At 50.2% G+C, this 143,624-nt stretch overlaps 2 protein-coding genes and 1 long non-coding RNA gene across 8 annotated transcripts; 2 read left to right on the top strand and 1 right to left on the bottom strand.

Annotated features, from left to right (window-relative positions):
• The first annotated feature begins 9,699 nt into the window (after nucleotides 1-9,699).
• Nucleotides 9,700-33,504, top strand: LOC111852362 (G patch domain-containing protein 2-like). Of its 2 annotated transcripts, none has more exons than XM_023828224.2 (10): nucleotides 9,700-9,773; nucleotides 10,712-11,409; nucleotides 18,948-19,009; nucleotides 20,441-20,617; nucleotides 22,072-22,151; nucleotides 22,730-22,797; nucleotides 22,955-22,994; nucleotides 23,110-23,195; nucleotides 28,905-28,990; nucleotides 33,317-33,504. In XM_023828224.2, exons 2-10 carry the CDS (start codon nucleotides 10,727-10,729, stop codon nucleotides 33,484-33,486), a joined length of 1,452 nt encoding a protein of 483 aa, XP_023683992.2. In that variant the 5' UTR covers nucleotides 9,700-9,773; nucleotides 10,712-10,726; the 3' UTR covers nucleotides 33,487-33,504. The 2 variants fall into 2 exon arrangements, with proteins under 2 accessions (XP_023683992.2, XP_023683993.2); XM_023828225.2 differs by lacking the exon at nucleotides 9,700-9,773 and adding an exon at nucleotides 9,784-10,409.
• A 34,677-nt stretch (nucleotides 33,505-68,181) lies between these two features.
• Nucleotides 68,182-74,624, bottom strand: LOC140578410 (uncharacterized). The gene is made up of 3 exons (XR_011982574.1): nucleotides 74,519-74,624; nucleotides 69,017-69,092; nucleotides 68,182-68,641 (listed from the first exon to the last, which is right to left on the bottom strand). It is a non-coding gene; the product is annotated as an uncharacterized lncRNA (long non-coding RNA).
• esrrb (estrogen-related receptor beta) lies at nucleotides 69,461-123,834 on the top strand. 5 transcript variants are annotated; one of them, XM_072699257.1, is made up of 9 exons: nucleotides 86,853-87,571; nucleotides 87,768-88,211; nucleotides 88,545-88,658; nucleotides 89,846-90,255; nucleotides 96,490-96,606; nucleotides 106,119-106,229; nucleotides 106,719-106,880; nucleotides 117,318-117,587; nucleotides 120,414-123,834. In XM_072699257.1, exons 4-9 carry the CDS (start codon nucleotides 89,859-89,861, stop codon nucleotides 120,656-120,658), a joined length of 1,302 nt encoding a protein of 433 aa, XP_072555358.1. In that variant the 5' UTR covers nucleotides 86,853-87,571; nucleotides 87,768-88,211; nucleotides 88,545-88,658; nucleotides 89,846-89,858; the 3' UTR covers nucleotides 120,659-123,834. The 5 variants fall into 5 exon arrangements, with proteins under 5 accessions (XP_072555359.1, XP_072555356.1, XP_072555355.1 ...); XM_072699258.1 differs by lacking the exons at nucleotides 86,853-87,571; nucleotides 87,768-88,211; nucleotides 88,545-88,658 and adding exons at nucleotides 69,461-69,659; nucleotides 69,817-69,991; XM_072699256.1 differs by having other exon boundaries at nucleotides 86,853-88,211.
• Nucleotides 123,835-143,624: the final 19,790 nt, after the last annotated feature.

Raw genomic sequence — 143,624 nt, 5'->3', positions numbered from 1 at the left:
TACCCCCCCACCCTATGGAGGCTGATGAAGAATCATGTGACACAGTGTGAGGGGGACAGGGGCTGAGCCAAAGATGGGAATTGAATTAAGCTTGACCTAGGCTTCCACTCTGGGTGGTACTAGTCAGTCTGTTGGATGGCAGGGTTGTATTTGTGTTTTTGTTACACTGAGTCTGAAATGAATGGGGTTGAACACCCCCCCCCCTATAAATAGGCATATGGCTGCTTCCGTGGTGTCAGACTCTGATTCACCAGCAGAGGTGGCACCAGGCTGGTCGGTTGACAGCCACAGCATTTTTAAAGCGCATTCCTGTGGGTGGTGATGGAGCTGCAGGGATGTAGGTGATGAAGCTGGAGGGGTGTAGGTGATGGAGCTGCAGGGGTGTAGGTGAAGGAGCTGCAGGGGTGTAGGTGATGGAGCTGCAGGGGTGTAGGTGATGGAGCTGCAGAAGTGTAAGTGATGGAGCTCTGTGGGTGTAGGTGAAGGAGCTGCAGGGGTGTAGGTGATGGAGCTGCAGGGGTGTAGGTGAAGGAGCTCCAGGGGTGTAGGTGATGGAGCTCTGTGGGTGTAGGTGAAGGAGCTGCAGGGGTGTAGGTGAAGGAGCTGCAGGGGTGTAGGTGAAGGAGCTCCAGGGGTGTAGGTGAAGGAGCTCCAGGGGTGTAGGTGATGGAGCTGCAGGGGTGTAGGTGAAGGAGCTGCAGGGGTGTAGGTGATGGAGCTGCAGGGGTGTAGGTGAAGGGGGTCCAGGGGTATGGGTAAAGGGGCTCTGTGGGTGTAGGTGATACACCTGCAGGGGTGTAGGTGATGGAGCTGCAGAGGTGTAGGTGACGGAGCTGCAGGGCTGTAGCTCATACGTCTTCTTGGGTGAGATGGGTCTCTCGGTTTCATTTTGGGCAGCAGGAATGCCGGTGCCCTGGTCTTCCCCTTCGCATGTGTGCAGCCAGGGGGGGACTCCATTTGTCGCCGGCTGCGTGGTAATGGAGGCTGCGGGTTGCGGGACCGTCTGCCTGTCGCTAGGCTCCCGCAGCCCCCTCTGCGCGTGCCTGCGGCTGCTGGCGGGGGGGCAGCTGGGGGTGCCCCCGAGCGTGACTGTGTCTTATTCACGCTGACGAGTTCCGCTGTTAACTGTCACCTCTCATTTTCAAAGCAAATAAGCCTCGGGAAGGAGTGGGGGGTGGGGGGGGGCGTTGGTGCGGCAAGGGAGATGACGACGGGAGCGCAGAGCCCGAGACCGGGCATCAATCAAAGCCCCCAGGGACCGGGGGTGGCAGCACAGGGCAGAATGGAGTCGTCCCAGTGGCCACGCAGATACAACAGCCCCATATCATCGACTGGATAACCGAATAACCGATTTTCTTTTTACCTATAAATATAATACACTGTCTTAAAACCATATAGATGTTTCTCCGATTGCAAAGCATTGTGGGTATTCGAGTAGTACCCGTGTATGGAATTTAATTTAATTAGTGTTTTCGGCTCGCTGAGGCGGTTTGGAGCACCGCTTGGTGCTGATTCAGTGTGAAGGCTCGGAGCGGTGGGGGGCACGGTCTTTGTGCCTGGCTGGGCTCGCAAGGTGGCCCCCATTTCCAGCGGGGGGGCGTGGATAGCTGGCTGGCCCGAGGACACCGCGGAGGGTGAGACTTCCTCTCCTGCCTCTGTCTGGGGCATCTTGCCAGCATGGCCGACACGCGACGGCTTGGGTTCCCGCTCCCCAGCACCGGCTAGTGTTACCCTCGGACAGCCCTACCCATCCCGGGTCCTCGGGCTGAAGAATTCTGACTTTGAGCAGACACACTCAGCTTCCAGGAAGCTCAGCTTCCGCCAGATCCTACCGAGAGCCGTCTGGGCCGGCTGCCAGCCACTACGATATGACAGGGTTTGTACCCAGCTGTGTACCCAGCGCTGTCCGCTCAGGCAGGAATGAGTCAACTATGGGTCCTAAACAGACATTTTGAAGATCATAATGTATAAGGAGAGGCGATTGACACACTGCATTCAGCCCTGTTTGTGCCTGAGGCAGTCGAGCCTGGCCGGCCTCATATGTTTCAGACCTAAAATATTTCAGGACCCCTGAGTGGACAGCGCCACCCAGAGGAGCCTGTCAGTCACACTGGTCTAACTTTCTTTGTTATACCACTATTGATAAGCAGGCAATTAGTGACACAGTGTAAAATAACGATGCCCTGTGCGGTCAGATGGTCTTTGGCTCGCTGCCTGATCACTCGCACGGCCGTCCTAACCACGTGGAGCCCGCTTACGGCACAGCAGCCCGTCCCCCCCCCAAATAAAACACCTGTTGCCTCCCCAATGCAGGATGATAATAATAACAGCTCCCCCCCCGCCCTCCCTTCCTGGAGTGCCGCTGCCTGTGTGATTAAGGCTGGGGGGTGCCAGCTGAAGCGGGGGCCTTGTCAGCTCCAGCCCTCTGACGGCTTTGAAGTCAATTACCGCCTGATTGCTTGTCTGTTCGGCTCAGCCGCACCGGAGTTGCTGCGATCACAAGCAGAGATCCCCCCCCCCCCCAGCCACAGCGTCCACGCAACGCCTCCATCCCGATCATCCTCTCCATCCTTTTTTCCAGCCGCCCCCCACCCCCCCCTTCCACACTTTCACCCTCTTGTGGCTCTCCCCCTCCTCCTGCTCCCCCCCCCCCCCCCACCCTGCCCTGGCCCTCTGCCTGCTCCTCCGCTTGCCCCCCCCCCCCCGTTTGCAAATCACTTCTCCCCGTGTCAGCAGGTAAATTGTTTTGTCCCCCCATTCGCCGCTTTCATTACCTTGTGTAAATTAAGCGATATGTCGCGCGCCGGTGCGAGCCCTGGGCCGGCCACCGCGGCGATGCCGAAATCATGAGATTTGGCATAATAAATGAAGACAAACTGGCGGCAGCAGTGCTCCTTCCCCGCGCCGACTCGCCTTCATTATCCGCTTAACTTGCCGGAGAAAATGACTTAACCCTGACCTGTGTATTACGTTCCATATTCACTCCAGATAAAAGCCTTTTTACAGCACAGAACAATTTATATTCCGGCAAAGAGGCTCCTTTTCCCTGTCAGTTTTCCAATCTCGGCTCCTGAACACACGTCATTAAACTTGTCTTGCCTTTCTGTATTTGTCCATCAGTCCTTCTTTTTACATAAAACCTGGCAGCATTACTCTGGGATTTGATGGCTTCCACTCATTTTTTTTTTTTTACCCCCCTGGAACATTTGATTGGAAGAAATATAGCCAGTGTGGGCCTATCTCCTCTGGTGGGATCGCGCGCTTGATGAAATAGTGTTCCCCCAGCAAGAATAATAAAAACAGACTTGTGCATTACGGGTGGCTCTCAATCTGCCAGCTGGGCTGCAAGGGGAGGGAGAAAAAAAAAACCCTTTTCTGTTCTCTGACAGATTTTTATAGTTATCTGGCTGTATAGATGGAGCCCCCAGCCTAGTGACCATGATGGCCCTCGCTGAGAGCCAGGGGACAGCCGTGTCACACCCCCTGCCCCTCCCCCCCCATCCTACTGCCCCAAAATGGCAGGATAGATGACACGGGAAGCGAGGATGCTTTCAGAAAGGTATCACATTGCTGTGTTTACGTGTCACACTGGAAGTCATACACCTGCCTTCCGTCATGCTGTGGCGTTTTACCTGGAGACTGGTGCATTGTGGGAAACGGAGGCTTGTTCGTGCCTTCCTGGTTCAGACTGCCCCTCCAAAGCAAGTGACATCGTCCCGACTGCTGCTGTCTAGGAGGCTTCCGAATGATCAATCTGTAAGTAATTATCGATAAGTAAACAAGCCGGGTGAAACACCAGTGAGCATATCTTAACAGGGAATGGGGCTGTAGTTACTAAGTGACTTCTAAAGGGATGTGGGACATGGAATGTTTGGGGGAGACTTTGGTAGGGAAATTACGGTATTAGCAAGGGAGACGAGAGCTGCCCGTGAAACCTTTTAGAATGTTCTGTTTGGCTTCCTGTGCCGTGTCAGGCTGTTCTCACCCAGCATCCCCCGTCCATCTGCCCCCAGGGCAGGGAACACCCACCCATGTCCTGAAAGATAACCTGTCGGCATGAATATCAAAAATGGCAGCCCGGGCCCCCCCCCTGCCCCCCACGCTGGTGGGTAAACATGTTAAGCTGCCGCCTCCGGGCGAGGATGCCGTGTGACAATGCCGCGGAAAGCCGCCCCCAGACAGTCCCCAGGTGCTGTCCCGCCACCGGTCCAGCCTCCGCCACTTTCTAGAAATGGCAAGACACGTCGGGAAATAATTGTTTTGTCATTAGCCGCTGTCGTCTGGGAGCCAGTAAACAGGCCCCTTTGAATTGTAATGAGAGCCTGGATGCTGTCTGTGTCCCCAACCCCCCCCTTCCCGAGTTTGTCAGCTATTTCATTCCTCAGGCTGTAGCTGCTGTACTTGTGTGCCAACTTCGTTTGAGCCGAGAAACAAGTAAACCTCGTTCCTCACAGACCTTCTGAGACAGTCTGAGTGGCTTGTCCAAATCCGGCCCTTCAAGTCCTGCCTGAAAAATACAGCTTGACAGATGATCTTTACCTACAATCAAACACCATATATCAGTGTGTCGCAATCCGGTCTTCAGGGACCCACAGTCGGTCCATGTTTTTGCTCCCTCCCAGCTCCCTGCTAGACAGTCCACATTTTTGCTCCCTCCCAGCTCCCTACCTGAGGACTGGATTGGGAAACACTGATTTAGGGTTATTAGGGTAACACTCCATGTCACTTTAAGGGTTATTAAGCTGAGAGGGAGCAAAAATGTGGACTGTCTGTGGGTCCTTGTGGACCAGATTGGGAAACACTGTCGTATATAAAGGTTATCAGTCTGTCACTGGGAGCCCCCCATAGAAGTTCTGGTCATGTGGGCAGCATTGATCATGTGATCACACCGAACGCTGCCATCCCTGTTCCGGCCTCCTGCCGACGGGACAGGCAAGCAAAATGGGAAAAACATAGCATGTGGCATCGTCAGGAGTCCCACAAGGTCACCGGAGGGGTGTGACAGCGTCACCGGGGCTACAGATTCACCTCTGCCGCCACGGATGATGGCGGATCTTTCTTTTTTTTTTAAAAAGGAAGGATCATTATTACCATACAAATAGACAGATCTATTTAACAAGCGCTCCTTTATCGCGGGGCCGTGGATTCTTTAGACGCGGCTCCTCCTCTGGCGAGGGGGTGCGTCTGCGGCTTGATAAAAACCGAGGGCGATAGACGGAGCAAGGCTGACATCTTCTTAAGAGATGATAGGACGGCGGGGCCGAATGGGATGGAGAAGTCACTCCGCGCTGATAGGTAGTTCATTTGCGGAACCAGTGCATCCGCATCCCCTGTGACTCCCTGCCTGGCAAAGATAGCTCACCCGGACTCCATCCATTATTGCTTTCCGCTTCTCCCTTAATGTTTTAACGGCTCCCCTTTTGTTTTAACGGCGCCGGCTGCCTCCCCCCCTCCCCCCCCCCCCGCCCCCTTTCTGGGCTTTCGATGAGAATCTCCGAGTTTGAGTTCGGCGTCGGCTAATGACATCGCCTTTTCATTAGAGCACGGGAAGGGGAAAAATCAATTATTTTCTTTGTGAGACGTGTCGAAAAAAAAAGGGAGTAGATTGTGAATGAAAGGAAGGTGTGCGTTTTCAAACAGGGACGCCTCTCGCTGTTGATAAGCACCCCCCCCCCCACACCCACCTTCCAGATAAGACTTTTTTTGTGGGTCAAGTGACAATGTACTTCTGAACTAAAAACTGAAAACATGGATCTTTCTAACTTTACATATCATTGCTGCGCAGGGACGCAAGCTTGTTGTGTGGAGTTTGGAATGGCACGGCTGTACATAGAGCAAATGTAAGCAGACCCTAACCCTAACCCTAACCCTAACCCTAACCCTAACCCGAACTGTACCTTTTCAGGTGCTCAAAGCACAGCTTTACTTAAGTTGGCCCTCCTACTGAGAAAACTGCTGATCACTTCACTTCCTCTGCAACACAGGTCATTCGGGGGCCCTAAGCAACTGCCTGTTCTGTCTATAACTAGACACTAAGTGTAACTGCCAAAAACACACTACAAGCCATCTGTAGTGTACAGGAACCCTGGTGCACGTGGGCTGAAACTGTCATGGCCGACCCGCTTTACCGCATGTATTGGACGTCTGGACTGGAAATTGCTTTGTGGTCAGTCTTTAAGCCCATCCCAGCAAAATCTAGATCCAGTTCTAACCTTGCATGATTGGTATTTAAACAGTATACTAACTGTATTATAAAATGAACTAAAATAATCTTGACATGGTACACCACTGTGAATTTGCAGTTTGGGACTAGATTTTAGAAAATTAGATACACATATATTACAATATATACATCTGTGTTAATGTATTAATCCGCAAGTAAACATGCCTCGTGAAGGACACGCCAGGGCCCAGAAGCATGGCTACCTGTTGATGCATTAAGTCCCTGTTCCTTTTCAGGCTGATGCCCCTGGTTTGAGCAGTCGTAAGGGGCTTGTAATTGTCGTGAGGAACAGCATTGTTCTCTTAAGTGCAAGTTATTCTTTTATTGTGACCATTAACATTCAAACAAAGCAGTCAATTAGCTAATTGGCTTCCATCTTTAATGTCAGAGAGACGTGACACCCATGACCAGAGTGCAGCCATGTTTTCAGACTATTGTGAAAAAAGCGCAAGACTCAGTGACCAGGGAATTAGAATGTGACGCTCTTAAAACGATGAGTGCGTCATCGTGCTATTAAAATTGTTTGTGTTAAATGAGAAACAGCCCCAATAACGACAATGACGACTCATTCCCAATAAAGCCTGTTATTATATGTTATAATCAGATTGATCTGAAGCATGCAGGAAATATTATGGGCAGCCTTTGCTTGGCACTGTTCTCTGACCGGAGTCCAGAAGACTAAAGAAAAAAAGAAAAGAAACAGGAAACCATCTTCTTCTGTGTGAGTGTCTCCTGCGTTTAGGCGCTTTTGCATGAATGGACTATCCCTAAGCAACTGACAAGCAGACCTACGTTTAAGAGTTTAGCTGCAATTGTTGATAATTGCGAAAGTGATTACGGCTCTCGCCAAAACGCTAGGCGATTATCCCTGGATTACCCATAAGCCCATTACAGCAGGACGCGCCGTCCGTCAGGCTGGGCCTTTATATAATTTGATCAATTACAGAGGCCTGCTTCTATTCAGTACTTAGTTCACCACAAGCTAAACGACTTACCTAGCATGGGATTGCAACACCACTCGGGGCGGACTCTGACTGAGTCCCACTGGCTCCACCTTGGCTCGTTTAGAATATCAGTGTTCTGTTTCACCTGTTCTGGATTCCCAGAACATCCTTCAGCCCCCCCCCCCCAAAACAAAAAAACACCAACTCTTTTACCAAAGCATTGCAGAACTTCCTAAAGAGAGATAGATTTAGCCTTCAAGGAGAACTGGTTGACTCGGCTGATCGTTTGGGTGGGTAGGCGAGGGGAGCTGTACAGTACTGTACAGTACTATCCCAGATTAGTAAGACACTCTGACTTTAAAAAGTCTGAGGCTGCTTGTGTTTATATGAAGGCCCGGTGCCCAGTGATGTGGGAGGGTTTATCCAGTGTTCATGCCGATGATTTTTGATGAGATTGTTTACAGTTCTTAATTAAAAGGCCCACACATTGCTGGTGGGCGGGAGGGGGGGGGGGTGGTGGTGAGGGGCAGAGGGGCTGGGGAGGAGGCTTGCGGGAACGTAGCCTCTGCCGACGTGTCGGAAACGCGGACACCGCTGTTTTGATTCCTGGGGATTTTCTAATTAATCTCGGGCCATAATTAGGCCTGCTGGCTGATAGCCTGGCGCCATCCTGGAACGCCAGGCCCGGGCAGTTAAGACCTGCAGTGGGCAGTGAAATTAAAGCCCTCCCCCTAGTCCCTCACTCACTTTTATGTGCTATTAATGTGACACGGTTCTGGCACCAGCGTGTGGTCATTTATATTTGACTCCTTTGCTTTAATTATCCTAATTCATTGCCTGCGACTTTACGCTTAAGGTTCGGCGTCTGGGACGAGGTGGTGAACAAGCCCCCTTATTTGTTTGGGGGTTCAATGATTAGAGAAGCATTCTTTTTTGAACCAAAGTCATATTTTGTTGGTGATCAGGCTGTTTCCATGACAACCATGGAATTCATCCATTCATGCATCTTCCAGAAACGTTTATCCAGTACAGGGTCCAGTGAGCCCAGAGCCTATGCCAGGAAGCACAGGGCACAAGGCAATGGGATGGCATGGGATTCAGCTCCAGTGATACGGGGTTTTCCAGTGAACTCCAGGTCACTGTCCCAGTTTGCACTGACGTCGGGTGGGGTCACGTGGCCTTGACACCCCCCAAGCCCCAAGATCTCCAACTTGGAGGCACTTGAAGAGCACTTTGCTGTCATGCCCAGAGCATTCTTAACAAGTCCCTTTGAAAATTATTTATAAAAATTAACTTCTCTTGAGGAGGGCCTCAATGAAAGGAAGAATTACATGAAAGATAAAACACTTTATCGTCAATGAAAAGCCGGACAATGCAGAGTGGAGAACTGAGGGAGACGAGAGAAACAATGAATATTAAGTGCTTTGGAATCCAAAGCCGTCCTGCTGGCTAAATTGAAACTGTATATCCTGAGGGGAAATGGTTTCCAAATTGCTAATTATTGCCTCTGAAAGGGGGCCGTTTCTGATATGTTTTCTTCTGAAAGGCTAGTGCTTAATGAAGCAGTGGCTGCATCCCCCCCCCCCAGCCAGCGCCCAGATCTCTCGGTGGACTCCTTCCGCAGGCCTCAAACAATGAGGGCCCTGGAGTCATCCTCTCCCACAGGTCCCGGCAAGAGGGGGCCGGCGTCGGGGTACTGAGGGAGCCCGGCCTCCTGCCGAAATGTGGAGGGGACAGATAAGGTGGTGGAGGCACAGAGAGCCCCCCTCCCAAGGGCCGAAGGGGAAATTTGCAGTTATTAAGAGGAAGATGAGAGAGATTAAACAGCTTTTGTGCTCATTTCACTGAGCCGTTTTTTATTTTTTATTTGGTCCAGCTTCATCTCTGAGATGAAAGAAGTTATAAATGACTTTTCTCTCAATTCTGCCCCGCCGGCTTAACGGCTTCAAACTCCTATTATTTGTATGTACTGTTAAATACAGAGTGTTAAGCACCGGCGATGTTCAGTGTATTGCATTAAGCTGTAAACATACGTCCATGGATATATAAGTTTGTGCAAGTACACACAAATGACAGGGAGCTGATTAGGCTATTACTTTCCATGGCCATTATCTATAGGTTGTGCATTTTCACAAAACTGAAAAAAACAACACTTTGTACACTCGATTTGTCAAAAGAAAAATTGTGCCAGAGAGGCAAATATTATTACATTCCAAATATACGTAAAACTTTAATTTAAAAAGCTGCATATGACAAATAACCAAAATAATTATCTTAATCGTCTGCAATTTACAAATATACAAAATAACAGACGTAATGGGCTTCACTATGCTGACGCGGTAATAAGAGAGTATTATTCTGTTAATTAAGGTTTCATTACAGAAAAAAGTACTTTCGTATAAATGAAAGCAACCGCGTCCGTTTCTCCGCGAGCTAAAAGCCCATCAGAAAGAGAGACGGAAATCAGCATGCCCGTTTCACTGCAGGGCGGAAGTTGACGTGCCCGCTTCACTGCAGGGCGGAAGTTGACGTGCCGGCTTCATTGAGGGGCGGAAGTGCGTAGCGCGTTTCAGCTGCAAAAACAAAACAAGCAGGAACTGCGGCTGGTGAGTTTTGAAATAACAGTACCACGCCACCGTATATCAACATATTGGCCATAACGGACGTAGGAAGCATAATCGAAGTAAAATTACATATCTGAAATGCACGACGTGTTTCGCTATCGATAACAGTCTCGGTTGTTCTTATTAAAGTTAGCTGGAGAGCTGGCATGATACATCATGTCATCTGGGTTCTCAGAAAACCTGGAATTGAACATTAGATTTTTTGTAAAAGTAGGATAGATTTGCAAAGTGACAGCGACGCTGGTCTGCAGTGACAGTTGCGTTCCGTGGAGCTTAAACGACGAGCCTTGCCTGAAACCGGTTATACTGCAAGAGAGAATTTTCCTGTCGTTGTTTCCCCGTCATTTGCCAGACTACCCAATCTAATCGCTAGAACGTTAACTTTCAGTGTGGGCGAAACACCTCGCTCCGGCAGGCATCTCCCCTCATAGAAATTTGATTGTAGGTGCAAACGTTTCGGGACTACAGACAAATCCATGTCACATCAACTATGCGGCTGACAAGCTCCATTACCGTCATTTTTTCGCACGTGAACAATTTTTACATCAGGGGCTTTATTCCACAACAAGCAAAAAGCTCAAATCCTTTCAGATTTTAACGTGAAAGCCAAGATGTGAGGTGTGAATCATAGACCCATGTTTGTCTGGGCAGCAGATTTTTTTTATTGTTTTACGCTCCTTTTGCATTTACGCCACATTCTGACGCTCGGAGCGAAATCTGCAGACTTCTTTGGAATATTTAAAACATTATATAAATTATGCATATTTTTGTATGAGTTACAGCATTATTGCTTAGTTATTTCTTACCAACTCTAAGAAATACATAACTGTGAAGCACTTCTCAAACAGACTGGTTTCCACACACTAGTGTGGGCTGGGGACCCCGACCCTAACGGCCCTGCCATCTATCGCCCCCTGCAGGTGGTCTGTGGTACAATGGATGAGCTGGTGCATGACCTGGCCTCTGCGCTGGAACAGACGTCGGAGCAGGCCAAGCTGGAGGAGCTATGGGAGGAGATGGTGCTGAGCCCTCTGCAGCAGCGGAGGCAGGTCCGGCGGCGTCGGGGCCGCAAGCGGCGCTGCGACACCTCCCTTCACCCGACAGAGCATGGCCGCTGCCTGAGTGAGGCATCCGAGTCCAGCCTCGATGAGGCGGCCAAGGACTGTCGTGAGAACACCGTCGCCATCGGCAACCCCAGTGACTCGGACGACATAGCGGCGGCGGCGGCCAAGCGCCGGCCATCCTCCTCCTCCTCCGCTGCAGCTGCTGCCTCCCTCCGGGCCCGGCAGCACTCCTGGGCTGAGTCCGACTCCTTCACAGAGAACACGCCCGGCCGGCCCCTACGGCGCCGCCGTAAGGTCAAGCGCATGACATCAGATGTGACAGTCAGCCTGCAGCAGAAACTCAAGGTGTCAGAGCTGGACGGTGAGCGGCTGGGTGGCCACAAGTCAGCCAAGAAGCAGAGGCTGTCCAAGCTGAGGAAGGGCCCCTGGAGGGCTGGGGGCCGCGAGCCAGTTGGGGGCGGGGCCAGACTCATCGCCGAGGAATGCTGGAAGGACAAGATCATGTTCGAGGCCAAGGAGCAGAGGGAGGCCTCGGATGAAAACATGTCTGAGTGGTAATGTTGTGATTTTACTCCCTTAAATATGATGCTGACGTTAAATCATCCACCAGGGTATCGCTGCTGGATCACATGCTTCCTGTTTGCTTTAGTGACGTGGGAAACTTAATTAAGGAATCAGCTGAAATCTTTTACGATAAACAGATTTGGCCTGCAGGTGGTGTAGTGGTAAAGGACCGATACTTGTGAAAGATCAGACAATGAACCTTTAATTAATTTGCTCAGTAGTTTCCCTAACAGTATCTAGGTCCTGTGTAAAATTGTAACTTGCGCAAATCCCTTTGCTTAGCAGCTAAATGAACAAACATTCGTTTGGCTTCACATCATAGTTCCTAGCTTGTTTAATGGGATGTCAGAAAGGCCAATTACATGTTCTGCAGGATTCGGACATTTGCATCCATGCTTAATATTTCGGTGTAAGTTTAAAATAAATCAAGCTTAGAATGTGACACCCAGCCCCCCCGATCACAGTTTTAAGCAGGATCACACACCTTTAGTGTGTTGCGAAGTCGCCATGCGTCTCATTAGATGTGACAGTGGCGGGTTTGTCACTGCCACCCTGAGGCACTGTCCGGCTCATTACTTTATACCCGGCGACACTGTGGTGCGTAATCAGATTTTTGGGTTTATCGATCGGTCTGGAATGAAGTGGGATGCCGAGGAGGGTGGTGGGCCTTTCGGGCTTTCTGTGCACGAGCCTCCCCCGCTCCCCCATCAGCTGTGAGGCCACGGCCTCAGCCCCCGCCTCCAGCTCTCACTGCTTTTGGGAGATCCTGCAGTAGCCATACCCGCGGTTACAGCTATTGGTCAGCCTTAGCGCATGTGCATTTACTGCATGTGATTCAGACAGTGAGCAGCAGCATGCAGCTGCAGGCCAGCCGGACGACACTTATCGGGTATCACTAGCTTTATTGAAGGTCATTAAAGCTGCATGTCACTCTCTCTGTTTAGGACAGTGTTTCCCAATCCAGTCTTCAGGGACCCACAGTGGGTCCATGTTTTTGCTCCCTCTCAGCTCCTCGCCAGACAGTCCACATTTTTGCTCCCTCGCAGCTCCCTACCCAAGGACCGGATTGGGAAACACTGATTTAGAGTTATTAGGGTAAGACTCCATGTCACTTTAAGGGTTGTTAAGCCTGTGTATCACTTCCTCGGTTTTGGGTAATAAAGGCTACTTGTCATTTAGTAACCCTGCTAAAAGGCTAAGTATAATTCTTAACGAATTGTTTTCCTTATTAAGGAGGAGGAGTCAGTAAGAGTCGCGTTGCTCCTAATGTCAGGGCTTGGCTGTTCGGTGCGTGTGAGCGTGAGCGTGATCGTCATACATGCCAGATAGCGCTGTGCGGACCGGTGGCGTGGTTGGGGTTTCCCAACGTTTGGGGCGTTTCCTTTGAATTGTGGGGATTGATGCACTGCAGTCCTTCCAGGAAGCGTCAGCAGGAGCTCAAGTCTGCCCCCCCCCCCCCCCACCCATCGCTCACCCATAGATTGTTTTCCTTGATGATCTTATTATCTGTCAGCTCATTTAGGGGCGTTTGGCAATGGAGGGGGGGCGGGGGGGCACGTGAGGTAACCAGTGATAAAGAGATGGAGCTGTACATCTTCTCGTTTAATTTGTGTTGACCTCTCTGCCACGTGTTTTCTTTTTTTATGGAGAAATCAATACCCTCCCTGACAGGTAGCAGCTCCCCAGCAGCAGTAAATGGGGGCGGCGTCCCCAGCTGCCAATCATTTCACACTTACCCCGCGAGATGCTCTGAAGTGGCGCGGGGCGCGTGCCGCAGGGAGAGAGCGGCCCAGCTCCCAGCCTTAGCCCCTGCCCATTTTGTGGTTGACGCTCTGAAATGCCGTCAAGGTCCTCCAAGGTCACGGATGGTGCTTGAGCCCCTCCCCCCCCCCCACCCCGTGCCGAGCCCGGGGCACTGCGGGCAGATGTCGGCATCTCCAGCTGGAACGTCGGCTCATGGGGGAAGTGGCCCTCTGACCCGCTATCTGGGCTCACCTGTGGCAAGCCCCCCCCCCCCCCCCCCCAATCCCTGAAACAGCCATCTCTCTTTTTTTTCTCGCCGTCCACCCCACTCTTTCACTCCCCCTTGATCCCCCCCCTCCCCCCCCCCCCCCCCACTCACTTTGTAATTTGGAAACTGTGCAAAGAGTTTGGGGAAATTCAAAGCAGAGAAGTTCATTTACTAAATCTCTGGGACTAATCCAATTATCCAAGCTGGGGAAGGCTGGAATAACCTTTTAATCGGGCACCCGTCGAAAAGGGCCCTGGCCCGCTTGTCTGAAGAGCCCCGCACTGCCATTGTTATGAAGCGCTGCCCCCCCCCATTTCATTACAGCGCCCCGACGAGCGGGAGACTCGACAGATCGGGCCCGCTAATCCGCGGCGGCACTGTGATATCGACGCTGGGTAGACAGCCTCTCCCGGGGGTCAGGGATTATCTCCTAATGATCATCCCTCATCTGGGTACGGTGCTGGATTCGCCTCCCTGGCTCGCTCACAGGCAGCGGGACCCCCGTTCCTGGGGGGTGGGGGGTCCTGGGGCTTGTTTCTGCTCCAGGTTACTGTCATTGTGATACAGGCATTGATGCTGATCTTTAATTAGCCTATAGGAGCTCACCTCTCCTATATGTGTGTATGTGTGCGCGTGTGTATGTGTGCGCGTGTTGCTGTTGCTCCCATGTTAACTTGCCCTTGTTACTGCTTGTTCACTGGAAGCTCAGCCTTGCTGCACTTATACAGCACTCACAGACTCACAGACTCGTGTTGGGACGCTTGCTCAATTCCCTGAAAATCCCCTTTATTAGGGCTTCATAATAAAAGTCCACTGATAAGCGATGTTTAACATATCTGCACATGTCTTCTGCATAGACATTTTCTTTTTGTATTTTGCTTGACACATTAAGATCTTTTCTTGCCATTTTGCTATTAATTGCAATTGTAGTCACTGGACACTAAACACAAATGTTTGGTGTTTTACGTTATTGCAGAGATGTTACTAATATAAAAGCACCCAAAGAGACTGCTTTTTAACTCCGAATGGCTCTTTTAGAACTATAATGTAGGTTTTACTTAAAACGGCTGGTTGTTTCTAAAGTGATATATATTTTTATAAACAAATAAAGATTTTTGTTATAAAGCCAATAAATTTGCAATATTTTTACTGAATTAAGAAAGCGCCCTATGACAGCTTTGGGCGCTGTCACTCTGAGCCCTGGACAGCTAAGGTACAGTCATGGTGTGTCGTAATTAAAAATGTTTCGATCTCAGCAAAAGTTCTGCATATTTCTCGCTTGAAGGCTGTGGCGGTCGGAGATCCTTGCGTCTTAAGTCGCCACTTGCTTGAGTCTCTTCCTGACGGCCTTTGAAGATGCTGGTCAAGGCACAACAAAAAGGAAGTTTTTGCATATGGGGAAAGGCAAGAAAAATCCCGGGTTCAATTATTCACCGCATTAATCAGGGGGCGTCCTAATGGAATCGGTTTCGCCACCATCACATTACACCTTTAAGGCCGGTGAATAATTCACCGCCGTCTGATTAATTGTTTATGTCCGTTATTCGTTTTCATACATTCCCTGCGGTCTTGGGGAGAGTCACGCATATCCCTCAATATAGACCCCAAAGGTTATTTTGTTTTGCCATGCGGATCTGGCAGAATGATTCCAGAGGTAGGATATGGGGGCGGGGGGTCAGTTTGTTTGGCTGCGGGTGGGGCCAAAGAGGACAGCCGGTGCCACGTGACCCCGCCCCCTTCACCACCCAGCCACATCTGTTTCTGGGGGGTGTAGAGGGGCTACGGGCTGGACCATCTGTCTGGAGGAGGGGGGGGCAGTCTAGCCCAGGGGTCGGAGCCATGCCCCAGTGACCTCGGCGAGGATTCCCGTCTGTGACGGAGCGTGTGGCGTAACCCAAGAAGAGAGCTGGCCAGCAAATAAAGCTTAACCGCCCGTTGGATAGGTCCCCCGATGACATACCGATTTCCTTTAAGAATGTCCTTCTAAACAGTCAGGTGCTGCTATGTCCAGGGCACAAACGTGCCAGCCTTCCTATGAGTTAATGATTGACATCTTAGGTAATTATTCTACCGAATTGTACGTGACAGTGTTAAAATGTTAGCTTGCTCACTGGATAGACACTTCAAATACAGCTTGTGCGTTCGCAAGATGTCGATTCGTCTGGTTAACACCGGCTTCTCTCGCAGGCTACCTGCTTTCCTCTGACAAAAGATGAAACTGACAAAGTTAGTCACTGAAGTTAGTCACGGTTTGCTCAGGCTGCTGTCTCCGCGCATTAACTCCATCCTGGCAGTGAAGGATGCACTAGAGAGTAGAATGCTAATGTCATCGCGACAGACGGGCCTTCCCTTGGGGGCGGCTGCGTCGTGGATCTTTCTGGGAGCGGTCAGGCCCGAAGCTTGGTGAGTTTCAACTGTGCGCTTGTTAGTAGGCCCTCGTCAGGCCCTAATGGGCTGTAAGTGGCTCTCCGTGTAGAGCTGTCCTACGGTAAACTCGGTCCTGCTGCTAAGAACAGGGCGAATGCTCTTCATCTCCACCTTGGCTTGTAGTACAACCTGTCAGAATGTCGCGCCGCCCGCAAAAGACGCGTCGCCACATCTCACTTCACATGGCGCCTAGTTTGGGACCCGCTCTCCTGCAGAAGAGGAGCGTTTACTTGCACGTTTGAATTTAACGTCCTCCCCGAAGTGTCAGAGTCTGGCTGCTACGTTTCACGCCAGGCTGTCCCAGGGCACTTATACATCGGTGGTTATTTGTGCACTCGGCAGGGTTCACCTATCCATGATCTCGCGCTCTTGTGGGACGCCAGTCTACCTTTCCATTATTCTTTTTTCCGTGCACGCGTTCAAACAAACCAGCCCCGCCACGGTGGAGGAGCCGCTCTCCTCTATTCCCCGGCTCTGAGAGGCAAGTTGACTTTCTCAAAAGCCCTCCAGGAAGAGAAACACTTCAGTGGGCTCTGTCCCAAAAGCCCCCTTTACTTTTCTCTTTGTGAGGGAGAGACAGAGGGGGGGGAAAAAAGACTTCTCGCTCGTTCTGCGCAAAATAGTCGCCGTATACTCCCGCGACTCTGAAAACCCGCGGCGTGTTTGAGGTTTTGGTGCTTTTTCCTGACAAGACGGTTCCAGACAACGGGAACGAGCTCTGTGACCAACCCTTCGCTAGCGTTTAGCTTTCGATAACCTTTGTAAGTGTTTAGCCGTTCACTATTTGTTCCTGGCATTGAGTCGTTCAACTGTCCTCCGCTTGTGTTTAACTCCTGGTTGTCCTTGGCTAACATTTAGTCATTTGCTAGCTTTCACTTGTGTATAACTGTTTGCTATCCTTGGGTAGCATTTTGTCACTTGCTAGCCTTCGCTAGTGTATAACTGTTTACTATCCTTGGGTAGCATTTTGTCACTTGCTAGCCTTCGCTAGTGTATAACTGTTTGCTATCCTTGGGTAGCATTTTGTCACTTGCTAGCCTTCGCTATTGTATAACTGTTTGCTATCCTTGGGTAGCATTTTGTCACTTGCTAGCCATCTCTAGTGTATAACTGTTTGCTATCCTTGGGTAGCATTTTGTCACTTGCTAGCCTTCGCTAGTGTATAACTGTTTGCTATCCTTGGGTAGCATTTTGTCATTTGCTAGCTTTCACTTGTGTATAACTGTTTGCTATCCTGGAGTAGCATTTTGTCACTTGCTAGCCTTCGCTAGTGTATAACTGTTTACTATCCTTGGATAGCATTTTGTCACTTGCTAGCCTTTGCTAGTGTATAACTGTTTGCTATCCTTGGGTAGCATTTTGTCACTTGCTAGCCTTCGCTAGTATATAACTGTTTGCTATCTTTGGGTAGCATTTTGTCATTTGCTAGCCTTCGCTAGAGAATAACTTTGCTATCCTTGGCTAGCATTTAATCATTTGCCACCCATTGCTATTGTTGAATTGTTTTCCAGCAGGACGTTTTCTCGATTGGGTATCATGATGCTACCCGTTAACAACAGATACTGCTGTGGGGTGTCAGTCATTTATAGCCTCTTATACGATATTTTTAACTGAGTTGTGGTGAAATGCAGCAAGCTCATGTTGTTTTTTTTCTTAGTGATTCTTCCATTAGGTAGACTCATCTTTACTATTTATTGAGAAGAATTCATGAGAAAATTAGAGTTAGAATCCCCCAAAAATGTTGAAATTCTCTATGCTGAAATACTCGATTGACTGAAGAAAATTAGGAGTGCGTGTATCAGTTGTTGATGTGCATGGCTGATATAAAGTATAATAAATGATAAAAATGAATGTGCAGTGAGAGATAGAAATGTGTCCCAGGAATAAACTATTCTGTAAAATTTGCCTGTCTTAGTGTTACCCACCCAGGGATTATGGGACAGTCACTGACTGTTTATTGTCCATGTGAAATATAACAAATAAATAAAATAAAGAACATCAAAGGACAGCAGTTTTCTAGTTATGATTCTAATTATGTAGGACATTGTTTGCCTGTATCCTAAGCAGGCTTGTCAGTTTGGTGTGAGATTGCCCTTAAAGTCGGGCTTTGATCCCGCTCTGCCACGCCCACTGCCATGCGGCAGACAGCTGGACAGAAGGCTTTCAGTAACCCCCCCCTCCCCAAAAAGGGGGCAGTGAGTGGAGGGTTGTAGGTCCGGGGGGCAGCACCTGGGAACCTCCTCCGAAACAGATGCTGGCCAGTTGTGGTGTGTTGGGAGCGTGGGGGGTGGGGGTACAGGGGCTCAGGGCAAGGCTGGGGGGGGGTTGCCCCTTCTAGTGGCCAGCGTGCATCGACAGCAGGAGCGAGCAGGGATGGGACGCAGATTGGAGCTGACAGCGGTGGAGATTCGATTATGTAGTGAATGTCACTCACAAGCTTTGATCACGGGCCACCACACCGTGTGTCTGTGTCTGTGTGTGTGTGTGTAGATGAAGATATATATACATACATATTTTTCTACAAGGAGATAGGAGTGCAGGTTTTGGAACTCAATCTCTTGAATTCACATTTATCTCAAAAGAAAAAAAAAATCCTCAGACTTCCCGCATGCTGCACACACACACACAAACACAAACATTTTGCATTCATATCTTTGTGGGGACTCTCCATTCATTCCCATGGGCAAAACCCTAATCCCAACAATGGTCAATGACAGCCTTAACCCCTACCCAGTCCCAAACTTAACCATAAGTAACCAAACAAAATATAAGTCTTTCGGCATTTTTAGTTTTTTGATTGCGGTTACAGATTTTTATAAAATTGAATTTCCCCTTGTGGGGACTGAAGAGGTCCCCACAGCATCAAAATAACAGGTCAAATGTTCCCATAATGTAATATATATACACACACACACATATACACACACACACCATCTATCCATCATATATATAAACCAGGGAAACACTGTATATATGGTAGTATAATTTATGTGATAATAACATTAATTGCACTGATATATCTCCTCAAGCAAAGTGATTGTATGACAGCATAAACAGCATTAATAAATGTGCACTTCTGTGTCTTTTCAGTGAGACCTCCAGTATTTGTAGCAGTGATCCCGGCCTTTTCACGAACGACGAGGGAAGGCAAGGTAATGTCTGTTCGCTTGTAATTGATGTTTAGGTTTCATGTTTTTTTGGCGCAATAAACACGGAATGCCTGTAATTGCAGAGTAGTTATGCACGTTTAACAGTTTGTGTCAGAAACATAAAACACACATTACCATCTTTAAAAATGAGAAATATTAAATACACATGAATAAAGATCTCCGGCATCGAACATAAAATCGGTTCATTAATACACAGGGATTTCGATATTTGCATTTACATCTTTTCCATGCTCTTTTATGAAATGTTTAAAAAACAGGAGCGTGCAAAAATGAGAGAGAAAAAAACAACGCAGTTGTTTTAAAAGGGGAGAAAAATAAACAGAGCAAATAATGCGTAATATGCTCTCTAATTCGAGAACAGCGTTCAATTAGCCAAGCCGTGAAACCATTTAAATGCAAAAATGCAAATGAGCACAATTCAATTATGGTGTTAAGCAGTGTGATCCCTGCGTGTGTGTCTGTCTGTGTGTGTTTTTGAAGGCGTTTCCATACGGATACAGGCTTCCGACACGGTAACCCTCTGTAAATGTTACTGCCTGGCCCCACCCGGCCCGGCCCAAATGTGTTAGCTAGGGCAGAGGAGCCTCCTGTCCCTGCGCCGTATGTGTTGTTGAGAGGCACACGGCTGCTTGCTTAAGGGTGTGGAGGCTTGTGGGGGGTACAGGGGCTTGTGGGGGGGGGGGGGGTTGTACCAGACGGGCCTTACGAGAGGCTGTCAGGTTGGCGCTAATGAGTGCTGAAGGCCCGGGTAATGTCATTAGCCGTGGTCGGCACACGGCACACGCCCGCTTAACCGTCGTCAGTGCACCTTGACTGCTAGAGGCGGGGGCCACATGTTTGGGTGACTGACAGGTCTGCCGAGAGGACGTCTGCTGGGAGTGGGAGTTCGGGGTTTCGGGGGGTGGGGGAAGGAGCCGGTTGTTAACATCCCTATTCCTGTGGGCCAAGGGGCTGTCTTCCCTGATGGCGAGTCAGTTGACATGGCTTCCAGGGAAGGGGGGGGGGGGGGGGCGGCGTCCTTGTTTTGACCCGTTTACGAGGGACGCGTGGTGTGGCGGTTTACGTGGCGTGTGCGTGGTCTGCACTCCTGTGCCAGTGTCGCTTAGTCTGATATGGGGAGATGGTGTGACTGAAGACGACTGAGGGGGGGGTGTTTGACTATCTCAGACCAGACGGTACATCACTCTGATGGGCTGCTGAGGCCTGTTATGGCTGCAAGTTGTAAATCTCTGAATGTTCTCATTCTGACAGCGTGTGATGTACTTTCTGGATGCTGTTTTCCCTGCTTGCTGTTTTCCTTGATAGAATTCTCGTACCCTAGACCCTCTCATGAACTGCCTGTTGTCCTAAATCCTGTCACATGGTAAGGACGGGGCCAGGGGCAGTGTGACTGATGGTTTGTATTACAAACAGGTGATGACGAGCAGAGCGACTGGTTCTTCGAGGGGGAGTGCGGTCAGGGAATGGGGGTCTCGGCGCTGCTTCCTGGCTGGGACGCAGACGCCGCACCCGAGCTGGAATCGCTGGAGTCGGGCCTGGACAAGCTCTCGTCACCCACCTTCCTCCATCCGGCCCGGCCCGCTCAGAGAGGTGACTGACTCAGCCAGACTGCTGCCCATCCCTGTCACGCACACGCCCTGCTCGTCTGATTAACAATCAACATACTGCACCCCTAACCCTCCCCAACAAGGAGCGCAATTTAAATGAATGCTGGCTTCTTTGAATCTTTCTAGCCCTGATTGGCACTAATGCTGGAGGGCTTGTTAATAAAAGGAGGCAAATCGGCCGATAATCAGTGACCGCCGAGCCAGAACTTGCATTTTAAAGTCAAAGTGCGGAATCGGCGCCATCCTTCGTCCCTTGGAGCCTTATAACTCCACAAACGCTGATACACATTTGCCGTGACTGAGGTGCTGTACCTCACCAGCCATTGGAAAGACCCGAAGTTTGGAGGGAATAATTCTGGGATGTTTTCTTTTAGACGAAAATTACGTAAAAGTTGCAGCTCAAAATAGTTTTTACCTCGAAACATTTTATTGTCTTTGCATAACAATGTTTGTTCGACTTTTGTTTTTCTGAGCTTTAAATGGAGTTTGGGAAGGCATATATAGTTTATGAACATTAAAAACAACAATCAAAGAAAGCCATTTTATCAATTTGTGAACACTAAGATGGAAAATTTGAAGTATTATTCAGACCAGTACAGAATAGTTTTTGCTTTTCTCTTTTTGGGGTTTTAAAAGTGAGAGCACTGTTTGGAAACGTTTTGAGTACAACAGCATTGTGTTTGGTTACAACAGGAAGTGAGATCTGCTGTGTGGCGATATAAAAAGACTCGTTCGTTATACAGCGTACTGTATTAGCTACCATAATGGTAATGGATAAAATTAAATAATACTAAAACAATAAGTTAATGAAAACAACATGGGTCTGAATAAAATTGCAGTGACTATGACAAGAGCCTTTGAAAGGGTGGAAAGGGTGAAGTTAACATGGAGAAATTAAAACTGAAACAAAAATTGGAAACGAACCTAACCTTGTTTTGGACACTCACAGTGCGTTTAATCAAAACACTTCAGGTGAATGGACAAACACGAACCCCCCCCCCCCCACACACACACACACACACACACACACACACAGTATCCCAACACAGACGTGGGGTGTGTACGCATTTACCAAACGAAGAAACAAACAAGTAACAACACAGTATGACTGTTATGTCTGGGTGGCTGTACTGCAGTTTTGAAAACGCAGTGTTACCTTCCACTGAAAATGGAAGACAAACAACACTGAACAACACATTTAAAAACAAAATAAACTGAAAGCAACATGGTAGAGAACATACTTTAAAGGGTGAATTTTCAAAGAGACACTGGTACTGAATGTGACTTGATGTCTGCTCCAGCCTTAATGATGCCGTTTGGGGGGAGGGGGTGGGGTTCATAATGTTTGTCTTCTCCTGTCACGGTGTGAAGGAGTTTTGAAATTAAACTGGCACGGTGTGACATGAGAGTAACGTGGTGCCATTCTCCACACCGCAGGATACCACGCCCGTCTCAGTCGCCTGCCCGGTGTGGCTGCCCGGTGCATCAGGAAGGGCAGACGGAGGCTGCCTGGCAAGGTGAGCAGGCCTGGTTCAGCTTGGCTCGGCCTGGTCGGGCCTGGTTCAGCTTGGCTCAGCTTGGCTTGGCCTGGTTGGGCCTGGCTCAGCTTGGCTCGGCCTGGATATCTCAGACTCAGCCTGGCTTGGCCAGGTTCAGCCGGCATAGTCTCGCTCGACCTGGTTCAGCCTGGGTCAGCATGGCTCAGCCTGGTTTGGCCTGATGCGGCTTGTTGACACCTGGTTCAACCATGTCAGCTTCTAACAACAGAATTTGTCTTAAGCTGAAATAGAGATGTGTAATTTAACTGCAAATTTTTTCACTAATATTCACCTTATACATTTAATTCCATTTTACCTTAAACATGTAAAGGTCATTAAAGTTATAATTAAAGTTATTGAAATCTGTGTAGAGACCCGACTTGATCCTTCATTATTACATAATAGCTACATCATTTCTGTTAAACGTAGCAGTAAACCTAATCGTGTGTAGTTTCTTGGCGAGCTTCACTGCAGCCCAGCGTCAAGAACGCTGGGGGATTTTCGTTAAGTGTGGCGTGCGAAGCCAGTCTCACTGGCGCCCTCTGTGGCCTTCACAGGAGACCAGCATGATGGCCATGTCGGTGGAGAGGATGAAGCATCTCTCCCAGGACCTCTACCAGAAAGAGTGAGCGCCGGCTCCCCGGAGCAGTGCCGTCTCTCAGAATGCCTCACAGCGGGGTCACATGTGCGGATCGGGCTACAGGGATGTTAGAAGGTTGAAAAATGGTACCCCGCTACTAATACTAACAATAATTACAATCGCCTTGTTGCTCGTCCTGCAGGTTTTGGCTGCCATCCATTGGGAAGAGAGACTGGCACCAGGTAAAGTGTCACCCATTTCCTTTAGAAGTGTAAGGCTTTGAAAATCAGATTTGTTACTTTATTTGTGTATGGTCATGTGACGCTGTGAAGCTCAAGCCCTCTGACTGCTTTACAGTTCAGTCCGCTGTCTCCGCTGTACCCGGTTGACGTGTCGTCGGATGGCTCTCACCAAAGGTGCTCCTCGTCAATATGTAAGAACAGGTATGTGCTGTCGCCATGGCTACGGCGGGACAGGGTGTGACCTTGGGCCTTGCCTGAGGAAGGGGCTAATACAGTTCATTGGGGTTGGTACATTGCTGCTCTCACACACAACCACGCAAGCAACACGGGGGCTTCTCTGGATCTTCTCTGGTGTCACTGGGCACAGTGATGAGATCTCACACAGAGAGAGGATCTTCTCCGGTGTCACTGGGCACAGTGATGAGATCTCAAACAGAGAGAGGATCTTCTCCGGTGTCACTGGGCACAGTGATGAGATCTCACACAGAGAGAGGATCTTCTCTGGTGTCACTGGGCACAGTGATGAGATCTCACACAGAGAGAGGATCTTCTCCGGTGTCAGTGGCCTCAGTGATGAGATCTCACACAGAGAGAGGATCTTCTCTGGTGTCACTGGGCACAGTGATGAGATCTCACACAGAGAGAGGATCTTCTCCGGTGTCACTGGGCACAGTGATGAGATCTCACACAGAGAGAGGATCTTCTCTGGTGTCAGTGGGCACAGTGATGAGATCTCACACAGAGAGAGGATCTTCTCTGGTGTCAGTGGGCACAGTGATGAGATCTCACACACAGAGAGGATCTTCTCCGGTGTCACTGGGCACAGTGATGAGATCTCACACAGAGAGAGGATCTTCTCCGATGTCACTGGGCACAGTGATGAGATCTCACACAGAGAGAGGATCTTCTCCGGTGTCACTGGGCACAGTGATGAGATCTCACACAGAGAGAGGATCTTCTCCGGTGTCACTGGGCACAGTGATGAGATCTCACACAGAGAGAGGATCTTCTCCGGTGTCACTGGGCACAGTGATGAGATCTCACACAGAGAGAGGATCTTCTCCGGTGTCACTGGGCACAGTGATGAGATCTCACACAGAGAGAGGATCTTCTCTGGTGTCAGTGGCCTCAGTGATGAGATCTCACACAGAGAGAGGATCTTCTCTGGTGTCAGTGGCCTCAGTGATGAGATCTCACACAGAGAGAGGATCTTCTCTGGTGTCAGTGGCCTCAGTGATGAGATCTCACACAGAGAGAGGATCTTCTCTGGTGTCAGTGGGCACAGTGATGAGATCTCACACAGAGAGAGGATCTTCTCTGGTGTCACTGGGCACAGTGATGAGATCTCACACAGAGAGAGGATCTTCTCCGGTGTCAGTGGGCACAGTGATGAGATCTCACACAGAGAGAGGATCTTCTCTGGTGTCACTGGGCACAGTGATGAGATCTCACACAGAGAGAGGATCTTCTCTGGTGTCACTGGGCACAGTGATGAGATCTCACACAGAGAGAGGATCTTCTCTGGTGTCACTGGGCACAGTGATGAGATCTCACACAGAGAGAGGATCTTCTCTGGTGTCAGTGGCCTCAGTGATGAGATCTCACACAGAGAGAGGATCTTCTCTGGTGTCAGTGGGCACAGTGATGAGATCTCACACAGAGAGAGGATCTTCTCTGGTGTCACTGGGCACAGTGATGAGATCTCACACAGAGAGAGGATCTTCTCTGGTGTCACTGGGCACAGTGATGAGATCTCACACAGAGAGAGGATCTTCTCCGGTGTCACTGGGCACAGTGATGAGATCTCACACAGACACACAGCAGTAAACATACACTAAGTACCAGGTCTGTGTTAGTCTTGCTCTGCCATTGTTTATCAATTTTTTTATCTGCTTTTTTTTTGCTAACTTGATTAAAAGTAATAGATTTAAATTTCCGTTGTAAAGAATATGGCATATTAATTTCTGATCATTTCTGTACTTTCCTTTGGCACACTTACTGCTGTACAGTAATGAAATTAGCAGTTATAATATTTCTGTAAATCAATGTCACCCTTGGAGGGTGCTGATACTCACCAGTTGAGTTTGCCCGCGTTGTGATGCACCACTAGGTGGCGCTTCTCCCATTTCTCCCACAAGTCCCTACAGGGTGTCTGCCATGCAATTCTGCATATTGGTGGTCATTGTTAAATTGATAGACCACCGACAGCATGGGGGGGAGTCTTTCTGTTACCTGATACCCTCCCCTCCAGGTAAGGGCCCACACCTGAAGGGGGGGTCACTGGCTCCCCGACATTAACCTGATTTGGAGCTGCTTCCATCGTTTTTGTATCCCGACCCCTTCATCAGAGCTCAGTTTCCTCTTTCTTTGGCTGTAGTTTTGTTTACTGGGCCTGGTCCTCATGTGGGATGGGTGATATCGTGGCTAGGGCCATCTTTGCTGGTGTCCCAGGCCCCCCCCCCCCCCCCCAATCACACTGTCACCTTGCGCATTGAGTAATTTTACCCTGAGGTCGCTCCACTACTTACCAGTTTCTCCGTTTCCGCTCCACGTGTTACATTTCTGCTCCTTCTTAAACTTTCTTCCAGACTCCTTTGTCAAAGGCACTTCGAACCCAGGCCTGCGCCAGACCGCCCTGAGTGGTGCCTGCGTCGGTATGGTGGGGGCCCGTATTTACAGCCCCCCCCCCCAGCTCATCACGGGCCCCGTCCGCCTCACCCCCTTCTCCTGGGCTGCTTCTGAAGCTGCTCCTCCTTACTCCTTGATGAGCGGGCAGTAAACACAGCAGAAACGAGACAGACGGAACCTCTTAGAGCTGTCGTGCTTAAACGGCTCTTTCTTCTCCACCTGAAAGGCCGCTTCCCCTCTTTTTTCCGGATTTGCGGCTGCGGCTCTCTGAATGCTAATTTATATCTATTAAGAGGAGTTGCTATCCTTCCCGTGCTCTCATTTAAATGCGGGGCTCGGGGGAGGCCTCTTAATTCCTTTATGGGGGGAATTCAAGACCCCCATACTTCAAAAAAGTATAAATCATACTCCCAAATGAAGCGAGGAGAATTTTTGACGGAGAGCCGCCCCTCTGATGTGTCCCGTCGGAAGCCGGAGCGAGAGGCTTGTCCCCCACCAGCCGCTCGGAGAGACGTGGGCACAGGTCCTGTCTGTCTGCCTCCTGGCCAACCTGATCCCCCCCCCCCCACCCCACCCTCCCAACTCCGCCATTGCCGAAAACACTCATAGACCCTCAGACGCATCCCTCCAAATTCTCCCGACGTCTTCAGCTAAGCAATCTATGGCTTGTTTGGCAAACGAGGTATTAAATGACATTTAGGAGAAATAAACAAATAAACTAGTAGGAAATGTAACAAAGGACTTTACACAATTTACACAATCTCTCTGGAGATGGGCGTCCCGCTATGGGCCTCTCTGTGCCGGAACCCCGCTCGGACCTCTCTGACGGTTCTGGTGCCGGAATCGGCCCTGGAACAGCGGCGTCGGCGTGGGCCTGGCGGGTTTTCGTTTGCACTTTTCATCTGCGTCTCAAGCGTAAATAAAAGCTGTCAGCTGCCGTAAAGAGGCCCAGCTGAGGCTGGGGGTGGGGGTTATGTGTTATTTATCCGTGCGACGCCGTGTGAATGAGGAGAGCGGCTGGAGAGCGACGCCCCCCGAGGGGGGGGGGGCACCGCACCACGACTTTAAAATGCATAACCGGTTCCCGTGTGAGTGTGGCGTTCTCAGGTATCGCTATCGACTCCTGTATCTGTAAATGGCGTGTGGCGTGAGATAAATCAGGCGGCGGCTCTGCCCTCGCTGCTCTCCACTTTAATTGTGAGATCTCAGTGTCAGCAGTTAGTATATTGGTGTGAGTGGCCTATTGATTATTGATTTGGTGGCATTGAACGCTCTTCCCCCGGCGACTCTAATTCTTTCTGATTCATTTGAATACCCCCCGTCCGTCTCCAAATCCCTCTCGCACCTCAGGCGCCTGGCGGCCTAATGAAAATGGATGGAGGTTTTCGGTGGAGCCGAGGGGGGTGGTGGGGGCGGCAGAACGTGCTCCGACCCCCCCTCCTCGAGATTTATTATTTTTAATTGATGTATCTGCTCGCGGGTGCGAGCGGCCTGAATTAAACAGTGACCTCGTGTCAGCGCCGTTTCACTCCTTGCTTGCGGGGGGTCGTTGCGGGGGGGGGGGGGGGCATCGGGGGCTCAGAGGCTGAGGTGCTTTTCTGCGGAGACTCGACGTTCATCTTGCCTGTCTTTGCCGCGTGTTCTCCGGTATTTCAGTAACATCATATAATTTTAATAAGATGATTTAAAATTAAATAGCTGCAGTTGGAATCCTTTTCTCAGCGACTTGTAACCTGTAAGAGCATCTCTATTAATCGGATAAATCGATGCTCTTCACAGTGTCGGCGGTGGGCTGGCCGGCTCTGCAGGGTGTCCTTTGCCTCCTGCACTGTCTTTCCTGGTACTGCTCCCAGTATCGGATGGTGGACGTCTGGTGTTTATAAACATACCCTGTGTGTGTATCTTATGGTAGCGCCTCCCAGCTGGCCCATAGTTCCCAGTGCTCACAAACACCTGCCCTGATGTTACTGGTGCTGTTCAGGCCTGACTTGTTCTTATGGTTACCCTCCTGCCCCGGTGGGTCTTACTATATGGAGCCGGAGGTAGAAGGAGAAGCCTGTGCCGCATAGGTGTGGGGGGGGGGGAGGGGTGGCTGTATCTCTCAACTCAGACAGAAGGGCTGAGTTCAGCTTAGCCTGGGCAAGACGATAAGGTGCATGGAGGCTGTGGAGCTCCTTACTGGGTACCGCTAGGGCCGCCCGAACTCCCAACCGCATTGGGGTGAGTGACTCGGGCCCCCGGGCCCCCAAGGTGGGAGGGGGGTGGCCCCAGGGCGAGGGTGAAGACGGGCCCCAGATCTCCCGGCCGGAAACGGAAAGTTGCTGCTAATCCCAGCGGCCACACGAAGCGAGACGACGAGCCGCTTAATCTCCGCACAGCTGCAGGATTAAAAACTTCGTTTGTGAAGATTTACCGTGGCCCGTCGGTGTCGGGGGGGGCGTGTTGGAGGGGGTCCGGAATCTGGCCGCTTCATCAGAGGCGCAAATGGCTGGTTATACGCTGTCGGACAGAGGAGCGGAGCGGCGATCGATAGGCCTGTGATTTACTAACTGGCCTGCAGGTAATCGATAGGTATAAAAATAAATGAAATATGCATTAGGGGCATTTTATTAGTGGAGAGTAGCTAGCAGGGAGTCACAGTCAAGCCGTTTATTTTTATACCTATTGATTAAACAACATGCAGGCCCTGCCGCTATCTCCGGCTCTATCCCCCCCCCCCCGCCCCGCTGATTTACGCGTTTCGGGATCTGGGCGACGCGCGGCCGTTTAAAGGCCTGCTGTGACAGCGGCCTGTCTCCGCGTACTCGGATCGGCATGCTGCCTGGCCGCTGCCTTTTGGTGTGGCACGGCACCCTCCGTTATAAATTCAGTTCTTATCACATTTTCATGCTTTCTGTGTCCGAGCAGATTGTAAGGCAAGGTCTTGCTAGGGGCCTCATCTAGGGCCTCACGTATACGACTTTTAATTTGTTAATCTGTGCCTGCACTGATAGGGCTCAGTCCCCCCGTACCCCCCATACCCCCCTTGTCACCTCCCCTCTGCTGCCCCTTACCATCAATCCGCAGACTCCAGGGACCAGCAGATCCTGCTTTCTTGATTATACATTACTTTGGATAAAAGCATCTAATAAATAAGTGTAAAAGTATGCGTAAATAAGTAAATGAAGGTTAACCTTGCTGGGATCTCCGTGGAAAGGCACAGCTGACCTCGACTGCCGTTAGTCATGTGACCCAGCTCAGGGCCATCTCATTGGTGTTTCATGCCCTCCCCCCCCCCCATAGGCAGACCAGCGTTCACCTGGGGCTGCTGTGCACGAGTGACATCAAGAGGAGGCGCAAGACCACGGCAGTGCCCGGCTCCGCAGCAGGTACCCAACAGTGGCGTACATGTCACACACCTCTCAACCTATCAGCATTAAGGAAGTCAGCCGTAACCTATCAGCGTCAAGGAAGTCAACCTGTAGGCCACTTCTCAAAAACATTCACCAGCTTTTCTTTCATCAGGCGTCTCATTGTCATGTTTAGCAAATCAGAGGCTCTGATGTCACTCCTATATGCAGGCACTGGCTGATGAGTTTCCCCAGCACCTGAAAGTCCCTGAAAAATGCACGTCTGCTTCAGTTCTGTGTCCTGTATCCCTTCCCCTTCCCCGTTTCCCCTACAGCCAACCTTTAACCAGGCGTCCATCATTCTGAAAGTTCGGCCATTCATTTGCGGGACAGGGGGAGGGCATGCTGGGAAACCGGCGGTAGTCATGGTCTCGCTTGATGGCCCTCTTGCTTCGGTTGGGCTGCTCTTTTTCATTAGGCTGATGGACCCCCACAACCCCCCCCCCCCCCAGCCCGTCATCGCGCGATTGGAGTCCGAAGTGGCCGGTCCACCTTGCCGTTGCTGCCACGCCCCCTGCACAGCCGCTGTTTGTCATTTAAATAACAGATGCCTCCGGCCTGCTGATTTAGTGGGGGCCGCTGGCCCCTGATGTGTATTAATACGGCCGCGCGGCACACTGTACTGGGCCCCATCACTCATTTGGATAAAAGAGGTGGAATTTAAAAACTGCCCGTGTTTTACTGGGATACGGATCACATTCATTTATTGTGCTGAGTGATGGAGCGCCTCGCTGCCGCGTCCTTCACCTCCCTGCGCCACGCCACTTCCAATAAAGCTAAAAAAAGACGTGCCGCTGGCCCCCGGCGACCCCCGTTCTCAAAGGAGCCAGCCGACCCCCCCCCTCCCCAAAAGCTGCCTGATCTCCTTCCCTCCACTGGCCTGAGCTGCAAATTTGTGCAAAAAAACATATACCGTTTCCCCCACACAGACCCCAAACAAGCAACCCCCCCCGCCTTAGTTTGTAATGGTGAATTAGCTGTGGTCTCTCCTTCTGTCTTCCCCGTTTTTCCCATCTTCCCGGCCCGGAGTGGGCTGAACCTTGTCCGGTGTGATTTATCATGCGCTGGGATGCACCCCCTATAAACGACGACTCAGCTACCCCCCCCCCAACCCCCCCCCGTCTCCACGGAGATTCACAGGGACGCGGTTACATTTTAAACGTTTTACTGATTATTTGTGTCAGCGAGGGTTCCCCATTATCCTCTTCACGTCCACACCGCTCTTTTTAATGCTTGGCCTTTCCGTATTCGACATGTCGAGTCTAAAGACACCTGTGTATGTGTTTTTCCCGGTGTGTTGTGTGTGGCCATGAGCGCGTTTTGTGGCGTGTGTTTGCGTATGTATGCGTGTTTTGCAGCGTACGTTTGTGTGACTGTCGCGTGCGTGTTTTGTGGTGTGTCTTTGTGTGTATGGTGCGTGTTTGCATATATGCCTTGTGCATGTTTTGTGGTGTACATTTGCATGACTACCATGTGCCTGTTTTGTGGCGTGTATTTGCATGAATGCCGTGTGCATGTTTAGGGATGTGCGATTGCGTGAATTCCGTGTGTAATGTGTCTGTAGGAATGCGATGTGTGTGTGTTTGGGCGCATGCCGTGTGCATGTCTGTCTGTGCGTGGCAGCTTGTGTTCTTCTTCCCCAGTGCTTTGACTGCGTGTCTTTGAGCTCAGGTGTGAGGTGGGGGGGGGGGGAGGGTTGTGTGTGTGACCAACCGTAACTTTCTAACAGGAAGCCCGATTCCACCGTTCGGATCGACCCTGTATCTGTACAGACAAAATCAACGGCCAAAGACCCGCCGCATTCCTGTGATGCGGTGATGTAGTACAGTCACACGTTTGATGGAGGCGGGTTGGACAAAAAACAAAGGGGTGGGGCTAAATACAGTAAGGGTGTCCGAGCAGCTGGACGCCATCGGGCGGGGGTTGGATCCAGGGTACGGTTAGTGACTCTGTAACATTAATGTTTTTCAGTAGTGTCACTAGGACCCTGTGGCCCTGTCACATGACTCTGGGCCTCCCTGGGGTGACTCAGGCGGCTCGGCGTCCCAAACAGGCCGTGCTTGGGCTCCTCAGTGCCGGCGAGGTGGGTGACGGATCACCAACCAGTTCCTCCTCTGCTTGGCTCCCCCCCTTCTCATTAGTGCTGGGGCCGTGTGGCAGCGCAAGACAGATAGTGGCGTGGGGCGGCAATCGCTTCTACTGACAAGAGCACTGGTGCCCCCCCCCCCCCCCACCCCGTGTCCTTCAGGGCGCGCTGTCTACCCACAATGCCCCACTGCCACCTCTCCTATTTTGGGGGCCGACCAAATCACGAGAAGCCCTACCTGCTTTCTGAACCCCTGACTGTGGTCTTATTGGATTAGGAATTAGTACCCAGCAAACTGTTCAACCAATAGAGAGAAGCCAACTCCCCTCCCACCCCATCACTGTGTGTCTCAAGTGCTCTGATTTAAACACACCGCCTGTTTCAGTCAAGTACCTGCGGTGCGGCAGCGACGCTAATCATTACCCGCTCATCCGGCTGCCTCGCATTACGGCCCCTGAATCAGACGGCCCATTACCGGCCCGCTGTGATTAGCTGATTAATAAGCAGGGGGCGGGCGTGCCGGGGACAGCACTCCAGGTGATTGGCTGGGGAGCGCGCATGAGCATTTTGCAGGTGTGCTTTTCGTTTAGGGATCCGCAGATTGTGAGCATGGGATGCCTTGCTGCTGAGTTCCTGCCTTTAGGTACCTGTAGGTAGAAACTGACAGTCGGCCCAGCTTAGATTTAATAAGTCTGAATGTTTTATTCTATTATCAAATAGAGATACAAACAATTTCGAGTCATTATCTGTAGCGGTTTTTGACACATGACTATTGTAAAACCCCGTTTTTCAAGCTTCATCTTGGTCGCTATTTTAGTGGGTTGTTTTGCTGGATTCCATGGGAAAATTGAGGGTGAAATTAACCGATATTTCTGGTCAACTTGCTGAAAAATTGTTGCATTTCAGTGTGGTTTTCGATAAATAGCGACAAGTTTGCCGAAAGAGTAAGAAATATCCTTTATTTTCATGGAAAAAAATTACTGGAGAGAGAAATGATAAGTTGAATCTGAAATGTTTTGGGCCAGTTTTTACCCATTATTCACCGTCAGTACCTACTGCAGGGTGTTAGTAGATTCACAGAATATTTCATAACAGAGTTGAGGAGTAGAGGCTGGTACTTTACTAGAGTAATGAGAATGTGAAAGGTTATGGTCCTCGGTCAGCCGCGTCCTGCTGGAACGTGCGAGTTCCTTATGACTGGGTCATCCTCTCCTTTTATTTTTTCTTTTTTCTAATCCAGGGGCAGACGGGCGTGAATTCATAACTTAGGCCGCGCTTAACCTCCGAGTAATTGGGTGTAGGTTTAACCGTGACCACGGTCAGTCGTCATCCTCCCAAGAAGCATCAATCAGTTATACTCCCACTTGGGATTGGCAGCGGGGGGTGGGTGGGAGAGGGGGTGACTTGGGGAGGAGTACTGGGAAGTGGAATGGACACACCAACCTACCCCCCCCACCCCAAGCAGTGCTGATCTGCACAGCTCAAATCAGTTCCAGTTAAGTCTTTTACTTTGTGTCCCCCCCCACCACCCACCAATAATCCAACCCATGCCAGCCAGCCTCTGGTGTCCAGTAGGAAACCAGCTATTAAAAGAATGACTCTTTGTTCACAGACAGTAGATGCCCCATTATTTCGATAGCCGCGGAGGGTCACTGATGTGGCTGTGTGTGTGTGGGGGGGGGGGGGGTGTACCCCCCTGATTCCTGGGACAGACTCCAGGCTTGCTGTGACCCGGCACTGCCTGTCTGTTCTGCAGAATGGGTGGGCGATCTCGCTGTTCTCCTTGAGACTTCTTGGCGGTAGATGTTGTCTGCATGCTGAAACCCGGGGGCTGATGTGCGGAACCTGAAGTCCAGCTGTTTCGGTCCCTGTTGGGGGCGAAGCAGGAATGACACTTTCAGACTGCAGTAAAACACAAACACGGCTCTATAGAACCCGTCCCGGAACTTGGACATTTTGCCGGACAGGTTCTAACGAGTCCGTCTTGGATATCCTCAAATCGGGGCTGGGAAACTGGGTTGAGATGTGACCGCTCGGGCCAAATCGCAGACGTTCTTGTGTAGCGTTCCATAGCATGATGTCATGGGTAAGATGAGGGGAGAGAGAGAGAGAGAGAGAGATAGAGAGAGAGACTGGTCAGAGGAGAAAGGAGAGAGAGAGGCAGGCAGAGAGACCACATGTACGTTAGGGACTTCAGCGTCTTTCCTCTTCCTCCGCAGCATGCATCCCGTTCCGCGAGGACAGCCTGGGCGAAGCGGCGGAAGGGGGGGGCGGCGAGACTACTCCCATCGCCATGGAGTCCATGGGGGCCAGCCCGCCCGCCTTGGGGACGCAAGATTTCGCCAAACCCGGCTTGTATTTTGGCATCCGGGGAGACCTGGAGGACTAAGGGGTAACCCCCCCCCCCCCCCCCCCCCCCAAGTAAAAAGGGACCTAACAGAAGAAATGCAGGGCCTGGAGGAGGAGGAGGAGGAGGGGGGGGGGAGCAACAAGAGATTAAAATCGCCCTAGATAAAGGAACAGCTGGGAGTCACAGCGATTTAAAAAATAAGGAAATCTGTGGCCACTAAAGTGGCGGCTTTTTATGGCTAAACAGGGGAGCGAAGCACTCAGAGGCAAAGCAGGCAATGTTAATGCAATCAAGCTTCTTAATCCCCTATTGGCCAGTTTCCTGGAACGACCCCACTATCCAAACACCCCCATTGAGATGTTGTGCATTTGTCAGCAGGGACAGAAAAATAGAGTTGGGGCGGGTTGGGTTACTTACATCCAACCCCCCCACATAAAAACCAACACGTGCTTTGCACCCCTGCTTGGCTCATAGACACCGCCCCCCCCCCCCCCCCCCCCCTTGCCCTCAAAGACCAGGGGACTCCCTATTAGCATGGGTTTGAGCGCCCGCATTCCCCATAAAGGCCCTCATTTCCACAACAGAGGCGGCCTGTGTTTTTGGCCCTCGGGGGGGGGAGCACCAGGCTCACCTTCGCCTTTCAGATTCCTGCGCATTGAAGCCGGCAGATTCTCAAAAAACCGCTTTGTGACAAACAAACAAATGTTTGCTTTTTGTTTCTGATCCGCCGAGTGGTATGGAGTGGGGGGGTGGGGGGGCAGCAGCTTCTGCGTCACACAAACAACAGGCTCCTTCCAGCCCCGCTTCTGCCCAGCTGTGCGCTGAGCGGTCAGCCGCTGCACAGACGCCTGTAAATACTCTAAGAAATGAGACCGCTCTATTGCATAGGACGGCTGCGCTCGGGTTCGAATTAGTGCAGAAGTACTTCATAGATAATAGATAGTAATATTAATCAGTAGTAAAGGTGGTTACCCTCCGATAATCCCCCGTCACTCTCCTCTAAGCACATGGCAAGTGGGAGGGCGGGGCCTCGGGAGGGCGGGGCCTGTGGCTGCATATTATGCGATCCAGCGTGGTCAGCATGGTTGATGTGGTCGCCTGTTGCGGGAGGCGGGTTTCCGGCGTCCCATAGTAATTAGAGCCCCCCCGCCCCCACCCAGGGTTTTCTCCGCAATGGATTTCCAATGCCCGGGGGGGGGGGGGGGGGGCTCACGTGATCTCCGTCACTGGGGTTGTTACAGTTAAGAAATCCAGCGGGCGGCTGCTCCTCTTCCATCCCCGGTAAGGATTACCTGTCAGGTGCCACGGAGATGCATTGATCTGTTTTCCTCTTTCTGGCATTGCTCACCTGACACGAGCTCCTATGAGCGTCCCGAGTGACTGATACCCTGAGCGCTGACGGTGCCCCCCCCCCCCCCACACTCCAGCCCCACGCTGGCCGCTGCCCCTGCCCTGCCCCACCCCCAGGTCAAAGGGCAGCCAGGAAGAATTTAATATTTTAACAGAGGCTCTTAAAATGTATGATTATAATGAGCAAATGTGTGAATGGTTTTCCTAAATCAGTGTTACATGAAGGCCAGCTTTCCAATCTGTGGTATTTAGTTATACTCAGATAATATTGACACATAATAATTTATATACTGTAACAGGAAGGCAGTAAAGTCAACCAGACTCTATGTATGCTTTACACATTTTATTATAATAATAAATATTAATAACAAGGTGTGATGCACCCCCCAAGTTTCAGTGTCAGGGCTAAGTCAAGAGCACTGGCCTTCGCCTCCGCCCACTTGCCATGTGAAGGCTGTCGCAGATGTCGCCGTGGTGACGGGCGGCTGCCGGGCAGAGATCTAACGGCACTTATTGTGGAGGATAATTATATGGCGGGCGACCTGGGCCCTTCTGACAAACACGGGGAAAATACAAACCGTCGAGGACATTAAGCTAATCAGAAAATCTGTGTCTGTCAGAGTGTTTATGCATATATAGACACACAGCTCTGGAGAAAATTGAGGCCGCAAAATTTTTTTGTCTAAAATTTGTACTTTTAAATCCTGGTTGTGCTGGCGGAAGGTTACACTGTGTGGTGTGAAACGCTGCTTCCACCCACAGCGTCTAAGGCAGCAGTACACAAGAGCAAGGTGAAGCAGGAGACACCGGCAATGACCAAAAGCCAACCAGGTGGAGGACAGAAGCAACTTTCTAATGCCAGAGATGACCGTCAACTTATCCGGCAGTGCCTCATAAATCGGAGGATGACCTCAAGTGACCTTCAAAAATAATGGGAAACACTAAGTGGTGTGAAGTGCACTGCTGGGGCAATTCATAACGGGCCCCTGGATGCAGGAGTGAAGACCCATAAAGCAAGGAAGAAGCCCTTCATCAGTGAGAAGCAGGGAAGAGCCAGGCTGCAGTTTGCAAAAAAAATTATATTTTACACAGATGCACACCTATAAATTGAGAAATGAGTGAAACTGAAAGCTGTGGTCTCAATTTTTTCCAGAGCTGTATTTATAAATATATATAATGCTCTAATTTAGAGACCTGGAAGCCTTGTTAATGTTAATTCCTTTGATTTTAATGACCATATTAGTGCAATTTGCTCTATGACAATGCAGAAACGGTAATCCGGTGTATAGATGGAGGTGAGCGGGGCGAATGTCCGAATTCTCCACCCTTATCGAAAATCCACCAGCAGGTTCAGAGTAATTTTTTTGTTTGTTTGTTTTGATTTTTTGCGCCTTTCCACAGCTGGAGTGATGGAGTGACAGAGAGTAAAAAGGTCTGGGGATGAATACGGCAAACGGGCTGAGTGCTGTCCCGAAACAGCTTCATCCATCCAGAAAGTGTCACTCATTTCCCGCGTCATTCCATTGACTCTCGGGTGGAGGTTTGCTTAGTAATTTCTTGCTATTTTCCATCTTCCTAGGCAGCTATTCTATGTGTTGTGAACATGAGCACAATCATCCTGTTAGTTATTGTATCAATAATTGTAGCTATGAAAGCATGCGGTCAGTCGCTATGGCGGCACTAATTAGCCAATCAGGAATCGAGAGCCCATCCGGCGTGTCGTGTTCTGTGTTAAATGTGTAGTATGGTGTTTATGTAGATTTAAGACTTTAATTCGGTTTGCATTGGATTTCCCGCTGTTGGAAAAGGAAGCGGCTCTCGGACCCAGGCAGGGCAGAGGATGGAACTCACAGGTTTGGGCTCTGGGTAAAAATGGCCGATGGTTTCTCACCAATAGAGGTCAACCAAACAGGAATCCAAATGCTTTAATATACGCTTGACGTGTCTCAGCCCCGACTTTTATAGCAGCGCGGCTCTGACTTAGACGGTATCTCGGAGTCCCTGTTATCACAGAGAATCACAGAGGTATAAACGCTACGGAAGGACTCCGTGTGGCTGTGTGTTAGCGACGTAGGTCTATGGCGATACGAAGAGGCTGCTTACCTCTGCCGTTTGTCAACACGTGTGACCTCACGAATAAGAGGTCATTCGGCCTGGAGGTGATGTCAGGAAATGCGTATTAGTGTTTCACGTATATTAATGAGGTAAACAACTAAAAATAAGTATGTATATGTACATACAGGGCTGGAAACTGAACGGCTAATAAAAAAAATAAAAACTTGCATGTCGGACTACATATTGGATAGTAGCAAAAATTCTACCGTTCCACCCTCTTTATTTATCTTTAAATAAAGAGCCCTAAGAGATGCAGGATGCCTTGCTGCTTTTTGCATGCAGTCCAGTTAAGCTGAATAAATTCGCCCCCGACTGAGACTTCGTTTTCCACCGTTCAGCTCGGGTTTTAAGTACGAGGTGTCCTGTCGCGGCTGCGCCCGCGATCGGTCTGTCCTGGGATCCGAGCCAAGCTCGGGGGGGGCCATGTGAGGAATTATCCCGGGGTGTGGGACGAACTTGCAGTCACGTGTACAGCAAACTCACTGCACTACAGAGGGAAAAAAAAATGACAGCGCTGAAGCAAGAGACTTTATTTACGTGAAAAGATTTTTTAAAGCATGTTTGAAAAATATGAGATTATGCGTGTCGTCACTGGAATCTCTTCCTGGTGTTAAATCTCATTTGTAAGTGTTCGGTAACTATCTTGTATTTGGAGATTTCTTATATACTGTATATATGGGCCAAAAGAACAGGACAAGTCCAGCTTTCTGTACACAAATGTCACCCTGTTAAGTTGCATCTTAATTTCTTTTATTTCTCTCCTGTGGTTTGCTTTTCATCATACGTACTTTTAAGATACAGTATGTTTCATTGTACTTTAACTGTAAGCGGGAGGACAATTGACAATAAATGTTTTGAAAACACACAGAAGTCAGTCGTGTGGTCTCTGTGAGCTGGTGGGCATCACAGCAGCTTGGGGGGCTGAGGATTGTGCTGTTGGGTGGGGGATGAGCACGGCACCTTGATTGCAGCAAACAGATCTGAGAGATGGGTTCAGGTTTGTCTCTCTGCCACGTGCCCAGATCCCAAGGCCCTGTCGTATTTTTTTCCCAGACCAACGTCCATTTATGTTTGCTGACACTAAGATGACTTGTTTTCCCGTGTCTTTCATCCCTGCTCCTCCCTCGCACCCACTGCTGCACATGGATCAGTCCTGCCCAGGGTCTTACAATTGCCAGGTAGGTGCAGGTAAAGTGTCAAACTAAAAGTCCCTCTAGGATGGGAAAGTGTGCTGTGCTGTATAGCTGAAGATGACAGACAGGTGATGTAGCTTTGCTGTGATTGGCTGGGCACCCTCTGCATCACACGGAAGCAGGGGCTGGTGTCTACAACCCTCCGGTCAGCATGCTATCACCACGCTGATCTCCCAGAGTTGCACTGTTCGACTCTGGTCCTCGATTCCAAATCCAAGCCACGTTTTCAGTTCTCACAGGCAGTTAGTTTAATAATTACTGATTCTGATTGGCCAGAGGCTTCACGCTTGGCTCACGGGTGAAGGGAAGCTGGAAAATCAGCACGGCTCAGACCTTGAGGATCCTGAGTTGCACAGCCCTGTGCTAGAAGGTTAGACCCCCTGTCTGATTCAGCTTCCAGGTTTCAAGCTGCAGTTTGGATCTTCCATTACATCAGAAATCATCATTTAGCCCTGGATGCATTTCCTGTATGCATTTCATTTCGAATGAGTTGCGTGTGAAGTCACCCTCATTCGTGACAACAACGTTTCTGATGGTTGAATAGTAACGGTCCAGGTTGAGCGCTCAGGTCAATAAGCGTGGAGTAAATCAAATTCATAAAAAAATCCACATTTCACATTCGGTCTTCCGGAGCCGAAGACTGCGAGGAAATCCAGATGATCAGGAAGACGGCAGCGAGACTCTTTGCTGAATTCTCCCGCTGTTCCCGAATTGCCACGGCTGGGAAGAGACTAATGAGCCTTTGGGAGGTGAATCGATAGCCCTACCACCTCCCCATGTGCTCTTAATCTTCAGGTGGGATGGGGGAGGGTCCACAGCCAGTCAAGACCCAGTACAGGGTCCCAGCTTTGGCAGTCAAGAGCCACTAATCGCATCCAGCTCCCCAAACTCCTCTTTCCTCTTCAATGGATTGATGGCAGAACAGGTGAAAAATCAATGCTTTCCTCCAGTCCAGAAATGGAGGCTTGCAGACAGAGGGTCACTCACAAGGCTGAGAGCTGCCAGTGACCCCACAACCTGTTTCACTGCTCATCCTCAGGGAGTTTTTGGGATATAACTATTTAACCTTTATCTGACCACTTTGTCTATGAACTGGTTGGATTTTACTGGTACCTTGGGCTGGCACCTGCCATTGGTCAGTGTTTGAATAGCTCAGAAGGTGAGTGGACGCCTCAGGTGCCAGTCATGAAGCCCCAGCTGAGGATGACCAATCAGCACCCTCTGCTGACTCTCCCAGGGGTGGGCCCTCAACCTCTGAGAGCGGATCTCCCCAGAAAGCTTGGGCCGTGGCCACGACCGCGTGCCGGCGTCCTCCCCCCACCCCCACCCCGCCTCTGCCATTCCTCCTCATTCTTCTGTGGCATTTTAATCAGAGCGTTATGAGGTTCAGCGGGTGAGGTACGCTGAAAGTTGTGTTTCCTGACAGCCAATAAAAACCTTATAATATCGGCGATTGGAGCGGCTCCGCTTTAAAAATACTAAGCAGCGCCATCGCTCAGTCCCCCCCCCCCCTTTAATACCCCTCCTTATTTAATATATAGGCCGTGAAAAATGAGAGACTCCGGGACCGGCGTGTAGATATTTTGTTGCTGATGATGCGAGACGAATTTCCATCACAGCTTTGTTTCCAGTGAGCGAGCGGATAATCTTTTACACCGCTGGGGGAGGCAGACGGATCCATCAATCTCCGGGGCTTATGGCTGCCGCTCGTGGGCATTACCCGGCCGGAGCGCACACTCGCGTGGCGACGGCGCTGTACCCGGCATGCCCGGTCGGACACCCCCTGTGGTGGGGGCCCGCTGCCCTTCTGGACCCCATCTGCTAACAGAGCCCAGTTTCCGGGCTGGAGGCGTCTTCACCTCTGTTTTTATGGAATGTGTGTGTGGGGGAATGGTGGCAGGACGACTGTCCCATGGTGAGGATCCACTGGTGTCCCCTGGAATTTTCTGGAAGGGACCGAAAGCCCCCTTCGCCCTCAGGTAGAGACGTAGGCCTTGCATCTCCCTGGGACACACTGCCTCCCCTACGCCCACCTGCAGCAACCCCCCCCCCCCCGTCTCCCGGTCGACCGGCGGTGGCCTGCGACTGACGGTAACGAGAACAGGCAGCATGGATAGGAGACATGCACCTCCCGCAGCTCCCAGTCACAGCCTGGGGCCTCTGCTCTGAGCACATGGCTCACCTGTCACCCTGCCCCCCCCCCCTACAGACGGGAGCCAGACCGGGGGGGCCGTGTAGGTGTCAGTGCCGCTGACAGGTGGGAAATGGAGGCTCTCTCCTGCAGGCCGCGGCAAATCGCTTTAACCGAAACAAACAGCGCGGCGGCCTGTGTGGGGAGGCGGCTGTGTTAGCGCAGCGCTACACGACTCCGCCTGTCAGCTGACAGGCACCTTCACGCCACGCTAGCTGGTTAGCGGCCCGGAGCCCGGGGGAGATAATGTCAGCACACTTAACCCCTAATCTGGCCCTGCTCCCTGCCCGGCCCGGTCCCTCTCACCGCCAGCGCGTGTTTCCGTGAAACCGACTTGCGCTCCACACGCTAAATGGGAAGGGGGAGCGGTAAGGCCCCCCCCCCCAAGGCGGCAGCTATATCAGTGGAATGAAGTGAGCCTCCCTGTTGTTGGGGAGAGTTGTATCGGGGGGGTGGATGGGAGTGTGTGTGTGTTGGGGGGCACCAGGAGGCCAGAGAGAACATGAGGGCTGGGGGGGGGGGTGACTGGGGGGGCACCCCGTTTCTCTAATTGATGGCCAAAAGATGCACATGAAGAAGATGTTAAAGCAGAATGAAGTCATAACGGCGAATTGAGACATTTATTAGGTCAGAAGAAAAGCCTCTCAGAGACGCTGAGATTGTTTATTGATTTTTGCGTTTTGGCTGGCTGCACCAGAGTAATCGCTTGTGCGGCTGCCAGGAGGGGACCAGCCCGGGGGCCGGGGCAGGGGGGCCGGGGCAGGGGGGTGGCGTGTGGAGGGCACGCTCAGGCTTCCCATCCCAAACCGGGACGCAGTAATCGCCCGGATCTTGCCGGCACCACCCCAGACTGTCTTTGAATATGTTCTCGTCTCAGTTCCCCAAACCCGCCGCCCACTGCGCAGGCCTGTTTCTGTGGGAGCGTAAGCTGGGGTTTGATGACCCCATGGGGATGAGCTTCCACAGCCGACGGCCACCGTGCCCCAGGTGAGTGCAGGGATTCCTGCCTGTCACCAGCTTTCAGGGACACGCTGTGGACGTCTTACTCATCTGGATCCAGGTCTCCAGGGCAGGAAGACTATGACGGCGACACATGATCACAGCCTCTTGACCATGTGATCATTTTGTTAAACCTGTTTAACTGTTTGCATTCGATCTGCTCAGGTGCTTTAGTTCTCCAGGTGTCTATGTATGTGGGGGAGGGGGGGGTGTTTGGGGTGCTGTACTGTATATTTATCTCCTGGAGGGTTATTAAATGGGGTGATGAGCCGTAACTGGCTCCACTGTGTTCAGCACTGGACTGGGGACTCGTCATCAAGAGGGACAAGACTTTCCAGCACTGTCACTTTGATTCCCAGCACCAGGGGGGGCCTCTTTCTCTGAAGTCAAGGGGAATTTGGGGCTGGGGGGGGGGGTGACAGTTAGAGGGACCAGGTCTTGCTGTATTAAAAAAACACAGTAACTAGATCTTCCCTAGCAACAGTTTCCGGGGGCCCCCGCCACAGGCGTGTAAATGATAATGCTGCACGCTCTCCCTCCCCATAAAGAGCTGTAAAACAGGGTAGTAAATCCTTCCAATTAGCGGCGTCCATCAGCCACTGTAATTGCATTGTGGGCCAGCCTGTCGGAGGGATGACCTTGGCAGTGCGAGTGAGCAAGCGAGCGAGCGGGAGCGAGGGAGCCAAGGAGGGTGGAGCCCACAGTGGAAACAGGAAGTAGGCCGTCAGTGTGCCCTGTCACTGTATCTGGGGCCCCCACTCTCACGGTCTGCACTTCAGACGGATCTCCTTCAAAGAAGGACGATTTGTGTCATCATTCGCCTGCCCCCCACTCCGCTATCAAAAAAAGCATCACGTTTGATAGAGTTCGTATCCCGTTTCTGTGGCCCATCCGACACAGGTGTCCCTTTCGGTGCTCATTTAAGCTCCCCCCTGCGCCTCATGGGGTCCTGTCCCCCACACACTGCTCCATCACGGGGTCACGTCACCAAAGGCCAGCATGCGTCACTGATAGGAAGCCCTTCAACAGGTGGCTGGGGGGGCATCCTCTTCCTCTGTCCTTGATGGGATTAGCCAGGAGTCACGTTTAAACAGCCAATTGTGAGGCGGGACTGGCTGTTTCCTCGCCATGCTGAGAGCCGCTGCCTCCTGCCTCCTGGGCCTTCCGGCCCCTCCGCAGATAATTCTGTCATCGGCCCCCCAGGCAGAGATAAGGGGCTAGGGGGGCTTGCTTTTCACAGCCTGGGGGGGTCTCAGCACCTGGAGGAAGGAGAGCACCTGAGACTGTGTGTGTGTGTGTGGAGGGAATGGGTGTCACCCCCCCGGGTGCCTTAAGGGCTGTACATCCATGCGCCATGCTGTGTAAGTGCTATGGAAATCAGTATCGTTCAAAGTTCCCTCCTGGCGAAATCGCATGGCATGTTCGCAGGGGCCAGCGGCCCAAACACATGATTTGTGGTCTGTGATTGGCTGTGTGGTTGTCTTCACGGTCCCCTTCTGTCAATCTGAGAAAAAGTAAAGCCGGATAGAAGGGTTAGCCCTGGTGCATTATGGGATATTAACCTGAGTTGCTTATGTAACCGCGCTTCCCTTGGGACCTCTCGGACATCCTGTGCTTCCTGGATGGATGCCTCTTGGCGTGATTCATGAGGGTGCTCCATATTGATAACCTCTCGTTGCTTTATCCATTTTATGAATGCAGAACATCAGCTGGGGAGGCAGGGGGGTGCGGGGGAGGAAATTAATTTGCAATAAATGGATAACAGAGTGGCTTTTGTCTGGGCACAGCACGCGGCGCTCTGTACCTGCCAGGTGCTTTGGTGCGTGACCCCCCCGCCTCATTGTGCCCGCCCCCGGGGGCAGGGTACGTGTTGACAGTCTCTGAGCCGCCCTGTCAAAGGGGCCATTGAGGGCTGGCTGTGGGCAACACAGAGACACACAGTGTCGGGGCCAGAAACGCGACACCCCCCAACACTGGGTCCACTCAGCCCCCCCGCCCAGCCCTCGCTGACAGAGCCCCGAAAGCAGATCTGTCGGAGGGCTCGGTCGCTTGCTGACCCTCGCCCCCCACAGCCCTGAATCGCTGATGTGGTGGACCGGGGGGGCTTGGACCTGTAGGTGCTCGGTAAGGAGTGAGGAGCATTAAAGGACTTCAAAGATGGGCTCAGGTGTCCCTCCGCAGGTGTACCGGAAGCAGAGGTGCAGCTTTTGGGGGTGGTGGGGGGGGGGGGCTGTGGCACGATTGCAACCCCCCCCCCCCCGCCCCATCCCACGTTTCCTTTTAGGGTGTTTGAAAGGACGGTGCCTTCCCCACCTCCGGACAAGGGTCTCCGAATTTAGCAGTGGTGGGGTCATGGCTGGTGAGGGGGGGGGGGGGGGTGCACAGCAGACATCGGTGCCCTCAAATAAGCCTCACCTGTCCGGCTGTAAAGAGCAGGCGGCCGTCAGTCATGGCGTGGCGACGGCGGACAGGTTGTCGCCCGAGTTGCCAGAAGAGCCCAGCCGGGGGGGGGGGGGGGGTATTTATAGAGCAGGATGGGCAGAAGACATCTGTACGGCGTGGGGGGGGGGGGGGGCAAATTCAGAGCAGGGACTTAATCCCATCATACCCCCCTAGTCATGTGAAAATGCTCGCCAGACCACAGTGGGCCTCTGATCAGCTGACAGTCACGCGGCCCCTGTTCGGCCCTGTGGCCCCCAGCCCCCGGCCGCTGTGCGCCGGTGGGCGGCTTGTAAGCGATACCGTGGTGTTATGCTGCGTTGGCAGCTGTAACCACAACACTGAAGCAACCCCCCGCCGCCCCCCACCCCCACATGGACCAACCCCACTGACCCGAACTAGTCAGGAGGTGCTTCTGGAAGCTTCTGAAAAAACATCTGGTTTCAGGGAGAATCACAGTATGTATCATCAGGGTGAAAGAGAATATCAGCGGCCCATAGTTAGGGTTTGTCTATAATAAAGCGTCTCATATTCTTATGCATGCTTCAGTTCAAATCATTTTAATGAATTAATCTCGAATTAATGATAAATAACTCTTAATTGGTAAAGCTTCAAGATGAAAATTTCCCTGGCATTGTGCAAAGCACTGGTTTATTTTGGCCTCATTGGTGAAATTCTCACGAAACGCCAGGTTAGGGCTCGGTGCCGTCAGTGCTCTTTCTGGACCTGTCCGCTCAACCTTGCCACCTTAACCCGGGAGAACGGAATCTTAAATAATCTCGCTGTTCTTTGCAGCGACAACTTAAGTTGCGTCGCCAGGCTGGGCATACCTTCTGTTTGGCGGGGCGAACCAATCGTTATGATCACGGGGGTGGAAAGGGGGAGGGAGGGTGAATCCGAGCACTATCCGAAATTTATCCCGGAACATTCTGTGGGCTTCCACACGTGACCGTTGGCGGGGTCCTCCCTGCTACCGCCTTGTAACCAGACAGGTGCTACTGGGAAACTGCCTTTGAACTAAAGAGTCATGTGCTTCCAACCCCCAGTCCATTTCACTGGTATGTTCCCCGCTAAGTGCATATTCAAATCACCATGGCTTTACGAGTTCCGGATTGTCCTGCACATGCGCGTGTGTGTGTGTGTGTGGGGAGGGGGGGCAGGATGGGAAGTGAGACATGGGACACTGCACCTCACCCACTGCTGTAATACATCAGAGATGGGTGGGGGGACTATGACACCGTCATGGATAAACTCGACAATGGCTGCCTGTCGGAAACCGCGTGCTGTCTTCTGGAATTTGCTTCTGAAAAAGCAAGGGCCACGTTTATTCCTGAAAACGGATGTGGGTGTGACCGCCTTCATTGCCATGGTGTGGCATTCCGGTTGATCACCCAGTCCGTCGGCCCGAGTCCCTCCTCGATGGGGAAAAGGCGGGCGGTGCCCTCGGCCCCGCTCCTTGAGAAATGTCATCTGTCACCCGTCACCCGTCACCGATGGGCCTTAATGACGGTGTCATGTGACTGCCGCTGATTTAGAAGCCCCGCCCTTTGTTTGCCTTTACAAATACCTGATGGTTTAATTAATTGATAGGCTGCAATTAGTGTCGCTCAGGAAGCCAGGTGGGCCCCTTAAAGAGAATTATGGGATGTTAAAATTGGAGGAGGAACTCCATTAGAGCTGACCTTTTCTTTTAAATTACTGATATTTGAGATTTAATTCAGAATTCAATGAAAACTTCATTTTTATTCTTATGACTGGGCCTTTTGTCTTTGACTCGGAAATGGGGTCTCTTACAGCCTTCAGGTCATTAATTATGATCTTTATAAATTAAATTAAGAAGATGTCAGCAGTTGGTTCTCCTTGCTCCCCCCACAGATTACCAAGCTACCAAGCACCACAGGACCAGTTTGGGGCGGGGGGGTGTGGCCCCCTGTATTGGCTGACTGAAAATGAGAGATGCTCTTTGAGGGGAACATGTGACACACTCCGGAATTTATTTTCAACTTTGCCGTCAAATGTAAAATATTTTTGGGACGATGTTTTAATCATAGACATGTTAAAAGTGCTGGACAGTGCAGCCAGGATAAAAGACTTTCTCGTGCTTCTGCTTCAGGATAGCTTGAGATGACCATTATCATTACTCTCAGGGGCCGGCAATACCTGATGGTACGGGAACAATACTTCTCCGTTGCTTTGAAGAGCGATTGAACCTCTTCTCTAAAACATGTCTCTTCTTCAGAGGGTTGGAAACATGAAAGTCCATCAACACGGCAACTACAGTGTGACCAATTTTGTTTTCTTTGCTTTGCTCAATGCCGATTAATGTCTGTACGTGCTGTCAGCTGTTTGGATATAACCCCCCCCCCCCCCGCATCCCCTCCACCCCGGGCTCCCCAAACCCCCTCGTCCCCAACGCATCTTCTGTACATTTATTTATTTTTTATATTCCCTAATTCCGCTTGATGAATGACTGACAGGTTGACACCTCATTCGGCGAGATTAATAGGACGACACAATATTTACGTCGCAGAGACTGCCAATTATCCTACCATCTATCATCAAGATTATCTTTCTGATTGAAAACTACTCGTCCATGTAATCGGAATTATTTGGAATTAGAAGGGGAATTTATGGTTTCTTGTGTCGCTTTTCCTGGACGATGGTAAATTAGAAATATTAGATACATAAAGAGAGCGCGGAGGAGTTGGAATCGCAGAGACAGAACGACCCGATTCCGTTCTCTGTTTTCATTTTGGGAAGGCACCTCATTCTCCTCTGTGCTCTTCTGGAACCGGAGTGTAACGGGGATGGCTAATTATCAGGGATCGTAACTGATGGTGGCAGCTTTGGCGTGGGAGGCCCGGCTTGTCCGGAGAGCCTGGTCCTTTTGACCGGTCACCATTGCTGTGGTCACGCTCTTTACACCGACCCTTCCGTATGCACGCTGGCTTTCCCCACCCCCCACCCGATTTCCACCATACTCTGCTTCCTCCCACTTGGCCACATTCCTCTAACTTCCCTGCTTTTCCTATTCCTTTGTCTTCTCTCCTCCTGCCTTTCTCTTCCTGCAGGAGGTGGAACTCGCTGCTATTATCTTTGCCATGCAGGCCTCAGACGGCTGGGAGAAGCACACAGCTGGACTCCACACCCCAAGATTATTGATAACTTACTCTAGCCCCCACATCTGTGAATGGAAACACTACACAGTGACGCCTCCCCAGTTGTTGGTAGTTCAGCTGTGCACTGTTCCGTAATGCCCAGCCCCCTGGCTGTGTGGTCATATGTCAGCAGATGCCCTCAGGTTGCAGTCCTGAGATCACGACACCTTGATCGCAATTAGTCCGCCGGTGCTGATCCGTCTGCCACTGCTCTGACGGGATGGGCCACCCAGCAGAAATGCTGAGAAGCGGCTGTTGGCCCCACAGCATCATAATTCGTTTCATGTGAGGGACTACAGGATTGTTTTCCTCTTCTTCTTGGGGGGGAAAATGGTGTGGAACGAGACTATCAGAGCCAGAGAAAGATTTTGAGAGATTTATGTAAGTTTGCCAATGTGCTCAACAACACTATTAAAACGGCTTTGGATCCTGACACTGCTGTACACACACACACACACACACAGGGAAGCTGACATCTTGCATTTGCACAAAAACTGCAGAATGCAATGACTTTATTGTGTAAACAGGCCTTGTTTGCAGTGGCCTTGCTTGAAGTCCTTCTGGTAATATGATTGAAAACCTACTGTCTTTCATCCTCTTAGCCGCTTCAGCTTCGGAATAATCTGGACTCAACACTTTTCTGTATTCCCCCCGTTTTAAAAATAGTGCAAATTGATCTGCTTGGCGTGGTATGCTTACGCTGTGCATGGATCTGAACGTTCAGACTTGTAAACAGGATTATACCATCGCAGTATAGTGCTTGGTTTATTTTTATCCTCTTATTAAGGGAATGTATCCTTAAAGGGTACCAAAATTATCCCAGGAAATGCTGACAATGACAAATGAAGGGTCGATTATTATGGGCGAGCTGCCCGGTGCACAGCGTCTGCTGGGCGCGCTACGACACTGGCGGGGACCCACCCCCGGCCAGGACGACGGGGTGGAGGGGGTGGGGGGAACACTGAATGTCATGGACAGGCACAGGAGAACGGTCACCAGGAAGTAGAAAGGAATCTGCAGCAGTGACCCAGTACAGTTCTCCTCTTCGGATTCAGTGCGATGCCTTTTGGACTGGCAGACTTACCAGGTCCTGGAAAACTTTCTGCTAACTTCACAGTACGAATCTCCACCATGGCAAAACTCAAACCAAAGGCTTCTGTTTTTGTTTTTTGTGCTTTTGTTTTTTGTCACAGAACTCTGCATAAATCATGTGCTGTTTTCTTGACCTTCGATATCCTTTACAGTTTGCCGCATTAACTCCTCTAATGATTTATTGGGTTTTATCGTACAGTAACATAAAAAAATACATAAAACACTTATTAGTTTGCATAGGAATGCGAGACAGCAAGCCAGTTTGATTGGGAGCTGGATAAAGTACATGAAGCGCTGTACCCTCACAGCGTGTGATGTCCCTGAGCCGTCTGCAGCCTGCATGTCGACCTTTGCACATTTGTCCGTGCCTTGCAATGCAGCCAGATCAGCTCCTGGAATAACATGGATCCTGCCTCTTTTTTTTTGCGTCTAAGGAAACCGGCGATGTTTGAATACCAATTCAGCCGCTCGCTTTGCTCTCAGGCCCAGAGGATGTGGAGCTTGGCTGCCCTGTGACACTCACCCTTCCCTACATGATGTACAGCAGGATATACATTTAGGCCTGGAACCTCACTCCCCGGAAATGGACTGCATACAGAGTTGGGTAATTCAGGTCCAGAGAGTAAAAATCCAGACCAAGATTTTGTTTCAACCAACCAGTTGAGTACTCTGTGACTGTGACTGTTTATGCTCAACTGATTGGTTGAAATAAAATCTTGGTCTGGACTTTTACTCTCTGGACCTGAATTACCCAACTGCATATAAAACAGAGACGGAGGTGTGTGATTGGGGTTGACTTTCTGGGATGTGGCCTGAGGAGGGGGTTATGCTGTGGAATGGAATGGAATGGAAGCTAGATCGTTGCGGGGGGGGGGGGGGTCCTGGGACATTAACCCAAGCTCCCTGCTGGCTCTGTCGACACCTCTCCAGGTTTCATTTCCACGCCTTAGGCAGCGGTTTTACCTAAAGCTGATTTGTAGTTTCACCCATTTGTACCAATTATGGTAGCTTGTTCAAGGATATGACCGCAAGGAACCCTGTGGGCAGTCATGTGTCTGTCCACTGTGCTCACTGCTGTTGACAAACGGCTGTTGTCCACGCTGATGAGTGCTGTGCCATTCCTTAAGCTACTGTGGCAGCACTCTTTAAAGATAAAACCCTTATAATGATCTTGTGTGAAACGAGGGTGGCACAAGGACAGGTCACCATCCCCCCCCCTGCCTTCCCCTGTTGGGAGTTATGACAGGGCAAGCCAATGCAGTGGACAGACCTGGACCAGACCACTGGTGTGTGTGTGGGGGGGGGGAGGATGGGGAGCAAAGGGAAGAATACCTCTCTGAAGAGGTATTGGCACACAAGGTCACGGTCACCAAGCGGGAGGTGGTGGCCGTGGTGGGGGGGCAGGAGTCTCACAGAAGATTAATGACTATAGGACTGGGGCAGGAAGAGCGTGGCCCCCCCAAAGACCACGGAGCCCTTGGCACCTGTCCGTGGTCCCTGTGTATGTGGGTATCTGCCTCTGAGTCCTTTCATGTCACACGTCACACACAGGGCCTTACGTATCACGCACCTCCTGTGCTTAAGATGCACACGTTACATGCGAGCTCATGCAAACAAAACACGTTACATATTACACATCACAGCGTATCTAAATGGCTGAATTTATTAACCACAACCTGGATTCCACATGTTTTCAAGCACAAGTAAGAAATGTGAATTAAATGGTGGCTACATAGTTGATTTTTGTCATCTGGATAAATTTGCCATTTAATATATTTAATACTTCAGGACAGAATAGCCCTCAGGACCCTGAATAGGACAGACGGTTACAGAAGATGGTTCTGTATAATGATCTGTTGTGATAAACTTTTTATTCAAAGTCTAAAATTACCAGCTTATAGATAATTTATTAGGAAACGGATGCATTTAATGTCCAGCTTTAAGTAACAGGGGTGATCCTGTGACCCACACCACCAGTACGGGAGAGGAGGGGCAGAGACGTCTCCCGCATCCCACTCAGGGAGACAATAACACAGCCAGCCTCCATGTGGCTGAAATTCCGCCTCTGGAGTTAAGTTGTAGAAGCTTTCTCTCTCTCTCTCTCTCTCTCTCTCTCTCTCTCTCTCTCTTTTTCTTTAGGGCTTGACGCCTGGGGAATCACAGTGGGTAAAAGACTCATTTTCTCATCAAACACAGAGTGAGTGCTTTGGAATATTTATGAAGAATCCAAATTTAAGTTAAACATTTAACAAAAAGCATCCGATTAATATTAGACGGCGGGAGGAGTTAAATTCCCTGTGGGTGACCCAGGTTAGAAATTAAACCCGCAAAGCCTGGTCTGACTCCGAACCGCTAATTTAACGAGACAGGCTCCAATTTCGTTACCGCGGAGTAACATTTATTGCCGTACATCAAAAATGTATTAAGTGCTCTGGCTTTGATTCATGTCATAATTTACTTCAAACGGTCTTTAGACAAAAGACATGTCTGACATTCGTTTAGAATATGGCGGTGTCACGTTAAGACCCCCGTGTGGGTTTCTTGGCGTAAACCGGCTGGCTCTGTGGAGGGACCGTACTGTGGTGACGTTTTGACGGTACCTGCAAACACAAAGTCAGCCAGAGGGGTTGGTGGGTGAATGAAATGACTTTATTAGATGCATTTTTAAAGATGCCTCTGTAATGTAGACGCTGCTTGAATTTGTGGGCCATTTATTAATGAACGTTGTGGTAAGTCATGTGTTATTGTTATGAAAAATAATCCAGTCCTGCAGGGGCAGGAACGTCGACCTCGGGATTTGGCCTGATTCAGCCCATTTGATAATGCAGCTGTCCCTGCGTGTGCCAGGGTGGAACCCTGCCGCCCCCCCCCCTCATCCTTGATCCATGCTCCATGTCCCGTTTAATCACCGGCCCCCTGGGGAAGGGGGGAGGGGGAATAGGTGGGGGCTCCTCAGCTTCATGAATCAGGCATGGAAAAAAATCAGCAGCTTTATATCACGGCAAGACAAAGAAGTTCTGCTGGGGGGGGGGCGCCCTGATTTACACGCACGGCCCCCGGCTGTGTTATGACAGCGCTGCCTCCTGGTGCAGGCCCTCATACTGCCAGCCTCGGGTTGCCGTTATGCACAGTGCAGCTGACCAAGCGGATTGTGTGCCAACCTGGCAACCCAGAGCAGACCTGCTGTACACAGCTGGAAGTTATGCAGCCGCGCAGTGATTGGATGCTGCTTCAGGGCCCCACCTTCGTCCCTTGGTCCGTCCCAATTCAGGATGGACTTTTTGGGTTTTCCATTTGGTGCCCCCACTTTAATCCCCCCCCCCCCCCAGTCTGGGTCAACCTTTGTGGGTCTCCCATTTTGCTAGCCCCCTCACTCTGAGTCTCACAGCAGGCTCTGAGGCGACATCACACAGGCAACCCAGAGGCTGATACTCCACCCCCTAGAAGGAGCGGCAGTGAAGGTATCAGCTGTCAGCCTGGGACTCCGGGTGGCACCTGTGTCTATTGGCTGCACATTTACGTCTGTCTGGGCTGCTTCCGGGCGATTCCGCTCTGTCGTTAGTGATGCCGTGGCTTCGGGAAAACACCTCCAAGGGGTCAAGGAGGGGATGCCGCTTTAGATCCTCCAAAAAGGAACCCCTTTCCCCCCTCCCTCCCCCGCTGCTGCCTCTGAGTTCACTTTTTACATCAGGTTTCTGGCCCAAGGCATAGATTGTGGACCCCGTTGGGGTTTGAGAGCGATCTCTGACAGACTGGAGAGGGAGGATGAGAGAAACAGAGAGAGAGAGAGAGAGAGAGAGAGGTGGCACTCAGGCTTGTCTAGCAGTGTCTGTTCTGGCAATGCCAGGCTGGAGATTGCCAAAGCCAAAGTTCTCTTGTTTGTATTTCCCCTGAGATTTGTACCACATCTTGAGATTTGACAAATGCCACTCCGGTGATCTGGAAGCTCAAAACTGACTTACAAACCATTTTCTTTTTTATTGCATTATGAATCATTTTAACTTGTGTGTGATGCGGACAGACAGCTGAGATACGCTGGGGTGTACGTGATAATGACATTCCACGGAAACTACATATAGTGTAAAAAAATTAAAGACAGACTTCCTGTGGAGAACACCTTTGGCGTGCAGCTGTGATTTGCTCGCGCGATGATTGACTTGCTGAATGTATAAAGTCAGTCAGGTGGGAGATAAGTGCAGCAGAGTCAGTCTCACTCAGCTCTGACGTGCCTCAGAAACACGGAGAATTATCCAATTAGGACCAGAGACGTTACGGAGGTTTGCCACACGGGCTGAATGACAGTAATCGAGAGCCGGTCGTTAGCGCCTGTTACTGGTGCACGTTAGAGTAATTTATTACTGGGTTTGATTTATTGTAATGTTCCTGCTGGTCGATGTCGGCGATCCTCACTAATACGATGAGGCCTACAGTGAAGTTTTCTTCGCTCCTTGCTGTTCTGTCACCACCATCGTTGCCGTGGTGACCTGCCGCTCGTGCTGCTGGTCCTGGCGGTCCACACCGATTTGGATAGATGATGACAGACAGGGCTTTTTCTGCAAGCTGTCCCTTTCGTGGGGGTGGGGGCTGCCATCACAGAGGTGAACGGGGCAGATATCGATCCATCCACTTCTTTTTTTTTTTTTTGTGCTGTTTTTGTACGCCGGTCATCCCATCACTGACGCCTGCATTACCCGTGTGACGTGGGTGTTCTTTGTGAAATGGGTGGCTTACATAATGCGCCCCCCCCCCCCCCCCGGGCCGGTGGCTCGGTGACTTGCTGATGAAGATGAATTTGAGAGCAGGGGATGCATGGGGCACTGACGTCCCTCTTGGCCTCGTATTGGTGAGGGAGCGTTCCCGGCCGTAAGGTCACTGCTTCCGCATTGTCCTCTCAGAGGGTAGGAACACGCCGCGGTCATTCCCAGCAGCCCGTGACCGAATACAAACGCTATACAAATATTGGGCCATTGTATTTGTAATGGCTGACTAAGTAGTGAAGCACCTGGAGGCAAGTCTGTGGAATTCGCAGAGGTCAAATGTCAGGTTCCAGGCAAGGGGTCATGTGACAGGTGCCTGTGGGCCTGGAAAATCCAGTCTAGGGCCCGGGGACAAAATTGTGCGAGGGGGGGGGGGCATATCTCAGGCATGAGCCACCGGGGGTCAGGAAATGGATTTGCTATGCGGACTGTTACCTTGGTGTCTTTTTGTCCTTCTTGGATTCTCCAGGGAGGGGCAAGAGATTTTCCTAGTCAAACAGTCAGGTATGTGTTCCGATCCCTCCCCCCTTCTGTCGGCAAGGCCCACATGGACCGGGAGTGGGTGGGGGCAGGGGGTTGACAGTGATGAATATTTTGCCAAAAAGTTTGTATTGCACGTTAATGATTTTCCCTAATGAGAACTGATGAATGCAGCCCGGCTCTGCAATGCACAATGAATTCAGTGGCTCGTCATTAAGACCCCCTCCTCATCTGGGAGTGCAGGCCATGGTGGCCCCTCATTGCTATGGGGGTGTACATTTGGACATTAAAGGCAAGGTTGAAGAAACTGCAGCCTGACAACACTGATCTCTCACTCACAAATATATATATATATATCAACAAAGGTCTGCACAGGGTGAGAGTATGAGCGCGTCTGCAGAGGCCCAAACGATGGAAGAGGGCCATGCGATGCGATCAGCCTCCCGCGACAGACCCGGGGCCCGAGTTAGCCACTGCCTGCAGGCAGTGCAGCGGGAGGGACTGCTGCCCACTCAACAGTTAATATTATACCAGGGTATTAGTGTCACATGCGCCATCGATGGACTGGAAACGCGGCCCCCAGCCCCCAGGCTGTGCCTAAAGCCTGACTGGCTGATTTACCCACACACTCATGCCAAAGCCAGCAACTCAGACTTCATTGACCAATATGGAAAAAAAGACTTAGCAAACATTGTGTGGTGTTTCCTGGGAAGTATCAGCGTTGATATACCCATTTACAATGTGCATCACCCTGACAACCACCACTACAACTGTAATACACCATAACGACTATGGAGACAGTCAGTGTTGATTCTTGGTGACCATTCAGATGGCACGTCTCCAAAATGTCTTCAGGCCTCCCAAACACATGCTAATTGTCTCATTTATATATATTTTTCCTCATTTACAGGTTATGATGTAACTTTCAGTCTGTCCTTCTGTCTTTGGTGTATTTGTGGACTAAATGTACCTTTGAGTCATCATCATTTAGATGCTTCCACCTCTACTTCCTCAATATCCGTATCCCCCCCCCCCCACCCCACATCCACTGGAGCATGTGACTCGTCACTCAGGGCTGATCTCAGATCAGGAGATAGGCCAACCTTAATATGCAAGCCGCCCTTTATTTATTGCCTGGCAGAGGGCCGGCCATGATGACAGCTTTCGAAATCTGACCCACCTGGAGGTACGCGTCTTTTGGGCTAGTGGGGAAAAGCCGCGTTCTGGTGACCTCCCAGTGACATGGCCTGTACTCTGTGGATTGCACATAACTGGTAGTTGACAGCAGGTGCCAGTGTATTAGACAGAAAACACCGGGTAGTCGGGAGCAGGTACCAAAGCTGCAAATAGCTGGAAGCCAAAATACCGAAAATGCAGGCCGCCCTTAGCAGGTATGACGGCTGTAATAACAGGGCAGCAGGCTGCTTAAGGCAGTTAGCAGGTACCAAAGATGTAAATAGCAGGTAGCCGATAGCAGTTATGAATCTCTGCAGGGCACAGTGAAGTCACACGACTGCCAAGGCATCCTGGAGGGAAAGAAAAGTGTCAGAAAGCTCAGCCTCAGTTGCAGGTCATGGGTCCTCCAACAGGATAATGACCCAAAACATACAGCTAAAAGCACTCAAGAATAGGTGAGAAAAAAAACATTGGACTATTCTTAAAACGCCTATGGAAAGATTTGAAAATTGCAGTGTGGAGAGCCACGCTTCGAACCTGAGACCGTTTGAGCAGTTTGCTCTGGCAGAGCGGGCCAAACTACCTGATGGCAAATGCAGATCGCTTGTTGGCAGTGATTGCTGCAAAAAGTGGTGCCACAAAATATTAAATTAAGGGTGCCATGTTTTTTGTCTGTTCCATTTTCATTTGTTTAATTATATAAAATATTCAACTGAGTCAATAATAAAAAGCAAAGTCTGATTTGTGTTAAATATGGAATAAACAATAAGGGATGCCATTACATTTTTTTGTCAGTTTCAAGTTATTTCAGAGATAGTTATTTGTGAAAGGGTACCAACAAATTTGTCTATGTCTGTAGTAGGTAGCCAATTGCAGGGAGGGGTGGATTAGCTGCTCTGGGGGTCTAGGCTGATATGACTGGAAAGCCCCCAAGTGGGGAACTTGAGCTATTTTTTTTTGGAGCTGAAAGTGAAACGAGAGAATTATTAAACAATGCAATGTTAATAATCTGCTAATCAGTGTCCCAGTGGTAAAACTTACTGATCCTGGGGTGCTGGGGGGTTTAACCATTACATTTTTCCTGAGGCCCTATTTTGCTGGACAGGGCCCCAGATTTGTCTGAGCCTCTAGGCTATGGCCATTAATCTGCCCCTGGTAGCAGGTATGAAGGTTGTAACTGGAAATAGCCAATAGGAGGTACCAAAGCTTTAAACAGCAGACTGCAAATAGCAGGTATGAAGCTTGTAAATAGCAGGTAACCAACAGTAGGTACCAAGGCTTAAATGGCAGGTAGATGTTAGCATGTATGAAGGCCGTAAATGCAGGTAACCAATAGCAAGTACCAAGGCTTGAACAGCAGGTAGCTGTTAGCATGTACAAAGGCTGTAAATGCAGGTAACCAACAGCAGGTACCAACGCTGTAAATAGCAGGTAGCTGTTAGCATGTATGAAGGCCGTAAATGCAGGTAACCAACAGCAGGTACCGCGGATGTAAATAGCAGGTAGCTGTTAGCATGTATGAAGGCTGTAAATGCAGGTAACCAACAGCAGGTACCGCGGATGTAAATAGCAGGTAGCTGTTAGCATGTATGAAGGCTGTAATTAGCAGGTAACAATAGCAGGTATTAAGGCTGTAAATAGCAGGTAGCTGTTAGCATGTATGAAGGTTGTAATTAGCAGGTAACAATAGCAGGTATCAAGGCTGTAAATAGCAGGTAGCTCTTAGCATGTATGGAGGCTGTAATTAGCAGGTAACAATAGCAGGTATCAAGGCTGTAAATAACAGGTAGCTGTTAGCATGTATGAAGGCTGTAATTAGCAGGTAACAATAGCAGGTATCAAGGCTGTAAATAACAGGTAGCTGTTAGCATGTATGAAGGCTGTAATTAGCAGGTAACAATAGCAGGTATCAAGGCTGTAAATAACAGGTAGCTGTTAGCATGTATGAAGGCTGTAATTAGCAGGTAACAATAGCAGGTATCAAGGCTGTAAATAACAGGTAGCTGTTAGCATGTATGAAGGCTGTAATTAGCAGGTAACAATAGCAGGTATCAAGGCTGTAAATAGCAGGTAGCTGTTAGCATGTATGAAGGCTGTAATTAGCAGGTACTGTAACAATAGCAGGTACCACAGTCATTTAGGGCAGGCATCAGGATGTTATGGGCAGGGGTAAGGAAGAAAGTGGCTTTACTGCTTTGGTGTAAAAATGAGCAATTATGGAAAGATAATAATAATTGTAGCGGTTATAGTTATCCGTTTTAAATGTTACTTGTCCCTCATGTTTTTATCCATTTCATTGATTGGCTTGAGTTCCGGAACAAGTCAAAGGGTGACTTGGGCGTGCCGTTATCCGAAAGGCATTGTCTGTCCGCCTAGAGAGTCAAACACGGTCCTACACATGCCGACGTGCTTGTTTAATGACAGTTCCTGATAAGCAGAAGGGCGGGTGGCGGGTAATTGTTATTATTTTGCCTGTTATGCATGAATTGTCTGAATTTTAAATGGAGACGTTTCAGATCTAAAAACTGCCATGTGGGTAAGCACCTTTCAAACAGATCAGTGTCTGTTTTTCAGCCTCTTCGATTTTGCCTTTGTAACTGATACGGCCTAAATTCAATAACATGCTTTATTGAGTGCCGTCCTTTGTACAGAGGCAATTTGCATCTTAAAAGGGAATATTGCATGCTGATTGAACTGTCTGTCTCCAAAAGGAAATATATCACCGCGCACAGCGCCACACACACGGATAGTACACCCCGCTCCAATCTTAAAGTGATCGATTTGGCCTGACTCTCGCACGCGACATGGGGCCGAATTCAGATTCAAACCGGTCACGTGACAGCCGAGGACGGCAGATGGCGACGAGATCCCAGCGTATTTTCTTTGGATGCCCGTTCAAAACCTATCAAACCTCAGATTTTGTCACGTGACAAAACGACGTGGTTGAAGGCCAACCTATCACTCAGAGCCGATATTTTAAATGGGATTTTACAGCAGATCCGATCGTAAATGGGCACCAGCTGACCGTCCTCACTATTGGATTTCTTTCCCTGCTACCTCTACGCATCATTTCCATTTTTTTTTTTTTGGTTATCCAATCCCATTTAAACAGGCCGCTCCGCAAGCCCGCATCTCCGGCTCAGTCATAATCGAAGCAGCTCACACGCATGCAATTTTGCACACTCTATTAGAGAGATAGATTGTATCTTAAATGAAGTCATTAGTTACGCAAACCTAATGATCGTTCTGTTTGTTTTTATAAGCCCGTTTCACATCCCCTGCTCCGGGCAAATCTCTCCCCTTTAATGAATTTTAACCCGCGGCACAGATCAGCAGCCCAACGTGTGTCCGCCCCTCCGAGGCGTAGATAAAGCACAGCCTCTCGAAACCACCGCCACCATTGCCCCCCCTCGCTCCCTCCTTTCCACCCCCTCCTCCTTCCCTGCATGGAAACCTGCATGGGGGATTACCCCAGGTACGGCAGGGGTTGATTATTAAGTGCTTGCGAGGTTTCGTCTGAATTGCCCCCGTTAAACGAGAAATTGTAGGCTGGAGAAGAGAGGCTAATAACAGTTATTAACCCCTGCGCGGGCGTCGCCGTAAAAGTCCGCCTCGGTAACGAGGCCCACCGTCAAGGCCTGCGCGCCACTGCAGCCGGCACTCCCCCGAAGAGACGCTAACTTATTAAAATAATGAATTAGCCGACCAGATTACTGCAGCCCGCGGCAAAGGCAATTATCCCTCTCCGAGTCCCCGGGCTCCCCAGCGTCACGATAAAACAAGTGCTCGGGAATCAGGAGCCGCTCCTCGCAAATGAATAGGCTGTTAATTAGGATCTCTCCCACTGCGGGCTGCCTGCCCACACATTTAAATGGAGGGAGAGGAAGAGAGAGAGAGAGATAAACCATACTGGTGGATGTGGCTGGTCATGGTCTATGCGCTTTGGTCCCTCCTAGAAGCAAACAGATCAGGGTGGTGGCTGATTGCGCAAAGGATTCTCCACCTCCCCCCGCCCCCGACCCCACACAGCATCCAGCTGCTTTTCCGACCCTCGACATCACCGCACATGATCTCCGAGTGGGCCCCGGCTCAGCCTTCACTATCAGCCACACCTACTGATGGCTTTGGTGCCAAGCATTCTTTCCCCACCCAGCACAAATGGGGTTGATCCTCCCATCAGTTCACCGGGGGTTTCTCCATGTAACTCGCTGAGGGGGCATCCCGTGCGCTGGGGGTGGATTCCGGCTCATCTCTAAGCCCTCCATCTTCATTTATCCGTGGATCTGAAGGTGAGAGGAAGATCACACGTGTTAGCAAGTTAGGCTGGGACAAGTGACAGGTAAAGTGGGGCAGCGGTCACTCTCACCAGGGGGGGCTGTGGAGTTCTCTGCCACGTGCAGAGCGCCTTAATGGTTATAAATACGCAACCATCTCGCTGCTGACACGCTGAACCCAATCTGCCGACCGGCAGCTTTAACCTTCTAACTTCAGATCGAGGGCAGAACGAGAGCTGGGGAGTCCTGAAGGCTGAACTCACCTTGCCAGCGTGAAGCTCCGCTCACCCACCCGCTGCTGGCTACTTGTTCAGGCTAAGTGAGGAACCATGTGCTAATGCTAACGTAGCCTCCGTCGCTAACCGCCACAGGAACATAGCTCTGGGCGCTTCGGTGGCTGAGTAGCTTTTGCTGAAAGACTTTACTGTAAGATTAGGGTTACCATACATCCAGGTTTCCCTGGAGACGTCCTATTTTTGGGCCTCTGTCTGGGCGTCCGGGCGGTTCTTCAAAAATCGGTGGTTTGTCCATGTTTAGCATTGCAACCTGTATGGCCCAGTGTTGCTAGTTACAGTGAAGTACCAAGGGAAGGAAAAGCCATCAATTTTCAATATATGGCAGCCACTCAGTATCATCGCCATCCCAAGCACAAAGCCTGTGACGATTCGGCAGGGTGGGGATTAGCACCCGTCTGCTTAATTGTCACACCGAGGGCCACTCAGTGTGACAGCGTAACATGGAAAGGCGGCGTTGTTACAGCTCTACCCATAAGGCCTGTGGGCAAGCAGCAGATGTGCAGCCTCGAGAGGAGCCTATCATCTAACCCGGCTTTTACCCCATCCTTGACCAGTATGCCACTGGGCCGGTCCATATTCTGACCACAAGAGGAGGACTGTTAGCGTAGCACCATCATTAGCATGTGTATTTCTGATGATCATCCCCCACTTTTTTACGCTCGTGTCCCACGTGGGGTTAACTCTGCCTGTCCTTGGTTTATTCACTCTTTATCTGCCATAATGGCTATTTTATGCTCCCCTGTGGAACATTTCCCCAGCTCGCCCTGGGATATTAAATGTCCCGCTACATCAAGCAAAAATATGGACTCGATAGGAATAGTCATTTTACCCCAGTAAAGGCGAAGACCGGCTGGCGGCTGTTTTATACACCTATTAGAAGGCCGTTCATTCTTGACTTTATACCCATGATCATTTTTTTTCCAAAAAGCCATGTGTAAGCAATCGTTTAGGTCACTCATACTGAAAGATGCAAACGAGGGCTGGGGGGGGCGGGGGGTGGAGGTTGAGGGAGGTGTTCACCCAGCAGACTTATTTACACTGTGCTGTTTAGTAAACATCAGCGTGCTGGCAGGAATGTCCTCACTGTACTAACTGTGAATGACTGTGGTGTGTTTTCTGTCATGTGCCTGGGATGAGCAACGATTCACAAATTTGCAGTGATCAGATGACGTGAGGAACCAGGAACCCAAAATGCAGGTGAAATGTCTGCCGTTCGTTTGCTGGGTTAGGAGTTACACACCATTTACCATACCTGGGTGCGAGTGGCAGGCGGTCTCGTGCCCGGGGATTCGGACTCTTCATCTGGTAGGTCGCATACTTGATCTTTGAGCGCCGGGAGGGGACTCTATCGGTGACGGTACCCAACTTAACGAGCCTGGCAGCTGGAACTACTGGAGAAGAGTTAAAAAACACAAAAATAGCCCGGATCCCGCTGTGCCTAACCTGCAAGGCAGGCTGCTGCGTGAACATCGCTATCTTCAAACCAACCCCCCAGCAGCGGCTTGCGCTGTGTGCAATCAAAGCCCACCGGCCCGCTGCTATTCTTCATTTTAAGACATTAGGCAGGCACACGGGTGAATATGAATGAGCTCGCCTTCACAGGAGCCTCACACCAAAGCCTCCTTGTGGCGACGTAACGTTTTTTAATCGCGGCTGGGAAAGAGGTCTGGGCCGGCGCCGGGTCTCCCCAGGCATCTCCAACACCAAAGCTAATGCTCCCGTTATTTATTACACATGCCGCATGGGCGGGGAATACGCAGCCCGGCTCGCTTTCATTTAAAAGTCTATTAAAATATTAATTAAGAGATCGTGAGCTTAAACAGCCGGGCCGTGACTCTATGCAGGTATAGTAATGCAAAATGACTGCCACTGTTTGGGCTCGAAATTTGAACAGGTGTCCCCTTGTACCTATTAATAACTCCTGCACTGGTCGGTGTTTAACTAGTCTTAGCCCACGGAAACTTAGTTAACTGCCAAAAAACATCAGAAATATCAAATTAAGAAATAGCATGGTGTGGATTTTTCCAGATTGTCCCATCAACTCCCAGAGGAAGTCACCAAATGGAAACGTGAAGGTTTTGGTGTGTATTTAGTCTGGGTCATTCTGGGCTGAGGGGCAGATTCTGTGCCTCTGTGCTGTGGGGTAAGAGATGTGAGCTGACCTCTAGGTGTGTGTGGGGGGGGGGTCACGCTTCCCCCAAGCATGGACCCAGCCGGCCCCCCCAAATCCTCTAGTGGCGGGGCGGAGTGTGACAGGCGGGACCTAAGGGGTGGAGTAGGTTACACTGGACCGCACAAGTTAATTGGAGTCAGGCCCCTCTAGCGTCCCTCAAACCTGTGTACCCCCCATGCTGTCCCCCCCCCCCCCCCAATCCGCCCGCCTACTTACACTCCTCTCATCCCCACATTCTGTGGAAGGGAAGCAAAAAACTCAGGGACACAGTGATAATCTCAACATGCTTCCCACAATGCCCAGGTGACGCCCCAGGGGTCACAATGACGCCCAGGTGACCACTGTCCCCTTAAGAGTCTGGGGGACACTGCGGGGAAGGTCCTGACAGGCTGCCGGGGTCCAGGGAGGAAATGGGAAAATAGCACAATAACATTAAAATGCTTGTGTGGAAGAGCGATAAAACGACATATTATAGTGAGTAGAGAAAAACACTTTGAGCAGACTTTAAACACAAGCTAATGCCTTTATTAAAATGCAGAACACAGAAAATTCAGCAATTAATTCAGTTTTAATCATCCTTAGTCAGCAAAGAGCACTTCAGATATTTTAAAATGAATGAGCTGTTGTACCTTTGAGCTGTTTCCGAAGGTGTTAAAGAAACAAGTTCTGAACTTACGATATTTAACCTGAAAGTGTCAGTAAAGCCTTGGATCGGCCACAGCCTCTAGGTGACGGGACGCTTCCTGTCAGGATGTACGTCTGTCAGTAGGTCTGCTCGTGGCTGACAGCTGTCCTGCGTAATTACACGCGTCTAGCATGCGGAGAGATCTGTATCAGCACGTGGCGTCAGAGGGGACGCTCTGACTAGGAGGCCCTTCCTGTACATAATTACACATAGAGGACGTTTCTGGCCGGCCTGTTAGCAGTGGGAGGTTCTTCTGGGCCGAAACACGCTCGGACGGCTCCTGCCAGCCTTTATCAATCTCAATCTCTTTCATGGCCTCCGAAATTGGAAACTAAGGAAAGTCATTCTCTGCCCAATGGAAGTTTTCCTTTGGAAATTTTGCCTTCCATTAAGAAGCAAATTAGTTCCTGGAACGCTGCTTTCTGGGGTTTCTTGCTCCCCCCCCCCCCCCCACAACTTTTAATTTGTGATTTATTAAGTTCTGCTGGAAGCAGGTTTGGGCACTGACGAGTGAAGCTGAGTTGATCCACTGCGTGAGGCTGCAGTGTGTGTGTGTATGTGTGTGTGCGTATGGGGGGGGGGGGGGGGGGCTGTTTTAGGGTTGGCAGCTCAGAGGCGGGTGGGGTGGGGGTTTAAGTGTGCTACCACTCACTCGCTCACTCAACTGGGTCAGCGATTGCCGCACGTGATGGCAGGTGACCACAGCTGGACAGGAAAGGTCACACGCCCAGTGGCGTCCTTTCCAACAGCTCAAACAAAGAGAATAACACAGTAATAACAGTAATGGCAGAAAGGAAATTCCCCGAATGGGGCCTTTCATCACCATGCTCCAGGCCGGGGCTTACAGCAGCACAGACCTTAACCCGACATCGGGGCCTGTCACACCGGCCCCCTGTCACACCGGGACCTGTCACACTGGGGTCTGTCACACCGGCCCCCTGTCACACCGGGACCTGTCACAAAGGGGACTGTCACACCGGGACCTGTCACACTGGGGTCTGTCACACCGGCCCCCTGTCACACAGGAACCTGTCACAAAGGGGACTGTCACACCGGGACCTGTCACACCGGCCCCCTGTCACACTGGGGTCTGTCACACCGGCCCCCTGTCACACCGGGACCTGTCACAAAGGGGACTGTCACACCGGGACCTGTCACACCGGCCCCCTGTCACACTGGGGTCTGTCACACCGGGACCTGTCACACCGGCCCCCTGTCACACTGGGGTCTGTCACACCGGGACCTGTCACAAAGGGGACTGTCACACCGGGACCTGTCACACCGGCCCCCTGTCACACTGGGGTCTGTCACACCGGGACCTGTCACACCGGCCCCCTGTCACACTGGGGTCTGTCACACCGGGACCTGTCACACGGGGGCCCTGTCACTCGGGGGACTGTCACACCGGCCCCCTGTCACACTGGGGTCTGTCACACCGGGACCTGTCACACCGGCCCCCTGTCACACTGGGGTCTGTCACACCGGGACCTGTCACACGGGGGCCCTGTCACTCGGGGGACTGTCACACCGGGACCTGTCACACTGGGGTCTGTCACACCGGGACCTGTCACACCAGGGCCCTGTGACTCTGGGACCTGTCACACCAGGACCTGTCACACCAGGGCCCTGTCACTTGGGGGACTGTCACACCGGGACCTGTCACACTGGGGTCTGTCACACCGGGACCTGTCACACCAGGGCCCTGTGACTCTGGGACCTGTCACACCGGGACCAGTCACACCAGGACCTGTCACACCAGGACCTGTCACACCGGGACCTGTCACACCGGGACCTGTGACTCTGGGACCTGTCACTCCGGGGACCTGTCACACCGGGACCTGTCACTCTGGGACCTGTCACACCGGTGCCTGTCACTCTGGGACCTGTCACTCCGGGGACCTGTCACACCGGGACCTGTCACACTGGGGACCTGTCACAATGGGACCTGTCACTCTGGGACCTGTCACTCCGGGGACCTGTCACACCGGGGCCCTGTCACACTGGGGACCTGTCACACCGGCCCCTTGTCACACTGGGGTCTGTCACACCGGGACCTCTCGCACCAAGACCTGTCACACCGGCCCCCTGTCACACTGGGGTCTGTCACACCGGGACCTCTCACACCAGGACTGTCACACCGGGACCTGTCACTCACGGGCCCTGTCACACTGGGACCTGTCACACCGGAGCCCTCTCACACCGGGGACCTGTCACTCCGGGGACCTGTCACTCCGGGGCCCTGTCACACCGGGGCCCTCTCACACCGGGGACCTGTCACTCCGGGGCCCTGTCACACCGGGGCCCTCTCACACTGGGACCTGTCACACCGGGGCACACACACTTATAGTCATATCTTTGTGGGGACTCTCCATTAATTTCTACAGGAAAAATCCTAATCCCAACAATGGCAACCTTAACCTTAAGTAATCAAACAAGATACAAGACTTTTGACATTTATGGCTTTTTGGTTTCCTCCTGTGGGGACTGGAAAGATGTTCCCCAAAAGTCCAAATAACAGGTTTTTACCACATCGTGGGGACATTTTGTACTCACAATGCTTTTTATATAGAAAAAAAAGTTAAGCACCCAGAAGTAATGGTGGGATTTGGATATAATTTGGTATCACCAGACACAGAGGATGCCTCGTAGGCGCATTAGACAGCATTACCAGCACTTGACGGAGTTTGATAGGGGTCGCATTGTGGGTTTGCATGAGGCCGGGGGGTCGTATCATGCAATTGCCCGGCATGTGGGACATGCAGATGTCACTGTCACCCGATGTTGGAACCAATGAGCAGGTGAGGACAGCCACACACGTCGTGAAGGTTCCAGTCACCCAAGACAGACCAAACCATGGGAGGATCGTAGTATTGTGGGCCGATATTACAGAACCCTGTGACATCTGCACCTGCCGTCCAGACACAGGTGTTGGACTCTGTATAACGCCCTGTGTCATCCTGCACCGTGTCTCGACGACTGGCATCAGCCAGACTTCTGATTGACTGTCCCATGCATAGGCTGCCGTTAACACCAGCACAGAGTCGGCTGCGTTCGGAGTGGTGCTGTAAGCGGGAGGCATGGACTGATGACGAGTGGCGTCGTACCGTGTTCAGTGATGAATCTCGGTTCTGCGTTCCCACTGCTGACCATCGTGTGTGTGTATGGCAGTGCTGAGGGGAGAGGACCAATCCTACCAATGTTGTGGAGAGACACACCGGTGTTACTCCTGACATCATGGTGTGGGGAGACATAGGATATGACATCATGGTGTGGGGAGCCATAGGATATGACATCATGGTGTGGGGAGCCATAGGGTATGACTTCATGGTGTGGGGAGCCATAGGATATGACATCATGGTGTGGGGAGCCATAGGATATGACATCATGGTGTGGGGAGCCATAGGATATGACATCATGGTGTGGGGAGCCATAGGGTATGACATCATAGTGTGGGGAGCCATAGGATATGACATCATGGTGTGGGGAGCCATAGGGTATGACATCATGGTGTGGGGAGCCATAGGATATGACATCATGGTGTGGGGAGCCATAGGGTATGACATCATGGTGTGGGGAGCCATAGGATATGACTTCAGGTCATCTCTGGTAGTGATTCGGGGGACCCTGACGACACAGCATGACATCAGTGACATCCTGCATCCGCATGTCTCACCCCTCCTGTGACAGCACCCTGGTACAGTCTTTCAACAAGACAATGCCTGTTCACACACAGCACCTGTGTCTATGGTCTGCCTGCTTCATGATGAGGTCCTCCCATGACCAGCCAGCTCCCCCAATCCAACATGTGTGGGATCAGCTTGGATGTCAACTCAGTCCCAGTGCCAGTCTGCAGGATCTCGAGGGCCAGTCCCAGTGCCAGTCTGCAGGATCTCGAGGGCCAGTCCCAGTGCCAGTCTGCAGGATCTCGAGTGCCAGTCCCAGTGTCAGTCTGCAGGATCTCGAGGGCCAGTTACAACAGCTGTACAACTCCCTTCTGTGCCAAATCGCCACATGTATCCAGGCCCGAGGGGGGGGGCACACTCTACTGACATGGGACCAGCAGTGTGCCCATACTGCCAACCCTGTTGTCTGTTTGACCTGATATAATAATCACTATTACAGTCACATGACCTTTCACCACATGCAGATCCATTTCATTTCCACCCCTCCGTCTGGGTATTTCATTTTCTTTTTGTCACCGAGCGTGTGTGTGTATGTGTGTATATATATTGATATATATTAAAAACCCACACACATACTGTATATAAATACATAATGACCAGTGTCACCGTGACTTTTGGCACAAATATCATATGTCAGCCTGTTAGGAAAGTCTCCAGCCTGACCAGCCTGTACTGAGTGCTTGTGTAAGTGGGGGGGGGACAGGGGGGAGTCGTGGTAACTAACACTGGCTTTGGACACCAGAGGTCCCTGTTTGCAGCCCTGGGGGGGGGGGGGGGATGGTTCAGGGTAACCCCTGGATACTAAACCTGGCTCTTGTTAGGCTGTAACTCCTCATTGGCTGACGAGTGGCAGGCAGAGATCTCCAGGGTCCCATTCCTGCCACATAAGCCCCACTACTCGTGTTGGGGGGGGGGGGGGCACTCTACTGTGAGTGAGCATGAAGCCTCTATCCGGAAATCCTCAATCACGGGAAAAATGGGGGTGTCGATAGGGGCGCAGATAACTGGGATCAATACAAAGTAACGGTGCCCCCCCTCCCCCAGATGCTCTTTGGTATCTTCCTCCCTTGTTTGCTTTATAAAAGGTCTGAGAGCGGGGGTCAGCATGGTGGCACCGTCGGCTGGCTGCTCTCCCTTTATCAATCAGGATTTTAATTACAAGCGTCCAGGGCAACAGCTAGATTAGAAAGCAATTGACGCTATCGGCGGTGAAATCTAATTACTGTTTATTGACAGATAAGGCGGGGGCCCCCTCACTTTCTCAACAATAAGATAAAGGCCCGTTTCCCCCGAATCGCCGGGACGAACCCCTGCTGCTGTCAGAGCCTTGATTTGAGGGGACTGGTAAGGAGTGAATTAACTTCTAACACGTGGGTCACGTGGGCTCCTCCGAGTCCGCCACCCTCCCGCAGGGGCGTGCGGTGAGGGATGACATCAGAGGAGGAATTTCAACTAGAGCTGCTTTGTCTGTACTGCAGATCTATACTAGATCAGCAATGTCAGAATTCCCGCTTGTAGGTTGACTACGTGTACTTACCTGTTTTTTCTGGTACCTTCCCGCTCTGGCTATGGCTCACCGTCCCTCTCCACATTGTCAGGAAAGGTGGAGAAATGCAGTCTGTATGCTCCGTACATCACAGCTGTCACTAAATCCCCTAAATATCGCAGACCCCTGCAAAAGGCTCAGGACGGCTTGGCAGTGGATAGAGCGGCATAGAGAGGCCCCCACCCTATTGTCTGCTGGAGGCACAAGATCTTCTTTTATCCCACTTTCCAAATTCATGGAGAGTGGGTTTCCACGCACAGGGGGCTGCCGTGACCTGCTCCCCCTCAGCGAGTCACAGGTACAGCTGAAAATGAGCCTCAGGTAAATACGGGATAAATGATTGGATTATTGTTTCTTCATTTGGCCTTGCAGTAATGGCTGGATTATAAACATTGCAACTCATAGATTTCCTGTCAGATTCCATGAATCAGACATCCTTATCTCATTTCCCGGGCTGCCTGTGCAGCGAGCGCAGCGATCTCCGAGGTAGGAGTGCAGGAGGAGACACACATACATACAACCACACACACACACGTGCTGGACCGCCCCACCGGCCGCTCGCACACGAACGCCAGCTCTCCCGGTCCATTCTGAAGATTTCTGAAACCACTTAGGTGCCCTGTCCATATTTGTTAAGAAAATAAATCTGTGTTGTGAGGCGTGCTGAATTCAGAGACCAGCAGAGATGTATTCCAAATGAAATTTGGGAAGAGATGGGGGTTGGTGGGTGTGTATGTATGGGGAGGCAACAACAGATGGAGGAGGGATGAGAGTCTGTATCTCCCTGGTACCTGATTCAGTTTGAATCCAGTACAGAAAAAAATAGGCTGATTCTGAATTATGCAATTCTTGCGAGCTGGTTGAGATTAATGGTTGATACTTTTGATCTTAGGACAACACTATAATGGCCGCCCTGTCTAATCTTCTTCAGCTGCTCTCCGTGCTTCCTTGAAATGCAATTGAGCCGAGCTGAATTTATATTACGTTTTCATTAAATGACGGGACACCACAAATAATAAAACAATAATAAAACAAGTTTCACGTTTTCATGAGTCACTAAATGCAGCCAAAGGTCTATTTTATTTATCTGAAAACTGGCGCTGTGGACGTTAAAACAGTAGCCAAAATAATAGTTCACTTGTTTTAATTCATGAAATGTCTTTCACCGTTATTTACAGATGGTAGAAGTCTGGAAAACGTAACTGAGGGTATCCGATTTAGAGCGTCTGTAATAAAATGTTGAATTCTCCCATGCTCTTTAATGCGGCTTCCGTCTTGGTCAGCCCAGGAAAACGCCGTGATTTCATTAACCTGCCTAATAACTCAGTGTGGACGCTGCCAACCCACACTCCGCCGGTAAGGAGCTTGAAACACGATCTGCACCTCAGCAGACCCGCTTTTCATCGAGCACCTCCACGCCACTGCTGTGATCCGCTTGGTCGCAGGGATTTTGCACCTTTAACAAATTGCGTTTATAGATTTTCTCTTCACAGGGATAATCTTGATCTCTTTATATATGCCCATCGCACGAATTTAAGCGCGGAGACAGCGATCTTCTTGTCGTGTGTGTTGATTGCCTTCGTTGCCCTGATGAAGATGAAATTTAAATAAATGACAAATGAATCAAAACTGTGTAAACTGTCAATGGAGACAAGGGGAATCGTTTCAAGGACGTAAATTTAAGATGAAGGAAATCATTCACAAATGTCATATGTAATTAACTTTAAAAAGCGTTCTAAGCATCTGTTTCTGGTTATTTTTTCTTTATTTCGAAAGCGAAGGAAAATTAAAACATTGTAACTCATTGGAACTAATTTCTGAGAACTAGCAATATCTGCCTTGCAGTTGTGTTTATTTAGGGAAAAAACATAATTTCAGTAGCTTTCTGTCAACTTGATCTATCCCAGAACGTGCTTGAAAACGCCGCTAAAACCTCTATAGTTATGGAAGAAGTTGCCTTACCTGTCCTTGGAATTCCAGTGAAACGGCGCGCCCTCTAGCGGAGACGGCGGTGTATCTGCACGTCCGGGTTCTCTACCTTGACTCCAGAAAAAAAGAAATTAATTAAAAGATCTTTTGAAAACTTAATCCGTGTTTCGACAAAGACAAATATTTTCTGTTTCGTTGGGTATCAGACAACGCCGTCTTAAATAAATGCGGTTGTGAATGTAGTTCAATGAACGGGTATTGTCAGGGGAAATTTATTATCCTACCTAGATAAATTAGCGCTGGGCATTTTGGAAACATGAAAGTGAACTGTAATTGAAATGGCAGACAAGGTGCTAAATAGTTCGTGTATAATTAGTTTTAGGGCGACATGCGGGTCACACGATATTGCTATTGTGACCAGAGGTCATTACGAATCACGTAAAACAAACAAACAAACATATAAACTGAGAAGACGCAGTCAATCAGGTGTACGCTATACACGGGCGCAATAGCTGCTTTTTAGACACCGGCTAGATGATACACCAGCAGCACTTGCAGGTCTCACTTATGCACAGACGCAACGCTTCTATTGTCTTTTAATTTATTTATCAAGTCCGGAATCCAGGCGACCTTTTCAAAAACTGCTGCGGTATTCAGGATCCGCACAGCGCGTCAGGTGCCCGCCGAGGGGGGATTTACACTGGGCTACTGTAACCGCACTTTGCTGTTAATGGACCGAAAAAGCTCGGACAGGGGGTGGGTGGGTGGGGTGGGGGGCAAAGTTCAGCCGCAGTTATCCAAATGATCCCGGGACATTTTCCCCTCTGAAATAGCGAGGATCAGGAAGAGGTCCGAGCATCTGAGTGAGAGTGTGATGTTGCGGCTGTAGGAGGAGTTGAACCCGCCGTGCTACTCGACCGGCGCACTATCTGACACTATAACTGCAAGACGTCCCCGTCCTACGCAGTGGCACCCGGGGGATTCGGTATGAACTATCTATGTGGGAAGGTAGAGTAAGCGTCTCTATCTTACATTTCTGCCCTGTCATGTCTGCTAAAGGCCTCCTTTCTCACTTTTAATGCTGTCCTGTTTAACGGAAAAAAATGACAATGCTTCATATAGCTAAACTCGGGGCACGCTTTGAAATATGACTTTTAAAAAGCCCCTAGACTTGAAAGTTTTGCGGCATTTAACTTTTTAAACGTTAATTATTTTAATGTATATATGTAACATCGGATATGAAATTTAAAATTGAAACCAAATTTATTATTATGATTATGATTATTATTATTATCATGTGACGCGAAGTCATATCATAATGTCTCACAGCTATGTAAAAAAAAAAACCGCAGCTCCTATGAAGATGTGTTAATTTATGTTTAATTGGTGCGTGTGCAGCTGGGACAGTCAGTAGCACAGCCCGAGCTATTTTTAATGAAGGGCTGTTAATCAATGGAGCTGAAATTTAAATCAGCTTGAAGCGCGCTGGTCGTGCGGAGCTCGCTCCAGAAAACACAGCACGGGAGTGTGGGCAAACGGGACACCCCTCCAGCAATGCTGGCGAGGTACTGTACTGAACCTCCTCTTCTGCTTCCCAGTGACCCGTGATTGACATCAATTGATCTGTGATCTGCGGCACATATGTACCTCCCATATATATCTGTATATATGTGTGTATACGTGTGTGTAACATATATTTTAGTTTAAAAGTGTAGTAGACACGGACGTTTCTGTTTATCAATTTCACACTGAAACAACGTCCTCCTGCGTGAACTATGTTACGAATTAACCCCAAGCCCTGCGCTCGAAAGGCGTAAGCAGATACTATAATACCGACATGACGTTAAGGCCCATTTTTTTCCAGTCCGTCCAGGAGAATGAGAGGATCCTTTCCCGACCACTACAGCATTCTCTGAACGTCTGAAATATGAAACATTGCCTCTGATAATTCACAGTTCGTTAAAAGGCTGCGATGCAACTTAATCGGGCAGTTTCAAAATGTAAGCATTTCTTTAAAATTACTGTGTCGAATATTAATACGATTCAGTGGCAGCGCAAATGAGTCGTTTCCGAGTAATTTGTAGTAAATGCGGCGCACTCTCACATTTCCAGCTCAAAGAAATTCAGTGTTATTTCAACAAAAACACTAATAAATTAATCGTTTCGCAGAACTGTCAGAAAATGTGCATACTAATCATTATTTCAAACACCATTAATAGATACTACAAACGCTTTTTATGTAAGTGGCGTTGCTTATTTAATTTTAAATCGTTGCATCTGGCGTTATATTTTACACTTTCATGCGCGGTCTATACGGCCGATTCTAAAAACTACGCTTCTGCATGGCATGTGAATCAAATTAAAATGACCTGTTGTACTAAAGTAGAAAGCCCGCATAACCGGGACAGTGTGAGTTTCTCTGTGAAGGAGTTATTGCTTAACCTTCATGGTCGGAGTGCATTTCCTTAGTGGGAGTGGATTTGACGTGTTTTGGGTGTAAACTGACAGCCCTTTTGCGAAGTCAAGGAGGGGGGGCGTGCAGTATAACATAGCACTGGAGCTGGTGGTATCGTTGAAAGTTTTGCTGAAAGCTCTGTTTGTACAGGGGGATTCGAGGGACCCCGTCATGCCATTTTCACAGCCTCCACTGAGTTTATGTTAAACGACACCGGAGAACAGTTTGTTCGCCCATATGCACACGTGTATGCATATTATACGATATATCTACTTAGGAACGCGTGGCAACACGAATAAGGCGAAGCGACGGCCATCTGACGGTCCGTTTTTTCCATTCTACCCTAATAATTCCGAAGAGGTTGTTCCCTTTCCCTCAACCAAATTAAATGGATTAAAACTTAGGACAAACGACCTTTTAATCCCATGTGCTGCAATTAAATTATGGTACATTCCAGAATTCCTGAGACATCAATCATCCATCCATTGATATCAGACATCATGCTGTCCACTTTAAAATACTTTAGCATGTTGAACAATATTTTATCAACATATTTACTTGTAATATTAAGAAATATTCCTTTATATACATTTGTACCCGTGGCTCTATAACAGACATGTTTTGATGATGTTGCGGTTGGTTTAAGAAAATTGAAATGTACTTGATTAAAAAACAGGAGTCTCCAATTGATTTAGTCTGGATATTTCTCTTTGTCATTTTATTAGAATATTTTGTTTGGTGCTGCTCTGTTTCTTCTTTTAAAGGATTTACGATTGATTTACACTTTAATAACATTCAGTTCCTGTTTGGTCCCATTAAAACGAATGGCCCTTACTTCAGTGACTGTGATGCAGAGTGACTTGAAAGGAATTTATAATTTTGCTTTTTTATGTAAAAGACCTTATTAGTTTTCGATTTCCCTCCACATGTGCACGGCTTGCTGGGAGATCAGAATCAGGGCAGTAATGATTAATATCCTTCCGGTGATGTTTTTGCATTGATCAGGGCAATGTTCGGGCCGGGCATCTATGGGGGAAACCTGGAGAGTTGGGTTGCATATGGGGGGTACGTATTTAACACGGGTGTGGGGAATTCTGTTTTTTGCATGTTTTGTGCGGAAGAGGCAAAAACAAAGCCGTTCCCTTTGAAAACCTTTGTACCCTCTCTGTAGGTTCACTGAGCCATCAGAGTGACTGAGTCCCGCAGTTCAATATTTCTCAGTGACCGCAGGCCGGACTGGTGGCAGTTAAACTGGTCACGCGATTTACGCCGACGTCTGCCATTCTGCCGCTGTTTTCATTAAAGATCTCTCCGCTGGCTGCTTACTGTCTGGGGGCCCGGCGATGGAGGCCGTTCGAAATGTTATTTGAATTTCACGCATTCTTTGTGGGCTCCATCAACGGTTAAAATCGGGTTGTGTTTTTTTTTCCCCCTCCTCTCCAGTCAAAGGCAGAATCGTCCTGGATCACCCTGGACGGGCCGGATTTTCTGCTGTCTTAGGCTCTGGGGTACAGTGGTGTGAATTATGGCTGGAGAGTGTCTTGGGCTGGTGCTGGGGGGGTTGCTTACCCGGCCTTTTGTGTGGCACACTGCGGAAAATATGAAACACAACCCTAGTAAATGTATTTACTTTCCAAATGCTGCTGAAAGATGGGGAGGGGGGGATACTGGATTAGACTGAAACATTTATCCTATATAAGTACAATTTCTTGGCACCATAGGCTTTTGCATATAGAATCGTCTTTTGTTTTCAAATGAGGCACAGAAGTTTGAATTTATTATTATATTTTTTTTAATATTCAAACTCTGAGGTCCTTAAAGTGGACATGCACACTTTGTATTCTGAGACATATTTAAATATGTTTTGTATGATGTCACCAACAGAAGCTACATTTATGCTGCTATAATTGCATCATTTTTAAAAACATTCTTTGCAATCAAGTGATAATATAAAAAATGTTAATGATGACGCCTCATCTCGCAACTGACACTCGCCATTCTGGATCTGACAGGGTCTTTTAGCCATAATTTTATCCTTCATTTCTTCAAATACAACAGCAAAACGACTGCTTTACCAATTCATACCCCCACTGTAAGAAATCTGTTTAAAACCATCGCTCAGTAGCTGCGCTAAAGAGAAATTGTGGTTCGGTCTCTTGAGAAAGTTAGTTTCCTGAGGAAAATTGGCTCTCCGTTATTCACAGTTCTGTAAGGCGGTCAAACAAATGTGCAAACATTTCAGGTCGATGTAAAGCTGTGTTTGAGCCGCTAAATCAGTGTGAAAGGGTTCTACATGATTCCTGGGCAATTGAAATATCTGATATAATTTTCAAAATAATTTCAAGCTGAATGCGACATGCAAATAGTTTTGCGACAGGCCAAGGTCCTTGGGTGAGTTTCAGCTCACTGGCACCTTGTGTGTGTATATATATAAACAAGCTTTTTCTGAAATATTCCGCTGAGTTACGCAGGGTGCTGGCTCTCTGTGTTTCTGGTACCGTTTTGTGAGACCCTCTGCATGCGGCCAGAAGGGCCTGGCTGTTTTTGATAGCGGTGCCGGCCCACGTGGGCTTCCGCGCCTGGGGGACTGCGCCGTGCTCCTGTGCTAGCGGTGCAGAAAGCGCCGCAGCTCATGTCCAGGCTGAGCGTTTGAATGCTGCCTGGCTATCAGCCCCGCCCCCCTGGAACTCCCCGCCTCCCTGCCGTCTGCCGGCCCACTCTGTCGCTTTAAGTCCGGCCCCTCTGAGCCAGCCAACAGCAGCTGCTCCATATTCATCAAGCCCTTGAGTCTTAAAGAGCCCTATCCTGACCATGGAGAGAATCATTCCTCTCACTCTCTCACTGCCTCTCCATCCCACCACCAGACCACCGCTGCCTCTGCTTCTCTCTCTCTCGCTCTCTCACCCCCCTTACCTTCTCCTCTCCCTCTCCCCCCCCCCCCTTTGCGCTCTCTCTCTCTCTCTCTCTCTCTCTCTCTCACATCCACGTGCACACACCCGACACGCGCACCACTCGCTGGCGCACTCTCGCACGCGCACACACACGCGCACACACGCACGCACCGTCGGGCTCCGGCGTACCTGCGCAGGCTGGGGGGGTGCCGTGCCGAGCGGGAGGTGTGTTTCCTGCTCTCCTGTCACCTGCAGGGGCCACGACGTGGGGCCGGATCGCCTCCTTTCCCTTCTCCTCATCCGTGGAATGCTTAAACTGGACTGATGGACATTTCCGAACTTTGCATCCCAGACCCTCTCAGCTATCATAACCAGTAGGTACAACCTCTTCCTCGCTTCCCTCCTTTTTAACATGCCTTTTCTCTCCCTCCGTCCTTCCTCACTTTGTCTCTCCTTCTGCTCTGACACTGTGAGCGCCTGCATCCCTGTCGACAGGCACAGGGTAACTTTCTCTTTTAGCATGAACGGTGGCCAGCATGCTCTGTATCTCTCCTCCTCTCACTCTCTGTGGCGACGGGGCCCCTGTACCCCCCCCCCCCCCCACCCCTGGCCCGGGGCAGCAGGGCAGGGATGGAAACCGGTCGTTTTCCTCTCAGTGCTCTCTCTGCCTCCACTGGCTTGCTAAATAACCACCCCCCCCCCCCCACCACCCAAGTCAGCACCCCCCAGCCGCAGCAGCGAGAGAGGTCCGGGCTTCGCCTAGGGGGATAGCGGCCGTCCCGTGGTGGCTGTGGCATCCCCACCTGCCTTTCCTGCCGCCGTCCTGGCTACCCGTTGATACGTTCGGGGAGATTAGGCTCACAGACGGCACAGGGGGCCTGTAGTGCTACACAGGAGGGGTGGATTACATAAAGGCAATATTTGCACTTAGGGAAAGACAAACAAAGACTCTGTAAGGTCCCTTGTGACTGCTGGGGCAGCACCTGTGCATTCATGGGGCCAGGATCCGTCACAGGCATGCATGCACAGAGCAGCGGGCTGGCGGCTTGGCCACCAGTAACCCGCTTTGGCAGGGGTCGCTTGTACTCCGCCTGGACGCTGCCAGTGCGCGCCTGTGGAGCTGTGCACCACGCCGAGACCGAAAACAACAGCCTTGGTTTTTTTCTTGCTCTTTATTTTTTTAAAAACAGTGAAAACACGCAGTAGAACTGCCGCTGAGCAGAAGGGCTTCTTATCGGATAAATATTTCAGGTTTTAAACTCTTCCGATTTCACGAGTCTAAATCAGTCGTCCTTGATTAAAGTACAAAAAAGAGAAGTCTTACATGACAGCACAATTTAACAACAACAAAAAACAGGGCGCGTGTATCGGTATTGTAAACAAACGTTAATAAATGTACATATTCTTGGGCAAATGTCTAAAGTAATTTCGCCCATCTCTCCGCTGATATTTTGCGTTATTTAAATTGGTCGTTTCTAATCCGAAAAGCTGCCAGAATACTTTTTACAGAATAAATAGTTAGTCTTTTGAAGACTATTTTAAAAGACGACGTACGGCTTAATCTCTGTAAAAGTGTGAACAGCGGCGCGACTCTCGTTGCGTTTTAATGAAGAATAAGCGTGACAGGTGAAAAATTGTACAGTCCGGCCAGCGGCTCAGCACTATGGATTTTTATACACTTTTCTTCCTTCAATGAAGCATATCTGTACTACAAATTCACAGGCAATGAGAACTGCGAAGCGGCATCAACTCTGGTGACAAAGAGCCCCAATTTTCTAAAAACCACAATAGCCCAGCGTTAACCCCTGCGTGCCCAGAGGGAGGCAATTTCATTTACCTCATTAACTACTGAGATGAGCGTGTTTTAATCCGCTTTGTATTTAAAGGCTGATCTGGATGCTGCGCGTTTGTTCTGCTCTGACTCTTTCTGCGGCTCCGCCGTTCTAATTGCCCGGTTCCGCTGCCTTTTTGTGGCCAAAGACCTATGTTTAGGGTTTAAAATATTACTGTCACTGCACCTAATGTCCGTTTTATGGGCCATTTAACATTTACATTTTATTCTCTAAATGTTTATCTAAATGTACAAGTCCGTGAGCTGCTTTGGTCACCGCTTTATATGAAATGAAAAATCCCAGAATTCAAGTAGGCTTGTTTGTTATGGTACAAAACCCCAGTCCGTCGTCTAACTAATTGGATAATCTTTTCCCCTAATGTTTTACTCATGGATGTTCTCAGTACCTTGGTTGGTCAACTTGTATGTTGCGTTTATAATTTAATATATAGGGAGAACTTTTGAGAAATATTAATGTAATACTGGTAATTTTTAAAAGAGAAAATTTGGTTAATTGAAAAGCATTACACTATAAGTATAAGGATATATATATATCCTTTAACTTAAATGCACAAAATATATAAACCGCATGAATGTATGAATGTTAACCGCTTTCGTGTAATTAGGCAGCATACTCGTGCTCGTGACAGTTGTACTTTGCACGTGATAAAATACAGATTTTACTTAATAAATGTTAGAATAAAAAGAATTACATTCAGTGTTAAGCTAAAGCTACATAATAATTTGTATTAATTTTACCTAATATGCTACAGATTTACTGTATATCTGGGAAATGACTGTTAAAGCAGAAATAGGACTAATTATAGAAAAAATTGTATAAAATTTATAAAAGGATTCTCCTGCAAACCATCACCGCAGTTTTACACAGTGGGCCAGGAGTACAATTGCTGATGAAATAGAGATTTAATATTTAGTGAAATGGATTTTCAAATAAATGGAGAAGGTTTATGATTGTCATATTAAAATAAAGAATTTAAAAAATAATCAAAAAGTGTTTTAAATGTATGACTCAATTGTTTTTTAATGTAACTTAGAATTATGCAGCTGTTTTTAAAATGTATTTGAGGCTTTACATTTTCATCAGTTCAGTGTATATGTGGTATATATAAAAGGGGGATTTGAGCAGTTCACATACCCCGTATGAAGACAGTCTATAAATGCACATTTTTACAGAAGGAAGGTGGATTTAAATACAAAGCGTAATGAAAGTGTGTGGGTCTCCTGGTGTAGGGTTAGGGGTGTAACTGTCTCTCTCTGAGTGTGTGTGTGTGTGTTTATTTGTAAAATATAGCTTATTTTGTCTAAATTTGCAGATCTAAAATTCAGACTTTTTTTTTTAAGCTGATGAATTTTTCAGGTCGCATGTGTGTCTTTCATTCACTCGAGTGCTGAATACAGCAAATTAAATATAGTTTTAGAAGCAGAGAAGCACTGCAGGGCTGGGGGGGGGGGGGAGGTTCTGCTTTTTATTGAATCACTTAGACTCCGCTGGCCAGTCGATATTAGACATTTATTTACAGATCTTAGTTTTCTTTTCTTTTAAATTCACAAAGGGCCCAATGACCCGTGAAACTTTGATTTGGTATTTATTGCATTTGTGTTTCATTTTTGGGGCATAATCTTAAAATGGCACAAACAAAAACATGTATTGTACCTGAATGTGTTTTTCTTAACATTTTTCTTAAATGGTAATCTGACAAGGATCCTGCTTCAAGTCAAATTTATGATTTGAAGTCACATAAACTGTGCCGACCTTTCATATGTATTATATAATTTAAATATAATTGAAGCGAATAAAAGCAACTTTATATCTTGCTGAATACAATTATTTTCTTCCACTTTGACCTGCACGCTTAGTTTAGTGCAGACAGCTTTCTAAGCGGTTTCCCAAGAAATTAAACATGTCAAGTCACACTCAGATCTAATTTTTATCTTTCAGTTTAAATGTGCACAGTGAACAAAAATTAGCATCTGAAATATGAAAATTCACCAAATTAAAAGGCAAAACAGATGTTGGCGTAGTGTTCAGGTAGAACAGAAATCAGACAGATTTTTAAATATGCACAGACGCGCACGCCGTGCTGGGTGAGATGTGCCGTGTCCGGAAGCTTCCGCTCCGCAGGAGCGCCGCGGTCGCGCTGGTGGCGGTGATGGGGAGATTTTGGAGACATGTTCGTTTGCATGGCTGGTTTAAAATCAGCGCGGGCGATGTTGACGACGAGTCGACCTCAAAGGGCTTTTGGGCGCGTCACGGCCTTTGAACTGATTCTGATGTTTGCCTGGATGTTTTTTGAAAAAAAAAAACTTTCTGGCTGATTAATGGGGCGGGTCGGCATTTGACTATTTTTACATTGTGATGTAAGGATAGCTGTAGAACATGTACTTCTCCCTGTTAATAAAAACGGTCCTGTGTTTGCGGCAGATTTGCAAAGCAAACTCGGTTTGTTAGTCTACCAGGAACCAGGCTTTGAATCAAGTCCATTTTTAAGGCCGTGTGCTTGTTGTGCCCCATCGGCTGGAAGTCTTTAGGCCCGGGTGGTCTGGTATCAGTCCCTCCCAGCCGGGTTCTGAGGATTCACTCTTGCCCTCCGTGGTCAGACAGCCTCCAGACTCTGCCGGTCAGAGTCAATCAGCACTCAGGCTTAGCCAATAAAAAAAAAAATGTGAAAGTGCATGTCAGGTGTAAGAAATGGTCTGTTTTATTTCCTTTTTTGAAGGGAGAACGGCAGCCCGACAGATTTGATTTCTTTAACGTCCCTTCGCTGAGTTTGGGTCTTTAAAAGCCCACTTACCGCGCTGATTTTTATTTATTTATTTAAAGACCAAGGCAACACCAATTTCATTAGAGCCTCTCACGTTAAAAGCTCTTTGCCCTTTAACCAAGCGTTTCAGAGCTATTGGGGTAATCAGATTTTTTTTGCCTCCGTCGTGGAGATGGTATCGTGGGCTGAGGTCCACACGGGTAACCAGGACGGTCCCGCAAAGGCGCTATCCAGATGGGATCAGCTGACGCTAATTTGGTTTCGGAATACATTAGCCAACGGAGGGGGGTCCCGGAAGCTGATCCGCGATTGCACCCTCGGCCAAAGGAGGGGGGCCGTCATTGGTGTCTCCTGCCACCAATCGCGGGCACTCGATCAGCCATGGCTGACGGTTCTGGAGAGCCTGTCCATTCTTGGGAATTTTAGATGGAGGCACTGGGATAGAGGCCGGGGGGGCGGGGGGGGGGGGGTGAAAGGACATGATGTTTGAATTCAATTTGTCACCCAGATCTAAATGCACGTCCAGGTCCCAACAGAGGCTCATTGTCCAATTCATTAAAGCAATTACTAGCTGCACCGAGCCCTCGGACTTCCGGAAAGCTCCATGTACGACTGCCATACTGTAAAAAGAGGTCCCAGATGCCCAGGGCCACCGGGAAGCTGGGACCTGTGCAATTAGGGATGCTAATTGTATCCAACATCCCCCAACCCTCCACATCAGCCCCCCCCCCCCCCACTCCTTCCACGCCTGATGCCTTTTTTCTCCCAGTGTGCCTATTATTCCCAGCTTCCTAACCCCCCCAACACGCCACAGTCCGCACCCCACCATGATCTACCCCAGACAGGTGCCCCGGGGCAGGGACTGGGGGCAGGGCCCCACAGCTTCTCAGTGAGGTACCCCCACCCCCTACTGCTCTCTCCCCCCTGTCCACTCCTCATCCATCCATCCATCCACCCCGTCACACGACTCCCTCTCCCACTTGACGTACCCAAGCAATCATCTCACCAATTAAACATGCTACATCTACACTTCCATCAGACAAAAAAAAAAAAGAGATGTGGCATAAATCCTGGCTGAGTGACGGTGGTGAGGCCGCAACCAGGGGGTCTCAGGCTGGTGACGCTGTAATGTGACAGTCCTGACCCCCCCGGAAATGGGCATTAGCCATTTTACTTTTTCAGCTGTGGCAAACCAGACACGTCATCTTAGTGGTATTTTATTTAACGGCGTGACGGGGGCGGGGTGTGATTGAAACTGACTGGCAGATGCTTTCCGACTTAGCCGGGAGAAACACTTCTGCGTGCAGATGGCCGGGTCGCCCTGAGCGCCACGGCCTATGGAACGTGCCGGTCACGGGCTACCTGACGTTTCTATCGAGCCGGCCTGCTGAGGGGTGTCGTGGGGGACGAGGCGTCCACATGGCATTTAATTCGGGCATTTCACATTAACGTAAAATACATTTATGATGCATCTATGAGCAATGTGTGTGGCTTCCCTGTACCTTTATGGATGTGTTTGGCAAAAACATGGTATTTGTGCAATAAAATACTGTCATGCTCACCGTAATTTTTTTTTCATATATCATATGTAAAGATTTATCGTCAAGTACACATTAACAATAGTGACAGCAGTTAAACTTCTATTACTGTTTTATTTATTACTTATTTTATTTTATGCACAAAAAAGCTGCAGATAATTAATTTGAGAAGAGTCTGTGCACAGCAACCATGCATGATTTGCTGCATTTGAGTTGTTCGGAGTGTTTGAGTGTAAATGCGTCAACGTAAACGCTAAAACATTACTACAACATAGCTTAACATGTACGACATGACAGTGCTGTTTCGTGCTGCGCTCTCACAGCAAGCAAATGCTTATTGAGTCCCCCGCTTCTGTGACCACCCCATAATTTTGTCACGTTCCATATCCTTCCAGAATCACTTGGATTTTATTTAGTTTGTTCTTGTTAGCTGCATCTATTGTTAGGTAGATGCAGTTATTCAAGAGTGTGTATTTTATAGATTTTTATTGGTTGTAGTAATGAGCCGTTTGTTTCCTTCAAGGTATAAATTTAGTTTGGGGTTTATCGAGTTGCTAAAGGGGGATATTTATTCTATTGATCCGAATTTGTAATTTCAGCAGATGCCTCAGAGAATTCGGAGAGACGTGGGGTACAATTCCACCGTCGTCACGCTAACTATTGTGAGTCTGCGTCCGCCCATTCAGGAGAACCTGGAATGCGGCCACCTGCTCTCGAAGTTTGCCACGGTAACCTTGCCACTCAGACCCTCCCCGACGTAACAATGGGTTTAAAAATAACCATGCCCGTTAGTGGTGGGGGTGGTCCGTGAGGCTTTGCGCCCTTGCGACAGAGACGCGGTGTCACTGACATGGACCGGTGCCGTTTCCCTCCGCGGTGGGGGCGGCTATCGAGGCCTTCATTGTTTTTTGGGTAGCTGGGTCTCGGGGGCTGTGGCCGAAACAAAAGTCAAAATGACCCCCCCTATATTAAAGCCAGAAGGACCATTTTCAAACGTTTGCCTTTAAAAAGGTGCATGCGTGCGCCTGTGTGTGTCTGAGTGAATGAATATGTACATATTAAAACTATATTTAATGCTGCATGCTGAAATGGCTACTCAAGGTGGCACCGCGACCAGCGCTGAAATCGTGAGAATGCAAACTGAAGGCCTCCCCTCGGCCTACAGAAAATGGGCGTGTGTCTTCTGTCGGATTCGAGATTAATCCGGAGCTGACTTGCTGTGCGGCGCCGGGAGGAAACCCTCCACATCGCTGGGAGAAATGGGGGCTTCACTGACTGACAAAGGAAACAGGTGGCGACCTCACACTGGGGGGAAAGCTTGCTTTTTCAGCACCCGTGGCCCCCCGCCCAACTTCAGTGGCTGTAATCTGATGTTTATTAATGACTTCTGCCGGCTTTTGACATGCACTTTGTGGGCATATTTAGTAACCATCATAGATTACCAGTTAATAGTTATAACTGAGTCGTAATCCTGCTTGTGTGTGTGATTTGAGCGCGATCACGCCGTGACCAACGCGGGGGAATGTTCCCCTCAGTACTGCACCCCTCCACCCCATATAAATGTGTTGGTTTTGGCTGGGCCATTGCTGTGTTCCCTGACTCTTTGCTGTCCCTGCGTTGGCACAGACGTCCCAGTGCTTATCCGGTGTGTCGGTGTCTGCTGGACACTCACCCCTGGTGATGTGTGGGGGGCAATAAACCCCCCCCCCCCCATTTTCTAAAGTAGTCGGTAATTAAATGCAATGGGGGGGGACGTAAAGTCCGCCAATTTGCACTTTGGGCAGGGGCGCGGCGGGTGGGGCGGGGGGCATCGCGGTGAGCGTGGGCTGGCGTGTGTGCCGGCGTTTATCGGGGAATGTTATTGGTATTGAGCGGTCAGTCGTTTGAAGGTTATGTTTCTGAGCAGTAATTGGAATGCAAAATAACATTAGGATCGATGGTCGGCTCTGTTTATTTATGAAATCAATATGGAAACTGTCCGTCTCGACGCGGCTCTGATTTCTCCCGACAGCTCAGTTGGGTGCATCCGGGTGTGAGTCCCCCCCCCCCCCGTCCCATCACTGCCTTTCCACTTTCCTTTATTTGTATTTTTATAATTATTATTTTTATTTTTGCATTTTATTTTGCACACTCGGCCGTGGGGATGTGATGGACAGCAGTGTGTCGTGGGGGTCGGCCTGGGGGCCCTGTCCAGTTTACCGGAGTGAAGAGAGAGATACAGACGTGTCCCGCCCTCCAGTAAACGGTGTGTGGCAGGAGTTACGGCGCTGGCGCATTGGCACAATGGCATCAGCCACTTAGCCGTCATTGATGCCATGCTCGGGGACAGAGCGGGTTACACCAACACCGGAGCCGCCCAGGACAGTCTGTGACCGATAGGCGCGTCATTTAAGGCCTGAGGACACACCCCGCTGCCGTCGCGGAGCTCGCCACTGCCCCCTCCGGGCCGCCACAGCAAAAACACCAGAACCTTTTCATTTAATATTTTTATTTTTGGTCTATTCGATGTTTTGTTGCCTCGCCTTGTTGCGGATCGAAACCAATTTCCTGGAAGGAGCTCAAGTGAAGCTGGACTGTGAAGAAAGCACAGCGAAGCATCCGGGGGCATTTAAGAAGCTGATGGGTGGTCCCCTCCCCCTTCTCAGCATCACTGTTTTAAGATGACTAGTGATCAGATTGTCATGCTCCCGTATCGCCACGGCGACATGGTGCTGTGTGTATATGTGTGTGTGTGCATTTTATTCTATTCTTCAGTCCTTTGTGAAGGTTATTATCTGAAGCTGCTGTCTTTGACGCGGTAATCGGAGTCCATTACACTGGACTCTCTCCCCCCCCCCCCCCCCCCCTCCTTTCTAGTCGCTGTTGGATTGACCTGAGAATAACAGGGGATTTTCTCGGTAAACCAGACTGCATTACAAAGTAAATCTTTATTCCAAACGCTGCTGGAGGGAAGGGCTTCCTCCTCTGCGGGCGACAGAGATGCTGTGTCAGGCACCGGGACTCAACCGCCTTCCCTGCTAGGCTGTCTGGCTCAACACCATTTAGAAATCACCCCTAAATACTGTATTTTGATTCTTATAAGGCTCAGTTGACGTGTATGTCTGGAGGAAAAACATTTTTGGTGAGGAGGAAAATAAGTTTTATTAAAAAAGTTTAATTTGTGTGTGGTGGTTTCTATTTAAATTTATTTAATCGCACAGGCAGACCAGACTTACACGTAGCGAGTATAAGAAACAAATTAGAATTCTGTACATTTGTGTAAATGAGTCCTGCATAAGGGACCTTCAGCGGGGTGCAAACAAAACAGCAGTAAATGTGGAGTTGATAGATTGTGTTTATTTTACATTTACATCTTTTTACATGAATTTAAGTTTAGTAGATGAACATCACTTTGAATAAAAACAAGTGAGGTAAATAGCACATTACAATTATTATTTCCCCATTGGGGGGGGGGGGTCGCCGTGAAACCTACGTGTCATCTGCCCCTCGTTAGAACTCCCCCACTTAATTATTCCTGAATAGCATTGTGCTGGGTGCCACCGTATTAATTTCTTTTAATCGCTTAGTGCTCTTTATGGGGTAGAAAGAAAGGAAGAAAAGGAGAGAGTTACCGGAAAAATGGTCACCAATCCCCCCCCCCCCGGGACCCCAGACAACTTCGCAAAATCTCCCTGTTCATCTCAAGCAGCGTGCATATGTCTGCAGCGTTTACCGACAAAGCAGCCTCCGTTGTCTCCCCCCACCGCGGGGCAGGGAATTCCCCCGCATCGTGCTGTGGTGTTTCCGCCGCCGCTTTGCCCCGGCGTCCGTCCTGCTGCGTACTCAGCTGCGTGTTTCTCCCGTGCACATATTTCATGATTTATGTTTTTTGTTTCAATTTTCAACTTTTTTTCTGGCCTTGGAATTTCATGGTGAGCTGGAAGAGATCTGGTGATGTCATCAGCTGTGCTGCCTTGTAGACGGCTCCCGGAATGACTACTTTTATTCCCAAAATAAACAGAACTACATCCCGGACCCAGACACAAAAATGAGTAATCATGTATATCCCATGCATCACTAAAATTTATTTATTTTAAATGGCCCATCAGTTACAAAGGTTCATTCTGAATGACCCGTTCATAAAGCAGTAGTGTTTTTTTGTGGTGCTGTTTCTGTATGTGATGGAAGTTTAATCACTCTTCATTTTTGCTGTGTGTGTGTGTGTGTGTGTGTGTGTGTGTGTGGGTGGGTGGTGTCCCCTCTGCCAAGCCTTCTGCTGATGAGGACCATAATTTATGAGTCGCGCAGGATGGACTCTTTGTTTAAAGCAGGTAGACTTACCCCTAAACAAGGGGCGCCTATCAGAGGAAGATTAATGAACTAATTTCATGCATGGCTCCGTGCGGCTGTCCCACTGCATTGCCGGCGAGTCCGCATCCGGACCCGTGATTTACACGCAGGCCCGTACAATAGGCTTAACCCTTTGCAATAACATTCCCCTCGACAGATAAATGCAGGTCCTGGACGAGACTGGGCAGGTGACACTCTGGGGTGCTGCTTGCGTTAAGAGGAGATTGATGGTTTCGAGTCATTTCGTACCATTTGTTTCTGAGCCGGGGGACAGAGACCCAGGCAGAAGTGCGGACCCTTGGTCCCTATGCACCCTGTGCTTCTGAAGAACGTTTATCGCAGCTCTTCCATATCTGATGCGATTCCTTAACGAGTCGGCTCATTCCTTCGGTCCCTCCGTGCCTTCTGAGCTGGCGCCACACGACGTGCGGAGCGTTTCCCAGTCAGCTCCCTCCGATTTCCCCCAGCGGGTCCGGGCGGGGGGGGGGTGGGGAGCCCGCCCCGCGACCTTCCCGTTCAGCAGCGGCAGCCATCCGGGAGAGTGAGAGGTTAAACACCAAGGAGAGAACCGGTTTTTTTGGGGGGGGGGATTTGAGCATGAAGTCGGACCATTTCCCGGAACGTGCGGCAGCCTATGGACGGCTCTGCCTGGCGAATTTCAAAGCGCATAAGCAGTAGATGCCGCGATGGGCAGGGAGGCCATTACAAATTACTGTATAACACAAAAGCCGAATCCCCGGTGCTCTGCGTGCACAGAGAGCGCTGAACTACTTTTTACATGCGACGTGACGCTGGGCCCGGTGGGGAACTTCACACGCAGGCTGGGAGAGACATGTTAACCGTTTGAGTGCCTCTGTGCTGCCCCACGATCCAGGAAACCGAACCACGTCGGCACACTGTCGCGCCGAGTAATTTAGTTTGTTTTCTTCAACAGCGTTTAGCGACCTGGATCCTCGATCCTGCCGAATCCTGATGGCATGTACTCTATCCCAGTACCCTATCCCAGTACCCTACCCCAGGGCTCAGTGGGGAGCCTGTCCCATAGCAGCAACACTGAATAGCGTCGCACATCACGGCAGGCTGTCTTTGTGACCGACATCTCCGTCCAGGAAGGAAGAGGCGATCGATAGCTGCGATCTGCGTGCCGTCCGCCCCGTTTCCCGGACCGCTGGAATGCGGGGCTCATGTGGCTGCCCGGTGATGTCATGGCTTTATAAAGGCCCGCGGTGACATCGCCGGGCCAGCAGCTAAATTTAATCCCCCTGCTGGAGACCCAAGATCCTAATGGCCCGGCCAGGTTCCCCCCTCCCCACGCCTCGGCGGTAACCCGGCACCAGTCTCCGGGCCAGCATCGGTATCGATCCGGGGCCCTCCCACAAGTTTGCGTAAAACACTCCCCTCCATGGTTTGTCTTTCTTTTTTTAAACCTCCCCTTTGTCTGCTGCTATAAATCTTGCCGTCATAAATCCTCGTCCATCTCCCGCAAGTATGGTGACCGCGGTAACAAAGAGGGTCACGCCGGTCACTTGCTCTCCTGTATTTAGTAGCAGGGAGGGGGTATCGTCCCCGAGATTAAAAAAGGGCTGCATGGGATGGGGGGGGGGGGGGGGTGCTTTATGGAGCACCCCGTCCACTTGCCCCGTTAAAGGGGCCCCTCCCCCTGCGCGTACTTGCTCCACCGGGGGTCCGAGCCTCTCGAATTCCCTGGGCAGTTATTAACCTGCCTGCTGATATGCAGTGACCGCGACGTCCTCCATATTGGAAACTGGTCTCAGCTGGACGGCGTTCCCTCCCTGGGACAGAGTTGGCGGCCCCCAGACCTACGCGGTGACGCGTGGATGCCCCCCCCCCCAACCCCCCCGACATGGCCTGCAGCTTGTTATTAGCACAGTGGGCCACAGTTTTGCCCACTTTAATCGACCCAGCTGACGTGTGACGGGGGGGGGGCACATGTGATGGCTGCTGGTGTCAGCATGAGATTTTTGGGAGCTGATGACAGTGGCGATGGGGGGGGGGGGGGGAGGGGGGCTGTCAGGAGTTAATTGAGTTCCCCCCTCTCCCGCCCTTGGGGCTGAGGGTTTATAAGGAACATCTCAGCACCCCCCACCCTTCCATCCCCCCCACGTCGGGATCTGATATCAGCCCAGCCTAGGGACCTCATCCTGTACAGAGGGTATACATCGGTGGCCCCCAGAGCAGCTATTAACTGGAGGGCTCCCCCCCCCCCCCCCCTTTGGGGGGTCCTAACCCAGCAAAGTTTAAGGACCCGCTCCATCGGATCTATCTTGCCACACGACAGAGCACTCTCCAATTGGTTGCCACAAATCTCCCTCAGCTGCTGATTGGTTAATGACGGGTCCCAATTTGCTGTGTGAACAAAAAGCACAGGGACAGTCAGAGATCGCACATTCTGGCTGTCCGAGATGGGTCAGCTAGCCAGGCCGGCCCAGGAAGGTTCCGGCGGGCGTGCGGTGCGGCGACGCTGGCAGAGGGGGACAGGGGGGGCACGGCGGGTCCCGGGGCTCGGAGATCATTAGGACGGCTAATCCGGGTGACGGCTGAGGGGGTGGAATGACATTAGGGGATGAAATGTGGTTAGGAAGGCCAGCCGAAATCAGATTAAAGATGAACCGGGCGCTGCTCTGCCCAGCCACACTGCCCAGCACACCCCATGAATTCTGATCGTCGCTGAGGGAGCCGGGGGGGCTTAATCCCCCAGCGGCCCGACCCGAGCTGGGGAACCAAAAAGGGCATCCGCGAGGTGAGAGTTATATACAGGCAGCCGCTCGGCTGAAACTTTCTATGAAAGACACATAAAGCCAGATGTAAGCTGTTAGCCATATTACTGCATTAATGCTTTTGGATGGTGTAAATAAAAATAGACAGTGAATAAGGATTGCACTGGATATTCAGCACTGCAGTAGTAATTTCACCTTATGCTTATTGTCATGACACAGCGATGAGCGTGTGGTGACGCAGGGTATCAGCACCACGTACGAGACCCGGACAGAGATGGAGGGGGAGTGCCTAATGTTGGAAAAGGAAGGTGCTTTTTGGCTTCGGGGGACAATTATGTTGAGTGGGACAGGGACTGTGACCCCTAAGCTGGGAAGGGGAAGTGACAAGCAAAAGTGTCAAGAAGTGAAAACAGCCCCAGCATCATTTTTGCTTGGCGTCACCCAGGACCAGCCAGGTCTCGGAAGCCTGCATGAAGGAAGGGAATCGCCCCAGAGTTCAGAGGGCTACCCGCCGCCCCCCAGACCGTGGAGGGCTACCTGCCACCCCCCAGAGTTCGGAGGGGAGCCATGCAGGCTTCAGCGCGTGATTGCAGGGGAAATGCGAGGCGTGCTTCATAGCCACGCTTGGGGTGGACTCTCTGATGCTGGTATTCCTGTACGGAGGTGAGACAGATCAATAAGAAATATAGTTTTATTTTAATATTACTTTCTGCCCTCATTTCATTCAGAATGATATGCGTGAGCATGTAAAAGGTTATTTTGGTCTTGTTTTTTCCCACAGACTTACAGTAATTGATTATAACTGCCACAGTTCAACATTTCAAAGCTTAATCATAAGAAAACATGAATGTGAACAAAATCCTAGTAGCAACATAGAAAGCTGGGTGGCATGGGGGGGGTGGGTGGAGAGTAGGTCTCTTCCACAAGGTCAATGACTTCAAGGGGGGGCTCTTTTTATTATTTATTTTGGCTGTTAACCTTTTTGTGAATTTCCAGAGGTACGGGGCCCTCGGAACGGCGATGAATATACATGACAGACAGGAGGGAAAGCCGGTCATGAGATTTAATGTGACACAGTGACCCTGTCTACGTGGCGGCTGGGAGCTGGGGGTGAGGAAATAAGTCTGACCTGGTGACCTGATCCTGCCCCCCACCCCCTCACTCTCACAATTAAATCTGTCCACGTTGAGGGGGGGGGGGGTGGCTGTGGAGGGGGCTGCAGAAAATCACACCCCTCTCTTTTTTAAAATACGACTGATTCCGGCGAAGGTGTCCATGATGTGTTAAATTACCCACAATGCTCCCTGTGAGCCGTAGGCCTTGTAACGTAGGTTTGAAACTCTTGTTTTGGAATTTACACAAATCCAGCGAATCCAATTCCGCTAATGCAGGAGGGCGACGCCTGACCTTTGTCCCAGGGGGGGGCAGACCCGGTCTTGGCTGCGCGAACCCAGCAGGTCACCGCGAGTGCGAATATGTCGCCCGTTGCCTCTGCTTTTCACACTGTCGAGTAACCTTCTGAGAGAGCTTTGTGAGACCGTGAGTGTCAGTCTGTGCTGCATGAAAGCTCGGTTTGGCTGAGCGGTGGCGTGCGGGAAGCGCTCGATACCACCATCCAAACGCCATAAACGTCAATATCGCTCCGTCAGAATCCTTCAAGCTCCAGTGTGACTCGTAGGGGCAGTTTCTGAGGCGTTCAAAGTGTTCTTATAGTTATCAGTGTGGCGCTTGTGCAGAGGGTCATACTAGAGCCGCTAGATGACGCCGCTACCGGTGCTTTGTCCGCTAACCTCGATAGCATGTTGACTCTGTGGTACTGTAGCTATGAAAGGGGCCCGTTAGTAGTTTGCCTGCCTATTTGCAGCTGCTAAAAGGTGCTGGGAACCATTACAACTCCTGGTGCGTCCCCCCTTAGCCTCTTAGCCTCTTAGCCTCTTAGCCTCTTAGCCTCTTAGCCACCGAAAGGTCCTGCTGACACTCTGTAGCCTCTGCAGGGTCCCGTCAGTATTTATAGTTATATTTATCATTAATATGCCTATCAAGTGCTTAAAATGTAACGTTTATTTTGTGCATTCGTGCAGCTGATGAAATTGTTCAAGGGTTCAAAAGCCGGTTCCGAAAATCGTCTACTGCTCAACCTTCTGTTTAGGTTAAAGAGCGGTTTGGCAGGGGGTGAGACCGATATGCTTGGTGTGAACAGCAGGCTGATGCTGATCCCCCTCCCAGAGGACCCTTCTTCACATTTGTCTCTGCTGCTTCCCACCACCCCCCCACCCCCCCCCCCCCCACCCCCGCAGGCTGCTGAATAGAATGGCCACAGATGACCGGCATCTGGCCTCCAGCTGTGGGTCCTACATCAAGACTGAGCCGTCGAGCCCCTCCTCCATCATCGACACGGTCAGCCACCACAGCCCCAGCGGCAACTCGGATGCCAGCGGCGGCTACGCCGGCACCATGAACAGCCACCCCAACGGCCTGGACTCGCCGCCCATGTTCACGCCCGGAGGCCTGGGGGGCGGAGCCTGCCGTAAGCGCTATGACGACTGCTCCAGCACCATCATGGAGGACTCGCCCATTAAGTGCGAATACATGTTGAACTCCATCCCCAAAAGGCTGTGTCTGGTCTGTGGAGATATAGCCTCGGGATATCACTATGGCGTGGCTTCTTGTGAGGCCTGCAAAGCCTTTTTCAAAAGGACGATACAAGGTATTTCCCTCTCGCCCCCCCCCCCCCCCCACACAGCGTACACGCCCCCTGCCCCGGCCACAGAAAGTGCGTGTGGCCCCCACACCCCCGCGCCACTCAGGGTGCTGATTTTCATGCTAATATTTATCGTTCCGTGTCGCGCCGCTAACAGGCGACGTCCCAGCTCTGTCATTCCCTCTCTGTCTTTCCCAGTCTGTACATCCGCGGCCGTAGCAACAGGAGCGTATGAATGATGGCAGTGAAAACGAGGGACGGGTTTCTCGCTTTGGGACAATGAGGTACAGGGAGAGCGTTTGGTGTACGAATGAAATTTACTGTATTACAGTGTAAAGAAACATATGGCTTTGGTTTGCAGTCCCTTCCTGCCAGATGGAATTGTGTTTAAAATCCTCAAAAAGAGATAGTTAATGATACAAAGGCTATAAAACAGGCAGAACATGTTATTTAAGGGATTGTGTAGCTTATTTCTCAGATTTAGTTTATTTCGGATGTCACATGACCATCCCATTCTGGATTAATGCAAATTGGTCCAGTTTAATCTACCGGGAAGTATGTCTGTTTAAATCCCAGTGTGGATGTGACATATTAGAAACGTGTTTTAAAAGCCTAAAAAGGGAAATGGAGATTTAACCCTTCTCCCGCCATGCGGAGGCGCAGCGCACAGCCTCCCCCGCCAGCTTTGCCCACCACGCTTCAAAAAGAGCAGCGAGCCCCGCGCTCTGGCCCCCGGTCACGGGAACGAGGCGTCATAAGTGGAACACGAGCCCGGAACAATTAAGGAGGGGGGACGCTAGCAAGGGAAGTGGGGGGAGAGCCGGTCCTGGGCCGCCTCGCATTGTCGATCTCGAGGCCCGCTACCCCCCCACCCCCCTCGGTGGGCCGGCTGTAATGGACCTAATCTGCCGGCGTTTGTCCGAGCCACAGGAGTTTTGTCAATAACAATCAGCGTTTGGAAAGTGTAATTAAGGCGAAGGCTTTTCATTAGGAAGAGGGGAGGGGGGAGGGGGGGCGTCCCCCGGGAGAGGGATGCCAATTAGAAACTCAGGCACGCGTCGCCGGGGTAATTTCAGGGAAGGGGGGGGGGGGCTTGGAGAACTGGAGGACTTCTTTAGATTGGAGAGGGATCCAGCTGGTCTTTCAAATGGGAAGACTTAATGGAATAATAATCAGAGATAGTAGCCAGTCACAAGAAAAGCGGAGAACAGGGGTTTTTTTTTGGGGGGGGGAGCGCTACATAAAAAATAAATAAATAAATCAATTAAATGATGATGGCTAGTACAGGAAAATGGCACTCTTGGATTAGAAAGGGGGGGTGGAGAGCTGATTAATAAAGTAAATAATGAGGCCGACGAGGCCGTAAATGTGAGGCGGCATCCTTAACGAGAACAAAGAAAGAGAGGCCGCATTTAATTGGCCACTTCGTTTTAATCAATTAGGCTCGGCCTGGCATTGAGCTCCACAAAGGGCCCTTTCTGCCAGCCGCCCGGGGCTTGGTGTTCCAGGGCCCCCGCTTTCGTTACCGGAGCGCTGCTAGAACCCTCGGTAAAAATCGTTAGTGACGATTTAACCCCTGAAGCGCTTCATAAATTTTTTTTAAGCGGAATTGATATCAGCCGACGTATTTGTGTTAGTTTTGTGCTGTGAGGCATATTTTGGGGATATCCAAAAAGCAAAAATAAATTTGTGGGTCTCTTTCGAAATATCCCAGCGGCGATCGGCACTCCCTGTTCCTATGGCAACCAGAGCGGTAAACACGTGGAGGTGAGGCTTCAGCCGGTGCAGGGGGGCCAGAGTCGCTCGGGGTGACTTGGGTCGCGACATTTCAGCCGGGGACGGAAATACTCGCAGCGCTCTTGTGCCGTCAGGATCCCTGCGCTGCGGCGCTTCCAGGCTGAGGCCCGGGTAAACGCAGGGAATGCGAGTTGCTCCCCGCTGCCTGCACGGGGGGGGGGGGGCATATTTGCGATTGTAGCTGTTCCCGCCGCAGGGACAGAGTGAAGGGCAAGATATCGGCTTACACCTGTAAACAAACGCGTGGGGCATTTCTTCCTCATCCATCGGCCCTTATACGCCCCTCTATCCTCTTCCTCATCTTCCTCCCTCTCAATTGGTCTCAACCATCATAATTGGCATCACCTCCAGCTCAATAAAAGAATGTACCCTTCCATCTCCTGTCACCTTCTACCCCCCCCCCCCAAAAAAAAAAATAAAAGCCACCTGACCTGAACTTAGATGCGCGGACATCCTTCAATTCAAGGTCCAAATTAAAACGGGGTCGCCATCCATCCTGGAAACCTGAATAACACCCCCCCCAACCCCCATTCCTATCCAACCTCCCCTCCTCCACATGAACATAAATCTGCTATTGAACCCTGTTTTCCCTGTTTTGAACCCAGGTGTAAAATTGCCTGAAAAATAAACTTAAACTGGCTGCTCTGCTTTTTTTGCATGAAGTAATAGACCTTGACAGTAAGCCTGTAAAAGTCAGTTTAGATTTTGATGGGAAATACCTGCCGTTTTACTGTAATTTACTTACAAGAAGCGACTCCCCTCCTGATGCCCTGGCACAGGTCCTGAAAAGCCATAAAATAAATTGAGAAAGATAAATATCAGGAAGAGCGCCTTTTCTCTTTCTGTTCTTCTTCTCGTTTCTGCCTAATTCTTTTACAGCAGTAATATCGAGACTGCAGGTGACCCCAGTACCAAACGCCACGGGGCAGGTTAACCGTACTGGGGAAGGCCGAAGGCGGCCCCCTCTGGAAGGGGACCCGGTCTATGGCCGTGGGGGGGGTGGCTAATCCGTTTTCCCGCCGCTGAGGGTATGGCGGGAAAGCTGGCGGTAGAGCCAGAGCGGATGTGACGTGTGTTCGATGTCACGCCCGTTGTCATGCCAATGGGGTGTCACCAGTATTGCTAGAATTACATCAAAGACAAACAAACCCTGGATTCCTCTGTCTGTTTATTGGAAGTCGCATGTAGCTTCAGGTGGGTGAAGGCTGTTTATGTGTGTGTGTGTGTGTGTGTGTGTGTGTGAGATCCCTGTGAGTGAGCATGTTTGCTCTAACACCTCCCAGCGCCAGGTGTTGGGAGTCCAGGTGTGCAGCCGACGCGAGAACAGCGCCCCCTTCAGAATGGCAGCGGGATACAGCAGCCGGCAGGGGGGGCATCCATAACGCTCCCACCATACTTTCCTGGGCGCCTCCTCATCATAGAGGGAAAATTGGGCTAATTATCGCCGCCCGCCGCTGTATAAACAACGGGGGCAAACAGGAAGAGGCAATCAGAGCACATCATTTGTATTTCCACACCTTTATTTACCGCAATTCCAAGGAGAACCGCCGGAATTTGCATAATGATTTATAACCCAGATATAGGAGGAATTTTTCATTATTTAATATATCTGGGGACCCTCCTCTCGATCTGTGCAATAATGTTAACATAATTGCACGAGGCAGTAATGAGGGCTAGAGAGCCCGGCACTGAGAATATCGCACAGCTCTTCCTCGCTGGAGACCCTGTGCCGGGATCGACGAGTCGGAACGAGCGGGCGGCCCAGCGCTCGGCTCGCGCCGGAGGGGGCTGGACGGGCGAGCGCGGGCCACTGGCGCTATGGCCCGCTTTGGGTTGTTTGGTTCGTTTCGATCGTCGGCCCCCCGTGGGATTAAACTCCCCCCTCCCCCCACCCACGTCACTTCTCCAGACGTACCCAGCGGGCAGGTGGCCATCCAGGGGTTGGATACCATTCGCCCTCAGCACCATCCCCCTGGTCCGTGAAGATCACCAACTTACCCCCTGTGAAACCCCAGGTCACCAGCAGAAACCAATGTATTGATGCTTTTTTAGCACCGTTCCATTTAGGGAAGAGGCTCTTTATCTGATGGGGGGGAGGCTTTGGTCGATCAGGCTGGAGATACGGTCAAAGCAGGCAAACGGCCAATACCCACCACCTAATGGGTCAGATCCACAATCCCGACAGCCCAGGCATGCTGGGCTTCTTCGGACTTCGGATGACACGGCAGACGGCACTGCGTGGAAGGTTCCTCCCACAAATGCCTGGGTCGGCCCGTTCTCTCCCCTGTGGTCCGCCTTGGATGGACGAGGCCGGCCTGTCCAGACGCCGTCGTCGCTCTTAAGTGGCCCTAATTGAAAAAGCATGAGCGCATCGAGATGCACGTAAAGATGCAGGACGATAATGCACTTGAGTGTACGCCCCCCCACCCCCCAACGCGGCACAATGGAAGAGTCTCTTTTTAATGCTGCCTTCTAAGGCGGATGGATCGTCCACCATTGTGTTCTTCCGCCGTCCGCACCCCAAACCTGAATAATGCATCGCGGCCCCTCCACCGGGCATGCAAATTGCCTGATGGCGGGGGGGACAACAACGCCAGTGTGGGATTGTGGCCGAATGTTACACGGGGGGGGGGGGTGGGGTGGAGGTCTACGAACCGTGGCAGGGAGAAGCAGCGTGGGGCACTTGAGTTCTCGAGGGCCCGGAGTCTGCGGGGGGGCTAAGGAATGCATTCTACATTAATGAGGCCGGGTTGCTGATGACATGGTGCGCAGAGGGTTATGCCTACATGCTCCTGCTCTGAGACACAGCAAAGGTCTCAGAATTTGGGAGAGGGGTAGATATGTTGTCATAAGCCCTTTCCGCCCTGCACACGCACTGACTGGGACTCTGGCTGCTAATGGGCTGAGGGGCAGCCAGTCTGGTCACCATGGCGACACTCCTAGTGGTGACCCCGGAGGCAGAGAGTGCCTGCTTCAGTGACGGGGGGGTATCCACTGGGATAACGAACCAGGAAGGCGGCTCGCGCTGGGGTCTGGCTGCCGGGTCACGCGACAAGCGCGATGCTGTCTTCCCGGAAGATTCTCATTTGGAGTCTCTTGTTGCCGTGGTGATTTCCCCCATTTGATTCGGCTTAAGGAGTGACCTTGCCCACGTAGTCACTCCAAAGAGCGAGAAGTATCAACACACACGTACACACACACATGTCGGGTATACCTATCCTTATGGGGCCTGCTCAGTCACATCTGTGGGAAAAATGCTAACGCTAACTAAGACAACCTTAACCCCCACCCTGCCCTAACCCTAACCATAACCGTAAGTAGCCAAGCAAAATACAAGAGTTTTTGCATTTTTAGATTTTTCATAGCAGTCACCGATTTTTATTAAATAGAGTTTTCCCTACGGATATTCCGTACGGATATTTATCACGTTATGGGGACATTGTGTCCCCATAAGAACAGGTGTACCTGCTCACACACACGCATACACGCACCAAGAACATGAAAAGGCAGTAGAGGACCAAAATCCCTGGGGGTCCAGGGTCAGCTGCCCCCCGCCCTTCTGGGACTAACCGCAGCCCAGGCTGACATGCAAATAAATAGATCAAAATTCCATCAACAACATTCCGCTCTGCATCTTTTGAGTCTAACTGTAGGAAAATGATATGTGAAGAGAAATGTCATGGCTTACAGTTGCCTTAGTGATGATTTTATGTGATGTGAATTCAGAACAACTGGAACTTGATAAAATATGCACCTGGTCATATACAGTATATGGAGACTGCGGGACAGTAGCATTTATCCACATGCTACTTGTCAGTCTGGGCACGACCGCTCAATGGCGCCCTCCAGTGGTGTATCATTTGGGCCTGGGCCCACATGCCTTCCCAGAATGCATCACAGGTCGGGTTTTTGATCTCGGCAGCGAGGGTCAGTGTCAATCCAGAGTGCGTGACCCGTTCCGGAATCGGGTCGCTGACCCTCTCAGTTCCGGCTGCCCATTACATCTGCCCTGTCTTACAAAATCTGCCTGCGTCGCCTCTGAGAATTGCAATAATTGTTTAGCTGGTGAAACGGCACAGCTGTGGTCTCTGCACAGGTGCAGCGGTGGCATGCGTCAGGAGACTCTCGTGTTGTGTTTGCTCAGGACTCTCCCCGCGCCTCCCGGCCACACGTGTCCCATCCTCGCACCCGCAGCAATTTGTCTTGCCTTTTTAGCCGGAATGATAGAGCAAAGCGAAATCACAGTACCGTCCAATGAAATGCGTCGTGCTTATTTTCTAATGGTGCCGTTTTGCAAATGCGCTGCATTGTGGGTGTTTTTTTTACCTTTAATGCTGTGTCAGGCGATTTTTGCTTCTGCTGAGGGTTTTTTGCTGCCGTGCTGTCGACGTTATTGCTGTGGCTCACGTCATCCTTCTCTGACCCCCCCCCCCCCCCCTACAGGAAACATCGAGTATAGCTGTCCGGCGACAAACGAGTGTGAGATCACCAAGCGGAGACGCAAGTCCTGCCAGGCCTGTCGCTTCATGAAGTGTCTGAAAGTGGGGATGCTAAAGGAAGGTAGGTCCAGGTCTGCAGGGGCCCATCGTGACATCAGCACGCTGCCGCCGTGTGTGGGGGTGGAGCCAGTGATTCACCCTGACAGGCCGGGGTTGGGGCAAGAATATGCTGAATCGGTGGATCGCGCCCTTCTGGCTAACAGGATTGTAACAGTATTCCGACTGCAATGGCCGGGACCCTGAACGGACGCTCCAGCGACTCTCAGCTCCCCCCACATATCGATCCGCTAAATGTTTTCCTACCATCTTCGTTCACTTCCTGTGGATGGCTTTTTAAATTCCCACCACCTGGGGATTCAGTGACAATTAGACATACTGCAGATGGATTTACCCTCCCCCTCCTCAAATCCCCCCCTGCCCCCCCACTTGGTTTCCTCTCTGTCACCCCCTGCCCCCCCCCCATCATCTCCGGGTCCTCCTAGAATCTGGGTCTTTCCCCTGGGGCAAGGCGGGGGCCGTACCTGGGCAACATATTAATGGAAGTTTCATTACACTTGTTGTGTCTGGAAAAAAAAATGTACACAACACATGAATGATGAGAGCTGCGTGTCTTTGGGGTGGTGAGGGGTTATGTTTATGTAACACCCCTGGAGGCCGGGGCGAGGGGGGGGCAGCCATGTTTCTTTAAGGAATCATTTGTTGTTTGACTTTAGATTGTTATCAGTCTCTGCATGGTTCTGGAATCTTAGTACTTATGTACCTCCTTAAAGGATGGCTATCTTTGTCCATAGAGAGCCTCCCTCTTTCCCTTTGGCTGTGGGTACAGAATGATGGCTGACACTGTGTGGCAGCTCACGTGTCTCTCTCTCCCTGGTGGTGATCCAGCAGCATCTCCAGTAACACGGCGGTACCCGTCTGTCCAAAAATGCCGCTGTCTGACTGTAACCGTTCTATTTTTAACATACCTGCCAAACCCTGTTTGCCGGCCGCTCTCGTGCTTTCGCCTCCAGTGTGAGGTCTGCATCCTGCCTCTCCGAATGGCTGCCGTTCCGGGGCCCGCCTCAGAATCGGCGAAAGGTGTTGATGCTGATCCACCAGAGCATGCGACCTGCTAGGTCCTGGGCCCTGTGCACAGGATAAACGAATGCAGTGTGCAGTGCCGAGAGAATTTGGCGTGTAAAGTGTATGGGATGTAGAGCCATATGGTCTGTAGAGCATACAGCACAAAGAGGGTACAGCCTATGGCATGTAGAGTGTATGGGATGTAGAGCCATATGGTCTGTAGAGCATACAGCACAAAGAGGGTACAGCCTATGGCGTGTAAAGTGTATGGGATGTAGAGCCATATGGTCTGTAGAGCATACAGCACAAAGAGGGTACAGCCTATGGCATGTAGAGTGTATGGGATGTAGAGCCATATGGTCTGTAGAGCATACAGCACAAAGAGGGTACAGCCTATGGCGTGTAAAGTGTATGGGATGTAGAGCCATATGGTCTGTAGAGCATACAGCACAAAGAGGGTACAGCCTATGGCATGTAAAGTGTACAGCGCATAGAGAATATGGTGTGTACAGCATGCGACAATTAGAGAATATGGTGTGTACAGCATGCGACAATTAGAGAATATGGTGTGTACAGCATGCGACAATTAGAGAATATGGTGTGTACAGCATGCGACAATTAGAGAATATGGTGTGTACAGCATGCGACAATTAGAGAATATGGTGTGTACAGCATGCGACAATTAGAGAATATGGTGTGTACAGCATGCGACAATTAGAGAATATGGTGTGTACAGCATGCGACAATTAGAGAATATGGTGTGTACAGCATGCGACAATTAGAGAATATGGTGTGTACAGCATGCGACAATTAGAGAATATGGTGTGTACAGCATGCGACAATTAGAGAATATGGTGTGTACAGCATGCGACAATTAGAGAATATGGTGTGTACAGAGTATGGCGTGCAGAGAGTATGCCGGTTAGAGCATACAGCGTGTATAGCATCTAGCGTGTATGACATGTAGATCGCGCATCTCTCGACCGGTCAGTGTGTAGAGAATATGCCGTGTAGAGTGTATGGTGTGCAGAGCATACAGCATGTAGAGTGTGTGGCGTATAGAGAATATGGCATATAGAGCATGTGGTGTGTAGAGCATACGATGTTTAGAGAATATGGCGTGTGGAGCGTTAGGCCTGTAGGGCGTAACGCGTGTAGCACATATGATCTGTAAAGTGTATGGCCTGTAGAACGTAATGCGTGTAGAGCGTATGGCTTGTAGAGCGTAATGCGTGTAGAGCGCAATGCGTGTAGTGCGCAATGCGTGCAGTGCGTAATGCGTGTAGAGCGTATGGCCTGTAGAGCGTAATGCGTGTAGGGTGCAATGCGTGTAGAGCGTAATGCGTGTAGAGCGTATGGCCTGTAGAGCGTAATGCGTGTAGGGTGCAATGCGTGTAGAGCGTAATGCGTGTAGAGCGTATGGCCTGTAGAGCATATGGTGTGTAAAGTGTACGGCAAGTAGCGCGTACGGCGTGTAGAGCATACGGTCTGTAGACCGTATGGCCTATGGGGCGTACAGAGAGTACCCTGCACACTGCAGAGCAGTGACTTTCTGTCTGGCCGAAAGTGATCCGTGCGGGAAGCACGCCGGACGTTAGAAGTGGCGGAATGAGAGAGTAATCGCATTACTATCCGATGAAATATTAATGCAAATATATTATCTGGAGGAACAGGAGACGAGAACGTAGGCAGGGAGGGTCATAAATGAATAACAGCTGTCAGATCAAAAAAAAAGATCTAAACAGGAGCAAAGTTGCGTTCGGTGTTATAACAGGACCTTGGTTTGCCCTCCCAGTGGCGAAGTGCTTCGAAAATGGCGTCTGCTGACGGTTGTGATCTACAGAAATGCACCCATTCAGTCTGATTCTTTTAGCCAAAAATACTGCATCCGTGACACAGAAGGCCAGCAGCCCATGTACTTGGAGCAGGGCGAGTTCGAATCTGCCAGCAGTACAGGGGTCTCCTCATAAGGCCCTCTGCGTCCGTCAAGGATGCGTCCACCCGGCGAAGGGTGGCAGGGGGAATGCGTGACCCCCAGTACCCATGTCTCTACAATGCTAATATAAGCTCTTTAAGCGGCTGTCTGATTTATATGATGTCAGCTGTCAGAGATGCTGCGGTATTTAAATCCCCTCCCCCCGCCCGAGCCCACCGGCAAACACCAAAGCCTCCCCAAGCCGGCAGAGGGGTGACATCAGCAGCGTTGTTGCCGTGGAGACCTGCCCCATTTGTTCCTCTCGGAAAGCCGAACCCGGCCCTACCCCGCTTGGCTTTATCGCTTCCTTTATTGGAGCCGTTTGAGGTCGGCCTCCTTCCTCCGGATCCTGTCTCCCGGGCCGTTCCTGTCATCGATCCGTCACCCCCCTCCACGCACACACACACAGCTGAACGGAAACAGGCATGGCGGTGGCCACCCCTGAGGTCCTGCTGCGTGGACCCCGCCTTGCCCGCCGCGCTCCTGGCTGCACCATCCATGGTCCCTGGCAGAAAGGTCACCGACTCATCGGAAAAACCAGCCCCGCCTAATTATAACTTTACGGCCGTAAGGAGCTGCGGCGTCCTCGTGCGCCGCACGCGTGTCGCCTCTGACACGATTGTCGTGCTTTATCAGTGCGAAAGCGCTTCTTTAAAAGGCGACCGTCACAGAAGGTACTCGCAGAGGCGGGATATTAGTGGAGAAAAGCTCGAACAATCTTGCAGAGTGACAGAATTATTCACTCCCCCCCCCCAACATTCTGCAGTGGTTATACTGTCAGGGGGCACCGAATCCGGTTAACGAGGCCGCGGTCGCCCTGAGGACCACCCCCCCCCCTACAGATACACATGAGCGAGCGGTCACACAAGCGCAGATGAAAGAGGAAGTGATCGATTCTGGAATCTGATCTCGGTGGTTTGGCTCTCGTTCCTGCGGCCTGATCAATGGGTCGGGATCAGGTCTGCCGGACTGGCAGGGAGAGACGCGCTGTGGTTTTACAAGCGCGTTTCGGTGCTGGTTACTCCCCTCTGCCCCACTCACGCTGTCTGCTGTGTCTCTCATACATACATGTCACATCACGGTCATTTGTGTATTATATAACTTCTTACACGCGTTCGATGTGTGACAAACATGAAAGAAGCACTTAACGAACTGGTAATTACGCAAAGCTCAGTCTGCCTTTTGTCGGTGCTCGATGTGAGTCGGACTCAGAGAGCTCTCTGTCCACAATTACACGCTCATCATCTCTAGGAACTCCTGAAGGGTGCAAGTGCAACGCGTCGCTGCCTTGTTTAAATTGTTTTAGTGTGGCCCCCCCACGTCGGGCCCAACCCCGAACAGGCTGGCTTTTGTGCGCCGTGCCGTGGAACTAAAGCCTTTATGTGGCCGGCTGACAGCTGGGAGCAGCCTTCAGAGTGGCGGGGAAGCAGCGTGGGAGAACGACGCTGTAGAGATCTCCCGCCCCCTGACCCCCCCCCCCCCTCGAGGGCCCCACCCTGACAGGTGAGAGGATTCCGACGGGCGTGAACACGTGTTCTGCTCATGAGCTGGGATTAAGTGGGCCATTGAAGCCTAACCCCCCTAGTCTGTATCCTGCAATATATCATTCATAATGGGAGACGGCCGCCCCCCCCCCAAATGCGCAGCACCCAGGAGTCTGCACACGCTGACTGCAGATGCGCAGGAATGGTTGTAAACGACCACAGCGGATGGGTGGCTGCAGCAGCACATCAACCAGGCCAAGCTTCTTCAATGCTTTAATCGGGGGGCTTTTTTTTGAGGGAGGGCACAGGAGTTTTGGACCCATTGCTGTTGGGCCTGCATCTCACACACGGCCCAGCCCTCACTCAGCGCCCACCAGCTCCCAGGGAGGTGCTGCTATCACAGCTCGGGGGGGTCAGTTAGCCAGCCCCATGGGCAGGTGGTACATGGGCGACCCCCCCCCCCCCGCCCCCCCGACTTCACACCTGCCCATTAAACAAACCGCCTCACATGCTCCCGGGCCAGCCGGCATGGCAGCGGGGGCCACTTTTGAAATTATGCTGACGGGACAGGCTGGGGGGGCTATGGGTGTGGTGTCATGCCTCGGGACACAAGCCCCTCCGATTTTCCCAGCTAAAATAGGGTCTCCCTAAGCTCCCACTAGAGCAGCCAACCATCCCAGTCATTCTGACACATTCCCCGGAAAGACACACGCGGAGCAGGTGAGCGGCCCAAAATTAGGGCTTGCGAGGCAAGCGGGGGGCGGCCCTTTGTAGGCGGGGGCTTATTGTTGTTTTTGGAGAGAAAATGGAGCCCTGAGGTCAGGTGGGTGCATCCCCACCCCGGGGGTTGTGCTAATCCTTTCCCGAGCTCCTCCCTATCCCTGCATGGCCTCCCCCCCGTGACCCCGCCCTCGCCGCCGGCACCGCGCTTTGAAGCCCTGACATCCGAGTCCGTGGCGGCGGTAAGGCGAGGCTCATCTCGCAACCCTGCCTGCCCCCCCCCCAGTAACCCAGCAACCCCCCCTCGGCCCACTGCCCACCTCGACACCCCCCCCCCCCCACACCACCTCCCGGAAAAACAACCACAGGCACCTGTTCCCTTTGACGATTTCGCCGCAGACCCACACAAACATCCTGACGCCGACCCTCCCCCCGATCAGGTGAATTTTCCCATCCCCCCCCTGAGAAATCTGCAGTTCGGGGATCCGCCGCAGTTCTCCGTACCCAAATGAGACGCCGATTCCGATGGCACCAGCTGGCGGCCGGCAGAAGTGAGACGAACCGAAACAAACGGGACGTCTGCCCCCCCCGGGTGTAAAACGAGCCCAGTTAGATCTGGGCTTTGATTCCTGTCAGCATCTGTTAATTATGGCCGGTGCGGTCCTAATTAAAAAGGGAACATCAGAATCGTCACCCTGGCTTCGCCGCGACCGTCACGGACACGAGGCCAAGCCACGTGGAGACGGGTCTCTGGGGACGTGCAGGGGGGGGGGGCAGAGAGAGGGAGGGAGGACACCTCGGGACTGGACGGGAGGGGAATTTTCCATCACTGTGGATGGTGGGGGGGCAAATTTTCCGTTAGTGTGGTACCTTCCACCCGCCAGAGTCCATTCCTATGCAGAGAAAACACTCTCCCCTAGACTTGGGAATATTGCATTGCTCAGAAAAGGGCGCTTATTGGACAAAACTGACTGGGAACATTAGATATGTTTTCAACATTTCAAATCTGAGGAGAGAAGCATTAATTTCCGCTATTAATCTGTAATTCTTAAGAAGCATACATGAATTTACATGATTAAAATTTTGGGGAAAGTCAAATCTGCAGTATCCCCCCCCCTCCCCCCAGTGTTGAGAGTCCAAGTATTGAAAACGCTTGTTGTTGCTCATTATATCAACATGATTATTAATGTGAAAATGAAAAATGGCTGTTAGGAGAAATTTTCTTGCAAGCTGGCTGCCATAAAATCATCTACTAGTGTTTGCTGGGAAAGAAGGGAGTCCCTGTTGGGGATTGTTGGTAATTAGGTTAGTGGGTTGTCAGTGTCAGGAAATTGAAAGACAATCCTAATCAGATTTGTGTTTCCAGGGAATCAAAGAATTTATATAAGTAGCAGAAATCTCTGGATTCCGCTTGTGCGAGATAATGCGGTTTACTTTACCTGTCCGTGCATACGAGTCCCGGGATGAGTGTCGGATGGACGCGGTCTGTGCCGGAATCGCTGTTCTGAGTGCCCAATCCCTGCCCAGTGCACGTTTTCCATTTATTACTGCTTTGTGTCCTGTGTCGCCCCGCACCCCCAGTCTTCTATTCTATTCACTGACAAAGAAAAAAAAAATCAACAAGCCATTAAAAGAAATTGATTACATTGACTCATGCCTGGTATTAATCACAGGTTACAAAGTAACCCTTTGGATTTTGATTCTGAAAGCAAACACAGGCAGATTAGGGAATACTTTCATTTGAGCTTTATTCTGTCTCATTCATTCATAGCCCTTTATGGGTAACATTATAGCATACATAAAATAAACCAAAAACATCATAAAAGTAATAAAATGTAAAGCTGTCAATGAAGCAGAAATTTTACACAGAGCAGTTAATATCATGCCTTTATTATTTTATTTTTTTTACCCCCTGCCCACCCCAAATGTATCATAGTAATAAAGAGAGTGATTCGTTTCAGTCAAATTAATTAACCTGAAAGCTGATTCAGGTGAAATTCCAGAAATGTAAAATGTCGGTGTCGATCTGCACCATGTATCGGTTTATATAATTTAAAGTGTAAACCTAAAGTTTTTTTCCCCAGTTAAATTCAATTCAGTTTTATTTGTATAGGGCATTTTCACAACATTACATTGTCACAAAGCACTTAACATTATCCCCGTCCAAAGGAATAATGTAAAGAGATTGTAAAGGAATTACAGAAAGGTGTTGAATGGCCTACTGACCAATCAGAAACCAGAAGAGGTCAAGTGCCAAAAAGAGCCACAAAATGTGGTCAGAACTTGAGTCAGTCTTGGTGGCTCCAAAGTGACACAGTGACAGTTAGTCATCAGCCTGTAGTGCTGGATTACTGATATCCAATGGAATCACTAGCTTCTAGTACCTGACTTAACTTCTGTTATAGGGATGAATTAATACGAATTTAAAACTAGGGGGTACATGCCCTTCCCAGTTCCTACACCCTTGTGGTAGGTCTTAGGTACTCTGCCCTCACCATAACAGTGCGTGTTCTCACCGAACCATCTGAAATGAGAGCCCAAGATGATGATGGATGGATGGATAGATGGATGGAGGGATGGGTAGATGGATGTATTCCCCTTCCACAGTCATCAGCTGCTCTGTAATCTATCCCCCATACAGCACATACGCGAATAACGAATTGATCTTTTTCTATTGGTGGTTCTGGCGGATGGGTGGGGGGGTGGCGTGAACTTATATTAGGAGGGTGTGTCAGCAGCAGCACCAACTCACAGGGATGAAATGCTGAGGCTTTGCGCACACACACACACACACACACACACACACACACATGTAGGGTATACATATCCTAATGGGGACCGCTCATTCATTTCAATGGGAAAAATGCTAACGCTAACTATGACAACCTTAACCCCTACCCTGCCTTAACCATAACCATAAGTAACCTAACAAAATACAAGAGTTTTTGCATTTTTAGTTTTTTCATAGCAGTCACCGATTTTTATAAAATAGAGTTTTCCCTTATGGGGACCAGGAAACATAAGGGTCCCCATAAGGGAAAAAAACGGATATTTATCACGTTATGGGGACATTATGTTCCCATAAGGATAGGTAAACCCGCTCACACACACACACACTACTAATGGTTTGTTCCTTTCACTTAAGGCCTTCCTCCTCTGCATCAAAAATGAATAATAAGCCTCAGTAGCCTAGGTGCCCCCCCTGCCACCCCCACCCCAATACAGTAGTGTGACTGTTGCCGGGCTTCGGTGAAAGTGCCTTTACGAAAAGGACAACAGTAGGACAAACAGCTCGGGCCAATCCCGTGGCGAGCCCTATATGACATCATAACCTGCATCAGAGCTTCAGGGTCCCGGAAGCTGATTAAAAAAAAATACTTTTTATAACGAACAAAACAAACATGTAAAATGAACATTTTCTAACAAACGCAGCCTTTGAGAAATATAATTTCGCACAAAAGCGTCAAATCTGAGAGAAACAAATTGAAAGCCCCCTTATCTTCTAATGAGATTATAAATAACACATGTTATGGGCTGATGTGACATTACTTATTTCCAGCTGCACAGGACCTGAGCATTATACTACCGTCACAAGGTGATAAGGTCCTGAGCTGGGGCAGGGGGGCATGGGGGTGGGGGGAGTTACGTAACTTTATAGGAAACTCGTTGTAAACCGGCAGCGTCGAGCAGCATGCCGTGTCAGCTTGTATATTTATGGGCCGGAATGGAACGTTCCATCCTTGGGCCGCGGTGGGGGGCAGAGTGCGATGTAGCTGCTCTCTCATTTGTATGCTGCCTGCCGACCCCAAAGAGCTCAATAATTAGAGATGCAGTCAGCGAGATCATAACCTCGCGTTAAATATTCATATGTTTAGAGCTCAGCCAGGATATGCCATGTCACAATAGACTAACCAGGCGTGCAACACATATGGGAACACGCTCATTTTGGTGACACGCGCCGGCGATGCCCCCCTCCCCCCCCCCCCACCGAGGCTCATTTCTACTGACCATATGCTGACAGAAACCTCTGCTTCAAGTCACCTCACCTGTTTTTTTTTTATGTTTTCAGTTTTATTTGTCCCTCTGATAAGTGCTGGCTGATGCGATTCGGAATGGCGGGCAGGGGGGAGGGGCGGGGGGTGGTCTGGGGGGAGCGTGTGTGAGTTTCAGTGTTGGGTACCTGTCTGAGTATTTATTACAAGCACCTTGGACTGAGACCAGGCACACAGGTCCGCTGGACAGGACTGTCACAAGCCTGCTGCCTGGTCCTCTGTCACCGTCCCTCTGTCACCCCACCTGTCTGACAGCTTTTTTGTCCCCCCCCCCCCCCAGGTGTGCGCCTGGACCGCGTCCGAGGTGGCAGACAGAAGTACAAGAGACGGATGGACACAGAGAACAATGCCTACCTAGGTCTGACGCTTCCCCCCCCTGCCAAAAAGCCATGTGAGTCACCCCCTCCCTCAAAATCACGTCCCCACTACATCCACCAGCGCTCTCACCTCAGAAGAATCCTCAGAGGTAGCAGTTGGCCACAAACGGCCCCCGGATCACAGATGGCTGCCCCCAGCTTTCAGTGCAATGTACACTTTAACTGACAGCAATATATGCACACGAAAAACTCACCTGGCCGCCTTCTGGCTGCCCTCTCGCTGCTGGCATTAATATATACGGTACGTTACGTTAACCGACACGGGGGGGGGGGGGTTAAATGAGATGAGACACTGCATTTGAAGGCTCCCTTGCACACATGGGAGGGAGGATGACTTCCGTGGAGAATCTGTCGGATCCGTTTGGCTCAAATGTTTGACGTTAAGGTTCAGTCCTTCTCGCAGAGTCCCCCCCCCCGCTTAGCAGAATGACAGAATACTTCTCCCGCTAGCCTTTCTGTGCCCATACGCTTTTATGTTTCTACCCTCCCTCCTCTCCCTCCAGTGACGAAGATTGTGTCTCACCTGCTGGTGGCCGAACCGGAGAAGATATATGCCATGCCGGACCCAAGCATGCCTGAGAGCGACATCAAGGCCCTGACCACACTGTGTGACCTGGCCGACCGTGAGCTGGTGGTCATCATCGGCTGGGCCAAGCACATCCCAGGTAGACGACGGGAGCTCTGGGCGACAGGGGAGGGTCACCTGGTGGGCATGCGCCAGATTTGGGCACTTTTAAGAGACGTCTGTGTTTTCATTCAGGTTATTCTTCTGAAAGTGGTTGTTTTGGGGTTTATGAATGATAGACTGAAGGCAAGTCCAGTTCTATGAAGCAGGGTGGAGTATGAAGATAAGATAAAAAGGTTTGTGGGCAGGAGGTGTCAGGTGGGACAAGGCTTACATGGCTGCTGGGTCTTTGGAGAAAACCTCCTTTAGCGGTGGATCGATAGCCTTCAGCCACACGGCTCGTGTGAGCGAGCGTCTCCTCGCTTAAAGGGACGGCCCACGCTGAAACCCAATCGGGCTGCGGCCCATTAGCCCCGCTCTTCATCTGTGTCACAGTATCGCTTAATTGGGCGAGCGTGGGTCCTGTAATAGAATCCGCCATGTGTAGAACTTTGGATGGTCCATTTGGAGTCCTTACCCACAATGCAATGGGGCATCAGGGGTCTAACCACAGACCGTCCAAAAGCCGTCCGTGACCCTGCAGCTGTACTTTGGGTTTTAAAACGTGTAACATTTGGTCCCCACCATGTAATATATGCATGATCTCTCTCACACACACACATACACACACGCACACGCACACAAACTCCCATTGGCTACTATTTTAATGTGATTCAGATTAATTAACAGTTATTTTAAACAAAATGTCACTTTAATTAATTCACAGTCCTGCACCCCAAACCTAAAACTTAGCATACATTTGACATATCGAACTAAATGTTTTTTAAGCACATCATGTTATAAAAAAACCTATTTGTCTCATGGGGGCGTCCCCACAGCATTTTATTTTCACATTTTCCTGGTGCCCTGTCCTTGCAAGATAGTGACATTTACCCCCCCCCGAGACACACAGGGCGCGCGTGTGCAGTCCTGCCCACGATGGGACCTCCCACCTGCTCCAGCTATCACCCCATTATGGATTCTTGACCCACAGCGCGGTGAAAACTCCGGAAAAAGATAAAAAGTTTCGGCACTTTTGGTTTCTTAAGGAAATGATGAAGGGTAAAAGATGAAGCGTAGAAAAGGCATCTGTTCTCCACAGGGGTTGTTATCTTTCTCGAAACCCCACAAATGCGATAGATCTCTACTCACTGGCACACACACACACACACACACACACACACACACAGCCACACGTGTATAAACACACACAGAAGAATAATGACATGGTTGGTGGCTGGGCAGCAAGGAGTGGAGGGTGGCGCTGTCAATCAAGTGCTCTATCAAATCGAAAGGGACGCACTAATTCCACTGTTTTGAGGGAGGAGGGCACTGTGAGCATATGCATCAATGTGGCCAGTGTAGCAGCCTGACCCTCAGTTTCATTCTGTAGGTAGTTACTTTAATAATTACTGATTCTGATTGGGCACAGAGGCTTCACACCCGGCTCACAGGAGAAGGAAGGCTGGAAAATCACCAATGTTCAGACCTTGAGGACAGTGATTTGAATAGCCCTGAGCTATAATGACCATATCTAAATGATCCTTTACATGCTGAATGATTTCAGGTCATTGAATAGTGGCAGGCCATCCTTACATCCCAAAAAGCCTTCCCTTTTTTAAGGGTTCATTGCCATCTCAAAGCTTAGGCAGTAAGCTGGCCGGCCTCCAGGGGGCGGTGGTGGGTCCTCAGCCCAGATGTATTGTGTGCTCTGTGAGCTGGATTGGCTGTAATCAGGTGCACAGAGATGTTTTTCCCTGGTAAGGAGATTAGACGGATGGGCCCCTTGTCCTCCCACAGTTCGGGGAGTGCAGTGTCAGCAGGGAGAGGTTCAGAGAGCCGCTTACGTTGGGCCGGATCATCACTGACCCAGTAGCACGGAAAGGGGCCGGCGTGTGGGAAGAAGAAAGCTTTAAAGTTCCAGTCTGCCCACTAAACTTCAGAATTCCAATATACTCCGCCAGTGTCTTTGCAGATAAGTGCTTTGCAATGATGTGAGACGGCAGCTTGGGCTAATTCTTCCCGGCGCTTCCTCTGGACGTCGACCATGCCATGCCGTGCCCCGAATGCCGCTTCAATCCGAACACTTGTCGTCCAAACCCTAAAGGTCCTTCCCCTCTTCAGCTTATCGGGGATGAATGTCAGGACGGGTTCTGCAGGGAGGTGATTAGGCTTGAGCAGATTACAGGCCTCCTGCCAGCTTGTGCAAACACACTCATCAGAGCCCAGGCTCAGGAGACACAGGTAAATACAAACAGTCGGGCCAAACACGGTTATTTACCTGAGGGCTTAGAGCGCAGCTCAACCCAGACCGATAATATATGGTTTTACGGGCAAAGAGAATGAATTCCATCATTTTAAAGGGCTGGTTTGCGTGTGTTGATGGTTTGAAAGGACTAGCCCACAAATAGCTAAAATAGTTTGGGTTTTTTGCCTCTTAAATGAACCCCGTCATCCTGAACACCAGAGAGATCAGCACTGTGCTTGTGATGCCAGCAGGGGACTTAAAAGCTTTTTCTAAGATGCACTCGTAGATCTTAAAACTGTCTGAGGTTTGCTCAGATAATCACCTCTGCAGCTCCTACATGAAGGTCTGAATTAGCGCAAAACTAGTGAACACTCAACCAATCCAAGAAGCCATACCACAGTTGCAAAAATTTTTAATTCACAGGCACATCCAGTCAGATTTGTGCAATAGGTGTTGATTGGCGTAAATTGCAGAGTGCACTACAAACTTGATGATCGCATTAATTTAAACCTGTACTTGATATAGGGTTTCCACTGAGCTGACCTGGTAAAAACTGGGTCGCGGTGCAAAAAAGGTTGAGAACCACTGGTTTAAGGTCAATAACGGCCCTCAACCCTTCTGAGATCATAAAAGTACAGCAGTACAATACACATGTATGTCTTACCAATTAATAATACATCAGTGATGTATTGAAAAACGCTGTGTCCTTGAATCATTTCTTGTCAATTTGACTGCTGACCAATAAATAACTAAAGCTGTTATTAATTAGTCAGACCGTAGTTATGCAGTAACCTGCATAACTACCTGCTACGTACCACAAAACCAGGGAAGAAGACCAGTTAAACACTGTCTGGTTTGTAGAGGGGGAGGGTTTTCACCTGGGGGGGGCAAGCCTTTTGGGACATGTGACGATGCACCCACCTCAGGGCTTTCCTGTACAGCGCCCCCAACCCCCCCCCTCCCAACCAGCTGATTGCATTCTGATAGATTTTTAGGCCTTGGGCAGAGGAATTAAAAAGATTAACACTTCATTATGAGGCAGAGGTTTGAAATCGATTAGCACAGAGCCAAGCCCAGCGCTACAATAGATGTGTCATGATTATTGGCACTTATGATCCCTGACACAGTTTCTATAACCCCCCCCCCCACACACACACACGCAGTGACCCAGTGCAGGCGGATGGATGGTGGTCATCAGGATGCGGTGGACAGTTTGGTAATTCCATGTTTTCCATACTTGATGAAACACAGTTTAAAGGTGTGGAAAGATCTGCAGCACGTCACCCAGTGTGCCTGTGTTATGAAAATACCTGTGATTAGTTTAAGCTGGACCACTTGCTTTGATGGGGCTCCGCCATAAATTCACATCACCAGCTCAGTGCAGATTCAGGAAGCCGGATCGCCGCTCTGAAAACGGGGCTTTTGAAAGCGTCTTTTTGTGACACAGATTCTTTTTATCTGTAATTGCTTCTCGCTTTTAGTGTGTCGAGGAGTGGGGGGGGGGGGGAGGGCGATCCATCAGAATCATCTGTAGACGGCAGTGTGAGGCGCACTGGGGGGGGGGGCGGGGGGGGATGAGTGCCATCGGCATGGCGTCCTGTCTCTCGCAAACGTGTGACCCTCCCAGAAATTTTATTAGCCAGACACCCCCCCCCCCCCCCCCCGGTGAGGCGCAGTGCGGAGACTGGCTGGCCCCAGGTAGCCCGCTGACACTTAAGTGCTCTTAACGAGTAATTAATTGGCTGCTTATTTCCGCGCTAACATGTTGCGTTAGCCTTGTCCGATGGTGTCTGTCTCCCATGATGCCCTTGACGTCTCTCCAGGTGTGTCTCCTCCCTGAAAGCACGTTGCTGGAAAAGCATAACAGAAACCTTTGCCCTGCCCTCACCAGCACCCCCTCGTGACTCCTACGTGTATATTCAGCCCCTCCTGGTGTGGACCACCAGCAGATGAGCTCGTTGCCCCGTTCTCTCCCCCCTATTAAAGGACGAAATCTACTTAGTGCGTTGGCGAGCCGATCCCGGCTGAGCCGCGTAATCTTTATGTAATAGAGTGTGAATGCGGCGGGCCAGTAAATCAGCTCCTCATCAGTGCACTTCATTAAATATAGAGAGCAACACATAGCTTTTAGTATATTCAATTTAGCGGCTGACGCGGACTTATAAAGATAGATTGAGTAATCAGGGGGGGGGGAGGATGCCACCAAGGAGACAGAGATGGGGTCCGTGTGTGTGTGTGGGGGGGGGTATGGGCATTTCTGTAGATTGTCTCGCTTTTAGGTTGGGGGTATGGGTTTTGCCACCGTACAGGAATCTGGCCCCCCACCCTCCTGGCTTTGGGGTTGCCCTTACAAAGATGCAGCAGCAGTAATAATGACTGATTCAGATATTCAGTTTATGCTTTGGGGTGCATCAGAGTTCCTTGAAATGATTTGTCAGTCCGCCTGAGGGGGGCGCTGCTGGGTCGATTATGTTGTTACTAAAGCAGCGACCCGGTCAGGTTTTCCGTGTGAGGGGTTTATTAATCTATCCACCTGCACCTATCACCAAATATATCTATAAAACTGCCTGTATCACCACATATTATATTATTATTATTATTATCATCATCATTATTATTATTATTATTATTATTATTTCTGTAATTTTCTTTGTGATATTGAACTTATTTTGCACCTAAACATAAGGAATCATTACTGTACTGTGATTGCAATAGTAATTTCAGTTTTACTGCATTGGTAATAGAAATTATTGCCCCGGATCTGTGGAATTAGTAGACGTTTAGCAGCAAATCGGGGATATTGAGCTCGCGGGAGTACTTACTGCTGAGGGATTGGGGTCAGGGGGTCAGGGGGTGCAGATTGAGATGAGGGGGATTGCGCTGTTTAATGTCACGGGGGCTCCTGCCGTTCATAGGCCATTGGCTAAATGGTCCATTCGCGCACGGGGTCCACCGGCGGAATAATGGCCCTGCCGTGGTTTTATGGATGCAGATATGGGCTATTAATGGGGGCCCTCTGAATGTAGCCACACGTCACGGGCCAGGAACAGGTTATGCTGGCCTGCCTTTGGTTTCTCAAAGCCGCAGCCGGACCAGACCCTTCGAGACGTTCCAGGACACGGAAAGACTTTTGTTGTGCATTTGAAAATGATCTAAGTGAAAATGGCATAATTTAGCTTTAAGGAAAGTGAAATATTCAATATTCCAGCTGTTTCGGGTCAAATCAGCTGATTTGTGTTCTGTACTTTACTACCACGATGGTATTGATTGGGTGTCGTGTGAGTGCAGGAAGAATCATGGTTAGTTAGTTGAGGTTGCACACACACACACACACACACACACAGGTTTGTAATTATATCTTTAATTGTGGGGACTCTCCATTCATTTTTATTGGGAAAACTCTAATCTCAGCATGATGACCTTAACCCCTACCCAGCTCTAACCTTAACCATAAGTAACCAAACAAAATACGAGACTTTTGCCATTATTTGTTTTTTGATTGCCTTCATAGATCTTTGTGGTGATCTGAAAATTGTCCTCACAACGTCAAAATAATAGGTTTTTAATACACCGTGGGGAACATTTGGTCCCCACAATGTAATATAAACATAATCCACACACACACACACAGACATGCTCAGGCAGCCTAGCCCAGCATCCCTGGCTGTATCACACACACACACACGTAAACAGACCATTTCATCATATGGTGCTTCTCAGAGAAGCTCCTTCATGAGGATGAGGAGGGCTAATAGCTGGAAGAGGGAGGTTTTGCAGGTGTGCCGGGGTGGAGGGGGCCGTCCCACCCGGACATCTCGAGGGTCCAGGCCAAGGGCTGGGGGCTGACACTTTGGGGCAGGGATGCTGTCTGACTGGGAGCCATGACAGATCAGCATCTGTCCTACAGGAGTCACATCCCCCCCCAGCCCTCCCAGTCTGATTGAGAATGAAATACGATGGGGCTGCATCTGGAGGGGGGGGGGGCACAGAGCCTCATAATTACATCTCCTTTTTATGGCTGCCACTAATGGCCGTCAGGGAGGTGGAAACAATAATAAATGAATAGAACGTGAACTCCACTCCATAGAAATGTGACGCCTTCGTCTGGGGGGGCACTGGGCTGTTTGGCTCAGGACCGGGTCCAGCTGAGCGGACCCCCCCCCCCCCCGGCCCCAGGGACATCTTTAAGCTCATGCTTCGGTTCCAGAGGTTGTTGGGTTTGGGGGGGAGGGGGTTCGTTTTTCGACATTCCCATTACTGCTGAGGAAGGGGGAGCCGATGCGCAACCATGACAACGGCACAGAATCAGGGAGGGGGGTGCTGGCATGATTAGTGGGGGACGGGAGACGGGAAGAGGAGTTCCACTTGACGGCATGGCCTGGGACTGATCTGTTTGGAGATAAAGGTGACAGTTTGAGATTTATCAAGTGAGCAGGAGAGATTGCCGGGAAGCCCCTCCCCCCCCCATCTCGCCCCCCCAGCTGCTTGATGCAAAATGAATGACTTTTCTGCAGGACAGGCTGGGAGTGCGCCCTCACTGAGGAGACAGTGTGGCCCTGATTGTGTCTGGGTTTCCGTTTACCCCTCCTGGTTTGTACACCCGTCAAGACTTGGCGCCTCACATCTTCATCCCGCACCTCCTTCTACACCTGCAGCCAAGGAGCTTCTGGGCTGGGGGGCAGGGTGTCAGGGGGGAAGGGAGCCACTGGGGCATTTGCATAACAGACAGGGAAATTAGCATGGCTGTGGTGCAAGCAAATTTAATGGGGGTGTGGGGGGGGGGCTGCAGAGTCAAGCAGGGAGGTCAAGTAAGGGGATGCAGACCAAAATGAGGCAGGGAGTTGTTTGAGCTTGAAGGAAAATGAGCGGAAAAAAGCGAAACATGACAGGGCAGCACAACGAATGTGAAAAGACGTTAACCGATGTCTGCTTCCTGTGTCTGTCGTGGCGATTAAGCCGATTAAAGCTGTAGCGGTGACCAGTAGCTAGTACCCATTGCTAAGGGGCTTGTTTTGGTAACCGGGGTGTTACTTACATTACCAATAGCTACACTATGAGAGGTGCGCTGGACTTTATTAGCATAAATAGAAGCAGATAGACTGATTACAGTTGAGGACTGTCCAGAGACCATGCCGGGGTTCTCATCTGGCCAGAAACCGTGCTGGGGTTCTCATCTGGCCCAAGACCGTGCTGGGGTTCTCGTCCGGCCAGAGACCGTGCTGGGGTTCTCGTCCGGCCCGGGGTTCTCGTCCGGCCAGAGACCGTGCTGGGGTTCTCGTCCGGCCAGAGACCGTGCTGGGTTTGTTGTCTGGCCAGAGACCGTGCTGGGGTTCTCGTCTGGCCTGAGACTGTGTTGGGGTTCTCATCCGGCCAGAGACCGTGCTGGGTTTGTCGTCTGGCCAGAGACTGTGCTGGGGTTGTCGTCTGGCCAGAGACCGTGCTGAGGTTCTCATCTGGACAGAGAGTGTGCTGGGGTTCTCGCCTGGCCCGAGACTGTACTGGTCCACCCCTTGGTCATCTTTTGTTCCTTTCAAGAAAGAAAGAGCCTCCACAGAGGGACATATGCCCCCCCCCCGTCAGCTACCCCGTTAGGCCGGAGTGCTCCTGTCAGTGGTACAGACATCCCCTGCGAGCTGGATACCACGTCATGCCAGCTGAAAGTGGACAGGAGCTGCAGGTTGGAAATGAAGATGTAAATATTGATATTTCATTAGGTGGGAAATCAGTCGCTTGGGTAGAACTTAAGTGCCCCCCCTCCCATGCCTTGGCCTGAGCACTGGCTGACCTGGGCGGCCAGGAAGTCACTTCATTACTCGATTAAATTGACTGGAAAAAGGCAGGGAAGGACATAAGATCCCATTTGAGGCGATAATTTAGGCTCCTAGAGAAGAGGTGGGGGAGCCATGCCGGGACCCGCAACAAATTGCGTCTGTGGTCTCGATGCACGGAGCTTTTATTGTCAAACGTAATTGTAGGCTGTTTTCATTTAATGCAAGAGCAGTACTAAGGAGTGGCTGGTGTTTGGGGCGTGGCTCTGCGCCACCTGCTTGCCGTGGATGGACCCGGTTTTTATAGGCTGTACCACAGTGAGGAGGTTGTCCCGCATCCAGACCATGTGACCACCCTGCTGAGCGCTGCATGCCCACACGGCTGGGCTCCCCTGCGCTCCCAGCACCTCCCAATAAACTCTGCCATTTCTGGGTGTTTTTAGCCCAAATATGAAAAGATTACATAACTATACTTTTTATGCTTAAAATGTTTTTTTACATGTTTACTTCCAAATTAGGGCTTAAATTAGCTGAAGTTGTTATAATTCATTTTAAATTCAGGATACTGGTTTTTTTTTTATGAACGGGCATTGACATGGAAATTGGAGGGTTACAGAAGTCAGGTCAGGGTGCATGTCACAGACGTCTCTGTCCATCCAGTCAGGGACCCACTCCTATGAGGTCAGGGTGGCCCGGCGTGTCACAGACATTTCAGTCTGTCCGGACAGGGCCTCGCTCCTGTGAGGTCGGGAAGGCCCGGTGTGTGTCAGATATTTCAGTCTGTCTGGTCAACGTCCCGCTCCTGTGAGGTTGGGGTGGCCCGACGTGTCACAGATGTCCCGGCCCGTCCAGTCAACGTCCTGCTCCTGTGAGGTTGGGGAGGCCCGGCGTGTCAGAAACGTCTTGGTCCGTCCGGTCAGGGTGCCGCTCCTGTGAGGTTGGGAAGGCCCGGCGTGTCAGAAACGTTTTGGTCTTTCCAGTCAGGCCCCCGCTTCTGTGAGGTCGGGGTCGCCCGGCATGTCACAGACGTCTTGGTCCGTCCGGTCCGGGTCCCACTATTGTGAGGTCGGGATGGCCCAGCGTGTCACAGATGTCTTGGTCCTTCCGGTCAAGGCCCCAGTCCTGTGAGGTCAGGGTGGCCCAGCACGTCACAGACATCTTGGTCCTTCCGGTCAGGGCCCCGCTCCTGTGAGGTCAGGGTGGCCTGGTGTGTCACAGACTTCCCAGCCCGTCCGGTCAGAGACCCCCATTCTTGTGACTATCGATTTCCCTTCACATCCTGAGGGCTGATTACAATCTGTTAATTAATGTCCCCCCAGCACTTTTTCATCCAGCTGTGCTCACCAGCCTGATAAGAGAAATTGGACACTTTTCTAACCCCCCCCTTCCTCTTTTTAGCCCCCCCACCCCCACCCTGTCCCCAGGGTATTCGGGAGCACTCCAAAGAGTTAAGGGCCCTGTAGATAAACATCACCCACCAACTCTCCGGCAATGAGATAATATGAATTTAAAAAAAGGGTGGGGGGGATGTGGTCCCTAGCCTGGTCAATACAATAAGCAGGCTTCTTTTAATTATATGGGAGCTGATAGCATTGCGACAGTGAACTTGTAAAAGCAATAATTTCAATCAGCAGGCGCTGTGAGGGCAACTAATATGCTGGCAAAAAAAGTTGAAACTGCTGGCGAACTGGCTTCACTCATTGGGGGGGTGGGGGGGGGGGTGAATCGAGGGACAGGGGCTTTTAAGAGTTTATTGACGGCTCTACAAGGGGGAGGGAAATGGCATAAGATGGCTATCGGTTCTTCCTCTCCGCAGATTTCCTTTGTCTTCCTCTTTTCCTTTGTCTTCCTCCACACCCCGTCCGTCGCCTGACCTTAACTGGGCGTCTTGGGCAGGTCCCGACCCACCCTGGCGTTCGATGGCGGTAGCGGCATGATCCACGCCGGACAGCCTCTCGCGCGTTTAGCAGCTGTGCTTCGTCAGCACTGTTTGTCAGTATCCGCCACCGCTGGGGATTAGGGTGCAGTTGACCCCTCTCCCAGCAGGGGGGGCCCTAGCTGTCATCCCCACTTACCCCCCTACCAGCCTCAAACAAGCACAGATGCTTACACACACACACGCACACACCACCTTCCTGAGGAAGGCACAGTCTGAGTGATTACCTCAGAGGTGTTAAGGCTTCAGAATGAACTCCGCTGTTAACAGATCCCTACAAGTGTTCACCTACATAGACTTGCGCACAGAAAAGACTTCATGCAGATCCGGATATGTCCTAGCCAAGCTATGTAACATTTAATTTCTGTGTTCTGCTATAATCTGTTTGTCTGTGTGTTTATATGCACAACAGCCCCTACAAAACAAAGGTGTTAAGGAAGATCTGTACAAGATTTGACAATACCCGCCCTCCCTGACCCCACACAGGCTTCTCCAACCTGTCGCTGGCAGACCAAATGAGCCTACTGCAGAGCGCATGGATGGAGATCCTCATCCTGAGCATCGTGTTCCGCTCGCTGCCCTACGAGGATGAGCTGGTCTACGCAGAGGACTACGTGATGGACGAGGAGCATTCGCGGCTCACTGGCCTGCTGGACCTCTACGTCTCCATCCTGCAGCTGGTGCGCAGGTACAAGAAGCTCAAGGTGGAGAAGGAGGAGTTCGTCACTCTGAAGGCCATCGCCCTCGCCAACTCGGGTAAGGGCTCCTCACCTACCTGCCGCTTTTTTATTAAAGGGACGTAACACGTGAGAAAACTCACAGTTTAAAAAAATCCTAATTAAAGCCAAAGGTTGTGGCTGGTTTATAACAAACATAACAAGTAAATACTTTAAAACTTTATCTGAACCTGAAATTTTATCATCTAGCTCTAACAACTTATTATTTGTTGTGTGTATGTCCAAATTACCCAAAAATTTACCCAAAAATTATGTTTCAGAAACTATTTTTTGCTGACTCATTTCTTTTTACTACAAAAGTGCTGTCCTTTTTGCACTTTGGTGTAAGTACAAATGCAGTTTAATACAGTTTGATGTAAAGGCAAAATTACATGACACCTGCAATCTGAATCCAGTGTGCGAATTCATTAAAACGAATCTTGCGGTAATTTCACTTGTTAAGCTCGCACAAAGCTATCAGAAAGGCATCGTCTCGATAAGCGTAAAGGTAACTTTCTAATGGGAAGTTATGAGAGCGTGAGAGGACAATATGTAAGCACTGTGACATGTCTTAATTGATTCTGAAACGAGCGAAGCCCAACTATATTTTCCTGGTATTTATTATCAAGTTGTTTAATAGTTTCGTCAGCTGTTAAATTGCTCGTTTTGTTCAGTATGCGTCTCCATGCTTTGTTGAACAAACTAATAAGGAAGAGTCTTCGTTTGGGATACTGATGGCAGAGGGGGGGATGGGGGGGGCTCCCCATTTTAACGCATTATTTACATTCATGTCACTGCTTGTTGCATCGTCATCCGATGGAAGCTTTTGCCGACACGGCGTCCGGAACACAGGTCATGTGATGGGGCAGGAAAGAAACAGATAGACGAAGGAATTAGCAGAACAACGTGCTAGAAACGCACAGAGTCGGATCACCTGCGGGTCAATAAACGCGACGTAAACAGGAGGGCCGGACAAAAGGCGGGGGAGGGGGGCAGTTTAATTGAACGCCGGCCATGTCGTGGTATCCCTGTGCCCCCCCCCCCCCCCCCCCCCCACCTCCACGATGGCAGCCGTGGGGCACTCAGCCACTGGAGATAAATGTAGCATTTCATTAGGAGCGCAGGGGCCTGTCAATAAAATGTGTTAAGTCGAATGGAATGAGCGGCGGGGAGTGACGGCCCTCGTTTGTTCCGCCGCGGAGGTGATGCGTCCGTATTGACAGCCCCCTCCACCCCCCCAGCTACCCCCCCCACCTGATCAATGCCTCACCGAGCCCTTTGTGTTTGCCTGAAAAATGAAAATGCTGAGTCTGGCGTTTTGCTTTACTTTGGCGTGACAGGTCCCCGGTGTGTTTGCGGGGGGGGCGGGGGGGGGGTCTCCGGACGCTTGAACAAGGGCCTGACGCGATCGCTCCTCCGGGAGCCCCCTCTGCCTGACAGCTGTGAAAATTCATAGCCATTGATTTTGTAATTAGCAGTTTATCAATGGCATTGACGTGGCCCCTCTGATGGATTGCAAGGAAATTGTTTCTTCAAAGTTATTTTTTTCATACCCCTCCCTCCTCGCTCCCAGACCACCACCCCCATCCCTCCACACACCCCCTCCTCCACCTTGTGTCCAGATGAGACCCGAACATGTGGATGAATGTAGAAATGCCGTAGAGACTCGTCGGTTTCGCTATTCCGTTAACCCCCCTCCCCCCAATTAATCTCCTTGTATATCTTTTAATTTTTTACATTTTTATTAATTTCCTGTGATGCTAATTTCATTTACAGCCCTTTGGAAAAGTCTGAGGTGTTAAGCACAGTCCCGTGTTCCCCGTTGTTTAGACAGCGGAACAGGGATGCAATGGCCACACTCGTCTAAATTCACGGGAAATCCGGATTAAATCGGTTTTCCGTTTTACGATCCCATGCCATGCTGAGGCGGGATAGTAGCCAGGTACAGCTGGTAAATTACCCAGCTCTTAGATTCTTGATTTTAAGAATCAGTGCCGCGTTCAGTTAATTATGGTCATTGTGAATTTTACCAGTGGGATAAGCATACAGGCTTTGCGCCTCACGTTTGGGAATGCAGTGGATTCCAGTTCCCAGATTCCAGTTGTCCACGTTCAGTGGCTGTTCCTTCTCCCAGAGGACTGGCCATAGGCATGTTCCCCTTAATTCCATGTGTTCCCTGTCCATCTGCCAGATTACAGTGATCTCCAGTCAGCACCAGCCCATGCTGTACAAAACCCAGAGCCAGCTGGCTAGGCTTCACATACATAAAAAGAATTTAAGTTCGGTGGGATGTTTGCATTGACACACCTATGGGATTTTTCTCGGAACCATGGAGGGTCTGGGGGATTTGGCACAGTGAACATGCACTTTGATTTTGTATCACGGAGTAGATATTTAACGCCTTTAAAGGTGCTCTGTTGGTTTGCTGTGTTGCGGATGGGCATCTGAGCCAGACTGCGACTGACGATCTCTGTGTTCGTCTCTAGCAGCAATTAGCTGCTTTTCATGGAATGAAATTATTTTTTTTCTGTGTGATTCTGTAACTATATCTTCTCTCATCATATTATGCTTTATTATGTTTCACTATTTGATTATTTTAAGCCCAACACTCTTATCCACAGTGACAGAATTACGAATGTTTATTTTTTCACGTTTTAAAAACAATATATGACAGCCAGGGGCGTGACTAGAGATTTTGGGCCCTATGATAGCATATTGTAGAATATACAAAGATATAAACCAATAAGCAGAACCTGCTGGTCACCAATCCATCTCCACAGCTGCAGCCCCCCCCCCCCCCCACCCCATGACATACACCTGTGCCTCACATATCCCCCCTTCCCCCGTCTCTGTCTCTCTGCGGCAGACTCCATGCACATAGAAGACGTGGAGGCAGTGCAGAAGCTGCAGGACTCCCTGCACGAGGCCCTGCAGGACTACGAGGCGGGGCAGCACGCGGAGGACCCGCGGCGGGCGGGCAAGCTGCTCATGACGCTGCCCCTGCTGCGGCAGACGGCCACCAAGGCCGTGCAGCACTTCTACAGCATCAAGGTGCAGGGCAAGGTGCCCATGCACAAACTCTTCCTGGAGATGCTGGAGGCCAAGGTGTGACGGGGAGCACGGCGGGGAGCCGGAGGGGCTGCCGGGGCGGAGAGGCACGCGGGAGCGCCCCCTACTGACCCGCTCCGGCTACAGACTGCTCTTTCCGGCATCCAAGACGTTTTTAAAAAGCTTAAAAAAAAAATAAAAAAAATTAAAAGTGAAAGCAAACTGGGGTAAAGTATAAATATAAATATTGCAGATTAATTTAAGATATATAACAAATACTATGTACAGTGAGTTTTTTTTGTTGTTTTGTTGATGGTCTGTGGTCAAATACAAAGAACACCCCCTCCCCCATATATATATATATATATACATATATATCTAACTGCATTCTCAGGAGGAAGGTCTCCGCTTCCTTTAACCAATAAGCTGCTTGGATTTTTTTTTCTGTTCCGATTCGTACGCTGGAGGGCGCTCTCGTGCCAGTGTTTGGCGGGAGCGTAGCTGTTTACCGTGCACCGTCCAGATCTGCCGGATGCTGTTCTTTTCTTGCGGATTTGGCAAAGGCGGCCAGCCACATCCCAAGGCGGCCCTGCCCACATATACCTCTTTGTAAGGGAGCGCCTGGGGGTCGGACTGGGTTTACTGGATTTTAGACGGGTAGCGGGAGGCGGGGGGAAGGTGGGATTCGGATGCCAGGTGAGGGCTGTGGCTCACTGTGTCAGAGCTTCCTCTTCCTCTTCCTCTTCTCTCAGTCACTGTGCAGTGTGAAACCGCCCCCGCTCTCACCACGCTGGGCAGCGTTTCTAATAATAATTAGTAATAATATGATTCCACTAATATGGTTGGCAGTTTATGCTGTCTGAGACTCAGTTGGGATGGAGAGAGTGAGGGAGAGGGGGAGGAATGGAGAGAGAGCGAGAGGGATGGAAAGAGAGGAAGGTGGCTTTACGCAGCATAGCACAGGCCCAGCAGGTTCTGTGTTGGAACAATCAATGGGTCCATGTGTCAAATATGCTATTTAAAGTGGCATGAGGACACTGGCAGCCCACGTCCTGCCCACAGGGGCACACGGTGCCTGGCACCCCCCCCCCCCCCAACCCCGTGCTGCTGAAGGGCACACTTCTGTGCATGCTTTGGCCATAGGCTTGAAGGCCACCCTGATTCTGACATCCCATCCCGGACAGAGAGGTCATTGCTGACCCGGAATCCCGCAGTGAGTGGCCCCCCCTGGATGGCAGTAGAGCCCCAGCTGTCAGCGCGAGGCTGCGATCGGTGCTCTTGGGGATTTTTTTGCTCAATTCAGCAGCCGCCAACCTTACAGAGGAGCGATGGTCAGGCAGACGGAGCCGCACCCAGCGCCCAAGCTGTCAGAACCCGTGACTGAGGGGACAAGTGGTCGGGCCGGCCCGCCTGCTGGCCCGCGTGTGAGATCAAGCTGCCGGCGGCGAGTGAAAATGCCGCCGCCGTGATTAATGGGATGTTATAAATCGTGCCGCCGCGGCAATGTGATACTGTGATCAAAGGCATCCCTGACATTGCGAGAAGGACAGCGGGGGCTGGGCTCAAAATCCTATTGGCTGGGGACGCTCGGTTCCCGCTCTCTCTCCAACCTCATTGGTCGCCTGCTGAAGGTGCCACACCCCCAACCCCCCCACCCCTAACAGACTCCCGTCTCAACAGGTGTTGTCTTCCGGCCACAGACCTCGCTCTATAGTTTCCATTTAACCAATCAGATGGCGTTAATGTCACTCGGGTCATTTTGTTTAATTTTATTGTAAAAATGATGTGTAGAATGTTTTAATTGTAGAATTAAGAAGTGATTTTTTTTCCCCCCCGTATAAATATTTACGATGTACCGTATGCTTTTTTTGTCGTTGTTGTTTTTTTTTTTTGCCCCCGCAATGTAAAAAGACTTCACTAAGTATTCATTTACCTATGTATGTCAAATTTTATTGTGGTCTGCAGAAACTAAAAAACACAGAAAACTAAAAAAATGCCCCCCAAATACTGTGACTTTTTTATGAGTGCTGCACCAAGCGGGTGGTGAAGATAGCAACCCCGCCCCCCCCCCAGATGTTAGTATATTGGTCAGATGACCAGTGGAGGGTGACAGAGAGGCTGTAAAATGTGATCCCTCCCAGGTCAGCACCCCCCCACCCCAACCCTTCAACATATGCCACAGGAACACAGAAAAATCAGCATTGTGTCCTTGTAATGCAATGCATGTTTAATTTTAGCTGGATAAAGCAGTGTCCCTCTCAGGGGAGAGCCCACCTTATGCCCCGCCCCCGCCCCCCCGTGGTTGACCTATAGCGGCAGTCCTTCATGCCAATTACACACCCCTAGAAGTATGATGTAAGCACAGTCAAACTGTGGGCACCTACAGTCCGTATCACATTCATGTTTTGGGATCTTTGGATTTTTTTGGGCCGCGATTAAGAAAAGCCTTTTGATTAATAATTCCAAAACCACTGGGGATCTGTCAGGACTTGGAGCACAGTAACGCTGACTCCGCCTACACTGAAAGTCCTGTCAAATCCATGAACCCAGTCCTTCCTTGCTGCCCCGGCTCTTCCACCTTGGGATGACTGACAGCCAAATCGGCCAATTGCCTCCCAGCCTGCCTCTTAAACCCTCCTGCCCCTGCACTCGCCCGATGTCTCCAAGCGGTTCACAGTGAGTCCTGTCTCCTTAACCGAAACTTGGACACGGGGGGGCACACCCACAAAGTGTAAGGAAAGAGCTTCCCATCCCCCAGGCTGACCTGGTAGATGCTGTGTGGGGCCAATTCTGCCCTGGATGATTGACTGTTGATTTCTGTTGGCTGCTTCACAGAGGTCACTACAGAACGCCTATGGTACACTTGTGCTAACTGCATTTGCTTTAACTGTCCACTGTCTCTGTCTGAATACAGTTGTATGTCTCCTGTTTCACTCTCAATGTAATAATGACTCTCTCTTCAATGTATGTCAGCCACTGGGTCACTTCAAGCCCCCCCCCCCCCTTTGGTGAAGACTGAGATGATTATTTTCTGTGTATTGAATATGTGCTGTATAGCTATTAGGCCTCATCTTAGTTGGTGGGCAGGATACTCTGCCTTAGCTGTTCGATGCATTTCATGCAAGTACTTGTCCTGCTTGTCTTGCTGTGGTTGGAAATGCTCCATTCTACTCTGGAGTCTGGCGAAAAAAAAAGAAACAAAATGTACAGATTTATTAAATAGCCTGGATGTGAAGGTATATGCCATTTGTGTGCATTCGCTTCTAAATTTGCACCTTTTTAGCCTGGAAGAGAACCCTGCTCCCCTGAAAACACACACACACACACACACACACGGTCCCCAATGTCCAACAGAAATCCGGAGATGAACAGCCATCCGTTATCCTGGGGCGGGGGGGGGGGGGCGCTGCAACCTGTCTGACAGGAAAGCAGCTGAAGAACAGGAATGTGCGGAATTAATAACGGGAAAAAGGCAGTTTCTGTCATTTCGGAAAGCACAGATTTCTGGGACTGAGTATTCCCTACTCTATACACTTCTAAGGGACAATTTAAGATAATTATTTTTGTTCCTTTTTAAATTAGTGCGAGAACATAAAAGAAAATGCTTAATTTATTTTAAGTAGCTAAAATGGTATATAACCAATTAATTTTAATAGTCTTCTAAACTGAAATCCTCAATAGAAATGGGACAATTAAAGTTCTGCTCTCTCTGCCTTGGGGATGACCAGGAAGGATAGAATATAGACGATTCCTCCCCCCTTTTCCGCTGCGGATTCGACGAGTCAGTGCGGCGCAGAGTCAGTGCAGCGCATAGTGCGCTTGGCGCAGTCGTTATGGCGACGTGCTGTGCGCCCAGCCACTGGCCTGCCGCTCACTTCTCCGCACGTCCGCGGTTAATATGGGTGTGAGGCGGGAGATTATGATTTTCCTCACGGAAGCGTGCTGAAGATTTCCTAGCTGCACCAGGGGGGTGGGGGGGGGGGGGGGGTCGCTTGTCAGTGTGAGCGATTGGGTTTGAGTGGAGCCTCCACGCATGTTTTTGCATCAACGGAGGACTTAAATTACACTTAGTCTGAAAGCAGGGCACACCAATGCCCAGGGGAACTTGCAGCACAGGAATCAGACATGGTGTGTGTCCCCCCCCCCAAAAGCACTGTTTGTCGTTCTGCGACTGCGCCAGTGTACAGCGATATGGCCCATGTTCTATTTCTAACCTCCTGCCCCCCCAGCCAGAAAACCAAATCGGTTATAACAATCACACACATCACACTAACAGATAGTTCAATGTTTTATTATGTAGATGGCACACTTATAGTGAAGTGACTGGCCCTTTGACATATTGAACACAATTAACACCCGCTAATCCTGGCTGAATATTTAGCTGTTATATGCATATAATGGTACCAAAATGGCAGTAACCAGAGTATGGAGAATGGAAATAGTACTTCCTGGATGAAAAACGATTTAAACGACAACAGGACATTGCTCATTGCTGGCATGTCAAGTCTTTCAGGAAGGAAGTGACTTAATTCTTTAAAGGGTTTTGGAGAACAGCTTGCTCCCATAGAGGTAGTGATGCCGAGCAGACCGCACGTCCGATGGCACCCCAGCGTCACAGGACCCGCATCCGGGTCGCAGCCAGTGACAACTGTCCCATAAGAACCACCACCACCACCCCCCACCGTGTCCCCGGCTCCATGATCACCTCCATGGTGACGTTTTTGTGCTGTATCTGTCACGTGCTGTGAATTTCAACCATATGTACCGGTGAAAATTATTTATTTATCTTGTAAATATGTTTAATAATAAAAAGGCTACCTTTTGTTCTACGACGAGCCGTCTTGCCTGGTCATGCCTCCGTATTTCAGAAAACAGACCTTTTATTTAGGAGTCTGACAACTTGTTATTTATTAAAAGTCCTGCACGTCCCGTCCTCAGAGCAGAACGTCTCTGTTTCGGAGCTTTAAGAGGCTCCTATTAAATCTGTCACTGATGTTCGCAGGGTGTATTAATTCCGCTCTATTAGTTCCCCGTAGTGCAGAAATACAGATGATCATCTATGGCTGTGACCTCCGACTCCTGTCTGTGCCTCTGCTGGCTAATCGATACGCCCTCTAATAGCCAGCGGGTCGGACGGGGCCAAAGCCTGTCTGAGATTTCGCGCTGGTCTCTATCTTCACCGCTGCTGGAAGTAAATATATCAGATTACCGGCCTCTTCTGCTGGGTTTTGGTGTATGGGAGAGCGAGGCAGCTCCAGACGCGCACCTTCCTTCGCTCCCTCCCCAGCCTCCATCGCCACCCCTACGGCAAATGGATAAGAACACAAGGAGATGCACCTGACACGGGGGAGACCCGAACACTCGAGTCCCCGGTTCAGCCGGAGATTAGGCCGCGGGGGACGGTAGTACCACGAAGAAGCACGAGGCCTGGTGCCCTTTCAGCGATTCCCAGGCTGTACAGTTGGGACATTTCATTGTTATTACATTGCATTGCAGGACAGCTAAGAGTACTAGTTAAAAGATCACCTGTATGGGCCGATCTATATGTTTAAACAATAAGAGCGATTAGAGTGAATTTATTGAACTTGGACACAAAACCACACCCACCTTAAACCATAATTTTTAAAGTGTAGCCCGATTTATACTATTATGGTAGGATTACTTTATTTATCCTCCCCAACAAATTTACCAGATCGTAAACATTTTCCAAAGATCCTTCAGGTCTCAAAGGTCTTTTGCAGTGTAATGATGCAGGACTACATCTTGGGGGGCGGGCAGAGAGCACCAAGCTGGGGGCAGGTTTTTGGGGGCCGGTGGAGCGGAAGCTTGCAGATAGATGGGGCACCTCAGCAGCCATAGCGAGAAATTATTCAAAATAATCACTAAGAATAAGTTCCAAAAAAGAAACTGTGGGCTGCAAGGTTAAAACAGAAAAGTAAGGAAAATGAGAAATCACACCATCCGTCCTTTCCGTAAAAGCCGACTGCTCGGGGAACAACCCTAGAAACTTCTGGCATCTTATTATAAATGCGCCACCTCTTCATACATATCATTTAACAAAGATTAGGGAAAACGCAGCGCAGGAGAAAAAAAAAAACCGCAGTGAATGTTTCGCACCCAGCCTTGAGATTTATAAAGCTGACTGTATCTGTACTGCACTCTGATACGGCGCTGTGTGGCGCAGCTGAATATTTCAGACTATCTGGGGAGTGTATCTGATACTGCCGGGACGAAGCGATGCTCTTTCGGGGGCCGCTTCCCTGCCTCTCTTTTATTGCAGCCACCAAATGCGAGATATTGTATTCAGACGATCTCCGAGGTTTTCCAATTTTCCGACCGGGTGTGTAAATAACGAGGCTACCGTAAGGGACAGCGATAAGCATAAACACGCCTATCAAGCCGAGTGCATTTGTGACAAGCACGGTTTATGGTGGTAATATCCATGTTTACGCCCCATCTCACAAACATATTTCTTGTGCTTTTACTTGCGCCTATGAGACAGGAGAGTGTAAGAAAATTCAAGCACGCAATTAACTCGGATCATCCTAGTTTCTTGACTGGGTAATTAATAAATGTTAATAATCAAACCGGCCAGAGAGGGAATAATCCCGCCTAATTCATACCCGGTTTATGGTTTGTCACGTGTCGGCACTTTCAAGGGTGAGACCACAGTCACTTCACCTGATTTTTTTTTCAGAAAGGAGACATGCAATTTGTTAACAGCGCTTAATTTAAGGTCAAGGGACTTTGAATGAGCAGAAATATGCCGATATTCAACATAATTTAATTTTCATTTAAAATGGCCATTTTTTTTACATTACGAGAGGGATCTGCTTTTTTTAAACTCCTAGCAAGTGAAATTACTTAGGAAGCGAATCAAGCGTGCATTTATGTATACCTTTATAACGCGTCAAGTATGAATTTAATTAATTCTTAAATGTAATTAGATAATTCTTATTTTATGATTACGTATTTAAACAGCATATTATAAGTTGATACTGCTAAATAACTTAATACTAATAAATAACTAAAATGTGGGTTTCACCGACAGAAAGTCAGGGAAAATCGATTTCTTTCTTACAGTACGGACTTATGAATATTTTCATGCATTTTGTGGCATCATAAATTGTAGCTCACTGTTGGATTTTATTTTTTTAAATCGTGTAGACGTTATTATTAGTTGTAACAATTACTAGGTTTGAGGTGAAACGCCTTATTTCAGCAATGAAGGTGCTAATCGCTACGAAAATACAACCGTATTTGATTTGGAAATTAAAAATGAAATGCTCACAGATCACTGTAACTACAAATTTCGCTCGACTCTTCGACGTAGTCTTCGGAATCTGAATATTCCATAAATTTGAAAATTGGCAAAAAGAAATAATCAAAGACTAATTATTCTTGCAACCTTTTTATTCCGGAGAGGATCCACAGAATGATGTTTCCAATGTTTTCGTTTGAGAATGATACTAGTTTAACAAATATTTATAATTCTGATATTTTTTTCCGAAATATAAACACAAATATTCCCATAATATTTGGAGTTTTTATAGCTTAAAAACAGTTATATAAAATCAAATATGAAACCTATTATACAACTCCTTTACTGCTAAAAAAACGTATTGAGAGTGAAAGTAAAATAAATATTTTGGAAACATTTTCCTTTCGGTATAGTCCTTGTGAAGGCATTCATTCGGAACTGCATAGTGTCGTTTAACAGGCGTTCACATTAAACAGAGAGCAATCTTTCCGGTTCTTATGAAGCCGGTGTCCCTACACCAACCCTGTCTTACAGCTCATTTTTAAGACGGCTTCATATGTTTGGTGCCGTCAAATAAAGTAACAAAGACCATTTAGCTGATAGGGACTGGATTCCCAGTTTGCTTGTGGACTGTGGGATTGCGGATCGTGTGGTTCAGTACACAGAGAGGACCTGTGGTTTTCCAGGGGGGCTTTGGCGACGCTTCAGAGTCCGCGGCTCACAGGGATGTACCGATCCAAGGCTATTCCTGGACCTTGGGGGAGATTGGGGGTATGGGGGGTGGGGGATTGTCAAGATGGACGTGACCTTTTCTGCATGTCAGCCAAAGGTTAGAAACATACTGGCCTTAAAAGAAATGCACTTGTTTCCGGTAACGGAGATCTTCCCCCCCTACATTTAGGGGTGAGAGTCACGGTGGTCCTGCTAGATCCTCCTTTGCTGATCGGGACAGAAAAAGAACCGATTTTTTTGACCGAACTGGATTCCCAAGAAGCCGCCAGTCATCTCTCCACTGCCAGCGGAAATATAGACGTTCGCGCCATTTATAGTTTTTCTTTAATTCTATCTTTTATGAATAGCACTAAATGAAGACTCGTAATTTTATCATATAGTTCTGCAGAAAATAAAAATCTACAATAAATAAAAGCGAATCACTTTGTCTTCAGCCTATTGACACATTATACACGGTATGACACGTCTTTCCGATCGTAATTTACACATTTATGTTCATAAATGTCATTTGGTGTTTTATATATAACTCATGTAAAGTGATATATGGAAATTGACAGATGCATGTATGATTCCGAGATTAAACATCATATAGATCACATGTCTCGCCACCCCCTTCCCCCAACACTGTTCTCGCCTGAGAGGAACCTTGACCATGCAGATAATTTACTGTGTTTTGGGAGGAGCGCAAAACATGCAGTAAATAAATAAGTGCCAGTCCATTTTATTTGGGGGGGGGGAGGGTCACTTCACTTTTCCAGCCACTGAAGTGTGAGAAATTAACCCAAAAAGAATAAGAAAAGGGACACTCCCTCACCTATCCGGTAAGTCTTTATGGTGCCCCCCCTGCACTCTCGGCTCAGCCCCCCCCCCCCACCCCATTTTCTTTCTGCCAGCAGCAGCACAGTCTTGCACCCTTTGTGGGTCCAGTGCCATGGAAATCATTCCATTTAGGGTCAATCTAAACCCCTGATGTTAGCCCTGACCCCCCCCCCCCCCCCCCCCACCACCACCCCACACAGGCGTGTGCGTCACCCAACCTGTCAAACTGCACCAGAAGCAAAGACAAAGATTTCTCACTGATCAGTATTAATAAATAAGCGATTAATGCTTCCTGCCAGAAGGGGGCGCTGCCTTAAAACCCTGCAGCTGACACACATGTGGTGTTTTTAACCTCAATATATTTGCAATAATATATGACTGCTGCCCCCCACCCCCAACAAGCTGGGAGGATGCAGTGTTTTCCAGCACAGTGATCATCTGTGTTGCGCACTGTGCTGGTCAGAAAAAATAATTGAACTTAGTTAAATATAATAGCAAAAAATGCCCCCCCCCCCCCCAGTGCACACATACAATTATCACACGGCCCTCCATTAGCTCCCTTAGCGTGAATATCGACACATTTCTCTCAGTCCAGAAAGGACCTCCCTGCTCTTCTGTTTGTTTAAATGGACCCGTGGTGTTTTTACATGTCATTAGGGGTCAAAGGTCACACACAATGGTTCTACTATACCTCCTTTGTGGGATGGGGGGGGGGGGGACACTGTAAAAATCCGCCCTTTCAAATAATTTCTCTTCCAGTCCTGAGACAGGAGAGCTGCTGTGTGCAGTGAAAGCTCTGCTCCTTTTACCAGATGTCACTGGGTAGTTAATGAGGACGGTCACCGGATGTTTTCCTTCCTGCTTTTGGATGCTCCCGGCTGTCCTGTCTCTCCAGCAGCAGGGGCACCTGGGCACCGGTGAGCACTTCCTGGTTTCCGCTGCGTGGACCGCGGGGTTCTCCGGTGGAGTGCCAGCGAGGGCCGGCGGGATATGGGACTAGCGCTTCCCTCTCCGGGAAACGATGGTAAGAATGAGCGGCTGATTTCCGCCTGCGGGGGAATAGGGCTGGGAGGGATGGAGGCGTTTCTACACCTCTGTGTCCAGACGGGGTGTGGGGGGAGGGGGGGCAGCAGCATAAACATGCAGAATAACAGAAGTTCTTTTTCAGTGGACCCTGCTTCTCATGCAGGATTTCCAAGTGGAGCGGAATGTTCCGGAAACCCTTTTGCAGTCACATGTTGCCGTCGTCCACTGGATACATGAATTTTTATTTTAGTTCCCCCCCCACCACCCCCACCACCCCCCACGGCTCTGACTGCTCTAACAGTGCCTTGTAAAAAAAAATAATAAAATAACGGAAATAACGGACACATGTTCTACAGTCCGGCAGGCTGCCACCCCCCACTTCTTATTTATGGCCTTTAAAAGGTTTACTGGGTCCTGAATCATGATTAAACGCCCCCCCATCCCCGCGCTGATTCCCTTTAACTGTTGTTTCTGTCTTCCCTCAGCCACGGCCGTGTCACCACCCATGTGTCCGTGCAAACGATCGTCTCCCCCGTGCGCCGTCGTGATCAGATTTCAGCAGACCTCTGAGTCCATTTGCCAGGTTCCGTGGCCCGGATAGGGAGAGGAACAGGAAGAAAGCTATTAATGCGTTTGCAATATAAATTCCACTCGGTAATAAATTACGGGCTTCCCAGTAGGCGTACAAGTTCACACCCCCCGGCTCAAGGACAGGTAAGGGTGCCGTTTGCCTGCTTGACACGCTGGCACAGCGTGGTGCGAAGGACGCCCCCCCCCCCGCCACCCCCCTAAAGGCTGCCTTTGAATGTATTCTAATGAAAAGGGCTCCATCTATAGATCACCTGTCAAACTGCAATTAGGACAGAAAGCACAGTGTCAGTCGGATGCCCCTTAGCGTGAAATACAGGCAGTTAACGCAAAAAGACTGAAACAAAGCGATACATCTGTGCGACACTGGTGGTTTCTGAGCGCGCACCATAAATATTTCAGTCGCTTTTATCTGGCAAGTGTTTTTTTTTTTTGGCAGTGAAATTTAGAACAAATTCTGTAGACAGGCTTCTTTTCTCATTGTAATCATTTATTTGTTGCAATCTGCAGTAGCGTGAATATATTGTGAGTGGTGCTTTGCTGGGGGGGGGGGGGGCAGCTATGTGCCAGATGACAGAAAGAGATTCAGCACTTTTGAAGATATGTGGACACATTACCGTGCTCAAGGCTGCCTTGTGGTGAACCCAGTCTGTAACGTGACTTTTTATTTATATCTGCAGGCCTTGGGTCGGGGGAAGCGAGTCGAGTCGGGTCGGGCGGGGGGGGGGGCCGAGGCAGCGTGACAGCCCAGCATTGGGGGTGGCACAGAAGGATGACGCCTCGCCGTACCTATCCAGGCCCCCGGCAGGGAAGAGGGCGGCAGACGCTCCATGTGCAATGAGAACTTATGCGGCGGGACTGGTGCTCAAAACCCGCCCACACCCCAGGGGTCACTCCGGCCCCCACGTCAGCTTTACGACGCTTTAACATTCCGGCCGAGCTGGATTTTATCGGCCCTATTTACGAGTGCGCCCTTATGTCCTGAGCTTATGAACTTCTCTATGCAAATCGCTCTCTCCTCCGCGTCGTCATTCTGACCGAACCGGACCGAAGAGTGTGCGGCCCGCTTTCCTCAGAACAAGCAGGATAAATAGACGCCGGCCTTCCAAAAACACGGAGAGTTGAACCAAGCCCCACCTGGAAAGGGGGGGGGGCTGACACATTAAAAAACACAATGGCGTCATCCCTGCATCCGATCGCTCTTCAGAACAGCGTCTAATATTCAGGATATAATGTGTTGTATTTAAGTACTATATTTATAGGTGGTAAAGGTGTTATTTAAAATATTATTTAAAATGTTATTTAGAAACACAGAAGAGAGAGTTCCGGGTTCCGGTGTGGGTTCGCCGTTTTCCTAATCGCCCACACACAGCTGTGGCATCCTTTTGGGAGGGGGGGGTGTCTTTTAGCCACAGCGTGCCCCCATCCGCTCTTCCCAGGAGCATGAGTGCCCCCCCCCCCCCATTCATCAATCAGAGGCCTGGCCCGTGCTGGGCACATGGCCCTTTAATGGCGCCAATTAATGGTTACTCGGAGGGACTTTATGGGGCGGCGGGGGGGGGGGGGGGCAGCTGTGCCGCATTATGGAGCCCCGAAGGTGCCGTGGCCTGAATCAGCCATCAGGAATCTATGACATCACCAGCCCGCTGTGCCCGCATTGTTCTGCCCGCTGGTGGTCCGGCGCTTCATGGGCATTTCTGGCAGGTGCTGTCTTTTTAGAGGGGGGGCGGGGGGGAGCCACGTCCGGCAGATTTCCCTTCTGCTTGGTCTACCCTTGTTTTACTGGTCCACAGTAGCACAGGGGTTCATGGTGCCCCCCTCCCCCCATGAATATCCACAATCCTTCTTTGTTGGGGCGGCAGGACGAGTAGAGAGTGCCGGGCGAATATGCGGCGAGAAAAGCTGCCGTACGGGCAGCCCTGGCTCAGTCCCTCCCCTCGTACGCAGGACAAACGTAGGATAAGAGGCACCAACAACCACCCCCCCCCCCCCACTTGGGCACAAGCTCGGCATTGCCCAATCGGCTCGACAAATTGTTTTGGCTCCCGACAGCTGTGGAGGTCCCCGGTGAGGGGGGGGGGGGGATGAGCCAAGAGGAAGAGGGAGCGAACAGCTGCCCGTGGGGAGCGTGACAAAGGGAGGGGGCGCCCCCAGAAGCCTGGCACAGACATCACACCGCCCGCCGGGGGCTGCCGGCTCACTCCACACTTACCTCATACAGCCGGAGCGGAGCCCCCCCACAGCAAAAAAACCAGCCGCAGACGTTTCCTAAATGTTCTCTTAGGGGGGTTAGCTGAGCCCGACTGACGTGGGCGTCCTGAGCCGGGCAGAGAAGCCGTCTCCGGACGCTGCCACTTTGTGGACACCTAACCCGTCCTAACCCACTTGCCAGGGCACCTGGTACAGTGGCCGCGTTCAGGCCGGCGGCCCGATGCAGAGCGTCTCCTGATTGGAGGGGCTTCGGAGAGCTGTCACATGACCCGGCCATTGAGGCAGAGGTGGCGCAGTTTGATCCCAGGAACAGCATACTGTACATATGTAGGTGTATATGGACTGTTTCCTAATCAGAATCCTTCACAGGGTTCCTCTGAACAGCAGGGGGTGGTTCTGGGGACGTCCAACCAGTGAGTGGGCTTCCTCAGTGGTTTCTTTTGAAATCATGTCGTTCCCCCCCCCCCCCCCCCCCATTGACTTGAATTGCCGATTGCCGATATTGACCTTGGTGACAGGAGACGTGGTGCAGTGACTGGGAGTGTCAGGGAGGACGGAGCGGTGATGGTGAAAGGAACGTTTAGACTTCCGGTTTAGCTTATAGTGCCCCCCGCCCCCGCCACCTCACCCTCGTTTGTGCAGCCACCCCCAGCCTAGACAGGCAGCTGGAGGAATCGAAAGGCAAGCTGTGTTAATCAGCATCCGTCAATAAACATGCCGTTGCAGAGGCCCGGGTCGATTGGCCCCCGCCTCGGTCCTGCGTGTCGCGCGTGGTGCCATCGATTTAGGGGCCGTCTGCATGACGGCCATTCACATGCAACCACCCCCCCCCCTTTCACCGGCCCGTGTCCCTGGCTCTGACCCCGATCCATGCTGTCCAAGCTCCCCCCCACAGTCGATGCACGTCAACTCGACCGGCAGCTCGAAGGCAGGTCGATGGACCCTGACTGACGTGGGGGCCGCCTTTGTTTTAATAATGACTGTGTACATAGCCCCCCCCTCCCACACACACACACACACAAACCTTGAACCCTGGAGGGCGAAACCAGGTCACTGTCAGGGCGCTGAGGCTACAGAATGGTCACCTGACAAGCAACAACCCCCCCCCCCCCCCACCAAAAAGTGTAAAACTAATGTTATCAGACAAAAACAGCGACATTGAGCTACCCCCAGAACAATTCATCTTAAATTTTCCATTTTATTGCTTTAAACAAAGCAAAACATTTGGTTTCCTGCTAACTTTGGTATTGTGAAAATAGCTCGAGAAAAGTCCTGGGGGGTGGGGGTCGGGGGGGGCATGATACAAGTGACATTGGGGAAGGTGTTGTTTTTTTTCCCCTGCCAAGCTCTGAATCACCACGCAGAGGCCGGCCTGCTGCCCGTCCGAGGCGGCCTGCTGAGCGTCCGTCCTGCCAGCACCGGGGCCCGCGCCAGCCGCGAGGTGTGGGTATTTCCCTTGGATCAAAATCTCCGCTCCCCCCTCCCTATTTTTTTTTAGCCAGTTGGACCGGTCATGGAGGCGAGAGCGTCCAACTCGTGGCTCAGAGTTTATAGTGGGGAGAGTGGAAACCTGAAAACGCTGCTTTCACCTGCAGCTTCTATTTTCCCGCCTATTGTGTCGATTTCCATGGGTGGGGGTCCTGTGCCGGGGCTGCGTATCGCTCAGTGCTGGTCGGGCCCCCGCAGGAACACAACTCTGTGCTGAAGTCTGTCTGTTTATAGACAGGGTGTTGACAATTGCCGGGACATTTCTGCACGCTCATGCGTTAGTTTTTCACTTACAGTCCCTGCCTCTGGCCAGCAGTAAATCATTCTACGTAAGAACATCGTTCCTTTTTGTTTTTGGATGCAAAACAGCCATCCATTCCACTTTCCACCCGGGAAAGAAGGCATTTAGAGATACGTCACAGAAATGTTACCATTCGGATTCAGGGGAGCCCCTACTTATGGGGAAAATGAAACTGCTTCACGATGCGTGGTGCTGCCTCAGGTTACGGTGGTAATGCGTCCGCTGGAATCTGAACCTGCGAACATTTGGTGGCTCGAGGAATGATAGATACGGCCTGGTGTTTCAGCTCGTGCGTACGGGCCAGACATTTATCTTCCCTTTCATAACACGGCCCCCGATATGTTTATTTTATATGATTTATGTGGATAAATCTGACTGGAAACCACACAGCGTGGTTTGCTGTGCATCTTTGCCATTTTAACAATTGTAATGTGTGTTTTTTTTGTGTTCTTGGACCTAATAGATTGATAAATAAATTACCATGTTTCAGGATAGCGGGGGATATTTTATGAGTTTTAAAACAATACAAAGTGGCTGCAGTGTTTATAGAATATCAAATGTGGTAAAACAAGCATCTTTGAGAAAAGCTTTTCTGCATTCCCAGATACTGATAACCCTTCACGTGCACCTAACTGTCAGGATAGCTGCCTCCTGGTGGTCAATCCTAGGTACTGCGCATCTTATTCTGACAAGATTTCACAGTTCTCCCATATTTACAGGCAAAGCTGTATCCCGGCATTACCCATCCTTTCAGATGGCACCTCTCTTCCAGGAAGCACCCCCCTCCTGCCCAGGAGCCCCCAGAGGTTTAATCTACAATCCCGTACCACCATTACCACCTGACTGTGATGGAGAATGGCAATAACGGCTATCGGGCGAAAACGGAAACAACGTCCCGCTTGTCAGCATATAAATCAGGCGTTCGGTCCGAAGCACGGACCGTCGAAGAGGGAGACGGAAGGGCGCAGAAGGGGGGGGGGGCAGCCCCTCCCTGCCCGCATTAGCATGTGAGGGCGCAACAAGCGAAGCAACATGGTAATCAGTCCAGTCGAAGTATAAGGAAGAGAAGACAGGTGTCACCATTCTCTGAAAAAGACAGGAAAACATGCCTGGAAGGGAGAAGCCGTCCCTTCCTTCCTCTCTTTCCATCTCCTTCTCTTTCTCTCTCCCTCTCCATCTCTCTTCACCAATGGGGCTTTTATGACGCAACAGTTGCTCTATACCTCCGCAATTACTTTTCAATTAGTGCGATGAACGTTCTCGGTGCTGTGGCACAATTACTTTATAGGCGGGTGTCTTAGGCCATTAACAGCGCCGGCTGGGGGGGGGGGGGTGGCGGCCATAAAGCATCTGGCCACGCTCCCGAAGCGATAGCGCACACTTAATGGAGTGAAAAAGTGAACGCAATTAATGTGACATTAATGTAATGATAATAATGCCTTCCCCTTCTGCGCGGCGGCTCGCTGGGGCCGGCGAACAGGGGCACGGGGGGGGGCACGGGGGGGGCACCAGGTCAGGAGAATCCACTTTTGGCCCAGTATCCCCCTACTGGACTGACCCAGCCTGGGTAGGGGACCCGTGGGAGGTGAATGCCGAGGCTGACAGACGGAGTGGTGGAGATGGGGGCCGGGAATGGGGGGGTGAATGGTAAAGAATGGCAAGGAATGTGGGGCCAAGCAGCCACCTTGTGTTTAGGGCAAGAACTGCAGGTGCATCGTTGTGACTCTGGTTCAGTACTGTTTGCTGTGGCCACTGTGTTGTGTGGTTCGGACTCCCTTTAAATACACCTCCCCCCCCCCCCCCGGGCTGCTGTTATCTGTATGGCTGACTCTGCCTTCCATGGTAATCCAGAAAACCCCAGCCTCTGTAGCGTCAAAGTCACCCCCCACTGCGTCCCAAGGTCCAACCCCCCCAGGAAGTGGCATGACCCCAAGGTTCCTGTCTCCCCCCATAAATCCAGCTCTGCACCGGCACCCCCACCCCCTGGCCTGTCCTAATCCCTCCTGTTGCCCTTCAGTGATGCACACGTCACACTTGGGTCTGAATAATCATAACTGCACGCAGGTCCAGTTGGGCCTGCTATTACCCTTCAGGGCCCCCAGCGCCGACCCCACGAGGTCAGCAAGAGGCGGGGCCCCGGCGGAATGGAGGTGCTCCCCCTCCTCCTCGGTGGCCCCGACGCTCCCCCCCGCCCCCCCCCACCCGCTCCGTCGGCCCCCTCGTATCTTGCTGACCCCTCAGTGTTCCGGGCTGCCCTGTGCCGTAGCTGTTAATTCCCCTACATCTCCAGGGTGGCTTACACTGGAATATCTTAACCGGCGGGCCGCATTAGCATAGCATGATGGATGCCGCTGCGTCGTCGTGCCAGATAATGTCCACATTTTGCATTTTAAACTAAGCTACGGGACAGAGGCGCTATCCATTCTCAGCCGGGAAAATTAGGCCCTGCTCCCCGCAATGTCCTTTTAAATGAGGCTTGGCCGTCTCCGCCCCCCACCAAAGTCTCACCGACACATTTAGTGGGCTTGGGGGCGGGGGGGGGAGTTCTGTCCTATGAGTAGCACTGGCAATGGCCTCTGTCAGTCGTAAAAAAGACGATCCTGACAGGAAAAGGTGTCACTCCGGGCTATTTTTAGGACGGGATCTCTTAGCGGGATCTGCCCGCTGCCTCTGCCCCCTCTTCCATCTCGAAAAACGTCCGGTTTCCATGGCACACTACGATAAGCTGTGTCCCGTCGCTCGTTCATAAGCCTTTTATAATTATATCATAAGGCTGACAAAAGCAGTCATAAAAATACAGGCAACAATTGATTTATTCGAAAATGATGCTTAAATTTGATGCTTATAAATAACTTTTTGCTCTATGTAAATTATTCCAAAACTGTCCTTAGCACTATATTGCCCGTCCTGTCATTTTGTTCCACTGTGTTATGTGCGATGACAATAAACCTTGACTTGAGTAAACTATTAAGCTATACACTGGTGTAAATTACTATGTCATTGTGACACATTAATGTCTTATGAATCCTACAGAGTGTTATTGTGACAACCACTGCCTGTATTCATTTGAAGTTGTCCCCCACCCCCCCGCCGCCGGGACTGAAACAGCCAATCAGGGTCCTTAAACACAACACTACCTGCCCTAGGGACCACTGTAATATTGTTACCATGGGTCTTTTATAACTGCTGCAGCCTTTGCCAGAAGAAAAGGAATTTTCTAATGTTAGCAGTGTTTTGTTCATGTTATCTCTTATTTTGGAACCTTATAAGGGAAAATGAAGGTGATTAACAGGCACAGAAAAAGTGCTTGTGGCACTGCCTTTATGGTAATCCTCTGTTCCACACTTTTTATCATGACATCAGCTGTAAAAGTGAAGAGGGATCATATTTCAACATCAGAGCTAATCGGTGTTAGCTTAACCCCGCGACTGGCAGCCAATGGGGCCAGCATTTCATCCGACGGCGGGATGAGCCCGTGCAGTAGGCCCCGGTGTCCAAGGTGAATCTGTTCCTTTTCATTATTTCGGGGGAAGGGGGTGCAAAGCAGGGCCCCCCCATTGGCTGTCCCAAGTGATGATGAGAAGAACGGGGCGGGCTTCGGGTTGGTAGTGGTGGGGGGGGAGCCCATAAATTTCAATATTCTACATGGGCATTAGCGTGCCAGCCATGGAGACTTGACGTCCTGGACACGACCGAGTTCCTCTCTCTTTGTTCGGCCTCTCCTTCCTTCAAGGGTACCGTAGATGTATCCTGCCCCCCCCCCCCTCATCTGCGTACCACCCCTCCATCTGCCTGCAGGCGGCACTTTGCAGCAAACAAACGTGCCGTGGATCCACCCCAGGCTACAGCCCCTCCGAGCCCATGGTCCAGGTGTCTGAACGGCAGACACTCCCCCAAGTCAGATTCCGGCTCCCATTCTCTGCAGATCAAGAAAAATATTTTTAACAGGAAGCGTCATTGTTGTAGACAATCGTTCGCTATGTCACAGACCATCATGGAGGCACGTCGCCCCCCCAAACATCGAATTGTAATATATCGTAGAGTCCCATCCCAGCATCCCTCTGGGCAACACCTTGCGTGGACGCAGCTGTTCCGTGGAGAGCCAGATGCCAAGGCAGGACTGTTCATGGTCACATGCTGAAGGAGGACTGTGCCAGAGGGCCCAAGGTGGCATTAACTCTCCTCTCCTAAACGTCACACCAAATACACTTCAGGGCAGGCGTGCATTTGTGGCCTCGGAATGCAATTAATGGGTTTTAACGGGTAGCCAAGCAGCAGTTGGGGTAAGTAAGTGTAATGCAGAGGTGGAAAGTTCAGGTCCAGAAAGTAAAAATCCAGACCAAGATTTTGTTTCAACTGACTAGTTGAATCTAAAAAGTCACAGTCACCGAGTATTCAGCTGGCTGATTGTAATAAAATCTTGGTCTGGACTTTTACTTTCTGGACCTGAAATTTCCAACTCTGGTATGATGTCTTGCTGAAGGTCTAGCTGGAGCTGGGGCTTTACAGCCAATAACAGTGGGTCCCCAGGACTGGAGTTGAGAACCACTGCTTTATTATTGGCTGACTGAGAGGCCATCCCAAAAACCCGCACCGGCCCTCCATGGATCAGGTGCCCTACCCCTGCTTTACTGGGTACCAGACAGCGTTCAGATGGTTTGGTAATGGACGACACCTTGGGGAGGTAGACAAGAGCAGATGCCCTTGAATCTGAAAGCGAGAAGCCTCCGTCCCTGTTTGAATGGTAAGTACCTCTGGGACACATTGGCCTCCCTTGTGTCCCCGAAACCGTCACTCTGCAGGAGGTCCATCGCTTGGCCTTTGTCTCTCTGACTTTAACCTCTGATTGGTCAGAATAGCTGGGCGGTGGATGTTTATGAAGGTTTTTATAAACACATGTCCTTTACCCCAAGATTTCCGGGCAAACAAGCAGATTGATTGGGTCGTCTATCCCCCCCCCCCCCCCCCCCTTTCGTTACAGAGGCATGAAAGGCACAACATAACAGCTCTCTAATTCTGTCATGTTCCACTAATTGCGTTTGGCTAATTATGATTTTGTGTGCGTGCGTGTGTGTGTGGTTGTGCGCGTGTGTCCCTGTGAAATAGGTTGGGAGATGAAGATTTGCTTTAACACCGCCGATACTCACTTTGCTCAGCCGGTCGTGACCCAGACCAAGGTCTCCCCCATTTTAATCGTTCACATTCTAATTAAAAATCAGCCTTGTCCACTTCCTGCGAAAACAAATCTTTTTTTCTGCGTGCCAGGAACACCTAAAGTGTACCCATTAGCTCTTACTAAATGCAGCTTGTAGACATTATTCTGTCCCAGGCTCATCGCTGAATGAGATGAATTTAAACCAATAGAATCTCTGTATTTTCTGCACTACTTACTGTCATTGGTTAATTTTAACCCTTAGCGGGGATGTTAATCTCACACTACGTCCTTCATTACCCATTCAGAGGCTAACCGTGATGACAACGTCTGCGTTTCCTGAATTTCCTCTGCCGTTAGACAATCGCTACAGAATAGCAACTCACGGCGGCTAACGTTTGCTAGCACGCTTTCCCGGAAGCAGCGGTAAAGGCTGGTGCCCATGTTGCTACTTCCTGAGGTCGTCGGGGAGAACTGGACGTTTGAATTGCGGCACCCTGGCAGTAAACAATGCTGGACATCCACTCCAAGCCCCTCGCGCTCTATGCCAAGAAGGCTAACGGACTCGTAAAGGATTAGCAACCCATGCAGAGAGCCACTGGGCAGGCCAGGTTAGCTTCCTACAATAAGAGAGTGGGATCAGACACTCGTGAGACGTCCTGATGGAACAGTTGGGAATGTCTCTGTGGGGGCAGGGGGTCGGACTGGTGCTGGTGGTACCGTGGGCCGGCTAGTGTGCCCAAGCCATGCAGATGACGGATGGTGGTACTGGGGGGCACCAACCCACACATCCCTCATGCTGTCACCACAGTGTCTCTGGGACACGGTGGCACTTGAGCACCAGCTTGGCCTCGCCTCAGAGACATCCGACTCTCACACTGCTGGTGCTGGAAGTCACATGCTCCATCCATTAGCCGTTAGGTCACTTTCGCACTTTCCCCTGTGTGCCATCGGCTCTCCGTGAATCCGCCTGGTTCTTTATTACAGAAGCCACTGCTTGGGATCTTTCATGTCCCTTCCTGCTTTGTGAGTGGTATGAGTGATTCCTGGTGGAGGTTCTTCAGCAGAAGCGTTGGATGAATTCTGTTTATTCCTCGTTCGTAAGTTCTAGATCTTGTCCATTCAATAATATCAGAATTTCATGAGAAACACATGATACCACACACACAGACACACAGAGACACATTTACAGTATTTAGCTACTATTTATTATCTTATTGTAACCTCATATTGTCTCTCCCTGTGAAATGTTTACATTTTTGTATTGCTACCTCATTGACAACCAAACGGCACCTTATGTTTACTGTGCTGTTTGTACTCGTCAGTGTCAGTTGTCTTGTCTTTTTGCACAGTTTCTGCACTCTATACACTCTGCGTTGCTAAGTTGTTGTGCGTTAATCTTATGTTAACTTACGTAGCACCTTGGTCCGAGAGAAACATCGTTTGGTTTTTAACTGTGTACTGTACTCAACTGTCTTCGGTTTGAAAATGGCATTGACTGAGCTTGAAATTTTAAAAAACTACCAGCAACTAGTGTCTTAAGAATGATGATCACTGTAGCTTCCTAAATGAGTCTTTAAATGGTGTGTAAGACAAATTGTAGGACACTGTTGGGATATGTGTGTGAGACATGATTCAATATCAGTAAACACTCAAGAATTTCGGTATCAGTTAGAGGGTAAACAGACCACACAGCTCTGAAGACTGGTCCTGATTTCTTAGTCCCAGATTCCTGTCTCCCGCTATCACCACCAGGCAAATTCCGTTACGAGGACCACCGTCAGGGACTAATACAGGAACAAAGGTGGCTTTGCCACCAAGACCTGGATGCAACAGGAGCAACGGTGCCATCTTTGACCCTCCTGCATGAACGTGAGTGTTACGTCGGAATGATGGAGGGGGGAGTGGAGGAGTGGGGAGACAGGGTTGGGTGGGGGGATAAGGAGGGGAAGGAGGCCTTTCTTAAAATTAAAGAGTTGTAGCCTATTAGTCTGTGTTTGGTAGCTGAACAAGCTCCCATGCCTAACACAGGAGCTAATAGGAGAAGATGTGTGGAAGTGTGTGATTTATGGTGGTGCGCAGCCAAGGCTGGGATAATTTGGTGTGGAACGGCTACTTACTGAAGGGCCCCAGCTTCGCTGCTTATCCGCACTTTCTGGTGATAAATTAGCTCTTGTTTAAAGTAGCCTGGGTCCCATTTTTCATTTTGATTACTACACTTGATATCTCTCTCTTACTCGTTCTTTGTCACCACTGGGCCTCTAGCAGTTTTTTGTGAATTGAAGCAACGCGTTTAAGTAGCTCTACCCACCCCCACCCCCCCTCCGCTGCTGTTAACCCTTCCTTCACATGCCCCCACCTATCTGCCGATGGGTGTACCAGTTCAGGCATTCTCACGGGGCGGCATTTGGACAGGGTGGTATACATCACCCACCAACCCCGGGCGACGATGAGGGATCATCCACAGTGTTTCATCTCACTCCCGATCTCCAGTTGTCTTTTTTGGGGGGAGCGATTCAGATCTCGGTGAGGAGTCGTACAGTAGAAGGTGTTCCTCCGTCCCGTTCCGGTGGCCTCGCTGTTCGGCAACGTTCCATTATCCCGGATTATCCGGGAGCCAAAATTCACCGTGTTATTTTTTTTTATTGACATCAATCTTGTGGAAAAAAGCTGCTTGTTTTTACCTGCAGTTGTTCGCGACCCGCCGCGACTCCACCGCAGAACCTCGATATCAAAGGCGGCGCGCTTTCCTCTGTGACTGCTGGAGGGAAGTTCCCTGTCAGTCATGTAACCCCTGCCTGCACCTTCATGGGCCAAGACAAGCCTTGCATTGATCCCCCGGTGTTTGAGTGACGGTACCCATGCTGCGTGCCTGGAATAAGGAGGCAAACTATTAAGTTATAGGGGCCGTGTTCCGATCGATGAACAGCGGGAAGGGGGGGCGTGTAACCCGATTGGGTGGCATTCCGCCAGTCTACTGGCAGACACCTCCCCATGCCCCCCCGTCGCCCACCGAACTTGAAACTGGAGGATCTCTGGCGTTGGCGGCCATGTGGCTTCCTTTCCTGGCACGGCACGGTGCCCGAGTCGGTACGCCTGCCAACGCTGGACTCACTATAGACGGCATAAATAAAGCGAGGGGCCAGGGGGTGGGCAGGGGGGCGTAATTATGGCCGGATAGGCGAGCATACACCACCAGCAGAGGACACCATCCAGAGGGGTTGGGGACACGGCGGGGGGGCCAGGCCCGAGCTGGCGAGGGGACCCCGGGCCAGCAGCTACCGGCCTGTAACTTACTCCGCCCCGTTCCACCTCTGTAGCTCAAAATAGCGCTGCGGTGACACAGGCTCTGTGGCCACACCCACTCACACCTCAAGGTCCTCTATCAGAAACCAGCGGTGACGTTAGGCTCCACAAATTATTATTATTGCTCTTTTAGAACAATATCAAA

Source organism: Paramormyrops kingsleyae, chromosome 14 (genome assembly GCF_048594095.1).
Source record: "Paramormyrops kingsleyae isolate MSU_618 chromosome 14, PKINGS_0.4, whole genome shotgun sequence".
In the NCBI taxonomy this organism is placed as follows: domain Eukaryota; kingdom Metazoa; phylum Chordata; class Actinopteri; order Osteoglossiformes; family Mormyridae; genus Paramormyrops; species Paramormyrops kingsleyae.
This window is presented reverse-complemented; position numbering and strand designations above follow the sequence as displayed.

Bases quoted from the DNA above. Each gene is read 5' to 3' on its own strand.
- LOC111852362 (XM_023828224.2), top strand. From the start codon at position 10,727: ATGGATGAGCTGGTGCATGACCTGGCCTCTGCGCTGGAACAGACGTCG. The intron at 19,010-20,440 runs GTAATGTCTGTT...TATTACAAACAG, and splicing joins GAACGACGAGGGAAGGCAAG to GTGATGACGAGCAGAGCGAC. The intron at 22,798-22,954 runs GTGAGCGCCGGC...CTCGTCCTGCAG, and splicing joins CAGGACCTCTACCAGAAAGA to GTTTTGGCTGCCATCCATTG.
- esrrb (XM_072699254.1), top strand. From the start codon at position 74,654: ATGGACATTTCCGAACTTTGCATCCCAGACCCTCTCAGCTATCATAAC. The intron at 106,881-117,317 runs GTAGACGACGGG...GACCCCACACAG, and splicing joins CTGGGCCAAGCACATCCCAG to GCTTCTCCAACCTGTCGCTG. The intron at 117,588-120,413 runs GTAAGGGCTCCT...TCTCTGCGGCAG, and splicing joins CATCGCCCTCGCCAACTCGG to ACTCCATGCACATAGAAGAC.